At 54.8% G+C, this 137,729-nt stretch overlaps 3 protein-coding genes and 3 long non-coding RNA genes across 6 annotated transcripts; 1 reads left to right on the top strand and 5 right to left on the bottom strand.

Annotated features, from left to right (window-relative positions):
* Positions 1 to 33,437: 33,437 nt before the first annotated feature.
* LOC135328424 (protein maestro-like) lies at positions 33,438 to 37,622 on the bottom strand. Its single transcript, XM_064511787.1, has 7 exons — positions 37,514 to 37,622; positions 37,026 to 37,208; positions 35,781 to 35,939; positions 35,166 to 35,288; positions 34,815 to 34,917; positions 34,341 to 34,406; positions 33,438 to 33,787 (listed from the first exon to the last, which is right to left on the bottom strand). The coding sequence occupies exons 1-7, from the start codon at positions 37,559 to 37,561 to the stop codon at positions 33,684 to 33,686; spliced, it is 786 nt and encodes a 261-aa protein (XP_064367857.1). The 5' UTR covers positions 37,562 to 37,622; the 3' UTR covers positions 33,438 to 33,683.
* Positions 37,623 to 37,907: 285 nt separating this feature from the next.
* LOC135328423 (uncharacterized) lies at positions 37,908 to 39,737 on the bottom strand. The gene is made up of 3 exons (XR_010389251.1): positions 39,603 to 39,737; positions 38,159 to 38,296; positions 37,908 to 37,962 (listed from the first exon to the last, which is right to left on the bottom strand). It is a non-coding gene; the product is annotated as an uncharacterized LOC135328423 (long non-coding RNA).
* A 15-nt stretch (positions 39,738 to 39,752) lies between these two features.
* Positions 39,753 to 40,681, bottom strand: LOC135328422 (uncharacterized). Its single transcript, XR_010389250.1, has 3 exons — positions 40,531 to 40,681; positions 40,106 to 40,268; positions 39,753 to 39,796 (listed from the first exon to the last, which is right to left on the bottom strand). It is a non-coding gene; the product is annotated as an uncharacterized LOC135328422 (long non-coding RNA).
* Positions 40,682 to 41,024: 343 nt separating this feature from the next.
* On the bottom strand, positions 41,025 to 47,932 carry LOC135328414 (maestro heat-like repeat-containing protein family member 2B). The gene is made up of 13 exons (XM_064511777.1): positions 47,891 to 47,932; positions 47,613 to 47,732; positions 47,323 to 47,445; positions 46,643 to 46,795; positions 45,706 to 45,828; positions 45,262 to 45,341; positions 44,645 to 44,777; positions 44,406 to 44,498; positions 43,812 to 43,916; positions 43,320 to 43,443; positions 42,455 to 42,558; positions 41,711 to 41,863; positions 41,025 to 41,192 (listed from the first exon to the last, which is right to left on the bottom strand). The coding sequence occupies exons 1-13, from the start codon at positions 47,930 to 47,932 to the stop codon at positions 41,025 to 41,027; spliced, it is 1,521 nt and encodes a 506-aa protein (XP_064367847.1).
* Positions 47,933 to 49,093: 1,161 nt separating this feature from the next.
* On the bottom strand, positions 49,094 to 55,142 carry LOC135328413 (maestro heat-like repeat-containing protein family member 2B). The gene is made up of 12 exons (XM_064511776.1): positions 54,894 to 55,142; positions 54,267 to 54,410; positions 53,914 to 54,006; positions 53,135 to 53,204; positions 52,912 to 53,025; positions 52,159 to 52,232; positions 51,893 to 52,012; positions 50,732 to 50,839; positions 50,224 to 50,374; positions 49,728 to 49,768; positions 49,248 to 49,389; positions 49,094 to 49,113 (listed from the first exon to the last, which is right to left on the bottom strand). The coding sequence occupies exons 1-12, from the start codon at positions 55,140 to 55,142 to the stop codon at positions 49,094 to 49,096; spliced, it is 1,326 nt and encodes a 441-aa protein (XP_064367846.1).
* A 6,997-nt stretch (positions 55,143 to 62,139) lies between these two features.
* Positions 62,140 to 135,667, top strand: LOC135328421 (uncharacterized). Its single transcript, XR_010389249.1, has 27 exons — positions 62,140 to 63,451; positions 63,644 to 63,807; positions 64,218 to 64,384; positions 64,577 to 64,740; positions 65,151 to 65,317; positions 65,510 to 65,673; positions 73,382 to 73,548; positions 73,741 to 73,904; positions 81,747 to 81,913; positions 82,106 to 82,269; positions 90,088 to 90,254; positions 90,447 to 90,610; positions 98,360 to 98,526; positions 98,719 to 98,882; positions 106,678 to 106,844; positions 107,037 to 107,200; positions 107,611 to 107,777; positions 107,970 to 108,133; positions 115,926 to 116,092; positions 116,285 to 116,448; positions 116,859 to 117,025; positions 117,218 to 117,381; positions 125,196 to 125,362; positions 125,555 to 125,718; positions 126,129 to 126,295; positions 133,627 to 133,790; positions 134,201 to 135,667. It is a non-coding gene; the product is annotated as an uncharacterized LOC135328421 (long non-coding RNA).
* Positions 135,668 to 137,729: the final 2,062 nt, after the last annotated feature.

Raw genomic sequence — 137,729 nt, 5'->3', positions numbered from 1 at the left:
TCCAGCACCACAGAAATGAAGTGGGGCCAGTGGGGCTCGCCTGGTAGTCGTTCAGCACCCAGCAGCAATTGCCCAGGACCTTGGCAGGCGCATCACAGTACCTACCCGTTCCATTTATCTCAGGTTATCGTAAGATCCAGGATATGAACAACAACAACACAAAACTTCTATTTTGCAAAAAGAGAAAATGTTTAAAAAAATGCATTGTAAAATGGGGTTGGGGAAAATACATCTCCCAAAGAAATGATTTTTCACCTTCAGTGTAGGAAGCAGTGACCAAAAAACAGCTCCAAGACAGCAGGAAGAGTTAGCATTCACCTAATTCCTAAATGTCATAACCTCGGGAAGGTCCACTGCATGATGCTGTGACAGGTAGGTAAGGAACATATGAAAACTACCCATACATCAGTTGTGCAAAATACCCAAAAGCAAAGCTGAAAACACACAGAGCTTTTGTGGTTCGAAGTCTGCACATAACTTTAATTCTGCATACATCCCTCTATAAGGACTTTTTTCATTTGTTTACTTGGGTGGTTGGCTTGTTTTTAGCGTAAGAAAGATGTAACTTGGAGATCAAGCTCACCATTGCCATGGAAGAAGTGAGCAGCATCTGCTTGTCACAGACAGCGAGAACGACAGCCCCGGGATAGTCAGGACGGGACAGAGGTGCAGAGGAAAGACGAGCGGCTGCTCACCGCAGGCACGACCTCCGCACCCCTCCTCTCCAACCCGCCCGTTCCCTAAGTCACGGCTTGGATTTCTCACACCGCTTCATTAACTCCAGCCTCTGAAGATCCACAGAAGGATTTGTCCGTGCAGCACCCACTTTCCGGGTATGCTGATAACAGGGAGACGCCGCAGCCCCAGCACAAGGATGCTGGCAGGCATTTCAGTGTCGGGAGGATACCAGGAGCCGGGTCCGAAGACAACGCTGTTAGGTGGGAAGCAGTTCTGGGTGTCCCAGTAGAAACGAAGGACTGGGTCTGCTGTGTCATGCAGCGAACAGGCACCGGCGTCCCGCAGGTCCTGGTGAGCTCCCTGAACTCCCGACGTCACCTCCTGAGCGGCAGCGGTCCCTCCAGCGCGCTGCGACAGCCCACGGACCAGCCGCTCCCCTGCTTCTGCCCCGCTCCCACAGCAGCACTTCCCTCCACCCCTCCTCCTGCCCTGCTCAGGCCTCTCGTTCACTCGGCTCCTGTTGCGTGTGTTTTCTTTCCCCCGCCCTCCATAGCAAGGTGTTCAGGAGTTGCTTCGTCCTCCTGGGAATATTCCTTCTCCTTTATGGACAACGGATCCTCCTGCTCTGCGGACTCCTGTTCCCCAAAGCAGATCCTGGCACCATAGTCTACGTGAAGATCCCCGACGACACCGGTTACGCTGCCTTGCAGCAGAGGCCAGAAGAAGTCATCACCTCCCTCAGACCACCAGCGCGTCCTGAGCGCCGCGTCCGCAGCTGAGAACCCTCTCCGCTTGCCCCGTTTCTCTGGCTGAACCTCCTGCCTCTCACAAGGATGCATCCTGCTCACCGTCACGCACTAAAACCTTCCAGAGTGGCTATTTCGTTATCAAGAGCAAACTGAACTTATTTGCAATCTGTGCAGAGCGGCTGCGTTTTGTAACTAACAGGTTATCATAGCAATGAGTCTGATTATCTTCAATGTTTACAGGTAGCTGTAGCCTGCTATTTCTCCTTTACAATTTTGCAATACACTGTAAAATTTCTATAAAGTACTTCTACTAATGGCATATATTAGAAGCATATTCATTATTTTAGCACTTTTACAGCTGACCTTTATATAATGCAATTCTGGAACAGCCATTTGAGTATAGTGTATTAGCAACTACCTCATCAACTATCCAAAGTTTCACATTTATTAGGCATGTGAGTGGATAATTGAAGCTGACCAGTTTCTGCATGTAAGCACTATTTGGGATACCAAACAAAAACTGAGCCTTTTCTGCAGATACGTATTTTTGTATGGCTTATTTATATTTTATTTTGAAATAATCTACATATAATTAATCTATATTACTTTATGTTTCAATTATTCATGGACTAGTTCACACTGGAGAGAATATAATGGAAAAGTGCAGTTTTCATTTCTCTTTTTGCTTGTATTCTTCAAAGACTCCGTTAAATGTTCTAAAATTCTCAATCCAGCCATTCAGTTATGTTATTCTTTAGTAGCAAACAAGTCCTTTGTCTTGTGCAGTATATCAAAATCTTCTTAGAACACTCCTCAAGCCAAACATCATTCTTGAAATGAAAACCTAATAACCCCGGCTGGTAGCTTACCAATACGCCTTTTAACTAGAGAGGTGCAAGAGAAAAGTATCTTCTGTCATTCCACTTTAATGTCCAGAGCAGATATTATATCATCTGCTATACTGGAAGTGCACAGAATCTTCCAGATTGCCTACCCTGACTAGTTTACTTAACTCTTTAAAAATACTTCTGTGAGTAAGATTAACAACCACCCAGGGCATCTCTAATTTTCAGTTTATTAATTTGCCATAATCCCCTGTAATTCAATACTGGAAGCTTTTGATTTAAGATATTACATGCTGATGAGACCTCTATAATGAAATTGATTATACTACTTAAAGTGGTTTTAAGAATACTTTTAATTAGGGCAAAACTAAAAAAAAAAACTTTAATAATCAAATTAGACTATTCATAACTTAGAAACATCCACTTTTCAAATAACCTGCAATTTAAGACAGTCTACAATAGTGTAAAAAATGGCAAATCCACAGTATAAGCACCATTCATCTTAAAAACAGATCTCAGAGGTAAGATTTGGAGCACATACAGTCTCCTTGGTGGTCCTGTATCCCTCCTACTTGCTCGATGGAGGTAGGTAATTTAGCCTTTGATTTTATGTCCCATTATTATTGATTTGTTAGCAACCTACACACTTAAGCCAGGAAGAATTCCAAATTCTTTTATTTCCTGTAGCTGCGTCTCCAGTCGCCCGTTGGCAGTGTCCCTCAGCACCTCCCCAGGACAACTCCCCAGGCACGACTGTGCCCCACTCCCCACCAGCGGCAAGCGGATGGGGCCCTTCGGGGAGCACTGATTTGCCGGCTGTATGAAATGAGCAGCCCACGTTTTCTCTTGGTCAACAACTTTGGAAGAGTTGTTGTGTCACAAGGACGCTACAGAATTAAGTCATTTTTCCAAAGGACTAAGTGGCCAACAGAAGAGTCCTTTGTGGTTTATGCAGCTAAAGAACCATTGACCAAACTCCCGAGCTAGGTCTAAGCTGGGGTACACTCCCTGACCCAAGGAGCAGTGTCAGAGCTGGGTTTATAATCACACAGATAAACACTATCCCACCTTCTTTCCAACGCAGGACAGCTTCTGCTGTATTGCTTGTTGGGAACAATTCCTGGTCTGCGCCATCCCCCTTATAACCATGTCCAATGAGGCAGTCCAAGCTGCTATGAGCCAAAATCGTGCCAAGAGCAAGCTAGCAGTCACCCAGAGCTCAAGCCCTTCCTTGCTGCTGTTCAGATTGCTGGCTCACAGGCTGCCTTTCAGACTCTGTTTTCTTGGGGAGGGGGAGGTTGTTTGTTTTGGTCTGGGATTTTTTTGCATAAGAAAAGGACATTCTTCTCTGTGCTGAACGATTATTTACCTTCTCAAGGGAAATTAAAGGGAAAGAAGTAGGCGTCTATTCCAATGGCAGCCAGATTGCACTCACCCGTTGAAGAAGCTCTTCAAAGCCAAGAACCCATCAGCAAAACCTCCACAGATAGCAGATCTGGCTGGAAAAGTCAGAGAAACTAAGCAGCTCAAGAACTCTTGTGCTTTCGGTTTTTGTGTTTACAACAAGAATTAAAGACTGGGATGTTCCTGAGAAAGCATGACCTAGACTCTTACTACAATGCATAATTGCAAAAAGCAGTGCTCAGCAGAGTTGTTACTATGCTTAAAGGTTAAACCTCAGTCATCTCTATTTACGCACACTACAATCTGTGTCAGCAAAGCTGCATATCAAGAAACATGTGAAGGTAGCTATTAAAAATAATATTGGAAAAGCTCCAAAGCTAAACAAATGCATAACCTCAGTTTTTAGCGAATCAGGATGATGATATTCAGCATGGGGATGCAGGCAGGAAGGATAATGAGGTTGAAAATTTGGAAATAGCAATGACCAGTGAAAGGGGATACTTACAAGTCACATCCCAGAATTTAGTTCTTTTAAACAGAGAAATGTAATTATCCTAGATAAATCAACACCTGCTTTTCAGCCTGCCTCATCTAAAGTAAACAATTGTTTTTAAACAGCCATCCATTATGAATCCAATTACTAATATCGTTTCCACGTTTCCACAAAAGCATTTACTGTAACACAAGATTGCCTTTTAAAACTTCACAATAGGAGAACATGATGCCCAAGGGGAAAATTTTATTGTTTAAAATAACCTACGTGTTAAGTTAATACTCCAGTTTTATTATAAGTTATATGAGAGGATTGCACTGAATTTCTTTAAAAGCAACAGCAATAACCATATGGCATAACAATCAAAGGGCTGAACTACTTGAGTAGTGCATAAAATGCCTTTACTGTGCAAAACATAAATAACCACTCATGCAGCAGCAAAAGTATCTTCTAAAATGCTACAGCAAGAAAAAACTCATGAGATATATTTTCACCTCCTTTTCTACCAGCTGAACTACAACCTTTGAAGGCTGTGCGGTGACCAAAGTGCTAGTGCTAACAGCAAAGACACCCACCGTGGCCATCCATACCGCTTATGGAAGTGTAAGGGGAAGGACGTGGTCCCTGCAGAAGCGGGTGTCCATCCGGGGTGGAGGTGGGACAGGAGATGCTGCGACGCTCACCAGCAGCAGCAGCTAGCGGATGCAGCCGACAGACGCAGCAGCTTGCGCAGCGGGGCACGAAGAAGGGCTCCTCATCTCCTCTCCGGGCAGTGTGCACGTTCTTGGGGCGGCTGTGACACACAAGGTGCGCTCCCCAGCAGCTGCTGCAGTCACCGTCCCTACTGCGTCAGAGTTTCCACCCAGACAGACCTTCCGATGGAGGATGCAGCTCTGCAAGCCTCAGGCTGCAAGGAGCAGCCGGGGCCTCTCCGTGACCTGGGGCTGACGGTGCTGCTGACGGTGAGCTGCGTTGCCAGGTGAAGGAGTTAGGGGAGGAAGTCGGCTGGCTGCAGAGCACCAGGGAGGACAAGTGTTCTTTAACTTAGATCAGCAAAGACAAAAAAAATCAAAGTAGCAGAAATGCACACAGGAGCTCTTCATGGCACGTAACACCAGCTCTATCGTCTGGTGCAGGCAACCTGATGCCTCTATGACTGGTTCTTATCCGTGCTGATACTGCCTTTCCCAGGCAGCTTTGCCAAATGTACAACACCAGAGAACAGAAATAATAGGTGACAGGGAAAGATATTGTGCAGATGAAAGAAATCCAAACAGTGGATAGACAAGTAGTATCTTGAAGTCCAGTGATACTCTAATGTATTTCAGAAGGATAAAATACATAAAACTTTCATAAAACATTTTTGGTTTGACAAAGGCACATAACCAAGTACAGAATTTGGATGAGTAATAGAGGCTTGACACTGCGCAGGGCTGTGCAATCTCATGGTCACTGATGCCTGCAGGGACCTGGAAATGCTTAGTCCTTGCATGACTGAGCCCCTGCTGAGAAAGGGACAGTGAAATATTTTAAATGTTAAAGACAGAACTTACTCAGGATATTTTCTGATACATCTAGGCATACTGAGTTTTATTTTCCTTTCCAGGTGAATGGATATGGATCTACTCAAGTGAGCAGCATCTTAAATAAATCTGAAAAAAATTTACCTACATGAGCATTTGTCCTTGGTCTAATATCCCCTTGACCAAGGGGACATTAGAGGTATGTAGGAGTCTAACATGGGATGCCTTCTCTCCGATACTCCAAAATTCATCAGGAAGTATTTAATGCAGTTATTACTGGGTCAGAGTATGTCACCCATACTGTGCAGGAGACCAGTGATCGTAACATTAATGTTCTCTTCTTGCCTAAAAGCTGCAATACTGCTCCATACTCTTCTGAACTTGTCCAGCACATAGGCGATAGATTGATGTGATCTGTTATATGCTGGAAAAGATGTGGTTTAAATACGTCTTCCATACAGGGTTCAATGTTGTTTAAAACTGTAGAAGTGGATTGTGACTTACAGCCAAAACTAAATTCATCTAAGGTCTTTCCATATAAATGATTAGCCTAAAAATACTTTATTATTGTATGCAATATAGCTGATGACAGTTGTCATTGATTTCTCTCAGTTTTTCTGTTCTATTGCTAAGGGTCTTTGTTTGGTTTATTTTTTTAAGAAATAAACCATGTCTTATTGGACATTAAAATAAGGAAAATCTTTCAGACACAAGTCATCTGTATATTTTCAAGCCACACACAAAAAATACTCATATGTAAAAATCAGCTGTTTACTTGCCTTGCATGATCAAATGCATGCAAAAGGGTGTGCTCTGGTAATGAGTTCAAAGCTGGTATGAAAGTTTGACTCATAGCCAACGTTTTCATAATCTAGGCTTAAATTTAGGCCCATACATTTGAAAATATCTTATGTTAAATCCACAAAAGCTGGAACTATTTAGATGAAAAGGAATATATTTTCACTACTTTCTTAAAGATCTATTCACTGTTTTTCATTTTATATTTTTAACTTTGAATATTCTTTTTTGTTGAAGAAGATTTTATACCTAGATATTTAAGTCATGCTTTCCATGACAAATCACCAACACATAATGAATTTTAATGACCTGGACAAGCTCAGATAGGTTTCTGCTTATTCAAATACAGTCATACATCCAGGAGAAACAGAATGTAGACTATACTAAACTCCAGGTGATGGCTATCCAGAATGATAATTATTCTGCAAAAGATACTACAAAGAATCAAATGAATATGAACGTCCTGAATAACAGTGTGTCTAAAAGGAAGAGGAAAGGTATACTACTACCAAACTGGCAGTTTCTACTGGAATACTGTTTGCAGTTCTAAAAATCAGAGATGTTTGAGCAGTGAGACATAAGAACGCTTAAAGTATGGAAGAGTTATCTTATAGTGAAAAGTTAAAAGAAATGAATCTGTTTCAGTTACTAAGGAGAAACTTGATCTCTGTCTATACACATGCATATTGGAACAGAAATGGGATGACAGAAACTGTTGGTATAATACAGTAGATAAGGGAATAGCACCCAATGCTACTTGTGAGAGCAAGCAGAAAGCAGACTATTCAGGACAGAAATAACACCTGTTTTTATACTTGAATATGTTAGGTTATATGATTAAAAAGCTCACCCATGCACACACACACAAAGGAGCAGAGGAACAAGGGCAGGTGGGGGAACCTGAGTAATACCCTGCCCCAGCTGCTCCCAGGGCCACCGCAGGAGAGCCGTCAGCCCACAGAAAGCCAGACTGAGCTGGCACCAGAGCAGACACAGTGCCTGCAGACACATTTCTAGTTAGACCACACTTCTCAGACCCTTCTCATGTGCTTTTCTTTGCTATTCCTAACTATTCCCATGAATAAGATTTGCATTTTTGGCCAACATTCCAGGAAAATTGTTCTTAATCGCTTGGCATTCAAATGCAAACATAAGTACCAGTCTGTAATTAAGAGTGCTTTCTGTTGTTCTATTTATATAGAGTTTTCAGTCCTCCACTCATGGTAAAAAGAACACAATGACTGAAACGAACAATCAACAAGAATACTAAACAGCAAGAACCAAAGTAATCACAGACACTAAAATCCGTTCTCACAAATTGTCTGCAGAACTTGTAGATAAATATTTTGTAATTTATTACCCGCTTTAAAACTGACATAAATGTTTAATTAAGCAAGTAACTTATTCGCTGTAAAATACATATACTACATTTGCTTCCAGGCAAATCCCTAAACAGGACAGACATATTTTGGAAGCAGCACCAATTACCTTCCAGAGTTACAAGTGGAGAGGAATTTGGGTTTCTTCAGAAAGAAGGGCTGCACTTGTCAGACTGAGTATCTGTCATCAACAGAAAAAAACTGTACCGCAGGGTAAATTCTGAGAAACAGTTAATTTCTGAATTGACGGGTGATTCTCTTTCCCATAAATCTAAGTGGTTTGCCTGGACTCCCAGGCCCCTGGCAAAAGTGTCTTCCACCTATCCTAGTGAAAAGCTGTTCACACCTAAGGACTGCCTCCACCAAGGGTGAGCCAAATGGACACTCAAGAACCCCCCAGGGGCAGGGGAAAAACAGCACAATCCCAGTGTTAGATACCCAAGAACCCTTTCTATATTGCAGTTGCATTTGACAGGCGTTATTCAATGTAAGTAATTTACAGTGCAAACAAGACTTAACCAAAGTGAGTGAGACTGACCTTTATAAAGGCAGAATGCAGAACACGTATGCTTTATATTCATAAATGACAGCAGAGCACTACATTTACAGGTGTTATCTTTACGCTGGCAAGCTTTTGGACCTGTTGAGCAGATATCAAACACTCTAAGCATCTGTCCAGGAGCAGAGACATCAACCATATAGAAACAAGGGACATCTTTCAGAAATATATTTTTCCCCTGTACTTTCCTGTTCATAAGATACAGAAATTTGATTAGCCACTATCACAAGAAGGAGACTGTTGTACCAAACCGTTGTGCACCCTCTGATATAAGAAATGGTTCTGGATTGCAAACTTGTCCGCGCACAGCCCAGCCACAGTGCAGCTGCAACCCACCAGCGGCATTCTGGATACTGGAACAAAGCAGCCTCGTCTGCTCGGCCTCGCTGCCCAGCACTAGCACTATCGTTACAGGAAAGTAAGAAACTACTGAAGCCCTGGGAGACACCCAGCAGGAGATGCTTTAAGAAGAAAAGTTAAAGTTTGGGAAGCATGAACAGTAAGGCAGCAGCCCCATCAGCAGGAGAACGTCTGCTTTCCTGACAACAGCCAGAGACAGCTCTGCTGCCCACGAGCACAATTTCTGATGCCAGCAAGCAGCGGAGAAAGCAAATTCTCTTGAGTATCAGACGGGAATTCTAGATGCAGAGACTGTCTACTGCTGAATCCAATAAAGTAATAGTAATCAGTTTTCCAGATGAAAAGAATAGTTATATTGACCAGTAAATTAAAACTTAAATAAAAGAATGAGAAATTGTTAGTCAGACTTTGAGATTTGTAGTCCCTACTCATTATGCTAGCTTCTGTTAATGAGGTGGCAAAAAGTAAAACAACAACAAAATTTGTTCTCTACACTGCACTGAAGCCGTATCAGCAGAAGTAAATTACTTAACGGAATTTTATCATTAGTACCCTTGAACAATGCACCATGCAAAATGTTATTTTTACTAAGGTTTATTGTAATCTTTAGAGCAGCCTGCTATAAAAATGCTTTAAATACTTTGCCTGAGGCCTATACCAACCATCTTAATTATTAAGTGATCCATTCATCATGTGTTCACCATGTTCATGACATGAACTGTAAGTTAAATGGTAGAATTTACATTAAAGAATGAGTTTTAAAAGCAAATTCTAGTCACATATCAACTTCTGAGCCTAAATCTCTTTCAAAACTTAACACATTTTCAAAGCTTAACACTCTTTCAAAGCAATTACATATTTCACATGTATTACAAGTAGCATATCATTACGGCAGTGTTAAGCCTGCTTCACTGAGTTATTTGAGAGACTGCTGGAGACAAAATGTTTCATAGATACATTGAAATTTAGGGTACAGTTGCTCTTTGTTATAAGATTCCCTCCAGTTCTGCTTTTCAAAAGATAACTAATGTCAAAAGTGACCAGATTCCATTACTTTTAACTCACAAATACAATTAAATTTGATTAAACAGTGCAAAAGCCATTGAATAGTGTAAAGCCTCCTGTAAAGTACCAAGTCAAAAATTCCTGGGCTCCTAAGCACTCTGGCTGCAGGGAAAACATTGGTCCTGCTGGTAAACCATAAAATTGGCTGCCGTTATCTCTAAATGTTTCCTCCTGCAAATGCTTCAGATATAAAAAGTTATACGTCCTTCAACTGAATTACATTTCAGCACTCTGCTCTCCTGAGTAACAACGAAAACCTCAGATGAAGTGTCCGTGCCAAACACGTCTGGGACAGGCAGCCCAGCTCAGCTCCGTGGCCTTCACCACCACGCAGAAGCAAGACAAACCATGTCATAACAGCATCACCGGCAGCCCAGGAAAAACAGCATTGCCACTGCTGGCAAGAGGCCACAGGACTCAATGCTGACTTGCGAGGCCCCAGTCCTGGCCTACTGGGCCTGTTGCCAACTTGTTAGGAGAACTTGCTGTGTGAATCAGAGCTTGGTATCAGCTGTCTCTTGTTATGATATGATCTTTAAGCCTGAAATAAAAGCAAAGCCCTTGAAAAAAATGGGTGCAGGCTGAAGGCAGTGGCCCACAGGACTATAAACAGCTCATTAATGGTCAATTGCTGATCACAGAAGAAGCACAAGCTCAAGAGCAGGGAAAAAAACCTGCTTTGAACATAACTAAGAAAAGAAGAAGATGCTGAGTAAAGAACAGAATCCCCCCCCCCCAAAAAAAAAAAAAAAAACACCAAAGAAACAGCTGAGCAAAAGGACAAGGACTGACGTGGCCTGGGAAAGTAACACTCTCCAGCATCAGAAAGTACACATAATTCAGGGTTCAGAGGCCAAAGGCAAAGACTAGCTTAGAAACACAAGTATCATACAAAAGGACAAGATCTTAAATGTAGAGAGAGATGGTTGTTGTAGGATCATCATGGGATCTTACGGCTGTGAGTGGGCCACATCCTTCAATGACCCTGGCTCCTCAAGGACTTTTTGGCCAGCCAGGCAATCATCCAGGACCAAGTACACCAGTACGTGCGCATCTGACAGTGTTTGTGTCTGAGTGTGCTTTCTTCAAATATTGTATACAATTTTTCTTTGTAACGCCTCATTTAAGCCTTATTGCATACATATTCAATTTGTCTATTTCCTCTTTTGGATAACAACAGATTTGTTCACTCTCCATTTGCAAATACGCTTGAAGAAAGGCAATCATGGATCCATGTTCACATTGTCCAGTGTATAGACAAATATATCCATTAGATAACAGATACTGATCAATACACAAGACTTGATTAATGGAAATCACCAAAGATGTGTCAGTGTTGCTAAATTTCCAGACTCACGGAAGACGCCATTAACCCTCCTTAACTCGGGATATAACTCCAGAACTGGGGGAACAACAACGTACTGCTGCTTCCTGCACTTCAAGCAGTTACTTGACAAGATTCTTAAAGTTTAGGAAGAACATCTATTATAATCTCCACATTTTCAGTTTGCAGTACCATTGAAAAAGATACTGATTGCCATTTTATGCTCAGCCGGCCTCACTGAAGCTGTTTCCATCCCTCTTACCCTATTCATGCTCTGTGACAGAACGGCGTGACTTGGTGCCTGTGTTTCAAGGTAACCGACAAGCTTCCTCTGACTCCGTTACTGTCCAAAATACTCCACACCCTTCTAACAGCTGGGCACCACGGGGCACCAGCACCAGGCGGGGGCCGGCACCAGCCCTCGCTGTCCCGGTTCGGGGGCTTGTGCCGCAGCAACGGACACGAGCAGCCGCAGCGACGGGGGCGGCAGCAGAAAGCTGCCCCCCACCCACTGGTGCCCTCGACAGCGCACTGCGTGCACAATGACGTGCCTAGGACATATATATATATAGACATATATACATATATAGATGTGCTCCGTGCGCACCGACGTGCTGAGGACACGCTGATGCCCAGCGCCCCGAGGCTGCTGCCTCCCCTGGGACGCGCAGTGCCCGTGAGCCCCTGCTGCCGCCTCCTCCTCCCCAACATGGCTCCGGGGGCAGAGAAGGGTGGAGGGCGCGCGGGGAGGCACCAACACCCGCGGGCGGCCGTGCGGGGCGGGCAGGGCCCGGGCAGAGGCTGCGGGCTGCTCCCGGCGCTGCCTCCGCGCCGTGACGCGCCCCCGCCGCAAGGCGCACACGCGGAGGCGGCGCCCGCAGCCCGAGCTGACGCGGCGGCAGAGCGGGTGGAGGTCGCGCATGCGCCGTGCCGACGCGCCGCTCGCCGCCACCCCGGCCGGAGGGGCCCGGTAGGGGGGGGACGGCCACGGCGCAGCGGTGCAGCACTGCGGCAGGCAGGGAGGGCTCCTCACACACTGCGGCAGGCAGGGAGGGCTCCTCACACACTGCGGCAGCACCGGGGCTTCCTCACTGAGCCCCGCCGGGGACGCACAGAGCGGAGCAGCCCCGCTCCCAGACGGGAACGGGCGCGAGGGCGCAGCGCCGGGAGTGCCGCGCTGCACTGCGCATGCGTGGGACCCCGCGCTGCAGGACCGGGCTGTGTGCAGGCGCTGGCAGCAGAGCCGCGGCTGCAGGACCGCGCTGCGGACACGCGGGGGCGCCGATCCCCGTCCTGAGCCCTTCCCGCTCCCCCACCCAGCCCTCCAGAGTGCTCCCCTCGGTCCGTACGCGGCGCATGCGCACTGCTCGGCAGCCGCCTCCTGCTCGCTTGGCGGTGGGCGCATGCGCGCTGCGCGGCAGCAGCATGGCGCCGGCGCGGGGTGCTCGTTACCCTGGGCCGCGAGGGGAGAGCGCTGCATCCAGAGCTCTCGATTTGTTCTCTTGTCCTCTGCATACTCCCCTTTCCACACTCTACACCCCAGGGCTCTCCCTTCAGCTTTCAGCAAGCTGCTGTCAGGAGAGTGGGGGTGCCTCTGCTGCCCTGGCAGCCCCAGCTGTCCCTGAAGGGGCTGATGGCCAGGCCCCCTGCCCAGTTCCTGCAGGCCCACAGCTGCGGGCCCTGGGGCTGGGATGAATGCCAGGGGGAGCTGGGTGGCAGGACAGGCCCCAGGTGGGGCTGATGGCAAGGGCAGGCCCACATTTGGGGGCTGGGGCCGCAGTTGGGGGGAGCTGGCGCTGGGGCAGGAGCTGGGCAGCGGAGCTGCCACGGAGCACGGCCCTTCGGGACCAGCCCGGCGGCCGCCCCGCGGAGGAGGTGAGCGGGGCCGGGGGAGGCGCGCTGCAGGCTGCGGGTCCCGCATGTGCCGGGGGTCCCGGCGGCTGGGAGCGTCCCGGGGCCACGGAGGCGGGGGGAGGAAGGGGGTGCGCCGGGGCTGTGGTGCGGTTTACTGCGCGGTCGGAGGAGCGCGGGGGGGGGGGTCTCCTGTGTCAGCTCGGGAGCGTGTCGGGGAGCGGGGGGAGGAGGGTCGTGGAGGGGCGGGGGCAGTGTCGGAGCTGAGGCGGGGCCGGTCGCGGGGGTGTCGGGGGAGCCCCGGGCCGGTGGTGGGGCCGGCGGGGCCGCGCTCGGGGCTCTGCGGCCGTTTCCGGGGGGACAGGGGGGAAGGGGAAGGGGGGCGGGACGGAAAGGAACGGAATGTGCCGAGGGTCAAAGGTGCCCCAGCGCTGCGGGTGGGGGGCGGGCGTTGGGGTGCGGGACTGCGGGGAGCCGTAGCTTTCGGCGCGGCATGCCGGGAGCAGTAGTCTTCCGGCACTGGGCTTCCGGGCGGCCATGTTGCTTGGCATGGCATGCCGGGAGCAGTAGTCTTCCGGCACTGGGCTTCCGGGCCGCCCTTTTCGCGTGCACGGTGTGCTGGGAGGTGTAGTCTTCTCAGGCGGGGCTACTGGGTGACCATGCTGCAGTCTCTCTCTCTCTCTCTCTTTTTCCTGGGAGGAAATAATTCTTTAATCAAGGCCATCCTAGAACTCCTAAAGACTTAAAGAAACAGTAAATCAAAATGTTTTGTTTTCTATGTAGACGTTGCCAATTTAGCAAAAGAATTCGAGGTATCCCCTAACTGAACTGTCCTCATTATAATACAAGAAAATCACGCCCATAGGTCAGAAAGACCTGTGCCCGGCTAAAGACCCTTCCCCTGAGCATGCGTAGTTTTAAAATGGTGTGTAAACAATATTAGAATTGTATGTAAATCACTAACCAACCAGTGTAAGAGGGAAAGTTGCAAACCTTGCAACTTGTATAAATGCTACTTGGAAAGCCGGGGCGGGGGGGGGAAGTTGCGCTTGATTTGTGGGGAAAACACCGAGCAGCCAGGCTTGCACAACTCTGAAATAAATAAGCAAATGTCTCTCCTGAGCGTGTCATTATTGGCTTAGTGCACAGCGGGCAACGAATCCGCTTTTCGGACAGCAGCGTGACCAGGCAGGGTTGTCCCCGGGGGCTGGGGCTGTCCCTCTTGGAAATGGGGAGGGCGGGAAGAGTAGGAGGGGTGCTGCGGGCTCCTGGGGGTCGTAGCTTTGCTCAGGATTGGGGCCGGTTAGGCAGCTGCTGGGAGGAGTAGCGGTGCTGGGAGGGCACGGTGCGGAGCTGTCCTGCTGTGCAGCGCAAGGGAAAGTCGACCAGCACCGTTGCTGTCCGAGGACCCTGGAACAGCCCGAGAGACCCTGGAACAGCCACCCCACGGACACCGTGTCACTGCCTCGCAAGGCCACTGCATGCAGGTACGTTTGACTACATCCAGCAGAAGAAAGGTAAGCTGAAGGATCAGGGCAAATAGCTGCTTGTCTAGGTTTGTTACCTAGCGACGCACTGGCAAAGCTTTTTATGAACACCCGTACTCGATCGAGTGCGTATTCATTCTGTGAATATTAATTACTGCCAGACCGCGTACGTCACTGATGCTTTAAAGCAAGTCCGTGGCGCTGGGGTAGCACGTGTAGTGGAGATTAAATGCAATACCACCTCATTTTGATGTCTTTCTCTTCTACGAAAGCACTTGGAGCAGATTAAAACATTTCTCGTCCTATTTTGTTTATTGAGTGGACCCTGATACTGGGGAAGAGGCGGTAGTGCACCCGAGAGGGGCGCGCGCATGCGCATTGCGTTGCCCCCGCGCTCTGCTGCCCTCGCGTGTCTGAAAGGCGGCACTGCACGCGGGAGGGGGGCGCGCATGCGCATTGCGTTCCGGCGCGCTCACGGCTGCCCTCGCGTGTCGACAAGGCAGCACTGCAGCCGCCGGCGGCCACCGCTGCGTACGGAGACCGTTGCGGGGCTCCCCCGCCCCTCCCGCTCCGCTCCCCCGCCCCTCCCGCGCGGTCCTGGGCGGCGCACGCGCGGTGCGGCGGCGGGCAAGATGGCCGCGAGCAGGGCGGGTGTTTTGGCTGGACGGCGGCGGGCGAGGGCAGAGGCGGGCTGGAGTCGAGCATGTGGGGGCCGCGGTGAGGCGAGCGTGCGCCTTCGGGTGGCCGCGGGTGTCGGGCTGTGTCCTGCCAGCCGGGGCCGTCGCTGCGTGGAGGCGGCGGGGCGGGGGGGGGGAGTCGGGCCGGGGGCCGCGCGGCGCCGGGTCTGCGCGGCGCCGGGTCTGCCGGAGCGCGGCTCTGACTCTCCCTTTTGCGTGTGTCGCCTGTAGGGCCCCGGTTCCTCCCCAGCGCGGGCCGGGCCGTGCGCTCGCCCCTGCGGATGTAGCCTGGAGGAGGGGGGGACAGGCGGGCCCCGGAGCGGGATTGTGGCACGGCGTCGGCGGGGGGACGGCTCCTGATGCAGTAGGCGTGCCCGAGAGTGCTGGTAAATCATGAGGGAGTTTGAAACCTCTGGACCAAACAGGACTGAGGTCAATTTGAGTCAGGTACGATTAGTGCAGCCCTGAGTTATCTACTTGAGAATGGTGGCTAGGCAAGCAAGAAGATGGACAGAAGACAGAGCCTCCCAGACATGCCGAGGCCTGCCCCACCGCCAGGCACAGACTGTGGGTACCAGCCGACCTGGGCACCAACGGATTGAAACCCTCGCTGAGCCTTGCTGCCTCCTGTACAGCTGCCCCAAAGCCATGGGCTTCCCCGGTGCAGCATGTGTCGATGGGTCTTCCATTGCCTTTGACATCTTCCCGGGCACTCGTATGCTGTGCGGGGGTCTGGATGTCTCTAGCAGCGGCACGGCAGCCTGATGCCTCCTCTCGTCTGGGACGCGGGGTCCTTGGGGAGTTCCCTGCTGCCTCCTCTGGCGTTCTCTGCGAGCTCATAGATCCCTCCACCTCCTCTCCTCCCCCCCCCCCCCCGCCCCGCTCCCCTGTCTGGTGGGGTGGGAGACCGGTGGCTGCTCCCGCCGAGCTGAGAGCCACGTAGGGCACCCCTGTGTGCTCACTACGCATCTGGGATGGCACCCCTGCCCTGAGGGCCCCGCAGAGTCCCACCCTTCCTGCAACCACCCCCCCAAAGCCATTAAACCACGTGATATCAGGTAAAAATGTCAGATAAAAATAAAGATTATCTTTTAAACTAATCTGTGGATAAAGCATGTATGTAATAGTCTAGAAACAATTGATAAGCATGAGTAAAATGTAATTCAGGGTCTGATCCTGTAATCCATGCTCACAGATGTATAAATGATAACATTTTCAGTTTAAGGGCACAAGCAGTTCTAAAAATACTTGACTAATTTTGCTCCTTTCCCAGTATTCTGTAGAGAGTGGCTATTTTAAAAAGTTAACCAAGTCTGTGTAGTTTTAATTAGGTGTATTAAAAAGATAAAAGAAGGAAATATAGCTCACATTCAAGCACTCAAATATGTGAAAATAGCTGAAATTGCTCTTACTGCACTAAGCTCCTTAAATTGACTTGCTGGAATGTTGAATATTAGCATGATCAGACCAGAGTATTAACAGCTTTAATGCTTTTATCTGGTGTGGTTTGCCCACCTCCCCACCTGAGGGTTACTGAGCAGGCACAATCGACTTCCCTTCTGACAGCTGTGATGCCGGGCTTCATGCTGGTGTGTGAACTGCTGCTGTCTGTGCTTAGTGCAAAAAAGAGTAACTAAGACAGACCGCATCCCGCTGTCCTCGATAGAAAAGCCACCCTAGATCTCAAGTTTGATTCGGTAACTGATTAAATGGATTCTGGTTTAGATCACAAATATATCACGTAGTCAAAATTGTGCAATATTCCCCACGAACAATTAAAGTGATTATTTCATTTTAGACCTTGAATAAGGAGATTGAATGAGCTGGTAAACATTACTTGGTGTTAAGATGGTATGAAAATTTAATATCTTTATTCTTCAGTCTCAGTGCTGCAGAAGTCTCTGTTTCATCCTGGTAGATAATATTAATTGCTGTTTCTCTACCTGTGGAGCATATGAGATTTGCCATGCAAGCTCAGAATGAATGCAATTATCCAACAACCTTACAAATTTAGAAAATGCTTTCTGCAGCCGAGACGTATAGCAATGTTATAGCACATGTACAACCTAAAAAGATGGTTTTCAGAGATGTATATGTATGTTAAGTTTCAGCCTTCTGGGTGTGTGACTATTCAGAGACTCCCAGCGAACTGTGTCCAGGTTAGCCTGTAGCCAAACAGGCAGACCTAGCACACCGTGCCTGTGGTGTGTTCAAGCCTAAAGAGACTTCAGGTGCACTGTCATCACCGGGTATCATGCTGACATGGTGTCCCCAAGGGGTGGATCTTCTCTGGGCAATTCACAGCTGCTCTTAGACTACCAAATAGTCAGAATCCTATATGGAATTATTAGTGGGTTTGCTACTGAAAAAAGAAATAAAAACAACATTAAACTACTGCTTCATTGTTCTACTACCTTTAGCTCACAGAGCTTTAGTTCCTGGGGAAACATAATAAGGGGTAAGATGAAATAGGATTTTTTTTCAGCTTTTTTTAGTAGCAGACTAGTGAAGGTGATATGATCAAGGTCCCTAGTCTTTTTTTTTTTTTTTTTTTCTTCCCTCTACCCAAGAAAACTCAGAAGGATACATCACTGCTTTGACAGAGAGGGGATAAAACAAAATCAAAAAAAAAAGCTCCTTTTTCAGGAGCAATTCCCACTTACTGTGATTTAAGCACCCACTCTGAAGTTCTGGGACTAAGTACATGGTCCATATGCTCTGACTACAAAAAACACTATCCACAAAGAGCAGGGTCACTGTGATTACCTATGTAAAGTTTCATTCAGGATGCCCATTATCTGGAGAAACCCATTGTTGCACATGATCTATCTTATATTTTCTCAACATATAATACTTAAAGACTGATATAAATATTCCGTAGAATGATACTTTCTAAGTCATTAATTTTAAATCATAAATCAAAAATATTTTAAAAAGAGAGGTTTGTTCTGCATTATCAGAGAATAACTACTTCTAAAATAAACTAAAAAGGCTCTATAAATGAATAAATTTTGCAGTTTTTTGCCTTCAATAGTGTTCAAAGGTTAAAAATGAATTAAAATTGTAAAATAAGTGGACTAGCTACTTATTTCATTTATTTTATCTTTCCCTTTCCTCCTTTGAATACTCTTTTCCTTAAATTGTATTTTCCAGATATTGCTGTATTCCAGTTGTACTTTCTCTTTTTCTAATATTCTCTTTGTAAGTATCCCCTTAAAGCACTTTAAAAAGTATCTGATGAATATCGCTATTTCTCTGCATTCTGTGAATGATGTTAATTATCTTTACTTTTTAATGGTTTAAAAATTCAACTTCCCTAATTAAGAGTATGTTTTTTTAAAAAGTAGAGATTGCGCAGGGGATGCTCCCATTTTCTATTTTTGCTTTTCTAGATTAAGGTTCAAATATTTTCTGATAGAAATGTATGTTCTTGCAGGTGGAACATTCCTCTGATAGGTACATTTGGTATTGAAATGAGTTAGTCCCATATGAATCCTGGCATGGGACTTTCTTCACTAGTTTTAGATGGATCTCTTCTTTCTCAAAAGTATGGCACCAGGTGAGAAAAAGGTGCCGTCAACCTATAGTTATATTTATACTCGTCAAGGGGTGGGGATCTTTATGTAGAAAGGGGACACATAAAAGTGTAGCGAAGGGGCATATTTTTCTAAATGTGCCCAGGAAACCTATGAGATAGGTAACAGAGAATTCAGAGGCCTTAAAACAGTGTCACCATTTGAAAAGCAAATTAAAAGCTGCAGGAGTGTGTGCACTCCTGCAATGCTTAACATAACCACAGTCTTCACTTTGAAGTATGCCTGATTATTGCCTTACATCCCGTTTTCATGTAGCAATATCCAAGGTAACACAAATCTGGCTCCAACTGTAATGTACGTAGGAGACAGCAAGTATTAAGACGCCAAAAAATTCAAGATGTTTGAATCTGGAAGGACGAAAGAACAGCGTACTCAGTGATCAGCCTTTCAGGTGAAGGAGACAACAGCTGTGGTTTTGGTCCCTGTTCCCTTGATTATTTCTGTATGCATGGGTTAGTGACTATCTCATCTAATTAAAAATAAATACTGTGATCGAGGATCAAAACTCACAGGTCCCTCTTTTCCTTGACAAAGCCTTAACTAAATGCTGTTGAATATGCGTGACATGTTATATGCAGAGCCCTTTAATGTTCCTTCTGATTTCTTTGATCTTGTTTTAGGGTGTTTTCACTCTATTTCTAATGAGCTATAGTTTGCTCAAATATGTATATATGTATATGTTCATATATATATGTTTTACATTCCTCTTCCCTTTGCATTACTGTACTGTTTTTTTTTTTCTTAAAACTGTCTTCCATGTCAACAAGATTTAACAAAATGAAAAGTGTGTCTTCATAGGATAAAGACACATTTTTGGTAGTTACCGTAATGCAGGCATGAAAGAAAAGATAAAAGAGAAGTAGTTCTTCAGATAAAGTCCGTTAAGTATTCATAATGTGACGACATAGGTGATTGTGATATTATCTAGACAGAAGATCTCTGCTGAAGGTAGCTTTCAGACAATTTTATTGTTTAAAAAAAAATTGGTAAAAACTGACGAAGTCATTAATTTTTCAAAAGTTACAAATTATCCTGTAAAGCTTCAGTGACTGCAAATTAGCCTTTGCTATAGCCCTCTGCTAACAATCTATAGATCATTTTATTATTCATGAATTTTACTAATTTCAGGACACCACAGGTCATCGTATGCTCATTTATTTGCTAAACACCTTGTGCTGGTATGCCTATGCTGAAAAATTGCTACTATTTACTTCCCGTGAGACAAGCAAGCAACAAAGTGGTGGATTTGGCCCCAGACATCCACTCTGCCAGGCAGCATTTACATCTTGCTGTCAGTGAAATAAATGAGCCCTTAAATTGGCTGCAAAGCTTTAAGAACTGAAACTTATGTCTAGTTATCAAACAAAGTTCAGAACACCTGCCAATATGAAACATAATTATGACAAGCTGTTACATTTTACCTTTAACTTTTCAGCTTTAACACCACAACTTCATTATAAGAACCTCATCCTCCCTGCCCCTCCTTTCTCCCTTCCCCCAGACCCAGCTCCCCTCCCAAAAAACGCTCACTGCGTTCCATTGTAAATGCTGAGTTAACGCTAATACACTGGGTCATCTATCAGCAGACAGAAAAAAAGTCAGACATATTAAAAATGCTAGGATTCCTCCTAAGAATAACCACAAATTTTCACAGATTACCAAAAATGGCTAACTGTGTATAGATACCTGACCTTTATAACCGCCTTTGAAGGCTTTTCAGAGAAGGTCAAAAATCATGAAACAAACTTCTAGATTCCTTGTTTTGTTTTTTACTTTAAAAAAATCGATTCAATTACTTCTATCTTATTTTACTGACCGACTTCATTATCTTTCCTTTTGGGTCGCAGAGCCCTACGGCACAGGTTTTTGCCACAACAAATCCAACAATTGATAAGCTGTTTACTGTTTATCCAAATGTTCATGGGAGGGCAAAAAAAGAAAAAAGCCACCAAAAATAAATGTTACTCTTCTATAAACCCACTTTAAACTATGTCCTATGTGCACTATAACTGAATATCTTCCCTTGTGTGCATGTATACCTCTGTGTTACAAACCACAAACAGCTATGTGAAAAGAACAATATTTAAAGGAAAGACTTTTTTCTTAGCTGTCAAGATAATATCTAGGCTAAAATTCATTTCAACATTTTTATATATAGATATATATATATATATATATACACACACACATGTATATATAAAATATATATATATCAATATGAAGAGCTTAAAAATTACAGCCCTTGGCCAATTGCACCCTTCTGGTCAATAAAGTAAATATGAGCAATATGAGAAACAAATCAAATGTATGAACTTTACCTCTTTTATTACTTTGACCTTATTATTTATTTTTTTATAGCACCTGCATACTGTATTTTCATTCAAGAAATTTGATTGTGGATAAAGTAGTCCCTACATGTCATAGCAAAAAAATGACACACTAGCCAAAGTTTAAGTCAAAGTATTAGTCAAAACACACCTTCTTTTCTTCTTTTTCTGACCTTTTGCTACAAGTGTAGAAATCTCGCATATATTTTGGGGTTAACAGGACTTCAGCAGGGCAATCTGTGTTTTAAGCAGGGTTTCTTGCTGGTTCAGATATATTGTTTGTTCAGTGTTGGGATTCTGTGTATTCATACTGAGTTTTCTGTGTTTTGTGTACTGATAATGAATTAAAACAGTGGAAAATCATATACATATATTTTAAATGTGACATGTCTGATTTCATTTTAATGTGATTTGAAATATTTCACCCTGAATTTATAAAAAAAATCATTAGTACAGCTATACACATTGCCTTTTCATGATTTTAATTTCTTATTCTTCAATTAAAAATATGCTAAAAGCAGATTTTGCTTAAAATCTGAGATAGTTTGGATAGACTTAGGACCAAATTGTGGCTGCTTTCTATGTGCAAGCTTTGACTAGAAAGGTGACACAAACAAACATTTCTACCTGGTATTCAAGGATATGTCAACAAGGTCTATTCACACCAGTGCACCATTTAGCACCACCTGCGTTTATGGAAATCCAAAAGTAGCACATGCCGCTGTTCACAGAAATCTCAGCCAGCTTCCTGTTATGCCTCCTACAACCATCCCTGCAGCCACCACTGTCGAGCTAATTCAACTCTTCCAAAAACCAGCAACTGCTACTATAACTGCAGCACTGCATCAGACACATACTTTGTTTTTTAGCTTGCTTCTCTCCTTATACAACTCGATGCTCTCAGTCTTGCACTGAAAAGACGCCAAGCTCAGAAATAAAACTAGGATAGTTTGAGAAGACATTGTCAAGTCACCCATAGTTCTTTGGAATCTACTGTAGTAGAATACTTACAGAAAATTTCGTTGGAAACAGATTGTGGAGAAATCATTTATTCATATTTCTTTCTAGTAAGTTTTATGTTTTTATACATTTCTAATGACAGATGTTTTTATACATTTCTAATGACAGACAGACCCTAAAGAATTCTGTCATACATTTGTTATTGTTCCCGGGGAACACACACTGCAGCTGAGAACAGGGACCTGCAGAAAGCATTCTAGTGAAAAAGCAATTCAATCTGGTAATCTATTGAATTAATTTGAAAAACGTATTTCAGAGCAGTCTAACACCACATTGCATAGCTTTTTGATCAACTAATTACAGGAATGATACATGATGTTTTTTACTTTTTCAAGAAATTCTTTTTCCTAATTTGTACTTTCTTGTGGAAACTTCTGATTTTGTAAAGGTTGTGGAAGAAAAATCCTGAACCTATCAGTCAGTTCTTAACATGTTGAAAATCCTTAAAATGTTACCCTGTTGCCCTCACTGTGAGGATGATCAAGCACTGGACTAGGTTTCCCAGAAAGGTTGTGGAGTCTCTGTTCTTGAAGACATCCAAACCCAACTGGGCACGGCACCGAGTAATCTGCTCTAGCTGACCCTGCCTTGAGCAGGGGGATTGGACTGGATAATCTCCAAATGTCCCTTCCTACCACAACTATTTTGTGACTTTGTTCTATTATTGTATGATTACTGTTATTGAAATGTTTTCTTTATGGAAATAGTCTCACTTTTTGTGTCATAATTAGATCTGGCCTAATAATGATTCTTGTTTTAGACTGCTAAGATTGCAATTATATTAACAATAAATTCTTGTCTTAATATAAAAGTTGTGTTTCAATTTTATCCATAATCATAATTTTGAGCATAACAAAAACAAGAGTAATATTCATATCAAACATAAAAAGCATGTGGTGTATGTGAATCCTTATGCCTTATCTCTGCTGCATTTACCTATTGGTAAATGATTCTGACTCTCACCTGAGTCAGAACCCAAATTTGGCATGTGCTGCTTATTCAGGTTGTGCATAGATTTGCTGGGAATGGTGACAGAATGGAGAGAAAACAAGGATTAGCCTGGTCCGGGTTAGATGTGTTTTGGCTGCCTCCTAGGCAGTGAACCCAGGTTTAGTCTCTGTCAAAAACTGGAGTAAATGGGTCAAAGTGGTGTGTGCCAGACTTGGGAACCAGTTTAAATTCCCAGATTATTTAGGTTAAGCGTAGTCAGACACATGAGAAGACAGCTGCTTTAGGATTTGTCTCACCTATCGTTTGACTGCTCCGAGTTTCCAGTTCATATGTGGACATTGACAGTTCAGATGTCTAAATTTGCTTTTATAAAACAAATCTGAATTTTTGTAATATGAGAGATTTTTATCAGATGAAAAAACATTACAATTACTGCTGTTACCCTGTAATACAGTATGGGCATTGCTAGCTCCTGGCCATAAGCTTCGCACTGAGTTTGCATGGCCTCGGGGCTGGGGCTGGTCAGGCTCGGCCCGAGTTTTGTCTGAACTCGTCTCGCCTGCAGCTCTGCTTCCCTCTGCTTCCCTCTGCTTAGCTGGGGCGGCAGTTTTTCTAACTGCCCGGATGGCGATGGCTGTTTTGTTTTACTCGTGTGTATCTTTGTACGGTAGAACCGTAGGTTGATACAGGTTGCAGTAACAAGCAGTAATTCTGTGCAGAACGAGCTGTTTTATGACTAACGTAGCTCTGGAGCACAGGGAATTACAGGTGTGGTGTGAGAGCAGCGGCCCCGAGAAGCGGCGCAGAGGGGCGCAGGCTGCGTGGGATGATAAAGGAGCGACTTGCCCAAGCTGTGTTGAGGAAATGCAGACCTGGAGCTGGACAAACCTGGCTTCAGGGGTGATGCGGACAGCAAAGAATGCACATCTGACATATGTAAAAGGCCCCAAATACCAGAAATTCGTGTCCAACGCGGAGCTGCAGACCAGTGAAGAAAGAATCATGTAAAAGCATGCTGGAAAACATAACATTAGCCCCAGATGAATCCTAGAATGAGTAAGAGGAAACCATCACCAGGAACATTGTATTCCTCCCGGCGAAGGAGCCCAGATGCTGACAGCTCGCTCTAACACCCACCGTCATCCCGCCATAAATGAACCGCTGCCCCTAGGGCCTACGGAGCAGTGCAAGGGTGAACATAATACTGGGAAAAGAGGTAGAAACTCTGAAGTGTAACAATTTTAACAGTATTATTATTATTATAATTAAGGCTTTTTGGTGTATAGAACCTTTCTTTCTTGTCGTGTAACAATTTCTTCTGGGCGAATAATGATCTTGCATTTAGACTGTTAAGATTCCCACTATATTAACACTAAATTCTTGGCTTTATATGTGAGGCATGTTTCCTCTTTGCCCATAAACAAGATTTTGAGCATAACACTATTATTTATTTTGATCCTAGTAATATTATATGTTAACATATAGGCAAAATATCATAATTAACAAATAAAAAAGTGTAAGTGGTTGAGAATATAGGCAGGATACATTTATATTCTCTTTTAGGCATGTGACCCCCGTCTTTAAACCTAATGTCAATCCAATGTGTTTTGGCTATTTCATATCTCTCATGAAAAGCTACAGAGTTTAATGAGGCTCTGAGATTCTCTGGATGAATAAAAAAAATAATAGAAACATACAGAAATTACAATAAAAACAAAGAAATCTGAGAAAATGAATAAATGGGCATGTTATTGATTCTGTAAAAACAAATTTTAAGTGTTTTTTCCTCCCATGAGTACTGCATTGACAGAGAAGAACAGAACGATAGAAAAGTATAAAATAAGCCATATAGGTATCTTTAAGAGTCTACCTTTCTGGTTGAAGAGCAAAAGCTATAACTGATCATTTCCTGTTCTTCTAAATTTGGCAAGTGTTATTTTTGGTTTCTGGGTTTTGTTTTGCTTTTTTTTCCCACAGGGTTTTTTTTTACCTGGGAGATTTTAGTAAAACTTTTCTCCTTGGTCTTTGGGTTCAACAGTCTAATGTAAGCTGCCTGGGCTAAGTTTTATCATATGCAACACTTGTAAGTTTGCACTAAATTTACAGAATTAAATCCATTAGACTCAGTTCTAAAATAGAAATTATTTTAAAATTGTCTTCATTACTCTTTGAAAGTTGTAAATTTGCACATGATTTTTTTCACATTGCTGTTAAAATGAATTTTACCATAATAACTTTCATTTAAAATACTTTTAATTGAATGATTTTAATCCAGGGAATCTGACTAAACTTTGGAAGGAATTTTCTGTGTTGATCACTTAGAGATAAGCAAGATAGCACTTGTGAATCAATGAGAGCAACGATGACCTCCAATATTAGTGCTTACTTGCATTTGCCATCTAATATGGTTTTAAATCAGTTTCTGAACTTACTGAACAGAATACATTCAATTTGTAAATGCTGGTGAATGTTCAAGTGAAAAAACTCAGTAGATAGTGGGAAAGCAGAAAAAAGATTTACGATTACTATGAAAGAGCTTAAGTACTGAGTCATAAACATATTTTTGTTCACTTTAACCACATACAGAATCTTTTTTTATTCAGAGTTGTTGTATGAAGACAGAACTTTTATTGAATGTCAATATGTCTTTAACAGACCAGCTCATCCTGCAGTATAATGGTTTATCATTACTACTGAATGCCCCAAAGTACAAACAGATAACTAAAATTCTCAGGCCTCATTTTCAGGTACCTGAGGGTACTTTACACTGTTCTATGAATAGAAGTGTACTGAAGCTTAGTAATATAAATGAAAAAATAATTTCTTATTTTTTTCTTTGCTTCAGTAATAAAACAGAATAAGACACCAGTGGAGTTCTCTATGAATATTAATGTTCAGGTTAGAAGCATAATCCTGAGATATATCTGTACAAGACACACAGTACCAGACTCTTCTTAAAGTCAAAGCTTTCATTTATTATTAAAATTTCAGCAAATATTATTTGGGATGCTATATGAGATTATTTAAAAAAAAATATGAAGATCCATGATCCTTATCCCATTAACTTCCATAGATTTGTCATGTCCCCACTCTCTTTCTCTCTCTTTTTTCTCTTTCTCTCTCTCTTTTCCCTTCCCCTTCCCCTTCCTCTTCCTCCTCCTCTTCCATTTCCTCTTCTCTTTCCCCTTTCCCTTTCCATGTCTCTTCTCCATGCAATTCTTAACTGTTAGGTAGTAGGCAAAAAACTCTTGAAAGAATTGGGTTTAAGAAGTCCAATTGTGTAGTAAGATGGAATTGTGGAGGAAATGATGCCTTGTAAGTCAATAGACTAATACTGTAAAAAGCTATCAATCAGCCAAGCTTTATTTCTTTATTTCTACTGAGAGAAAAATATTTAAGATACTACTAAGAGTAATCCCAGTGAGATAAGCTCTATATACTAATTTATAAAGCATAATAAAATATTCTTTAATGAAGATTTTAGTGAATTTTTATACATACACACATGCACACACACAGAGATCTATTTTTGCATTCACAAACATATATTCATGTGGACACCAAGGAGTTTATAGAAGCCAGTTACTCAAATAAAATTATAAATGTATTTTTAGCTAACATAAAATTCTGGTTCAGAACACTGTTTTGACAAAAACCAGCTCACCTCTAAGCTTCTTAATTGTCCCACTGATTTTATGTGACTAATATTTATTTCACTTAATTCACCTAATTTTAAGCAATGCAGAATGTCTACAGCTGAAGCAGTCAAACTAAGCTCTCCTCACAGCAAATGGAGAGACACAGGCAAAGAATAGGTAATGTTAAGGTTAAATGTTTAAGATAATAAAAATTGTGTTCTGCAAGTTTCTCTCCAGTGATGATAAGCAGTGATCTGAGTGACTAATTCAGCTGTAAGCTTAGTAAGATAAATATTACCTCTCAACTCCCCTCTTACAGAAAAAGTCATATATATGAATAATTCCTAAACAAAACATGTTATCTGGATTTATTACTAAAGAGGCTGTGTATTTGTCTTCTGATGACACAAGCAGTCTTGCTAACAAGGCTGACTTCGGCATCGTACCACAACTATGTGCATCACCACGCACCGAGGCAGTCAGTGGCAGGTCACTCTGGGCTCTACCAGAACGAACAACACTTGTTTAAGGAGCCAGTCCTGGAGACCAGGGGGCAAAAGCTGCTTGTAGCTGCCATCATTTAAGGACACCGCAGCTGGACAGGCAGACAAAGCGGTGCTGGTAGGAGAGTGTAAATACAAGATATGTTCTGAGTCTTTCCGGTTGAAGACATTCTCTAAAAACTCTTCTGCACATGCTGTGATCTAACACCCTCCCATCAGATATTTATAAACATCCCTGTGGCCTTTTGCTGGAATCGCTCCAGTAGCTCCATGTCTCTCTCGTACTGGGGAGCAAGGAGCCGGACCCAGCCTGACTCCAGGTGTGGCCTCAGCAGCGCTGAGCAGAGGAGAGGGATCCCCTCCCGCAACCCGCTTGCAACACTCTTCCTAGTGCAGCTGTTAAGCTCAGGCTGGAGCTGGAGCTAATGCAGCTCAGGACGATATCAGCCACCTCTGCCACGAGGGCTGTTGTTGACTTGTGTCCAACTTGTTGTCTGCCAGGACCTCGAGGTCCTTCTCTGCAAAACTGCTCTCCAGCCCATCAGTCCCCAGCTTGTCCTGGTGCATGGAGTTACTCTGCCCCACCACCACCCAGGTGCAGGCCTTTACATTTCCTTTTATTGAACTTCGTGAGGTCACTCTGCCCATTTCTCCAGTCTGTCAAGGTCCCTCTGAATGGCAGTACAACCATCTGATGTATCTGCTGCTCTTCTCAGCTTTGTATCATCTGCAAACTTGCTGGTGATGCACTCTGTCCCATCATCCACTTTTCTGACCTGTACTTCATCAAGACCATGAGGATATTATGGGAGACAGTGCCAAAAGCCTTCCTGAAGCCAAGGGAGACAACATGCCCTGCTCTCCTCTCATCCACCAAGCCGGTCATCTCGTCACAGAAGGGGATCAGGCTGATCAAGCACTATTTCCCCTTTGTAAATCTGTGCTGACTGCTCCCAGTCACTTTTCTGTCCTTCACATGGCTGGAAATAATACACCTTTGCAGGCATTTGGGGTGAGGTTGGCTGGCTTGTAGTTGCCCATATCCTCCTTCTTGCCCTTCTTAAGATAGTTGGGGTGACCCTGCAGGACAACATAAAAGATCATTTTGAAACAACTTTGTTTAAACTGTCAGGATGTTCTATGGGAAATAAGTTTATATTAGTCAGTAAGTTCAGCAGAGTCAGCCCATTTGCCGTCTCTAGTTCCACCACAACCTTAGAGTAAGGCTATGGGCTGGGTCCCATTTAAACTTTAGGTGCCTGTATGTGGACATCTACACCTATCACAGTCACATTGTGTTCCTTTTGTAGAAAGAAATAGTTACTTCTAGATTCATTTGATGTATTTCACATTTTTTTGGACAGAACAAGGTGAGTTACTCTGTTTTACACAGTGTTTTTTCCAATGCCTGTTCAGTAAGCAAAGGTTAACTGGCTCAGCTGCAGACAGCTACACTGTAAAACACAAATTTAGTTAGATGACTCTAGCGCTTCAGCACTGCAGGTAAATGTAATTTTCACAGTAGCAGGAGAGGGCTGTCAGTGGTGTAATTTCTGAAAGTCCTGGTCGCAGCTGGCAGAGGCTGCTTTTCTGGTGTGATGATCCGATTATAAGATCAGGGCAGAGCAAACAACCGATGATTGTTCTGATGCAAGAAAAAGACACAGTCTTTAGAGGTAATTAAATGGCCCCTTGCACTTTGGTGAAATAAATACATAAAATAAATTGAAATAAATCCTTACTGGAAGCAATGGTTAACCAGAAGTGAACAATAATTTCTTTAGAGACCTGTAGGCTTTAACTTTCATTGGACTAATAACATCATAGGGGCCAAAAATAGATGGCATTTTTATTTGATTTTAATGATTGACTTATTATGCAAGTAATTTTCTGTGAAGATAAGAGTGTACCAGAGAGAGAAATCCTGAAATGTAAGTAGCTTATATAAACATCTCTCCAAAGAAATCTGTATTTTAAATTGCATTTACTGTTAAAGATATCATATCCTTAATTGAACTGAAAGAAAAATGTTTTCCACCGTATTGTTCACAGATTTTGTAGGCTCTTAAAGTTCAGTGATGGTGATATTTCTGATGTAAGAGTTCTCCACCTTTAACTTGCATGATATCATGAGATTCATCTATTTTATTCTCCCAACAATTTCTTATAATGAGAGCACATTCTTTCTTTACATTTTTAAGAGCTGTTATGTGAATCAGCATATGCAGTTATTAACCTGTACCTATATAGCAAAGTATCTATGTTAGAATACAAATGATTTTTTTTCCAGAGATATTCATCATTGGTCCCATGTATCAACCAAAACCAATAGAATTATATGCTGCTTTCAGAATTAAGCAGTATGACTCCTATTTCACTTAAAATTTGAGGTCTTGCTAGTTCTTGGGGGATTCATGCATTCATGGTTAAAATTTGCTTCTCTGACACAGGAGGAAAGCTCATTTCTGCTACTTCTGCTTTAAGTTAACAGAGCATGAAATAAACAAAAATTTATCATGATTCGTAGCATTAATTAGCTAGACGTACTGACATACCATGGATTTCATTTACATCAGTCCCACCACAACAAAAAGATTAGTTTTGTAAGAACCATTCTTATCTTTCCCTTCCCAAATAATGTGTAACCAGGGAATAAAGTAAGAAATGATATTTCGTTTTGTACTACACAAAAATCATTTACTAATATAATGGGACCTACTGACAGGAATGAATTGTATGGATCATACCAAGACACATGCAAATATCCTTCTAGCATTTAATCCAACATAATACAGATTTGTTTGTGTTTATTTATACATGTATTTATTAATTCATGCTAGCAATCACAGAGAACTTCATGACTCAAAAAGCCTTAATTCCTCCCAAATTATCAAACATAACTTAGTCTTTCTTTTTTTTCCCCACTGAATTCCCTTTCCCCCCCACACCAACAAACAAAAACCCCTTCCTCCTAGTAATTGGAGTGAATAATTGAGTTAAAAGGGTATTTCTGTACTGGATACTGCTATCAAAACTCTGTCCTCATATGGTGATACTATGCAGAACTATGTAAATTGTGGGCCCCATCTCTGTGTTTTGCATAGCTTTGCTCTAAGAAATTTTCAGCCTTTTGTTCATCTATTAAATGTAAGGAATACGATGTAATCCTTCAGAGATATTTATTGAAAATATTTTTCATTAGATCATGGTCAGTTTTGATCTCCGCAGTAGAATGTGTTGGTGGGGGGGATTGAAGGGGTTTCTTACTTTCTTGTCGTTGCATTAGATAAGCTTCTGAGCTGCCCAGGGTTGGAATCTGAGAGGTTTCAGATAGTATTTTTCAGGAATTCTTTTTTCTTTTGTAATTTATAGATTAGAGCTTTTCAGATCAATTTTACAGTGATTGTAATAACAACTAACTGCGGTGCTTATGTCTATTAGAGTTGAGACTGTGGCCTATGAAGATTAAATTCACTTGTCACTGAACTGTAAATATTTCTTGTATGAAACACAATGATATTCTGCTAGTCATTCTATCCAGGAGAATAAGATTGTTAACAAGGAAGAACCCCATGCCAGTCACTGAGAACCACATAACCTATGGAAATCTCTCAAGAGAAAAAAAAAAATCTGACCAAATTAGCTGCCTAATTTCAGCATTGAAATGTCTAATAAGTAGTCTGTGGTCATCAGCTGTGAAATACAGACTATGAAAATCAGGTAGCATGGTTCCAAGCACTGTTCATGCAATTTTATATTAAACAGTACTGGATAAAATAGGAATAATCTAGCAATAAGGTCAGAAATTCTCAGGAAAGCCCTTGTTCAGATAAATGCCTGATCTCTCTTACCTTCTCTTATGGTCTTGGCTATAGAGTGGTGCATTTTTGTGCATTTTCAATGGGAAAACTGAACAATGTTTTCACCCTTGTGCTTAGGGTACTCTCTCAAATTTGAGGAACTTGGGGTGAATATCCTCAGCAACCTGGTGAAAGTCTAGGCCTCAGATTTCCAATGCCTTGGGACAGTGCTGGAACTGTTAGATTATTACAAAATGATTGTTGGCCATATTCACTCCAGAATGAACACTGAAAATGTTGATCAAAATCTGATCACATGCAACTTCTCAGAGACTTCTGAAGATGAGAGGTTTTGAAAATTCTTCAGTCATATCTGGACAGTAATGAATTTTAAGAAGGAGATGGAAGACTTTCTGCTCTTTCTACTCAAAAAATATGTCTTTAATCATGTACATTTCAACTTATAGGTTAGTTACTTGATTATCACAAAAGGACATAGAGTATTTGAGGTTTAGATCATAATGAAAGATCATTTTTCTGGCTTGCTATTTGAGATTTTGGTAAATTTCAGCATATGGCTTCCCAGGTAGGTGGAATATAGTTAAACGACTTCTGCTTTTATTGTTGATTTTAATGTCTAATTTGGAAGCTATCTTCAGGAGCCACAATAATCCATAACATTTTCTAAAATGTCTATTAGATGGATAACTCTCTGTTGAATGAAAACATACTTGGAATATAAGATCTTTGGTACAACATGTTTCTTTGGGTTCTGTGATAGTTTCTAGTAAAATTTTCAGTCCCTGGGTCACTACTGCAATGCATCCAATATCTGCCAATATAACAGAACTTACTAAGTTGTCAACTACATTGCCTACATCAGAAAATTTATATACAAAAACAGGAATTTACACTTGGTGAAATGTTTCATTAAAAAATAATGGATCAATTGCTTCTGTTAGAAGAATCAAATTGAAAGCTATCGTGAAGAATTTCCACACCTAAAACTGTATTGATTTCTCTACACACACCATTACTTTGCTTACTGGATATGGCTTTTCTATCACAGCAACAGTTTGCTTACTTTCAGCTTCAGATAAGCCTCTAAGCAACTTATTAGCAATTATAATTTAGGCTGCTATGCTTAAATATGAATTGAAAGAAACTCAGAGGCGGTAACCTGTCCTTAGCTCCTTCCCCACACAGAGAATGTGGTGTCAAAACTGAAACCTGACAAAATAGCTCCAAGGAACCACTGCTAAGACTCTTTATTAGATGTTTCTTTGCAGTATTCTTTGGGTTTTAGATGTCCCTTTGCTGGCCCACAGACGTTTCCCAGCTGGTTACGCGCGTGTCCCCTCCCGCACTCCGGAGCCCCGTCAGCTGGTGCCTCCCGGTGCTGCCCAGGAGCAGGAGCAGGCTGTGAGAACGGCCCTGTGTGCTGGCGTGTGTGTGAACAGGCGAATTTACTGTTTTGAACCCGACTGGAGCATGGAGCCAACATGAGTGTCGTGGAATTGTGACACACTGAAAGCGGCTCTGGCATTTTTCATGGCAGTAAATCTGCATGTCCTTGTCAGCACAGCAGCTCAGTGAAGGCAAAGGAAACTCAGCATCAGGAGTGGGATCAGAATTAGCTCCAGCTGCCTGGAGTGGACTTTCTGAGAAGCCTTTTCGCTGAACATCACCTTCCACAACCCACCGCTGAGGCACATGGAGACAAAACCCTAGTTCTCTGCACTGTGCCTTTTAGGCACAATCTGCATTTTCTGTGTTTCTTTCCTACAGTTCGCAAGGCTGAGAGCTCTGGAAGGGAGCATCACAAAAGAGCAAAGACTTCTCATCCAGTCCTTGAAGGTGTTTGCAAAGGGCTTCATTTCATTTCTCCAGTTACTTACATTGGCAGCCTCCTGAACGGCCTGTTCTTTCTCTGCCCTTTTGTGAAGATCGCTTTGCATTGGAAGCCGCAGGACCCGACAGTTCAAAGACAGCCCTAGCAGTACTCTGCTGTCTCACATTCTTTCTACTGACTGGCATTTGCTTGGTGAGGAGTACAGGACTCCTGCGTGTGCGACACACACCAGTACCCTCTGAACAGAGGCTTGGGTGCTGGAAGTACTGGTGGGCCTCTGCTGAGCTTTCTACATGGCTAAGGAGGGGCACCAGAGAGGAGAAGGTCTTCCAGTCAGTCCTTACTTCCACACAGCTGGGGCCGTAAAAAGCAGAGCCAAAACACACAGGAATGGCCAGAGGCTGCTACTCCAGACTCCAGAAAGCGAATCCCCATCTGGCCAGAACGCAGTCCCCCCCCACAGACAAATATGCTCTGGAATCACTCGCCCACCTCACGGTGTTCAAGGTCAGCTCCAGACGCACAGCCCTCTCCAGCTCCCCCCCATACAGACACAGCTCAAGCACACTGCCAGCACAGCTGGGCCACGCACACAACAGCCCTGCTTTGGCCAGTGGCTTGTCCAGAGGCCCTCCACCCCAAGGAAGCACCTCGTGGACTTCTGTTCAATAGGCAACGCTTTATTTCAGTCAGCTGATCGCACTGGCTCCGTGGTAACACTCTGTGGACTGCCTGCTCCTTCCTTGCCTGTCTTGCCTTCCCGCTGCTCACTTTCTGCACTCAAAGATGTTTTCGGAGGACCTCCTAGTTGCTCCGAAGATTCCTGAGCTCCACCCAGTTGTCTCTGAGGACTTGAGCTGCTGCCTGCTGCACACTGGGATGCTCGTCTCCGTGGAACAAGTGGAGAGCTGAAAATGACACAGGCAGATTCCTAAATGACTGCCAAAGCCCAGGACCGAACGGTCGTGCCGTCCCTGACTCTCTGAGCGAGCACCACTCGAGAAAGCTGGGCAGCTTTCCCTGGGCTCAGTCCTGGGAGAGGGCGGGAAGGGTGGGAGATGAGTGGTCTGCTTTGCACACTGTCACTGCAAACCCTTGGCCTTCTGCACATAGTCAGCGAGAGAAGCTCTCTCCTGGCACCAAAGCTTCCTCCATCAGGAGTCTTCCATCTCCCTCTAAGTGGCCAGGAGGCTTCTTCTACTTCAGCCATTTGGCCAAAGGTGTGCAAAAGCTTAGTTTCTCAAGAGCCTGACTTTTCCCAGCGGTTACCCAAAAGACATTCAGAGTTTATCAGGAGCTTCTCTCTCTGGGGATGCAAGAGCACGGAGGCCATGTGCAGCTGACATAAAGTCATACCCAGGATGAGTTTTGGGGCACGACACCAGAGAGAAGGGGCAGCGTTGGGCAGTGGAAGGTGGTGACATCTTTCCATGGAATGCAGGAAGGGCAACTGTAACCTACCTGTGCTCAGAAAACTCGTACTGTGCTCTCTCAGCCACTGGCTGTCTGCGTTTTCCAGGATAACACCTAGTCGCACAATGCAAATAAGTAAACATCAAGGCACTTCCTGTGGTAGCCCTAATTCCCAATCTAGTCGCTTCCTGGTCTTGGACAATGGATGATAGGCTTTGGGGAGCAGGGGAAAGCTAGAAATACCAAACCAGAAGGGTCCCTCCCGCTTTAAAGTTCCTGGGCAGAAGCAGGAGGCAGAGCTGAGCAACTGTGTGCGCCAGGGGCCAAGCCTAATGTGAAGCACTAATTCCACTGTGCCTTTGCTAGAGACTTCAACCCCTTTACAGCCTGTAACTAATTCCTCCTGCTGCCACCCTCCTAAGGCAGGTGACTGTCCCTGGTGCCACTGCAGAGAAAGTGGAGATTGTCCTTTGCTGTCCCTTGCAGGGAGGAGCAGAAGAGAATATCAGCTTTGTCTCTTACCAGCTAATCGGATGGCTGCAGTCCGCATCCCCCAACACGAGCTCCAGAAGTAGGTCTGGAGGGTGCCATAGACGCTTTCCAGAAGCTCTGGCATGTCTCTGGCCTGGTAGAAAACAGAGAAACAGGAGTTCTTTGGCTGAAAAGGCCCTGCCATTGACCCTTGGCAAAGAGGGCAGATGAACTAGGAGAGGAAGGAAAGAGACGGAGGCTGCAAGGGACTGACAGTTCCCATCATTGCCATGCTAGTTCCCACCCTACCATTTCCCTGAAGGCCACTTCATGCTCCAGGTCTCTGAGCCAGGGAAAGTCACTGCCACCAGGCAGTCTCACCCTGGGCCACAGCTTACTCACCAGGTGACTGCAGACAGCTTCCTGGAGCTCTTCTGCACTCTTCTCGGTGTTCAGAGCAACTTGGGTTTGCAGCTTCTGCAGGCCCAGGAATGGAGTGCAGAGCAGGAAAGTGCTTCGACAGGCCTGAAAAGGAGAGTTGCCCCAGCTCAGCCCTCCCCAGGACCAGCGAGGTGCCTTTCAAGGGACCTCACTGAGCTGAGCCCTGCTGTTCTCTTTCAAGAGGGGGGGATGTTTCACTCAACGCCATTTCTAGAAAGGAGAGGGGAGGGATTGCAACAGCAGCCACTGTTCCCCTGGCCTGGTATGTGGCACTCCAGAGAGAGTATCGGTGCCTGAGAGCTGTCGCCACGCGATAGCTGTTAGCTGATGTGCCCTTGGGAGAAGCCCCGGATCTCAGGAAGCAGGGGAGATCAGAAGGGACATGGTCAGCAAAGGCTTGGAGGCCTGAGCACTGCGGAGTCTGGGAAGACTGTCCTGCACCTCAAACAGAAAATGCTGTCGAAAGAGCTTGAGGTTGTCTTTCCATGCAGAGACATTATCAGGAAGGCCAGTATTGCTCTGCTGTTACCATGTAGCACCCTCCTCATGAAGAAAGAAGTGAAAGGTGGCTCTTACATTGCAAACTTCTGGATCTGGGTCCTGAAGATGGAGCATAATTCTGGTCCACGTAGAAGTTGTAATTTCTTTGCCGAGAAAAGATTTCCATTTCCTCTTGGCAGAGGAGGCCAGGACTCCATACAAGGTGAAGGCTGAGGAACGAAGGACTGCCTCGTCCTGCAATCAGGAAACCCCAGTCACCAAGTTGCTGCCTAGGACCCCAAAACAAACATCTCCTGGCCAGCCAAATGCTGAGCCCATACCCTGAGCAATGGTTCTAGGCAGTTTGTCCAAGGCCAGAGGATCAAGAGAATCCATTTCTTTGAAAGACACCATTTGGCATCAAGAAAGGGTTGCCTTATGCTGAGTCTTTCCTTGTCCATTGCTCAGCTTCTCAGGACTGTGCCTCCTGAGCTACTGGGCACTTAGGCTTTTGGTCTCCGAGGTCCTCAAACACTTTACTGGCACCTGACAGAGAGCTAAAAACCTAGAAGCTCTTGGACTCCAAAGTTCCCAGACTCAGAGCCACCTGGCAGCCTCACACGTTCCTAAGGCTTCAGGGCTTTCACACAGAGACAGCCCTCCAGGTGGCCTGTAAGGGAGTTGTAAACAGTCAGTTTCCATTTCCCTCAGAAAAAGAAAAAAAACCCCTCAGATTCAAAAGGCTCTACAAAATGGAATACTTGATTCCAGTTGGTACTGCTCTGTGGAAGAACTCCGGCTCAGAAGACTCTGTTGTGGTCTGTCATACCACAGCATGGGCACCTCTCATGTCAGAGCAAGTGAACTCCCGCCATTTGCGAGGAGCATCTAAGCAAGTCTTCCAGACTGTAGAGGCCATGGAGAGGAAGAGGCAGTCCAAGGCGCAAGCCCTCCTTTCCAGGGTAGATGCTGAAAAGACCCAGGGTACAGAGCTAGGCAAAGGAGACCCTCAACACCCCTCTTCCTCTCCATTGACAATGAAAGAACCTGTGAGGGCTAGACCAGACATGGAGAACTACTGTGAAGGGAGGTGACGTCCTCCCTCAGTGTCCAGCCTTTCTTCACTCCTTCCCAAGGGCAATCCAAAGGTGATTAGCTCGCTATGGAGCTAGGAATCAGCAGACATCATCCCAAGTCTCATCAGTTTCTCTTCAGGCTTTTCTAGGAATGAGGCTTCTTCCCTGAACCCAAACAGTCCTCATCTGTGCTTGCTCACATCATACCTTTCAGATGATCTCACAGACTACTCAAACAAGAGTTACCTACTGCTCGTTCACTTACGACATCAAAGAAAGTCTTGGTATAAAGGGCGATTTCTTTAAAGGTGACTCCAATGTCCTTCTCTCCCAGCTCTGCCACCACTTTCGCCAGAGCTGACAAACTCTCGCCCACGATCTCAGAAGAGGTGACGTCCTTGATGGCCCTCATTAACGCCTTCAGAATGGCCTTCTTGTGCTTTCTCAGCTGTCAAAGCAGAAGGCACACAAGAGCTCCTCACCATTCATGCCTACAGCAGAAGTTCTTTACCATTTCTCCCAAGAACAGAATTGGCAAGAAACCAGTCCAGAGCACACCTTAGCCCAAGGCTACACACTCTGTCTCCAGTTGCACCTTTGAAGCCAGAGTGATGTCGGAGAATGGAGCATGGTCTTAAGACACACCAGAATTTCCCTGTTGTGGTTGGTCCAGCTTCTGTAAGCCTTGTGCAGCTCTTTACCAGGACCTGTCTGGTTAGGAGCTTTCTGTAGTGAGTGCAAGCTCATGCTCACCTTCTCAGGTGCTCCACTGGCCAGATTGCCCAGGCCCCTCACTGCCATCCGGCGCACAGTGCTGCTGGCATCCAGGGATTTGTCCACCAATGCACGGCGGACAGGCTGAAGTAGCTTCCACTTCTGAAGCATTGGCGCCTTCATCAGCTAGGAAAGAGCACCATGACCATTAGCATTAGATTGATCCTGAGCACTCATGGCACATGCGTAACTGTTCATGGATTCCAGCATGGCTGGGATACTTTCTGCTAGGATCTTCCTGGAGAAAGAGATGGCCGAGACAGCAGCTTGCAAAGACAACTGCTCTCAAGCCTTCCTTTTCCACCTTCTGTCTTACCTCAGCAAAGAAAGATGCTGCCATGATCCTCAGGTTTGCTGATGGCAAGTCCAGCCATGGCAAGACAGCACGTATGGTGGTCACCGTGACCACATCAGTTTGGAGGAGAACACTGCACACACAACACAAGAAGACAAGAAGGCGACAGAGTATGAGGTTCCAACAGTCAGCTGCTGTGATGCAGACGGTCTTCTTTGGCAACTCAGGACAGCCTCCCCAGGCAGATATGCTGGAGAGGTTCCCATCCAGACCGTTTCTGGCTTACAGTCACCCCCAAGAAGGAGAGAAGGCCTCCACAAGGCTCTTACCTAGTCAGCAGACACATGCCCTCATGGTATGTCCGGGGATTTTCAAGAAAAGCCCATGTGTTCTGCTTCCGGAGAATCCCCATGCATTTCTCACTGATGCACTTGCAGAGCACAGTATCTAATGCTTTGATGGAAAGCCTGATTGAAAAGAATATACATATGTCAGAATCGGAGCACTTGAGACTGTGTCAGGATCACTGAGGAAGCTCAGCCACTTTCAGAGGCACTCATTAACTTCTTCCAAGCCCCAGCGAGTAATACTCAAAGCACCCCCTGAAAGCACACTTCATAATCCCAAAGGGCATCAGGCTAAAAGGAAACTGGCATGATCACTCGCTTTGATGCCCCCAAACTCACTGAACACAGGGGAAAACCCGGAAGCCTCAACTTCTTTGATGCTAGAACCTGAGGGGTCTTCTGCAGTACCAGAGTACCATTTATGCAAAAGATGCACAACAAGGTCCTCCGAGCTGGGGAAATGAATTGCAGTGGGCAGGAATCACCATGCTGTCGCTGCATCACCACTTGTGGGTTCCCCAAACAGACTAGTAATGGTAGAAGAGGAGGCCCAGCACAGCTTGAGGGGACAGTCGCCCTTGCAAGGCCAAGAGGTACTTTGTTCTCTATCATTCATATAAGCAAAGTCTCTCAGGGTTCATACACCAAAAAGAAAAAAAAGAGAGAGAGAAAAACAAACAGCACCCCAAGCGATGTTTGGAAACCTGCTGTGGCCACTGTCTGGACAAAGAGAAATTCAGTTCTGGTTTCCTAAGGAAAGGATTAAACATGGTGACAGCAGAAATCTTGTCCATGGAGCACAGAAGCCTCTCTCATAGGAAGAACAGCTACCTTCAAGGCTATAAGACTGGAAGGACCAGAAGGATGTCCTGCCATATCCTCCAGTGCTGACAAACGGGTCGACTCAGCTGAAGGCCAGGGAGCTGTCTCCACTCATGTCTGGTGAGGCAGGAATGTTCCTGCTTTCATCAAACCCCAATCATTGAATAACTGAGACTTTTGATTCAGAAGCACCTCCAAAGGGGAATAAAATCATCCAAGGATGCCCAGGGAAGACTAATAACAAAGTAGACAAAAACCAAGCCCAAAGAAATAGATGAAACAGCAGAATTCCCTGTGCATGACACAGAGTAAACCAATAGGCGAATTTTAGCTGTGCTGAGAGGGCCAGTTCCGCCTTCATTTCTGCTGTAGCTTTTCCTCACCAGGGCCACACAAGATTTTCTTCAGACTAGCTCCCACCAGCCTACTTTTTCAAAAGCATATTGAGCTCATGCTAGGGCACAAGAGACAACTCACAGGCTTTTTAAGAAAGTGGAGCAAAGCCTGACAAGAACGCAGAGAGAGGAGACAGACATAGACAAAGACTGGCTTGGTGAGGTGAGCTAAAGCTGCATCCTTCATCTCTGCCCGTTTTGCTCATTACCTGCAAGGACTGCTGCCTTCACCACTTGCCACAAGGACTGGCTCGTCTTCAACTCTTCCTGCAGATGAAGGCAGCTCCTTTCCAAGAGTGTTGCTGATTTGTTTCAGCAGCATTGGAAACAGCCGTGGCAGCAGGAGAGACACACTTTCCTGGGGCTCCAGGGAATACACCAGCTCACGGAGGGCACAGGTTACCTATGAAGAAATGCCGTCACAAACCACTTGGAAAGGAAGAGCTTTTGCCACCACTTACCCCACCTGCCTGCCCGCCTGCCTGGCTGCTCTCCTCTGGAGCTCTGACTTCTGCCACAAGCTTGTGGATGGGCAACAACAAGCTCTCACAGCTTCTCACAGTGATCAAAATGAGAATGACCCAGCAAAGCACACTGTGAGGCTTCTGCATGTGGATTTACAAGTGCCTGTGTACCAGGAGGATGTCCAACCCCTCGCTTTCATTCCACGGGATCCTCAGCCAAAGAGGGGCAGAAATGTCACTTCACATACCATGAGAGGCTCCAGCGCAGCCAGATTGTCGCTCCCTTCCTCATCGAGGCAGTTGCTTCTGGCGGGGGTGTCTTCAGCGCTCTCCAGTTTGCCCATTAGCAACTGGAGCATTTCAATTGCAAAGATGCCTCTGCCAAGAGTCCTCCACAGCTCCACGGTATCACTGCAGGTGAACAGTTTACCCGTGATCGCGTGTACTGTTGGGCCTGCAGCCCCTCAAAGGCAGGTTAAATACTCCCCCCCTCCCAGCGCGGAGCTTTAGCAGCCCCAGTCCCTGGCAAGTCACAAGCACATGCTCTGGCAACAGTCGGACTTTTCTCCTCGGGGAAAGAGACAACTGGCTGCTGAACAGAGTCCCCTCTAGTGCCGCCAGGCTGTGGCGTCTCTGGGCTCCTGAAGTGGAAGGAGAGGGGAGGGGAACCTACCTGTCCATGGGCAGGTGTCTCTGGAGGAGGCTGTTGGTTACTGCCTCAGGGTGATAGCAGCCCAGGACAGACACTGCCTCAAAGAGGAACTCCTTCAGGCTGCCCTGCTGAGCAGCTGGCAGATGATCGTAAAGGATTGTCAGGATTTCTGGCACCTGGAAGGGACAAGGAAAGAACAGCAGGTTGTTTTAGGCCTTTCCTAGGGCTTCCCTTAAAGCCAGACCAATTCTTCAGCACATGAGCAAGTCCTGCTTCCTTGACCATTTGTCAAGATCTCACCCTAAACTTCAGCCCTACCACTCCACACAGTGGAGGGTTTTCTTTTGGGTCTAAGTGTGCTCCTTGCCCTCTCACGCACACAGATGTGCTGTCATTGCACATGCCTTGGCTCCCTTCTGTTTTCAGCTTCTCTTCTCATGCACACAAAAGACATTTTAACGTTTCACCCAGAGCAGTCTGAACGCTTCTAACTATGTGCTTGAAATAAGGCAACATCAAGACCTAACACATTCTTCACACCTTCCGAAGATACCATGCAGTGCCTGCACAAGGGCCTTCAGGTCCTTCCTGGAGGAACCAGCTCTCCAGGGATACTTGTCCTTGCCTCCAGCCTCCTCATTTCTCATAGATTTAACACCTTCCCCAGAGGGAACAACTTTGCTCTGGAGGAAGACATTTGGCAGATCCTTTCACCGCCAGAAACTGTGGCCGTAGCCTGCACAGAGCAAAACTACTCACTTCTCCTGTGGATGACAGCCATCAAGACACTATCTGTCTGCTCTTTTTCCCCACAGGACAGACACCAAGCGATCTGCTGACCACGTATGAAAGGAACAGAGCCCAGGAGAAAAGATGGCTGGCACCGTTCACCAGTGGACCCCGAGACGCAGCACAGACCAGAGAAAGGGGGGGGCTCTACTAAATTGTGTCTATCAGATTTGCTGCTTCTTGGCACTGTGTCTGGAACAGTTGGAGACTTTGCTCCAGAAGGGTTTGTATTGCTGGTACCAGATGCACAGTAGCTCTTGGATTAGGTTGCCAGGACTTCAGCTGGATAAACAAGACATTCTTGGCTCTGCATGCAAGATGCATTTCTGCAGACCACAGCAGCTAGACAAGGGGTAGTGCAGCAGCTCAGTGTCAAAGTTCCAACTCTAAAGATAAACAAGGGGTGTTTTACCTCCCGCAACATTTCTCTTCCACATTCCTTCAGGAAGATGAGCATCCACTCGCCTGCTGCCCGAGCACAAGTGGGGCTGAAGGACAGCATGCTGCCCAGGACAGCCTTCAGAAAGCCTCTTGCCTGCTCTGAGCAAAAGGATTTGCATGCAACCTGGAGAGAAATGAGAAACAGGAGAAACAACATCAGAAGTCTGCTTCCTCTCTTACAAGCAAAGGACAAGAAAACTTGAGCAGCTTCTCAGTTCAGCCATTAGCTAATCCTGAAGGTGGCAGGTGCTTTGTATTCCAATTGCACATACAACTTCTTCTTTTGATTTATGAAGCTCATAGAGCTGGAAGGCTCTTCCATGAGGTCGGTTGCTTGCCTACACAACTTATGTTCTTAAAATAACTCTCAAGAGCTGGCAAGCTAATACATGTTAAAATAAAGAGAAAGCCATCGGGCTAAGGAACTTCCCTGCTTTGCTTCAACAGCTCACTTTCCCCAGATGGAGAGTGTTTGGGTGTGGATGGATGAAAACAAACACACAAACTCATAGAAACTTCATGGAGTCTACTTCTTTCCCCAGTGGGAACGCTAGATATTGTTATGCTTCAAAACCCTCTTACTACTTGCTAACAACAGAGGCCCCATTGCTATAGGCCACTCTGAAAGGGGAGAGAAATCTTGGAAGTAAAGAAGAGAAAAGTGATGGGAGCTGAGCCACCAGGTAGCCACAGCTCTGGCTTTGGAGTCAGTAACCTTTGCGATTTTGGAAGAGGTCCTCAGCAGCGAATCCACATCTGCGGCCATCAGCTCCTCACAGAAGTGATTCAGATCCACTTCCCTTGTGTGCATAACCTTGCCTAAAAGAAACACAGGTGGGAAAGGATAGGCACATTTTCTGAAAATGAACCCCCAGTCCACAGCCATTGATCAAGGAATCACCAAATGGTGGTAGGGAATTCCACAGGGGTAGTGCAGGACCCTTCTGAACTCTGGGTGCAGCATTTTACGAGTCAGGCCATCAGATTCTGCTCTATGCCAGTCAGAAAAAACACTCTCCTTCTCCTACAGCAGTTTTCAGACTATACCTATTGTCCTCAACTATGGCTCCTCTTTTTCTCAGCCCCTCCATCCCATGTGCAAGCACAGGTCACACCTATCCTCTGACTGGGAGGAGGGTCTCCATAGATTCATCAGTGTGGACAGGTGATGCTGACCAAAGTCCACTCCAGAAGCCCAGGTGTACAACTCCCTTCTAAACAATTTCTCAACTGGGATCATTACTTTGTCTCTACAAAGCTAGAAAGTGCTGTCCTCTAATCCTTGGTGCCTGAGAGTGCTGCCCTGAGACAGAAATGTGGGAGGGCTCTCATTCTCCACAGCACCCAGAAGTGCCCCTGAGGCAGGGCTGCTCAGAGAACTTTCCCAGGCCTCCCTTGTGCTATGGCCAGGAGGGAAAAGAATGACCAAGGTCTGGATGCAAGAAACCAGCAGTCTGCTGTCCATTACTCTTCTCCTCTGGCAATGGAGCCCCCTCCCTGCACATTGCCTCTGCTGCCAGACAGGGAAGAGAGGGAAGAGCAGGCGGAAGGAAGTGGGAAGCAATGACTGTTCTTCTCACCTTGTGTTGAGAGAAGGCAGCTGATACAGTCGACTGCCCGCTGGCGTGATGTGGCCAGGGAGTCACAGCTGAGAGGCCCCAGCACTCCAATCATGGAGCCAAACTGCTCAGAAGAGTTTTCTCTCTGGTAGAAATCAAAGAAAGAAGAAAGTTCTCAGGCTGCAGGAGTGGCCCTTCAACCTTCTCCTTCTGACACTGACTCCTGACCCACAGCAGGGCATCTGGATCGACAGAAGCTCAGCTTTATCCTCCCAGGAGATTAGCAACCCAGAGCACAGCTCTGAGCAAACCTCCCTGCCAGGGAAGCAGAAGGGCTTAAGGAGCAATGCTGTCTTGGTGGCAGATGGGTGCTGAGGTTAGGGCAGAGCTGCAGAGAAGACCTGCAGGGCCTCCTGGCTCGCCAGGGCTGCCCTCGTCTTGGTTCCCCGAGAGACTCCAGCTGAACCCACAAGCACTCCCAAAGAGTTTTGGGAAGAGGGAGTCAATACTCACAGCATCCTCCAGTCTCTCGGTGTAAGTCTTTAGCAGATGAGTGCAGGCATAAAGGGCCCTCTCTCTCTCCCACTCTTTCCCAGAACGGAGCCAGGCCTCTAGGAGCTGTTGGAAGACCACAGCTAGATCAGGGCATGCATCGTTTGCACGCACACACACTCACACACACACACACACACTCCTTTACAGTCTCCCACCTTTTCTTCCCCCAGGAACCACACTAAGGATACATTGGCCTCCATGGGAATTCATCACCGCTGTGAGGTACACAAACACTGAAGGCTTCTTATATTAGTGTATCTGATACTTGCACACAGCACTCACTCATCAGCAAAGATTGGGAGTGCCTTGTATCCGTCCACCATGGCCATCTTGGCAACAGCTCCCATTGCAACATGCCCTGACAACCAATAACACAACTCCTACAGCCACGACGGGCCATAGTTTTCTCCACCTCCAGGGAAGAATTGCATGCCTTGCACCTGCCTCCAGAGCATCTCCTATTCTCAGATGATCCCCTAAAGCGTGAGGCCCTCCATCCTTGGCTCTCCTCTTGACAAAAGAGAGTTTCCCTTTCTCCTCTTTGCTACTCACGTGAAAGGTTTCCTTGAGCCATGACAAGGTCAGCTCTTCCTCAAGACTTGTCATGAGGCGAGCAAGAGCTTCCAGGGATCGTGTATAGAGAGCCTAAAAGCAAGAGAGAAGGAGTGGTAGCTGAAATCAGAGAGCCTCAGAACTCAGCCAGAGTCCAGAGCCTCAGCTCTGCCAGCATTCAGTGCATGATAAGGTGCAGCTCTGAACATGCAGAGCAGCAGAGGGGGATTGACAGCTACCTCTGCATGCTCAGCATCATCTGCTGCCTCCCCTTCTTTTGTCTGCTCAAGGGGAGGAAGGGGAAATAGGCTTCGGAAGCACTCCTGAAGAAGATGACAGTTTTCCTTCTGGGTCAGAGATGGCTTGATCTTGCTGGCAGAAGACAAAAGAAAGAGTTCAGAAAGGACACTTGCTACTCTTTGCCAGAGGGGGTCCAGTGGCAGCTAGAGTTCATCTGAAGCTGGAGCCCCAGTTCCCAACACTGCTGTTCCATGAAGAGGGAGCACTTCCGCCAACTCCCATGGATTCTTGCCCATCAGACTCCCAGCGTACAGAGAGCCGGGAGCTCTCTTCCCCCAGCCAGCCAGCCAGCCAGCCAGCCAGCAGCCTTTCTGCAGCCCAGACCACTCTCTGTTCCACACTTCTCCAATCTACAGCCTCAGGCCATCTCTCTCCAACACTGGGCTCCAGGATCTGTACCGCATCACATCTTCCAGGATCATACAAAACGGGGACCATCACCTCACCCCACACCAAAGGCAGCTTCTCACCCCACACTCAGGTCAACTGTGAAGCTTCAATCAGCTCCTCTGTGACATGCGGAGGAAAACCCAGCACACAGGAGGAAAAGCCCTACCTCAAGTGCTCCACCGCAAGAATTGCCCTGTAGCGAACGGGAGAAGCCACGCAATCCAGGGGCTCCTGCTTCATGAAGTCCTGCAGGTCACAGAGAGACAGGTACACAGAGGTCAGAGGGCAGGAAAGAAGAGGGCCTTGCCTCAGCAAGAAGAGCAGATTCTTCTTCCGCGCGTGTGGCTAACACAGACAGCCTCCATGCAGGTTTCTCCCAGAACTGCCGGAAGACCGCAGCTCCAGAGAGGACAGACCCACTGCTCTTCCCAGGGATCACCCACAAGCTGGCAGCACAAGGGACCCTAGTGTGCTGGTGCCTAGGCCTCAGACACTCCCAAGTTTGCCCAAGGCCTTTCTCAGCCCACAGAGAACAGTGCCTCTCTGAGGAAACCCCTCTCAGTGCACAAACTCTTCTGCAGGACAGCCTCTCTCATTCCGTGTCACTCACCAGCACAAGCTCCAGCAGCACCCTCTTCGAAGCAAAGCTGAAGTTCTCACAGGTGCCAACGCCTTGAAGGGCGCAGCTGACTTCTGTGACACTCTGGATTAGGGCCAGCTTGAGTTCTGTGTCCTGAGGACCAGGAAAGAAAAAAAAGGTGACATAGATGAGGAGCTGTTCAAAGGACCAAAGGCCAAAAGATTAACAGGAGGGCCAAAAGATCAACCCAAGGGCCAAAGCTACTCTCAAAGTGCTGCGGAGGGAAGAAACTGCATCCTCCAGGAGCCTAGGGGGAAGGGCCTCTGGGTCTTATTTCAGTGGAAGGAGATCTCTCCTGGGATCCTAGGAAGACATGGACTACCTGGAAGCAGAAAGGAGCTTTCCCCAGCTTCCTACCCAAAAGAGAGCCCCCTGGACTCTGGCCCAAGGCAGTGGGGAAAGCAAATCTGGAACAACGGAAACTGGAAATGGGAGAAGGGCAAGGAGCAAGGCTCATTCAGGGAGCATTTACTGGGGCTGGGAAAGTGATGCCCGGTGCCTGCAAGGTGCAAGGAGAAAGAGTGAGAGTCGGGGAAACAGAAAACACTAGTATGCGAAAGACGGCAGCAGTTCAGATTACCGCCAACACTACGAGGCTGCAGAGACTCATCTGGAGCCCTCTGTCCCCTGCATGGGGAGCAACGGCTAGAACTGGACCTGGGATACTGCTTGTGCTTCGGGTCTCTGACATCTCAGACAAGTCCCCCAAAACTCAAAGAACACCAGCAATGACACGGGGATATATGTCAAAGGGATAGAGTGGCAGGTTTGGAACTGGAGATCCAGGACTCTTGTTGAGAGCAGATCTTTCCAAACAGATGCTCTGTCCCAGTAAGCTCCGGTTCAGAGGAGGGTGGGAGCTAGCTCTAGACTAATTGTCCCGACACCGAGCATTCACAGCTCCTACCTGAGGGCTGGTTCTGTACTGGCACAGGATGTTCTCTACAATGTCCGTCTCGACCCGGGCAAGAAGCTGCTGCTTGGGTGCATGGAGTGCTATTTTACTGTAGATGAGCATGACAGCAGCAGCTGTCTTTGCTCCGTTCTCCTTCTGGTGCTCCTGGAAAATTGGGAAAGTCAGGAGGATTCAGTCGAGCCTCTTCATTTTACCTTAGACTTCCCCTTTGCTTCTAGCTGAGAAACTGCCTCCAAACAGGTACGAGCTTGCCTTTTTCATCCACACTTCTCAAAACATTTCACCAAGTAACTCTTCAATGCCTCCGTTAACTCTCTGGGAGAGAGCTGTTCTCCCTCCCACTGTCTCCCTCTCTTGTGTCTAAGAGCTGGAACTCTTAGACAAAGGAGGGCTGAAGTGCAGAACCTCCTTCCTTGACAGCACCAGGAGTTTGAGCACTGCCCATTGACCATCCCTCATTTCCATTTGCCAGCTGAACTGAAACCACACCCAACACTGTTCCAATGGCCAGTTGCTGTTTGTTGCCACTGCTGGGGAATTTTGATCCATGACTTTGTAATGGGATCTGTCCTGAAGACACCTGAAGCACCAGAACTCCTGGCTACAGGCTTCCGGCAGTTCTTACACAAGCAAAGAAAGCCAAGACAACAGAGAAAACCTGCTTCCCTTACCTTCTGGAGGGTGAAGACCCTAGGAAGTCTCCTATTCTCCCCAGCAGCAGCAAAGTCGTGGACTGTCTTCAAGGCCAGGTCGAAGTGGCCCTCAGCAGAGGATGCTAACACCGAAATCGGTCCCTGCAACACAAGGGAAAGAGTGAGTCTGTTTCCATCCCACACATTCATCCCTTTCAAGCTTTCAAGCATATTGCCTGAGGGAATCAGCAGGAAAAAGCTCCAAGTCAGGCAACGAGATCCAAGCTGCCGAGGGAAAACTGGAGAGCGCAGGGATAGAGAGCACCCACCTCTCTCTCAGAAGGTTCCAGACGTCTGACTCTTTCCAAGTAGCTCTGCAGCTGTTCTTCAATGTAGCTGATGTTCTGGGACGCTGCCAGTGCTCCCCCCACAGCCTTATAGAGGAAATTCTGAAAGAGAAGAGGCCAGCGCGAAGAGGTTGCTAACACATCAACCTGTCATCACTGGAGAAGCAGAACACCCAGCTACCACCCCATCTCAAGGACCAAGAGACAGCCAAGGCACCAAGACTATAAAAACAGCCCATTTCTTGGCCCAATCCAGTTACCAGCTCTATACAGAGAATTAAAGGAAGAAAAAAAAAAGACATTATGTAGGGCTGAGAATAGGAAGCAGTGAAAAGCAACTGTATTGAAAAAAACCATGCAGGGAGAGAAGCATCCTGTGGCTCTGCCACCAAACCTCTCAAGGAAGAAAAGTAAAGACCAAGTCTTAGCAGAGGACCAACCTTCTCCTTGGAAAAGTTTGGATAGTGGGCCATCTGCTGAGTTAACTCGCCATTCAGCTTCATATTCCAGGTCTCATTCTTTATGGCTTCCAGAGATGTTCTCAGGAACTATGGAGAAAACAAAAAGTGAAGCAAATGCTTCCTCAGGTTTTGTCAAGGTCTTTCTCTCATTCCAGTGTAACAAGAAGGTGTCTGGGGACAGCTCACACTACGGATAATCCATCTTCCCTTCCCACCCCTTTAATCTGCCCCAGACCCTTCTTCCAATATGCAGCTAAGATCCTTCTGGGTCTCAGGAAACTATAGAGAAAGAGGCAGTGGCGCTTTTAGGACAACAGGCCCAAGTTCTGGGAGAGGACAGGCTTGCCCAAAACCTCACTGCCAAGACCCCACCTCCCAGCTGTCATAAAAGAACTCTGTACCTGCAGCAGACGGCACTCCCATTCTGCATAGTCCAGGGAGCTCTCATCTTTTCCTGGGAAACAAGAGGACACAACAGCAGGTCATCTGATTACAGTGAGCCCAAAAGAAGCATCCACACGTCTCCTTTGGAAGCAAAAAGTCCAGCATTCCCAGGCTACCAGCTCCCAGAATGTACCTGTTCTGTCAGGGCTCAAAGGCAGCTACTCCACCAGCCCCTTTGTGAGTCCAAATGCATAAGGTATGTCCAAGTCCCATTTGTTCAGGACCATGGAATCAACGCTGGGGAATACTGACTGCTGGTCAAAGCAGCTGTCTATTTCCTCACAGGAAGAAAAATGAGGCAGAAGGGCCTTTCACAACCAGCTGGAGCTTAGTGCAAGAGAGAACTGCCACTGCCAAGCTGGACTCGACTGGTGACTCTGAACTTCCAAGGAGAGGGCAGTGCCACAAAATCTCCTCAAGGGGGAATGTAACCACTCACAAACACTGTCCAAGCAAGGGTGGGAGGATGCTGCCAGAGCCTGCCATTCTGATGCAATATGCCAGGCTAAAGCCCACACAGGGATCAGATTATTTCAGGAGCATTACTTCTCTCAGCTGTCAGTTCCAGCTCCCTGGAACTGGGAGGGATGAAGAACAAGACAGCTTTAAGACACTCAAGGGCTCCGTTGTCCTCAGGCACTCTGGGGACCTGCCTTTTCCTGACTTCCCTTCTGTCCTCTTCAAATCAATCCCCTCCCAGCGGACACTTTACCTTCAAGGTACTGCAGCAAGGAAGGGATCTGGGCCATCCAGGGAATCCCCACCGCTCTGTGAATTGCCCTGTGAAGGGTCTTCAGCAGCTGCAGGGCAACAGCTCCATGGCCACCTCCTTCATAAGGAGAGCAAGCAAGCACCTGGAAGAGGGAAGGAGAGAGAATTAGAGCTCCAGCCTGACAGAGGAACAGCAGTTTGTCTGAGAAAGGAGAGGGGCTTTGCAGGTGCCATGGCAGGCAGCACACAGCAGAACTGCTTCTCTTTTTGCACTGCCTCCCTGAGGAATGGCGCGTCCTTGCTATTCGAGAGGTCCACACTGGGAATGCCCAGGCAGTCCTTGGAGGGCAAGACGCCCTCCAGCAGGCTTGTTCCTCCCTGAAGGCTGCAAGCATCTGCCTTGAAAACAGTCTCCATCCGGAGCTCTCCCCCTTTCCCTTGGTCAGGAAAACTCTGCCCCGAGGAGTCCCCAACTACTCACCAGGAGACGTACCAGCAGAGCCTGGGGAGTTGGCAGTTTGGCTGGAAAGAGAAAGAAAGATCCATTTCAGCAGGCCAAGTCCCACACAAGATGATCACCCGTCCATCCCAGGCAAAGCCTCCAGGACAGGACTGAAGGGGCCTGATAATCTGCTGATAAATTTGCCTTCCCCCAGCTTTTCCCATCTTAGGGTATCCATGCAATTAACGTGCCGAAAGGAAGGTAACTCCCCAGCACTGCCAGCAAGGAGTCCTCCATTTTACAGGGAGAATGCTGAGAAATGAAGAGCAAAGCATTTTCTCTGGGAAATGCAGAGGAAATTTCCACAAAGGAAATACAGGGCAGGACTCCCTGTCACCTAGCAGAAGGGCAAGGCTGTGCTGTTCACTCTTCCCAGCCTCCCAGTTGGGTCTGCCAGGGGACAGAGACACACACAGGCTCAGCCTGTCCACCTGACAGAGCAGGACAGAATACTTTGGAAGTTTCTCTCTTTTACCGCGTTCTTGGTAGCACAGGTAATTGGGTTCCTCCTTCTCTTCTGCTCTCTCCTGTCTCTCCACGAGCTCCCTGAGGCAGCGGGAGAGTGGGACCAGAGTGCCAGTGTACTGAGCTGGCACTACGAACTGGAGGAGCCTTGGCCATAGGAGCTGCAGAGCAAAATACAGCAATTCAGCACGTCATTCTTTCCATCCCTTCAACTCCTGTTTTCATAGTGGCTGTCCTCTGTGGCTATGACCCAGCCCCTCCACTGTTAGCCCTCTCCAGGGCATTACTTCATGTCTCTCCCACCCTTTCTCTTCTGTCTCTCTTCCTTCCAGTCCACTGTCCTAATCCCCACTTGAGCCCATCTCTTGGACTGTTATTCACAAGGCTTCATTTCCCCTCTCCTCCGACAAGACATTCTGGTAGCCCCGTGCTCGGAAGAGCTTGTCAGCAGGGAGGGGGAGGGCTAGAAGAAGGTATCCTCAAGGCAAGGAGTAGCACCAGGTGGTGGGATGACTTACTCTTGTCATGCCGCTTGCTGAGACGTCCAGGGTGTCGAGGACATGTAAGCAGAGAGTTTGAAGCGCGGTCTCTGCCACTGCTTCCCTCTCAGAGAGGTTTCCTGTCTCCTGCAAGACACAAGTTTGAAAACACTCCCATCAGCTACTGTTTCTTCAGGAAGAGGCTAGAGGCTTCAGTAGGAGACTTGGCTTTTGCTTTGGGAGCACAGGTCACCTGAGGTAAGACAATGGGAAATCCTATAGTAGGGGTCACATCCTGGACTGCAAGGAAAACTACACAGAATGCAGAGAGAGCAACTGCCTGTTTGCAATTACCCAACCAATGGGGGTAAATGGTTTATTCGCGACAGCAGATGCTCAATGGCCCGAGCTCTGTTTTAATGACACCAAAGAAACGCTCTTCAGAGGAGTTCTGCTCAATTCCTGCACTGAAAGGAGAGCAGAACTGGCCCCAAGGACAAGGAAGAGGAGGTGGGAGTTCTTGACACGCTTCTCCTTACAAATGCAGCCTTCAGGAGCCTCACAGCAAATGACTGAACAAGAGGAAAGGCACAGCCAAAGCCAAGAGTTTCACCAAGTCCTTGTTCTGGTGAGCCACCTACAAGGAGTCATTCCCTGTGGACCTGGCTGGCAACACCTAAGAAAGAGGTGCCTGTGGTCCCTTTGTTTCCAGAAAGCACACAGGGCCCGAAAGCACTGCATGGAGGGCAGGACAGGTTTGGACAGAAATATGGAGGACAAGGAAAGAACTGGAGAGCTTTTCCGGCTTGTCCTGCTTAGCCCACAATTTCTGTCTTTTGCTGATCATCCATCAGCAGTTCAGAAAAGACTTGTCCACCTTTGTATCCTGCTGAGAATCCACTTTTCCAGGGTGGCTTTTGCCAAGCAGTTTTGCTGAAATCCCTGGCAGCACCACTGCTCTTTTCTTACTCTCCCACGGTGCCTCCCATTGCATGACATGGTGGTGTAGCACCACAGCCGCACCCTTGACAGCAACAGAGAGATCCACGATTCAAGTCGGTTGGGATGCTGATGAGGTCATGGCACCAGGCACTCAAGGGCTGCTGCTTGGGGGCCTCCACATTTTCAGGGAAGCTCAGTGCAGTAGTCAGTGGACAAAAGGCACAAAACAAAGCCCCAAATGTCACATTCTCCTCTTACCAGTCTGCTGGTGGCCCGACTGAACTCCCTGAAAACATAGGCCACCAGACCCCAGGCCGAACAGTTCTCGACACCAGAGCTGAACAGTTCCTTGATGAAACCAAGAACAGCCACCTTCACCTGCCGGGGAGGAGATTGCAAACAAGAGTAACCATGAGTCCTTCTCTCCGAAGCAGGAAACATATGCCTAGGCTAGATCCAAACTGCGTAGGGAAATGCTTCCCCTGTCACTCATCAGGCTACCATCCCTTCCCCAGCCACCTCACCTTACTCCGGTGGTCTCCAAAGACAGTTTCCACTGCCTTGACAACCAGGAACATGTTCTTTCTTATCGCCATTGCTGAAAGGAAGTACAGGTACGTTGAGGCAGAGCCCACCCCTCCAAAAGAGCACTGTCAAAATGTCTCTGCTTTCTCATGGACAGCTAGACAGAAAGCACGGGGCCAAAATCTGACTTCAGGGGAAGCAGCAGAAGCCAGGAGCAACAGGGACTGCCTAACACAGAGAGTTAGAAAAATGGGATCCACACTGGAATTCACTACTCTTTATGCTCGGAGTGTTACTGAGCTTCAGCTGTCACCCCTGACGAAGCGTGGTCAATAACTATCCAGACAGACTGCTCGGCTGGGTTTGATACGGTTGGAGACTACAATTCATTTGGGTAACATAGTCTTTGTAAGCACCCACGCATTTCTGTGCTTCACCCTTTCTCAGCTGAAACATGGTAAGGTGCTTGGTCCACACTAAGCGTGTGCCCTCCATGGATTTTGACAAGGCTGCTGGCCTGTTTCTCAGAGCTGAAGGGGACTCGGGCGACTTCTGAGATACCTCAGGGAGTGTGCACTTCTTGTGCACTCAGGTTGCAGAGGAGTCTGGTCTACCACAGCCCAACTGCACAGCCTGAACACCTCCTCTGATCAGGCTCTGGCAGTTCATGGCTTCAGCTCTTGGCTGTTTCTGCTCGTAGTCCCTCAGCCAAAGTACATCATTCCTCCTATTTTCTTCCTAGTGTTACTTACGGTCACAATGAACAAAGAATCTCAGCAGAGACAGGGCTGCTATTCTAGAAGCCTCGTTCTCAGCCTCCAGTTGTGAGTACAGAAACTCCATGGTCTCCTCAGGGAAGCTTCGGGCTGGAGGGAAGAAATCATGTTCTAGGTTAACAATCAAGCTCTTCTCCCATTGCAGAGCTTTGCAGGAGAGTTTCAAAGAAACCACAGCCAAATTCTGTTTTCTCCTTACCTAGTAGCAGCATGCAGTGGCACAGCTCTGTTTTATGGCCAATGCGGTGCTTCTTGGTCACATCCGAGAGCTGTGGGAATGAGGTACGTTTTAGGATCAGTCTTGAGAGAGACTGAAAAGAATCGCTCCTATGAGGTCTTGTCTCCCTGGGGACTCACAGGGAAAGATGCCATTCAAGAAGGACAGTGCTCTGTCCTCACAAAGCTGTCTTCTGCTTCCCCCCCACCCTTCTGTCTCTCTGGAACTCTACGGAGAGGCCAGAGATGAGCTTGTGCTCTGACAGACAGCTTCTAGATCCTGGAGTCAGAGATGAACACCTTCCTGAGTGTCTTGTCAGCTCCACTCTAATGCTCCAGAGGGAGTTTGAGCCTACGACAGGGGACCCACAGCCAAAACAAAGGCTACGCCCTAGAGGCAAGAGCAACCTTTGAGTTCCAGTCAGTTCCGCAGCAGCAAAAGGCCGTTAGGATACAAGGGCTGGCTGGGATTCCAAGGCTCAGCTTCAGCTCTCTGGGCTCCAGATTCCTCCTGCTCTCTGCCCGAGCAGGAAACTCCTTTGTGAACTGAGCTGTCCCTGGAACCAGGCAAAGCAGCCCTGGAAAAGTCCGTGGGCACCTGGCCGGAATGGGGGCCTCAACAGCTGTATGGACCTGACTGCAAGGTATGAGAAAAGCCCAAAGGAGGGAAACTCTGCCCTGCCACCCCATGGGTCTTTCCTGCCAACCAGAGGCAGACCTGCTAACCCAGAGGGAAGTGCAAGATGTTCAGCCCCTGCTTACCTGGTTGTGCACAACAATGCAGATGATAAAAACTCTTTCCCTGGGGATAAAGGGCTCAGTTTTCTCCACAGCTTCCAAGAAATGCCTGAGACGCTACAAGAAAAAGTGAAAACGAGAGGGTGGCTTGTGAGTGAGAGCAGCTCATTAACACAGGACAGCATGCCTCCACAGTTGGCTGTTCTCTGCCCTGAAAAAACAGGCAGTATCAAGCCTCCCCCTCCATCTGTGTGCGACTGTCTTGGCTTCTTCTCTAACAGGTTCCCAGCTCCTCCAGGAACTCCCACAGCTCCCTGATCCCAGCACACACTCACCCTGACCCATGCAGCCACATCGTATCTTGCCAGACACCTCACCTTGGTCACGTGAAAACCATCTTGGACCTCTTCATACTGGTCCAAGAGCCAGGAGAGCTGGTCGCACACATGCCCTTGATACTCTTCCTGATGAAGGAGGAGGCCCATCATAGCTGCCACAGCCCTGATGATGTCCTCCTTGAGCTGCACACAAGGAAGGCAGAAGACCTCTGTTTGCTCCGACTGAAGCTCTGCTCTAGGAGGCAGCATCCCCCAGACACAAACTTCCCCCTTCCCAAAGACCGCCATTTCCCAGCTTCCTCTGGAGGAAACGGTCTTGCTCGAGAAGAGAGAGAACATTTCCCCTCTTCTAAACCCAAGACCCTTGGGGCTCAAAGGCCACTGGAATTTGGCTGGTTCCCAGCGGCGGTTCTCCAGACCCGGCCTGGCCTCACTAGTTCATCGCGAGGCTGCAAAGTGGGACTCCAGGCACACTGCCTGTTGGCCCACAGCATTTCCACACTGTCGAGCTGCAGCAGGCTCCCAGCTCTAGACAACGCCTCAACGACCTGCTTCCTCCCTGGAAAGCACTTCTCCTGACGTGACACCACTGTTCCCCAGAAAGACAGGTGAACTCCAGCATTGCAGCTGCTGCTGCTAAAGGGCCACAAAGGCAGCCAGTCTCACCTCCTTCTCTTCACAGTCCAGCCAGTTTCTGACCACGTAGCAGAAGAAAGGGTATGTCTTCTCACAAAGCTGGGCTTCCCCTATTCGAGGGAAGGAGCACTTTGCCCAGTCTTGGAAGTAAACAGTCACCCCTTTCGACCACGCTTCCAGAACTGCATGAAAGATGGGGAGAAAGGTCACTCTGTCAAGTATGTCCCAGAGAGAAGAGTTTGCATTATCACTCCAGCCTGTCTCAAACTGCCGTCCCATGCAAATCAGCACTTAGCTCCAGAGCAGTTTTGGGTTCTGGGGCAGGCGTGAAATGTTTGAAAATGCCTTCCTTGAAATGCTAAGCTGTTTCTCTCCTCCCTCTTCTCCTCCTTGTTCCTGCTAGTCCTTTTTCCCCCCTCCAAGATTAGCTGTTGAGTAGTAAAATTAGCTGAGTAGTAAAACTCCAACAACTCCATTCCCTTCCTGGCCACAGCCATCTCCTGAGCTTTAGACATTCTTTTATGTTGTACAGACTGTTTGGAGCTTTAAAGGGCTGGAGCTCCCTAGAGGTTCAGAACCTGCAGTAGCAGCTTGAGAGAGAAGAGACTTGGGTGCCGACTGCCGCTCACTAACTTCCCCTTCCCTCTGCATCCCAGTGCAGCCCTGGCACTAGAGGTGGACACTTACCAGCACAGAAGGCTTGCTTCATCCTGCTGCTCTGTACTCGCCCCAGCATGGTGTACATGACATTCCAGGTCATTTCCAGAAACGGGATGCAGCTCAGTGCTGCAGAGAAGGGCAGAGGGAAAGCAAACAACCTGCTGTCAGGAAAGCTGTTCAGCAAGGGTGCCCTTCCCCGAGGGATGGGAGCAGGGAAGCCCTTCAGGGTGGGACTGGAAGCAGAGTGGAGCAGAACTCCGCTAGGCTGGGTCTTCCCACGGTCCCATCCTTAGGGCACTTAGCTCAGGGGACAAAGCCACCACTTCCGACTGCTCCCAGGCAGCAAAAGATGTGGAAGCCATAACCCTGTAGCCCTCCCATATTCCAACAACCGAAACCCTTCTCCCGCTGCTCAAAGAAGCCAGCACCAAAGCATGCAGCCCAAGTTGCCGTACCATAGCTCGTGGCCAGTTTGCTGAGGGTTATAAAAACAAATTCCTGAGGGATATCCTCCACAGGCTTCAGATGACGCTGTAGCTCTTCCATGACTTGTAGGAAGTGAGAGCGGGCCAGGGAGACCAGGATGTCACTTGCTGCTCTTTGCACGACATCCGTTACACCCTACAAAAGGACCATGAAGGAAAACCATCAACACAGGAAAGACTGAGGCAGCGGGGCAGATGGAACTAGCCAACGATGGCTGTATGACTTCAGCTCTACATTTCCATGTTGAAGGGAAGAGTGAGAGAAACGTCATCTCTCCAGAGAGATCCATCAGTGATAAATATTCCCTGCCTTGTTTGGCTGCCACCGCTTTGCCCCTTTGTGAAAGGTAAGCAGTTCAGCAGTCCTAAACTTGTTGGTCAAGAAAGAGTTTGACCATTTGCCCTTCTGTGCTACTGCTGCCTCTCCCTTCCCTTTGTGACAGCGGGAGAATAGGAACAGAGAAGCTCCCAGAAGGCTCCAGCAACGAACACGCTCCACACAGAAGGCCAGATGGAATATTGGGTACAGCAGGGAAGGGACTGGCACTTCGCCATGCCTCTTCCTCAAAGCAGGATGACTACCTAAGAACGGTAATCCAATGGCCAACCGTGTGGAAGCAGGCTGAGTTTCTGCCTCCCTGCCTGGAGCCTTTCCCTTCAGCACAGACATGCTTGTTACAGCAGTCGTGGGCCTGCTTGCCTCAGCTGCAGCCAAAGGCCCAGTGCCACTTTACACAGGGCAGCTACTTCAGAGGTTGCACCTGCTCAAGAGCTTGGCTGGATATGGCCCTTTCCCTCAAGGAGTCAGCTGCCCTGAGGAAGAGTCTCCCATAGTGGGATCTGGGGACTGTCATTGGTTCTTAAGGCAAAGGGGAGATCTTTGGTGTCATGCTATAGCTTTCCAGACAACAGGGCTCTAGGCAGGATGCTTTGACTAGTTTCGAAGAGAACAAGCTTGCCACTCTCAAATCCCTTGAAGCCAATGTTATTAATTGGCTTAACAGATCTCTCTCCAAATGGTCGCCATCTTCCTGGAGGATTCTCCCCAGTTCCTGGTAAATTTCTACCCGATTACCCTGAGGACAAATCAGAACAGGGAACATCTGAACTTCTTTCTCCTTGATGACCAGGATGTCGTAGAGCACTTGGTCCGTACAGCCTTCCCAAACGGCATCATGCAGACAGCTCCATTTCGAGGATCTAGTCCTAGAAAGTAGCTGAGTGACCAGCCTCACAAGGAAGTGTTTCGCCAAACGGAGGATCCACCCATTGCTCTGGTAAGGATCTTCCCAACTTCACAGCTCCCTCCACTCTGCTGGATATTCTGCAACCACACAGTTGCTGCCCCAAAGAGCTCATAGCTCCTCTAGACCAAACAAAGTGCCGGGGGCAAAAGGAATACACGGGACAATGGCATTTCCAGACTTCCTTGGTAGGGCCTGACTCACAGGCTTCCCCCGGCTCCTTAGGGAAGTTCCTGGGGTAACTTTTGTGGATCATACCGGGAGATCTGCCTTCCCTGCACAGATTGGTTCTCAAATTATGTTTATGTTTCACTGCCTTTGAGAAGTCGACAAAGATCAAAGCATGGTCGGAGCTGCAGACAGCAGCCCAGACAGAGAGGTGGCCGGGGGCTTAGGGTGGGTGTAGGACTACTGCTGCGCTCAGGAAGTTTTCAGAGAATATGTCGACAAAAGGAGGAAGCCTGGGGAGAGCAAATGACCAGAAGGTTGGCCGTGTCCTCTACTGCACTCCTGCCTTCTGTGAGAAAGGATGATGTGCAGTAGTGTTGTCTCCTAATGACTGGCAAAAATTGCATTTCTGTGATGCGGTGTTTGCAGGAGAGTGCATTTACCATGTGGCAAGAGCACATCCCCTGGTGCCTGAGCCAGGCACGTTCGGAATCCAAGTGCTTGAATTCAGGCGGAATCCACTGAAACTGCCACTCCCTTACCTCATTTTCCTGCAGTTGGCACAGAAAGGAGACCACAGAGCCAGGCAAGGTGTTGGTGGCTGCAGGAGGAGACTCTGCATCCACGCCTCCATCCTCAGGCTCCTCAGGTCTCACCCGGGAAGCTCTTTTAGTCAAGCGACCTGGAAGGAAACAAGCTGAGGATTACCTGCCCTCAGGTACTAGCATCAGGCAGGGTCAAACGGCTCCCCAGCCTTCAGGGAAATCCCTCCCCTCACTGCTAACACCAGAAGACCAGCTGGTTTGTAGCAGGTGCCTCTATTACCCAGCCAAAGGTGGGCGTATTGGAGCCACCAGATTCAGGCAGGCAGGCCTGACGTCTGGCAGATGGCATCAAAGTTGTCTGCAGTGTGCCGAGGAGACACAGCAGAAAAACGACTCTGCCTTGGTTGCTTCCTTTCCCTTCCCTCCGAGGGATTTTGTGGATGAGTTCCTTGGGTGAGAAGTTCACAGCAGGAGGATCCAGGTCGAGATCAGGCATTTAGAAATCGAGCAGAGGACAGCCCCGAACGGGAGGAGCTCTGTGGGCCTGCCATAAAGAACTGAGGAGTGGCCCTTACCCCACCACAATCGTAATCTCTTCATCTCGGAAGGAATTCCTTCCGGACAGCAGTGCTCGCTCCAGCTACCTCCTCACAGGTGAAGGAGCAAGCCACTGAAGACCCCACCTCCCCAGACGCCCGGGCGGGCAGCCAAGGCCATTGTGACACCCCCGCGTCCCACGCACACCTCACAGACGTCTGCTGACCGCTGCGGGCTGGTGTCCCAGGCAGTCCCTCCCTTGGGGGATGGCACCAGAGGTGGGCACGGGCTCAGGAGCAGGCTCCTTGCCCTCCCACAAAGCCACTTTTCCCCATCTCGCTCAGTCACTCGTTCGTGGGTCTTACTTCTGGAGTGGTCAGGAGTATGGACGGTATCTGCGCGTCTTCTCACACCTCCTTTTCTGTTCAATTGGCATTTTCCAGCGACCGGAGATGGAGTGGTCACCTGGGCTGATGGGCTCTTTTCTTTCTTTCTTTTCTGCCATGATGTCGATGCCCTCAGAAAAAGAGGCTTATGCCATACCCTGGAGATAGAGTATTTCTCAATAGATTACAAGAAGACAACCTTATGTGACTGTAATTTTCATATGACAGTGAATAAAGATAAAATTGTAAACATATTTTCTGGAAAATTTCTTTTTCTGTGTATGGAAATACATTTTTGTGCATATTTCCAATCAAATGTAAAAAAAAAAGTAACAGCATTCTATTATTGTTGCCTAAAGCTTTTTTCCAGTTAGTGTGCATTTCAATTAATATATTTTAAATGTACAAGTATTACAGATAGCAATGTTAAAATATAAAAATTGATTTTTGAGTTACAAGCAACTTCCATTTAGATCCACATATTAAAATGTTTAAAAAATATCAATTAAAGAAATCTTAAATTATTCTTCTCATCAGCCAACTCCTGGGAATTCATTAGCCAGGAACTTTCAGACATCCCCCCCACCCAAATGTTTAATCACAGAACTGTATTCACAATTCTCATTTTGCTCACATGGTAAGACAGTGGCTTCTTGTTTATTCACTGTTCCTGTGACAAAAATCTAATATAGCATGTACAAGAACATCAGATACTTAGACTAACAGAAAATCAAACCACTAATCATAGTTGTTAATTGCTATTGCTAATAAGCAGTCACAGTGGCGCTGGGGTAGCACGTGTAGTGGAGGCTAAATGCAATAATACCTCGTTTTGATGTTGTTCTCTTATACGAAAGCACTTGGAGCAGATTAAGACATTTCTCGCCCTATTTTGTTTATTGAGTGGACCCTGATACTGGGGAGAAGCTGCCGTGAAGCAGACCTAGTAGTCAGCTTCCTTAGAGAAGGCGTCTTGTCCTGTATTTGAGGGCTTCCGGTACGTTTTGACAGACAGTAGTGAGTGACGGGTTTCCTTTGGACCCCCCCGGGGAGCAGAAAGTTCTGCCGGGAAGGCAAAATGTTTCTTGCGGCTGGGTTGGAAGAAGCTGGCTGCTGATGCAAGGCAGTGACAATTCTGGGGAGTCGCGGGAAGTTCTGAAAAGACGGTCGTTCCCTTTTCTAGAAGGCTATGCACTTCGGTTCCTAATAGCTGTAGTAATGAAGCCAGGTAAGCGTTCGGGAGGAGCCCAAGCCACTTTTGCCTAGCGAGTATTGTGCAAGGGGGGCAGGAAAGCGCTGCGCCCTGCTCCTTGCTGCCCTCGCGTGTCTGAGAGGCGGCACTGCACGCGGGAGGGGGGGCGCGCATGCGCATTGCGTTCCGGCGCGCTCACGGCTGCCCTCGCGTGTCGACAAGGCAGCACTGCAGCCGCCGGCGGCCACCGCTGCGTACGGAGACCGTTGCGGGCAGCCGGCGCACACGTGCGCGCTGCCGGTCGCCGCGTTGGCCGCTACTCTGCGCTCTCTCGGGGACGGGTAAGCGCAGGGGCCGCGCTCGTGCCCCCTGCCCGGTGCTCACGGACCGGGAGCGCTTTTCCCGAGAGGGCTTTTCCTTCTCGGTGCTTCCTGGGGGCGCGGGGACGGGCAGTGCCGTCTCGGAGCTGCTCCGCGGCGCTCTCTCCCCGGGGCAGCCCCAGCGCCTGCTCGCTGATCCCCGCCGCTCTCTCGGGCGCGGGCAGAGCAGCCTCGGGGCGCTCGCTGCTCGGCCTGAGCGCCGGGGTGGCGCGGCGGGCTGCGGTTGGCGCGCGGGAGCCGGCCGGCTGCAGCGCGGCGCTGCGACCACGCGAGGGTGGGGCCATTGCGGGTCTGGGCTGCCTCGCGCTGCGCTCCCCCCGCCCCTCGCGCTGCGCTCCCCCCGCCCCTCGCGCTGCGCTCCCCCCGCCCCTCGCGCTGCGCTCCCCCCGCCCCTCGCGCTGCGCTCCCCCCGCCCCTCGCGCTGCGCTCCCCCCGCCCCTCGCGCTGCGCTCCCCCCGCCCCTCGCGCTGCGCTCCCCCCGCCCCTCGCGCTGCGCTCCCCCGCCCCTCGCGCTGCGCTCCCCCGCCCCTCGCGCTGCGCTCCCCCGCCCCTCGCGCTCCGCTCCCCCCGCCCCTCGCGCTCCCTCCGCCCCTCGCGCGCGGTCCTGGGCCGGCGCACGCGCGGTGCGGCGGCGCGAGCCCTGGGCGGCCGGCGCACGCGCGGTGCGGCGGCGCGAGCCCTGGGCGGCCGGCGCACGCGCGGTGCGGCGGCGCGAGCCCTGGGCGGCCGGCGCACGCGCGGTGCGGCGGCGGGCAAGATGGCGGCGAGCAGGGCGGGTGTTTTGGCTGGACGGCGGCGGGCGAGGGCAGAGGCGGCCTGGAGTCGAGCATGTGGGGGCCGCGGTGAGGCGAGGTGAGGCGAGCGTGCGCCTTCGGGTGGCCGCGGGTGTCGGGCTGTGTCCTGCCAGCCGGGGCCGTCGCTGCGTGGAGGCGGCGGGGCGGGGGGGGGGAGTCGGGCCGGGGGCCGCGCCGCGCCGCGCCGGGTCTGCGCGGCGCCGGGTCTGCCGGAGCGCGGCTCTGACTCTCCCTTTTGCGTGTGTCGCCTGTAGGGCCCCGGTTCCTCCCCAGCGCGGGCCGGGGCGTGCGCTCGCCCCTGCGGACGCAGCCTGGAGGAGTGTGTGGGGGGTGTCTGCGCGGGGGTCTGGATGTCTCTAGCAGCGGCACGGCAGCCTGATGCCTCCTCTCGTCTGGGACGCGGGGTCCTTGGGGAGTTCCCTGCTGCCTCCTCTGGCATTCTCTGCGAGCTCATAGATCCCTCCACCTCCTCTCCTCCCCCCCCCCCCCGCCCCGCTCCCCTGTCTGGTGGGGTGGGAGACCGGTGGCTGCTCCCGCCGAGCTGAGAGCCACGTAGGGCACCCCTGTGTGCTCACTACGCATCTGGGATGGCACCCCTGCCCTGAGGGCCCCGCAGAGTCCCACCCTTCCTGCAACCAGCCCCCCCAGAGCCATTAAACCACCCACAAATCCTGCCCCAACACCCCCACAGGCCCCAAAACGCCTCCGAGCCCTGCCGCAATGTTGTCACTGACTCCAGACCTTCCCCTGCACTCTGTGCAAGGCCCCAAACATTCCTCAAACTGCTGCCAGACCCAGTGCCCGCAGCAGTGAGGCGTTCTAACAAAGATGGGGTGCGATCTGCGTCTCCGCCTCGACTCAGTCCCGCTTTAGAGAAACAGGAACTTAGAGCACTTCCTGGTGAACAGTGTTGATGAGTGAATGTGCGGATGACAAAGAGACTTTTCTCTCTTTTCTTCTGAGCCGCCTCTCAGAAGCCTCTGTGTGTGCACGATGTGGCTGATCTGGGATAATCGTGCTGTGCGCAGTGCTTAAGGAGAACATTGCCCTAAAATGGAGGGCTAAGGAATAGCCTAAAAAACCTAAAAGGCTCGGGAAGAGCCAAAGAGAACACCGATGGGCTCTGGGAAGCCCCAGTGATGCTAGTGAAAACAGCGTGGCTTTTAGGCACCTCCTCAGAGCAGCAGCAATGTCTCGCTCCAGCCTATGGGACAATGGGGACTCTTAATTACCGCCTTGAATTACCACAAGTGTTGCAAAAGCAGAAGGGACTAGGGAGCATGCAGAGCAGGTTATGGACTATATGTCAAGTTTAAACAAGCAACAAGCCCCTCTGCAAACAGAAACAGGTTTAGCCCTAAGTAATAGACGAAGGTAGCTGTGAGTAACGTGAAGCGAAGCGGTGACGTCAGTCACCCCGAAAGCCTCGGAGAAGCGGACTGAAAATCTGGTACCCTCGCGGCCTCGGCAGTCTTTTTGGTTTGTTTGGCAGGGTAGCCCACCGAAGGGGGACATCTCGAAGAGAAGCAGCAAGACCTGGGGATCCGGTGGTTCATTTTGGTCGTCGCCTGTGAGGCCAGCATGCAAGAGTAAGAGGAAGCTAGGAGCAGTCTCAAAAAGGTAATAGGTCTGAAAGGGAGACAGGCAAATCGAGGGCTGTCGTTCCTCCACGTAGTTAAAGACCGAGAGAGTTGTCGGTTAAGCGCATGCATACGAGGGTTTGCGAACAGTAACAATAACACTGAAGCGGAGTAAAAATAAGGTTTCGTGGAAGATGGCGTTAGGAAGGTATTAGGCGACGTGCCCGCCTGCCTAATAACCTAGCCCTAATTGCTGTGTGTAACGTTTCCAGACCGTTTACCCTGCAACGTATGGTGCAAAGTGCCGTATTAAGACCTTTCCCTTAAGGAAAAGAAGAAGAAAAAAAGAAAAACAAGGGGGAAAAAGAAAACAGGGTAAAGAGAAAAAGATCATGCATAAGCCTAAGCGTTTCACTGGAAGTAAAACGCGAGTTTATCGCTTCCTTACAGAGATGGAACCAAGGACAGCAAATGCTGACGAAGAGAAGAGACGGACGAGCGTTTGCTTGCGGTTAATACCGAAGGGACGGGATGAAACAAGGAAGCCAGAATGCAGCAGCCCCTCGATATCACCAGGAACTGCTACAGGAGGAGGCGTTCTGGCACGGGTAACTAGGGTAAGTATGGCTAATGACCGTTAGCAGTTATTTCGGCCTCCCCGAGGCAGCGCTGAGGACTGAGTAACCCGTTCCTGCCCTGTGGCTGCTGTTGCCTGTATCTGCCTTAGCTTTGCTTTGGCTGTTTCTCTTTTGTTTTGTTATCGTACACGCAGCTACGGAAAGGAATAGATGTCATACTTACTTTTTTAGATTAATTGCCACGGCTGAAGTTGAAGAGACCAAGAAACGTAAGCCGCGAAGGGGCACATCTTGAAGAGAGGGGGCTAGACCTAGCGATGCAGTTGTTCGTTTTGGTCGTCGCCTGTGAGGCCAGCATGCAAGAGGAAGAGGAAGCTAGGAGCAGTCTCAAAAAGGTAATAGGTCTGAAAGGGAGACAGGCAAATCGAGGGCTGTCGTTCCTCCACGTAGTTAAAGACCGAGAGAGTTGTCGGTTAAGCGCATGCATACGAGGGTTTGCGAACAGTAACAATAACACTGAAGCGGAATAAAAATAAGGTTTCGTGGAAGATGGCGTTAGGAAGGTATTAGGCGACGTGCCCGCCTGCCTAATAACCTAGCCCTAATTGCTGTGTGTAACGTTTCCAGACCGTTTACCCTGCAACGTATGGTGCAAAGTGCCGTATTAAGACCTTTCCCTTAAGGAAAAGAAGAAGAAAAAAAGAAAAACAAGGGGGAAAAAGAAAACAGGGTAAAGAGAAAAAGATCATGCATAAGCCTAAGCGTTTCACTGGAAGTAAAACGCGAGTTTATCGCTTCCTTACAGAGATGGAACCAAGGACAGCAAATGCTGACGAAGAGAAGAGACGGACGAGCGTTTGCTTGCGGTTAATACCGAAGGGACGGGATGAAACAAGGAAGCCAGAATGCAGCAGCCCCTCGATATCACCAGGAACTGCTACAGGAGGAGGCGTTCTGGCACGGGTAACTAGGGTAAGTATGGCTAATGACCGTTAGCAGTTATTTCGGCCTCCCCGAGGCAGCGCTGAGGACTGAGTAACCCGTTCCTGCCCTGTGGCTGCTGTTGCCTGTATCTGCCTTAGCTTTGCTTTGGCTGTTTCTCTTTTGTTTTGTTATCGTACACGCAGCTACGGAAAGGAATAGATGTCATACTTACTTTTTTAGATTAATTGCCACGGCTGAAGTTGAAGAGACCAAGAAACGTAAGCCGCGAAGGGGCACATCTTGAAGAGAGGGGGCTAGACCTAGCGATGCAGTTGTTCGTTTTGGTCGTCGCCTGTGAGGCCAGCATGCAAGAGGAAGAGGAAGCTAGGAGCAGTCTCAAAAAGGTAATAGGTCTGAAAGGGAGACAGGCAAATCGAGGGCTGTCGTTCCTCCACGTAGTTAAAGACCGAGAGAGTTGTCGGTTAAGCGCATGCATACGAGGGTTTGCGAACAGTAACAATAACACTGAAGCGGAGTAAAAATAAGGTTTCGTGGAAGATGGCGTTAGGAAGGTATTAGGCGACGTGCCCGCCTGCCTAATAACCTAGCCCTAATTGCTGTGTGTAACGTTTCCAGACCGTTTACCCTGCAACGTATGGTGCAAAGTGCCGTATTAAGACCTTTCCCTTAAGGAAAAGAAGAAGAAAAAAAGAAAAACAAGGGGGAAAAAGAAAACAGGGTAAAGAGAAAAAGATCATGCATAAGCCTAAGCGTTTCACTGGAAGTAAAACGCGAGTTTATCGCTTCCTTACAGAGGTGGAACCAAGGACAGCAAATGCTGACGAGGAGAAGAGACGGACGAGCGTTTGCTTGCGGTTAATACCGAAGGGACGGGATGAAACAAGGAAGCCAGAATGCAGCAGCCCCTCGATATCACCAGGAACTGCTACAGGAGGAGGCGTTCTGGCACGGGTAACTAGGGTAAGTATGGCTAATGACCGTTAGCAGTTATTTCGGCCTCCCCGAGGCAGCGCTGAGGACTGAGTAACCCGTTCCTGCCCTGTGGCTGCTGTTGCCTGTATCTGCCTTAGCTTTGCTTTGGCTGTTTCTCTTTTGTTTTGTTATCGTACACGCAGCTACGGAAAGGAATAGATGTCATACTTACTTTTTTAGATTAATTGCCACGGCTGAAGTTGAAGAGACCAAGAAACGTAAGCCGCGAAGGGGCACATCTTGAAGAGAGGGGGCTAGACCTAGCGATGCAGTTGTTCGTTTTGGTCGTCGCCTGTGAGGCCAGCATGCAAGAGGAAGAGGAAGCTAGGAGCAGTCTCAAAAAGGTAATAGGTCTGAAAGGGAGACAGGCAAATCGAGGGCTGTCGTTCCTCCACGTAGTTAAAGACCGAGAGAGTTGTCGGTTAAGCGCATGCATACGAGGGTTTGCGAACAGTAACAATAACACTGAAGCGGAGTAAAAATAAGGTTTCGTGGAAGATGGCGTTAGGAAGGTATTAGGCGACGTGCCCGCCTGCCTAATAACCTAGCCCTAATTGCTGTGTGTAACGTTTCCAGACCGTTTACCCTGCAACGTATGGTGCAAAGTGCCGTATTAAGACCTTTCCCTTAAGGAAAAGAAGAAGAAAAAAAGAAAAACAAGGGGGAAAAAGAAAACAGGGTAAAGAGAAAAAGATCATGCATAAGCCTAAGCGTTTCACTGGAAGTAAAACGCGAGTTTATCGCTTCCTTACAGAGATGGAACCAAGGACAGCAAATGCTGACGAAGAGAAGAGACGGACGAGCGTTTGCTTGCGGTTAATACCGAAGGGACGGGATGAAACAAGGAAGCCAGAATGCAGCAGCCCCTCGATATCACCAGGAACTGCTACAGGAGGAGGCGTTCTGGCACGGGTAACTAGGGTAAGTATGGCTAATGACCGTTAGCAGTTATTTTGGCCTCCCCGAGGCAGCGCTGAGGACTAAGTAACCTGAGGGGCTCTGGCCTGGGTTGGGGCAGAAGTGCAGGCAGGCGGGATCAGGCATTTTCCTCTCAGCTCTCCGAGCTGAATCCTAGCCCTGAAGGAAAAAGCACTGGGGGGAGGCTACTCGGACACCTGCCATGTCGAGGGCAGGGGCAGGAGCTGACCCTTCCCCGACGGACGTACGTACGGACAGACGCTGGTGCGGCGGTGACTCTTTGGATATCGTAGGTAAGGGGAGGCACGCTGGTGCCGAGCTCCAGGGCGGTTTGCCTGAACACGATGCCTGAGGCAGGAGGTTATGCATTGTGTCCGGGGCTGGGAGCTGGTCCCCGAGTCCCATGTACTTGGGAGTGCCTGCACTTGCCAGGGAGCCCGGTGCTGTTCCCAGAGCTGCGGGGAATTTCCCTTGCGTTGCCTGGACCCTCGGGGCTCTTGGGGGTGTTTCCCCTCATCGCGAGGGCTGCCAGAGCCCCTCCAGGGCTGCGTGAGGTCCCCGAACCGCTCCCGGATTTGCTTTTGGCACTCCGCAGTGTCGCTCGTGTGCCTGGGGCAGCCTGCAGGCGCCATCCTGTCAGCCGCGTTGAGCCCTGCGGCGTGCCTGGTGACCCCTCTGGTGTGCGCCAAGGCCCTTCCTCTGTATTTTGGTCTGCCCCAGAGCCCTGCACTTGCCCTCTGATGCCCTCAGGACCCCTCAGTTCACATTCTGGGTTGCCCCCGAGCCCTCTGCGTGCCTTTCGGTGCGCCCCGTGGCCCCGTGTGTGTTTTGCGGCACGCCGCAGAGGTCTCTGTTTAGCTTTTTCTCCTGTCCTGGAGTTTTCTGGGTGCTTCTGGGTGTGCCCCAGGGCCCTCCTTTTGGTGCCCCCCGAGTCACTCTGTTTGCTCTATCGTTGTTCTTTTTTTTTTTTTTTTTTTTTCTTGACTTGTGTTGCACCCAGAGCTCTCGATTTGTTCTTTTGTGCTCCGCATACTCCCCTTTCCGCACTCTACACCCCAGGCAGGGCTCTCCCTTCAGCTCTCAGCAAGCTGCTGTCAGGAGAGTGGGGGTGCCTCTGCTGCCCTGGCAGCCCCAGCTGTCCCTGAAGGGGCTGATGGCCAGGCCCCCTGCCCAGTTCCTGCAGGCCCACAGCTGCGGGCCCTGGGGCTGGGATGAATGCCAGGGGGAGCTGGGTGGCAGGACAGGCCCCAGGTGGGGCTGATGGCAAGGGCAGGCCCACATTTGGGGGCTGGGGCTGCAGTTGGGGGGAGCTGGCGCTGGGGCAGGAGCTGGGCAGCGGAGCTGCCACGGAGCACGGCCCTTCGGGACCAGCCCGGCGGCCGCCCCGCGGAGGAGGTGAGCGGGGCCGGGGGAGGCGCACTGCAGGCTGCGGGTCCCGCATGTGCCGGGGGTCCCGGCGGCTGGGAGCGTCCCGGGGCCACGGAGGCGGGGGGAGGAAGGGGGTGCGCCGGGGCTGTGGTGCGGTTTACTGCGCGGTCGGAGGAGCGCGGGGGGGCGGGGGGGGGGGGGTCTCCTGTGTCAGCTCGGGAGCGTGTCGGGGAGCGGGGGGAGGAGGGTCGTGGAGGGGCGGGGGCAGTGTCGGAGCTGAGGCGGGGCCGGTCGCGGGGGTGTCGGGGGAGCCCCGGGCCGGTGGTGGGGCCGGCGGGGCCGCGCTCGGGGCTCTGCGGCCGTTTCCGGGGGGACAGGGGGGAAGGGGAAGGGGGGCGGGACGGAAAGGAACGGAATGTGCCGAGGGTCAAAGGTGCCCCAGCGCTGCGGGTGGGGGGCGGGAGTTGGGGTGCGGGAATGCGGGGAGCCGTAGCTTTCGGCGCGGCATGCCGGGAGCAGTAGTCTTCCGGCACTGGGCTTCCGGTGGGGCATGTTCTGAGCGCGGCATGCTGGGAGCGGTAGTCTTCCGGCACTGGGCTTCCGGGCGGCCATGTTGCTTGGCATGGCATGCCGGGAGCAGTAGTCTTCCGGCACTGGGCTTCCGGGCCGCCCTTCTCGCGTGCACGGTATGCTGGGAGGTGTAGTCTTCTCAGGCGGGGCTACTGGGTGACCATGCTGCGCCTCTCGAGGTGGCCCCGCGGGGGGGGCGGCGGCGGCAGGTCCCTGCCAGCGGGGTTCCCAGCGGGTGGCCGCGTGGCAGGCCAGGAGCTGTAGTGCCTGCTGGGTCTGTTCCTTACTGGACATGTGTCACTCACGCCTGAGTCCCCACAGGTCACGGGGGACAGTGGAATGCCCCTGTTTTTCCCCGGTACAGGGCAGGAAGTGTTTTCCATCTCTGATGGTGTTGCAAGACAACCTTGGAAGCTCAGAAAGAGTGTTCCTGCTGTTTAAACTAGGCAGATGAGGAGGAACCCCCCCCTCCCATTTCCTGGGAGGAAATAATTCTTTAATCAAGGCCATGCTAGAAGTGCTAAAGCCTTAAAGAAATAGTAAATCAAAATGTTTTGTTTTCTATGTAGACGTTGCCGATTTAGCAAAGGAATTCGAGGTATCCCCGAACTGAACTGTCCTCATTATAATACAAGAAAATCACGCCCATAGGTCAGAAAGACCTGTGCCCGGGTGAAGACCCCTCCCCTGAGCATGCGTAGTATTAAAATGGTGTGTAAGCAATATTAGAATTGTATGTAAATCACTAACCAACCGGTGTAAGAGGGAAAGTTGCAAACCTTGCAACTTGTATAAATGCTACTTGGAAAGCCGGGGCGGGGGGGGGGAAGTTGCGCTTGATTTGTGGGGAAAACACCGAGCAGCCAGGCTTGCACAACTCTGAAATAAATAAGCAAATGTCTCTCCTGAGCGTGTCATTATTGGCTTAGTGCACAGCGGGCAACGAATCCGCTTTTCGGACAGCAGCGTGACCAGGCAGGGTTGTCCCCGGGGGCTGGGGCTGTCCCTCTTGGAAATGGGGAGGGCGGGAAGAGTAGGAGGGGTGCTGCGGGCTCCTGGGGGTCGTAGCTTTGCTCAGGATTGGGGCCGGTTAGGCAGCTGCTGGGAGGAGTGGCGGTGCTGGGAGGGCACGGTGGGGAGCTGTCCTGCTGTGCAGCGCAAGGGAAAGTCGACCAGCACCGTTGCTGTCCGAGGACCCTGGAACAGCCCGAGAGACCCTGGAACAGCCACCCCACGGACACCGTGTCACTGCCTCGCAAGGCCACTGCGTTCAGGTACGTTTGACTACATCCGGCAGAAGAAATGTAAGCCGAAGGATCAGGGCAAATAGCTGCTTGTCTAGGTTTGTTACCTAGCGACGCACTGGCAAAGCTTTTTATGAACACCCGTACTCGATCGAGTGCGTATTCATTCTGTGAATATTAATTACTGCCAGACCGCGTACGTCACTGATGCTTTAAAGCAAGTCCGTGGCGCTGGGGTAGCACGTGTAGTGGAGGCTAAATGCAATAATACCTCGTTTTGATGTTGTTCTCTTCTACGAAAGCACTTGGAGCAGATTAAGACATTTCTCGTCCTATTTTGTTTATTGAGTGGACCCTGATACTGGGGAGAAGCTGCCGTGAAGCAGACCTAGTAGTCAGCTTCCTTAGAGAAGGCGTCTTGTCCTGTATTTGAGGGCTTCCGGTACGTTTTGACAGACAGTAGTGAGTGACGGGTTTCCTTTGGACCCCCCCGGGGAGCAGAAAGTTCTGCCGGGAAGGCAAAATGTTTCTTGCGGCTGGGTTGGAAGAAGCTGGCTGCTGATGCAAGGCAGTGACAATTCTGGGGAGTCGCGGGAAGTTTTGAAAAGACGGTCGTTCCCTTTGCTAGAAGGCTATGCACTTCGGTTCCTAATAGCTGTAGTAATGAAGCCAGGTAAGCGTTCGGGAGGAGCCCAAGCCACTTTTGTCTAGCGAGTATTTTGCAAGGGGGGCAGGAAAGCGCTGCGCCCTGCTCCTTGCTGCCCTCGCGTGTCTGAGAGGCGGCACTGCACGCGGGAGGGGGGGCGCGCATGCGCATTGCGTTCCGGCGCGCTCACGGCTGCCCTCGCGTGTCGACAAGGCAGCACTGCAGCCGCCGGCGGCCACCGCTGCGTACGGAGACCGTTGCGGGCAGCCGGCGCACACGTGCGCGCTGCCGGTCGCCGCGTTGGCCGCTACTCTGCGCTCTCTCGGGGACGGGTAAGCGCAGGGGCCGCGCTCGTGCCCCCTGCCCGGTGCTCACGGACCGGGAGCGCTTTTCCCGAGAGGGCTTTTCCTTCTCGGTGCTTCCTGGGGGCGCGGGGACGGGCAGTGCCGTCTCGGAGCTGCTCCGCGGCGCTCTCTCCCCGGGGCAGCCCCAGCGCCTGCTCGCTGAAGCCCGCCGCTCTCTCGGGCGCGGGCAGAGCAGCCTCGGGGCGCTCGCTGCTCGGCCTGAGCGCCGGGGTGGCGCGGCGGGCTGCGGTTGGCGCGCGGGAGCCGGCCGGCTGCAGCGCGGCGCTGCGACCACGCGAGGGTGGGGCCATTGCGGGTCTGGGCTGCCTCGCGCTGCGCTCCCCCCGCCCCTCGCGCTGCGCTCCCCCCGCCCCTCGCGCTGCGCTCCCCCCGCCCCTCGCGCTGCGCTCCCCCCGCCCCTCGCGCTGCGCTCCCCCCGCCCCTCGCGCTGCGCTCCCCCCGCCCCTCGCGCTGCGCTCCCCCCGCCCCTCGCGCTGCGCTCCCCCCGCCCCTCGCGCTCCCCCCGCCCCTCGCGCTCCGCTCCCCCCGCCCCTCGCGCTCCCTCCGCCCCTCGCGCGCGGTCCTGGGCCGGCGCACGCGCGGTGCGGCGGCGCGAGCCCTGGGCGGCCGGCGCACGCGCGGTGCGGCGGCGCGAGCCCTGGGCGGCCGGCACACGCGCGGTGCGGCGGCGCGAGCCCTGGGCGGCCGGCGCACGCGCGGTGCGGCGGCGCGAGCCCTGGGCGGCCGGCGCACGCGCGGTGCGGCGGCGCGAGCCCTGGGCGGCCGGCGCACGCGCGGTGCGGCGGCGCGAGCCCTGGGCGGCCGGCGCACGCGCGGTGCGGCGGCGCGAGCCCTGGGCGGCCGGCGCACGCGCGGTGCGGCGGCGGGCAAGATGGCGGCGAGCAGGGCGGGTGTTTTGGCTGGACGGCGGCGGGCGAGGGCAGAGGCGGCCTGGAGTCGAGCATGTGGGGGCCGCGGTGAGGCGAGGTGAGGCGAGCGTGCGCCTTCGGGTGGCCGCGGGTGTCGGGCTGTGTCCTGCCAGCCGGGGCCGTCGCTGCGTGGAGGCGGCGGGGCGGGGGGGGGGGGAGTCGGGCCGGGGGCCGCGCCGCGCCGCGCCGGGTCTGCGCGGCGCCGGGTCTGCCGGAGCGCGGCTCTGACTCTCCCTTTTGCGTGTGTCGCCTGTAGGGCCCCGGTTCCTCCCCAGCGCGGGCCGGGGCGTGCGCTCGCCCCTGCGGACGCAGCCTGGAGGAGTGTGTGGGGGGTGTCTGCGCGGGGGTCTGGATGTCTCTAGCAGCGGCACGGCAGCCTGATGCCTCCTCTCGTCTGGGACGCGGGGTCCTTGGGGAGTTCCCTGCTGCCTCCTCTGGCGTTCTCTGCGAGCTCATAGATCCCTCCACCTCCTCTCCTCCCCCCCCCCCCCCGCCCCGCTCCCCTGTCTGGTGGGGTGGGAGACCGGTGGCTGCTCCCGCCGAGCTGAGAGCCACGTAGGGCACCCCTGTGTGCTCACTACGCATCTGGGATGGCACCCCTGCCCTGAGGGCCCCGCAGAGTCCCACCCTTCCTGCAACCAGCCCCCCCAGAGCCATTAAACCACCCACAAATCCTGCCCCAACACCCCCACAGGCCCCAAAATGCCTCCGAGCCCTGCCGCAATGTTGTCACTGACTCCAGACCTTCCCCTGCACTCTGTGCAAGGCCCCAAACATTCCTCAAACTGCTGCCAGACCCAGTGCCCGCAGCAGTGAGGCGTTCTAACAAAGATGGGGTGCGATCTGCGTCTCCGCCTCGACTCAGTCCCGCTTTAGAGAAACAGGAACTTAGAGCACTTCCTGGTGAAGAGTGTTGATGGGTGAATGTGCGGATGACAAAGAGACTTTTCTCTCTTTTCTTCTGAGCCGCCTCTCAGAAGCCTCTGTGTGTGCACGATGTGGCTGATCTGGGATAATCGTGCTGTGCGCAGTGCTTAAGGAGAACATTGCCCTAAAATGGAGGGCTAAGGAATAGCCTAAAAAACCTAAAAGGCTCGGGAAGAGCCAAAGAGAACACCGATGGGCTCTGGGAAGCCCCAGTGATGCTAGTGAAAACAGCGTGGCTTTTAGGCACCTCCTCAGAGCAGCAGCAATGTCTCGCTCCAGCCTATGGGACAATGGGGACTCTTAATTACCGCCTTGAATTACCACAAGTGTTGCAAAAGCAGAAGGGACTAGGGAGCATGCAGAGCAGGTTATGGACTATATGTCAAGTTTAAACAAGCAACAAGCCCCTCTGCAAACAGAAACAGGTTTAGCCCTAAGTAATAGACGAAGGTAGCTGTGAGTAACGTGAAGCGAAGCGGTGACGTCAGTCACCCCGAAAGCCTCGGAGAAGCGGACTGAAAATCTGGTACCCTCGCGGCCTCGGCAGTCTTTTTGGTTTGTTTGGCAGGGTAGCCCACCGAAGGGGGACATCTCGAAGAGAAGCAGCAAGACCTGGGGATCCGGTGGTTCATTTTGGTCGTCGCCTGTGAGGCCAGCATGCAAGAGTAAGAGGAAGCTAGGAGCAGTCTCAAAAAGGTAATAGGTCTGAAAGGGAGACAGGCAAATCGAGGGCTGTCGTTCCTCCACGTAGTTAAAGACCGAGAGAGTTGTCGGTTAAGCGCATGCATACGAGGGTTTGCGAACAGTAACAATAACACTGAAGCGGAATAAAAATAAGGTTTCGTGGAAGATGGCGTTAGGTAGGTATTAGGCGACGTGCCCGCCTGCCTAATAACCTAGCCCTAATTGCTGTGTGTAACGTTTCCAGACCGTTTACCCTGCAACGTATGGTGCAAAGTGCCGTATTAAGACCTTTCCCTTAAGGAAAAGAAGAAGAAAAAAAGAAAAAAAAGGGGGAAAAAGAAAACAGGGTAAAGAGAAAAAGATCATGCATAAACCTAAGCGTTTCACTGGAAGTAAAACGCGAGTTTATCGCTTCCTTACAGAGATGGAACCAAGGACAGCAAATGCTGACGAGGAGAAGAGACGGACGAGCGTTTGCTTGCGGTTAATACCGAAGGGACGGGATGAAACAAGGAAGCCAGAATGCAGCAGCCCCTCGATATCACCAGGAACTGCTACAGGAGGAGGCGTTCTGGCACGGGTAACTAGGGTAAGTATGGCTAATGACCGTTAGCAGTTATTTCGGCCTCCCCGAGGCAGCGCTGAGGACTGAGTAACCCGTTCCTGCCCTGTGGCTGCTGTTGCCTGTATCTGCCTTAGCTTTGCTTTGGCTGTTTCTCTTTTGTTTTGTTATCGTACACGCAGCTACGGAAAGGAATAGATGTCATACTTACTTTTTTAGATTAATTGCCACGGCTGAAGTTGAAGAGACCAAGAAACGTAAGCCGCGAAGGGGCACATCTTGAAGAGAGGGGGCTAGACCTAGCGATGCAGTTGTTCGTTTTGGTCGTCGCCTGTGAGGCCAGCATGCAAGAGGAAGAGGAAGCTAGGAGCAGTCTCAAAAAGGTAATAGGTCTGAAAGGGAGACAGGCAAATCGAGGGCTGTCGTTCCTCCACGTAGTTAAAGACCGAGAGAGTTGTCGGTTAAGCGCATGCATACGAGGGTTTGCGAACAGTAACAATAACACTGAAGCGGAGTAAAAATAAGGTTTCGTGGAAGATGGCGTTAGGAAGGTATTAGGCGACGTGCCCGCCTGCCTAATAACCTAGCCCTAATTGCTGTGTGTAACGTTTCCAGACCGTTTACCCTGCAACGTATGGTGCAAAGTGCCGTATTAAGACCTTTCCCTTAAGGAAAAGAAGAAGAAAAAAAGAAAAACAAGGGGGAAAAAGAAAACAGGGTAAAGAGAAAAAGATCATGCATAAGCCTAAGCGTTTCACTGGAAGTAAAACGCGAGTTTATCGCTTCCTTACAGAGATGGAACCAAGGACAGCAAATGCTGACGAAGAGAAGAGACGGACGAGCGTTTGCTTGCGGTTAATACCGAAGGGACGGGATGAAACAAGGAAGCCAGAATGCAGCAGCCCCTCGATATCACCAGGAACTGCTACAGGAGGAGGCGTTCTGGCACGGGTAACTAGGGTAAGTATGGCTAATGACCGTTAGCAGTTATTTTGGCCTCCCCGAGGCAGCGCTGAGGACTAAGTAACCTGAGGGGCTCTGGCCTGGGTTGGGGCAGAAGTGCAGGCAGGCGGGATCAGGCATTTTCCTCTCAGCTCTCCGAGCTGAATCCTAGCCCTGAAGGAAAAAGCACTGGGGGGAGGCTACTCGGACACCTGCCATGTCGAGGGCAGGGGCAGGAGCTGACCCTTCCCCAACGGACGTACGTACGGACAGACGCTGGTGCGGCGGTGACTCTTTGGATATCGTAGGTAAGGGGAGGCACGCTGGTGCCGAGCTCCAGGGCGGTTTGCCTGAACACGATGCCTGAGGCAGGAGGTTATGCATTGTGTCCGGGGCTGGGAGCTGGTCCCCGAGTCCCATGTACTTGGGAGTGCCTGCACTTGCCAGGGAGCCCGGTGCTGTTCCCAGAGCTGCGGGGAATTTCCCTTGCGTTGCCTGGACCCTCGGGGCTCTTGGGGGTGTTTCCCCTCATCGCGAGGGCTGCCAGAGCCCCTCCAGGGCTGCGTGAGGTCCCCGAACCGCTCCCGGATTTGCTTTTGGCACTCCGCAGTGTCGCTCGTGTGCCTGGGGCAGCCTGCAGGCGCCATCCTGTCAGCCGCGTTGAGCCCTGCGGCGTGCCTGGTGACCCCTCTGGTGTGCGCCAAGGCCCTTCCTCTGTATTTTGGTCTGCCCCAGAGCCCTTCACTTGCCCTCTGATGCCCTCAGGACCCCTCAGTTCACATTCTGGGTTGCCCCCGAGCCCTCTGCGTGCCTTTCGGTGCGCCCCGTGGCCCCGTGTGTGTTTTGCGGCACGCCGCAGAGGTCTCTGTTTAGCTTTTTCTCCTGTCCTGGAGTTTTCTGGGTGCTTCTGGGTGTGCCCCAGGGCCCTCCTTTTGGTGCCCCCCGAGTCACTCTGTTTGCTCTATCGTTGTTCTTTTTTTTTTTTTTTTTTTTCTTGACTTGTGTTGCACCCAGAGCTCTCGATTTGTTCTTTTGTGCTCCGCATACTCCCCTTTCCGCACTCCACACCCCAGGCAGGGCTCTCCCTTCAGCTCTCAGCAAGCTGCTGTCAGGAGAGTGGGGGTGCCTCTGCTGCCCTGGCAGCCCCAGCTGTCCCTGAAGGGGCTGATGGCCAGGCCCCCTGCCCAGTTCCTGCAGGCCCACAGCTGCGGGCCCTGGGGCTGGGATGAATGCCAGGGGGAGCTGGGTGGCAGGACAGGCCCCAGGTGGGGCTGATGGCAAGGGCAGGCCCACATTTGGGGGCTGGGGCTGCAGTTGGGGGGAGCTGGCGCTGGGGCAGGAGCTGGGCAGCGGAGCTGCCACGGAGCACGGCCCTTCGGGACCAGCCCGGCGGCCGCCCCGCGGAGGAGGTGAGCGGGGCCGGGGGAGGCGCACTGCAGGCTGCGGGTCCCGCATGTGCCGGGGGTCCCGGCGGCTGGGAGCGTCCCGGGGCCACGGAGGCGGGGGGAGGAAGGGGGTGCGCCGGGGCTGTGGTGCGGTTTACTGCGCGGTCGGAGGAGCGCGGGGGGGGGGGGGTCTCCTGTGTCAGCTCGGGAGCGTGTCGGGGAGCGGGGGGAGGAGGGTCGTGGAGGGGCGGGGGCAGTGTCGGAGCTGAGGCGGGGCCGGTCGCGGGGGTGTCGGGGGAGCCCCGGGCCGGTGGTGGGGCCGGCGGGGCCGCGCTCGGGGCTCTGCGGCCGTTTCCGGGGGGACAGGGGGGAAGGGGAAGGGGGGCGGGACGGAAAGGAACGGAATGTGCCGAGGGTCAAAGGTGCCCCAGCGCTGCGGGTGGGGGGCGGGAGTTGGGGTGCGGGAATGCGGGGAGCCGTAGCTTTCGGCGCGGCATGCCGGGAGCAGTAGTCTTCCGGCACTGGGCTTCCGGTGGGGCATGTTCTGAGCGCGGCATGCTGGGAGCGGTAGTCTTCCGGCACTGGGCTTCCGGGCGGCCATGTTGCTTGGCATGGCATGCCGGGAGCAGTAGTCTTCCGGCACTGGGCTTCCGGGCCGCCCTTCTCGCGTGCACGGTATGCTGGGAGGTGTAGTCTTCTCAGGCGGGGCTACTGGGTGACCATGCTACGCCTCTCGAGGTGGCCCCGCGGGGGGGGCGGCGGCGGCAGGTCCCTGCCAGCGGGGTTCCCAGCAGGCGGCCGCGTGGCAGGCCAGGAGCTGTAGTGCCCGCTGGGTCTGTTCCTTACTGGACGTGTGTCACTCACGCCTGAGTCCCCACAGGTCACGGGGGACAGTGGAATGCCCCTGTTTTTCCCCGGTACAGGGCAGGAAGTGTTTTCCATCTCCGATGGTGTTGCAAGACAACCTTGGAAGCTCAGAAAGAGTGTTCCTGCTGTTTAAACTAGGCAGATGAGGAGGAACCCCCCCCCCCCATTTCCTGGGAGGAAATAATTCTTTAATCAAGGCCATGCTAGAAGTGCTAAAGCCTTAAAGAAATAGTAAATCAAAATGTTTTGTTTTCTATGTAGACGTTGCCAATTTAGCAAAGGAATTCGAGGTATCCCCGAACTGAACTGTCCTCATTATAATACAAGAAAATCACGCCCATAGGTCAGAAAGACCTGTGCCCGGGTGAAGACCCCTCCCCTGAGCATGCGTAGTTTTAAAATGGTGTGTAAGCAATATTAGAATTGTATGTAAATCACTAACCAACCGGTGTAAGAGGGAAAGTTGCAAACCTTGCAACTTGTATAAATGCTACTTGGAAAGCCGGGGGGGGGGGGGGGGGGAAGTTGCGCTTGATTTGTGGGGAAAACACCGAGCAGCCAGGCTTGCACAACTCTGAAATAAATAAGCAAATGTCTCTCCTGAGCGTGTCATTATTGGCTTAGTGCACAGCGGGCAACGAATCCGCTTTTCGGACAGCAGCGTGACCAGGCAGGGTTGTCCCCGGGGGCTGGGGCTGTCCCTCTTGGAAATGGGGAGGGCGGGAAGAGTAGGAGGGGTGCTGCGGGCTCCTGGGGGTCGTAGCTTTGCTCAGGATTGGGGCCGGTTAGGCAGCTGCTGGGAGGAGTGGCGGTGCTGGGAGGGCACGGTGGGGAGCTGTCCTGCTGTGCAGCGCAAGGGAAAGTCGACCAGCACCGTTGCTGTCCGAGGACCCTGGAACAGCCCGAGAGACCCTGGAACAGCCACCCCACGGACACCGTGTCACTGCCTCGCAAGGCCACCGCATGCAGGTACGTTTGACTACATCCGGCAGAAGAAATGTAAGCCGAAGGATCAGGGCAAATAGCTGCTTGTCTAGGTTTGTTACCTAGCGACGCACTGGCAAAGCTTTTTATGAACACCCGTACTCGATCGAGTGCGTATTCATTCTGTGAATATTAATTACTGCCAGACCGCGTACGTCACTGATGCTTTAAAGCAAGTCCGTGGCGCTGGGGTAGCACGTGTAGTGGAGGCTAAATGCAATAATACCTCGTTTTGATGTTGTTCTCTTCTACGAAAGCACTTGGAGCAGATTAAGACATTTCTCGTCCTATTTTGTTTATTGAGTGGACCCTGATACTGGGGAGAAGCTGCCGTGAAGCAGACCTAGTAGTCAGCTTCCTTAGAGAAGGCGTCTTGTCCTGTATTTGAGGGCTTCCGGTACGTTTTGACAGACAGTAGTGAGTGACGGGTTTCCTTTGGACCCCCCCGGGGAGCAGAAAGTTCTGCCGGGAAGGCAAAATGTTTCTTGCGGCTGGGTTGGAAGAAGCTGGCTGCTGATGCAAGGCAGTGACAATTCTGGGGAGTCGCGGGAAGTTTTGAAAAGACGGTCGTTCCCTTTGCTAGAAGGCTATGCACTTCGGTTCCTAATAGCTGTAGTAATGAAGCCAGGTAAGCGTTCGGGAGGAGCCCAAGCCACTTTTGCCTAGCGAGTATTTTGCAAGGGGGGCAGGAAAGCGCTGCGCCCTGCTCCTTGCTGCCCTCGCGTGTCTGAAAGGCGGCACTGCAGGCGGGAGGGGGGGCGCGCATGCGCATTGCGTTCCGGCGCGCTCACGGCTGCCCTCGCGTGTCGACAAGGCAGCACTGCAGCCGCCGGCGGCCACCGCTGCGTACGGAGACCGTTGCGGGCAGCCGGCGCACACGTGCGCGCTGCCGGTCGCCGCGTTGGCCGCTACTCTGCGCTCTCTCGGGGACGGGTAAGCGCAGGGGCCGCGCTCGTGCCCCCTGCCCGGTGCTCACGGACCGGGAGCGCTTTTCCCGAGAGGGCTTTTCCTTCTCGGTGCTTCCTGGGGGCGCGGGGACGGGCAGTGCCGTCTCGGAGCTGCTCCGCGGCGCTCTCTCCCCGGGGCAGCCCCAGCGCCTGCTCGCTGAAGCCCGCCGCTCTCTCGGGCGCGGGCAGAGCAGCCTCGGGGCGCTCGCTGCTCGGCCTGAGCGCCGGGGTGGCGCGGCGGGCTGCGGTTGGCGCGCGGGAGCCGGCCGGCTGCAGCGCGGCGCTGCGACCACGCGAGGGTGGGGCCATTGCGGGTCTGGCCTGCCTCGCGCTGCGCTCCCCCCGCCCCTCGCGCTGCGCTCCCCCCGCCCCTCGCGCTGCGCTCCCCCCGCCCCTCGCGCTGCGCTCCCCCCGCCCCTCGCGCTGCGCTCCCCCCGCCCCTCGCGCTGCGCTCCCCCCGCCCCTCGCGCTGCGCTCCCCCCGCCCCTCGCGCTGCGCTCCCCCCGCCCCTCGCGCTGCGCTCCCCCCGCCCCTCGCGCTGCGCTCCCCCCGCCCCTCGCGCTGCGCTCCCCCCGCCCCTCGCGCTGCGCTCCCCCCGCCCCTCGCGCTGCGCTCCCCCCGCCCCTCGCGCTGCGCTCCCCCCGCCCCTCGCGCTGCGCTCCCCCCGCCCCTCGCGCTGCGCTCCCCCCGCCCCTCGCGCTGCGCTCCCCCCGCCCCTCGCGCTGCGCTCCCCCCGCCCCTCGCGCTGCGCTCCCCCCGCCCCTCGCGCTGCGCTCCCCCGCCCCTCGCGCTCCGCTCCCCCCGCCCCTCGCGCTCCCTCCGCCCCTCGCGCGCGGTCCTGGGCCGGCGCACGCGCGGTGCGGCGGCGCGAGCCCTGGGCGGCCGGCGCACGCGCGGTGCGGCGGCGCGAGCCCTGGGCGGCCGGCGCACGCGCGGTGCGGCGGCGCGAGCCCTGGGCGGCCGGCGCACGCGCGGTGCGGCGGCGCGAGCCCTGGGCGGCCGGCGCACGCGCGGTGCGGCGGCGGGCAAGATGGCGGCGAGCAGGGCGGGTGTTTTGGCTGGACGGCGGCGGGCGAGGGCAGAGGCGGCCTGGAGTCGAGCATGTGGGGGCCGCGGTGAGGCGAGGTGAGGCGAGCGTGCGCCTTCGGGTGGCCGCGGGTGTCGGGCTGTGTCCTGCCAGCCGGGGCCGTCGCTGCGTGGAGGCGGCGGGGCGGGGGGGGGGGAGTCGGGCCGGGGGCCGCGCCGCGCCGCGCCGGGTCTGCGCGGCGCCGGGTCTGCCGGAGCGCGGCTCTGACTCTCCCTTTTGCGTGTGTCGCCTGTAGGGCCCCGGTTCCTCCCCAGCGCGGGCCGGGGCGTGCGCTCGCCCCTGCGGACGCAGCCTGGAGGAGTGTGTGGGGGGTGTCTGCGCGGGGGTCTGGATGTCTCTAGCAGCGGCACGGCAGCCTGATGCCTCCTCTCGTCTGGGACGCGGGGTCCTTGGGGAGTTCCCTGCTGCCTCCTCTGGCGTTCTCTGCGAGCTCATAGATCCCTCCACCTCCTCTCCTCCCCCCCCCCCCCCCGCCCCGCTCCCCTGTCTGGTGGGGTGGGAGACCGGTGGCTGCTCCCGCCGAGCTGAGAGCCACGTAGGGCACCCCTGTGTGCTCACTACGCATCTGGGATGGCACCCCTGCCCTGAGGGCCCCGCAGAGTCCCACCCTTCCTGCAACCAGCCCCCCCAGAGCCATTAAACCACCCACAAATCCTGCCCCAACACCCCCACAGGCCCCAAAACGCCTCCGAGCCCTGCCGCAATGTTGTCACTGACTCCAGACCTTCCCCTGCACTCTGTGCAAGGCCCCAAACATTCCTCAAACTGCTGCCAGACCCAGTGCCCGCAGCAGTGAGGCGTTCTAACAAAGATGGGGTGCGATCTGCGTCTCCGCCTCGACTCAGTCCCGCTTTAGAGAAACAGGAACTTAGAGCACTTCCTGGTGAAGAGTGTTGATGGGTGAATGTGCGGATGACAAAGAGACTTTTCTCTCTTTTCTTCTGAGCCGCCTCTCAGAAGCCTCTGTGTGTGCACGATGTGGCTGATCTGGGATAATCGTGCTGTGCGCAGTGCTTAAGGAGAACATTGCCCTAAAATGGAGGGCTAAGGAATAGCCTAAAAAACCTAAAAGGCTCGGGAAGAGCCAAAGAGAACACCGATGGGCTCTGGGAAGCCCCAGTGATGCTAGTGAAAACAGCGTGGCTTTTAGGCACCTCCTCAGAGCAGCAGCAATGTCTCGCTCCAGCCTATGGGACAATGGGGACTCTTAATTACCGCCTTGAATTACCACAAGTGTTGCAAAAGCAGAAGGGACTAGGGAGCATGCAGAGCAGGTTATGGACTATATGTCAAGTTTAAACAAGCAACAAGCCCCTCTGCAAACAGAAACAGGTTTAGCCCTAAGTAATAGACGAAGGTAGCTGTGAGTAACGTGAAGCGAAGCGGTGACGTCAGTCACCCCGAAAGCCTCGGAGAAGCGGACTGAAAATCTGGTACCCTCGCGGCCTCGGCAGTCTTTTTGGTTTGTTTGGCAGGGTAGCCCACCGAAGGGGGACATCTCGAAGAGAAGCAGCAAGACCTGGGGATCCGGTGGTTCATTTTGGTCGTCGCCTGTGAGGCCAGCATGCAAGAGTAAGAGGAAGCTAGGAGCAGTCTCAAAAAGGTAATAGGTCTGAAAGGGAGACAGGCAAATCGAGGGCTGTCGTTCCTCCACGTAGTTAAAGACCGAGAGAGTTGTCGGTTAAGCGCATGCATACGAGGGTTTGCGAACAGTAACAATAACACTGAAGCGGAATAAAAATAAGGTTTCGTGGAAGATGGCGTTAGGAAGGTATTAGGCGACGTGCCCGCCTGCCTAATAACCTAGCCCTAATTGCTGTGTGTAACGTTTCCAGACCGTTTACCCTGCAACGTATGGTGCAAAGTGCCGTATTAAGACCTTTCCCTTAAGGAAAAGAAGAAGAAAAAAAGAAAAAAAAGGGGGAAAAAGAAAACAGGGTAAAGAGAAAAAGATCATGCATAAACCTAAGCGTTTCACTGGAAGTAAAACGCGAGTTTATCGCTTCCTTACAGAGATGGAACCAAGGACAGCAAATGCTGACGAGGAGAAGAGACGGACGAGCGTTTGCTTGCGGTTAATACCGAAGGGACGGGATGAAACAAGGAAGCCAGAATGCAGCAGCCCCTCGATATCACCAGGAACTGCTACAGGAGGAGGCGTTCTGGCACGGGTAACTAGGGTAAGTATGGCTAATGACCGTTAGCAGTTATTTCGGCCTCCCCGAGGCAGCGCTGAGGACTGAGTAACCCGTTCCTGCCCTGTGGCTGCTGTTGCCTGTATCTGCCTTAGCTTTGCTTTGGCTGTTTCTCTTTTGTTTTGTTATCGTACACGCAGCTACGGAAAGGAATAGATGTCATACTTACTTTTTTAGATTAATTGCCACGGCTGAAGTTGAAGAGACCAAGAAACGTAAGCCGCGAAGGGGCACATCTTGAAGAGAGGGGGCTAGACCTAGCGATGCAGTTGTTCGTTTTGGTCGTCGCCTGTGAGGCCAGCATGCAAGAGGAAGAGGAAGCTAGGAGCAGTCTCAAAAAGGTAATAGGTCTGAAAGGGAGACAGGCAAATCGAGGGCTGTCGTTCCTCCACGTAGTTAAAGACCGAGAGAGTTGTCGGTTAAGCGCATGCATACGAGGGTTTGCGAACAGTAACAATAACACTGAAGCGGAGTAAAAATAAGGTTTCGTGGAAGATGGCGTTAGGAAGGTATTAGGCGACGTGCCCGCCTGCCTAATAACCTAGCCCTAATTGCTGTGTGTAACGTTTCCAGACCGTTTACCCTGCAACGTATGGTGCAAAGTGCCGTATTAAGACCTTTCCCTTAAGGAAAAGAAGAAGAAAAAAAGAAAAACAAGGGGGAAAAAGAAAACAGGGTAAAGAGAAAAAGATCATGCATAAGCCTAAGCGTTTCACTGGAAGTAAAACGCGAGTTTATCGCTTCCTTACAGAGATGGAACCAAGGACAGCAAATGCTGACGAAGAGAAGAGACGGACGAGCGTTTGCTTGCGGTTAATACCGAAGGGACGGGATGAAACAAGGAAGCCAGAATGCAGCAGCCCCTCGATATCACCAGGAACTGCTACAGGAGGAGGCGTTCTGGCACGGGTAACTAGGGTAAGTATGGCTAATGACCGTTAGCAGTTATTTTGGCCTCCCCGAGGCAGCGCTGAGGACTAAGTAACCTGAGGGGCTCTGGCCTGGGTTGGGGCAGAAGTGCAGGCAGGCGGGATCAGGCATTTTCCTCTCAGCTCTCCGAGCTGAATCCTAGCCCTGAAGGAAAAAGCACTGGGGGGAGGCTACTCGGACACCTGCCATGTCGAGGGCAGGGGCAGGAGCTGACCCTTCCCCGACGGACGTACGTACGGACAGACGCTGGTGCGGCGGTGACTCTTTGGATATCGTAGGTAAGGGGAGGCACGCTGGTGCCGAGCTCCAGGGCGGTTTGCCTGAACACGATGCCTGAGGCAGGAGGTTATGCATTGTGTCCGGGGCTGGGAGCTGGTCCCCGAGTCCCATGTACTTGGGAGTGCCTGCACTTGCCAGGGAGCCCGGTGCTGTTCCCAGAGCTGCGGGGAATTTCCCTTGCGTTGCCTGGACCCTCGGGGCTCTTGGGGGTGTTTCCCCTCATCGCGAGGGCTGCCAGAGCCCCTCCAGGGCTGCGTGAGGTCCCCGAACCGCTCCCGGATTTGCTTTTGGCACTCCGCAGTGTCGCTCGTGTGCCTGGGGCAGCCTGCAGGCGCCATCCTGTCAGCCGCGTTGAGCCCTGCGGCGTGCCTGGTGACCCCTCTGGTGTGCGCCAAGGCCCTTCCTCTGTATTTTGGTCTGCCCCAGAGCCCTTCACTTGCCCTCTGATGCCCTCAGGACCCCTCAGTTCACATTCTGGGTTGCCCCCGAGCCCTCTGCGTGCCTTTCGGTGCGCCCCGTGGCCCCGTGTGTGTTTTGCGGCACGCCGCAGAGGTCTCTGTTTAGCTTTTTCTCCTGTCCTGGAGTTTTCTGGGTGCTTCTGGGTGTGCCCCAGGGCCCTCCTTTTGGTGCCCCCCGAGTCACTCTGTTTGCTCTATCGTTGTTCTTTTTTTTTTTTTTTTTTTTCTTGACTTGTGTTGCACCCAGAGCTCTCGATTTGTTCTTTTGTGCTCCGCATACTCCCCTTTCCGCACTCTACACCCCAGGCAGGGCTCTCCCTTCAGCTCTCAGCAAGCTGCTGTCAGGAGAGTGGGGGTGCCTCTGCTGCCCTGGCAGCCCCAGCTGTCCCTGAAGGGGCTGATGGCCAGGCCCCCTGCCCAGTTCCTGCAGGCCCACAGCTGCGGGCCCTGGGGCTGGGATGAATGCCAGGGGGAGCTGGGTGGCAGGACAGGCCCCAGGTGGGGCTGATGGCAAGGGCAGGCCCACATTTGGGGGCTGGGGCTGCAGTTGGGGGGAGCTGGCGCTGGGGCAGGAGCTGGGCAGCGGAGCTGCCACGGAGCACGGCCCTTCGGGACCAGCCCGGCGGCCGCCCCGCGGAGGAGGTGAGCGGGGCCGGGGGAGGCGCACTGCAGGCTGCGGGTCCCGCATGTGCCGGGGGTCCCGGCGGCTGGGAGCGTCCCGGGGCCACGGAGGCGGGGGGAGGAAGGGGGTGCGCCGGGGCTGTGGTGCGGTTTACTGCGCGGTCGGAGGAGCGCGGGGGGGCGGGGGGGGGGGGGGGTCTCCTGTGTCAGCTCGGGAGCGTGTCGGGGAGCGGGGGGAGGAGGGTCGTGGAGGGGCGGGGGCAGTGTCGGAGCTGAGGCGGGGCCGGTCGCGGGGGTGTCGGGGGAGCCCCGGGCCGGTGGTGGGGCCGGCGGGGCCGCGCTCGGGGCTCTGCGGCCGTTTCCGGGGGGACAGGGGGGAAGGGGAAGGGGGGCGGGACGGAAAGGAACGGAATGTGCCGAGGGTCAAAGGTGCCCCAGCGCTGCGGGTGGGGGGCGGGAGTTGGGGTGCGGGAATGCGGGGAGCCGTAGCTTTCGGCGCGGCATGCCGGGAGCAGTAGTCTTCCGGCACTGGGCTTCCGGTGGGGCATGTTCTGAGCGTGGCATGCTGGGAGCGGTAGTCTTCCGGCACTGGGCTTCCGGGCGGCCATGTTGCTTGGCATGGCATGCCGGGAGCAGTAGTCTTCCGGCACTGGGCTTCCGGGCCGCCCTTCTCGCGTGCACGGTATGCTGGGAGGTGTAGTCTTCTCAGGCGGGGCTACTGGGTGACCATGCTGCGCCTCTCGAGGTGGCCCCGCGGGGGGGGCGGCGGCGGCAGGTCCCTGCCAGCGGGGTTCCCAGCAGGCGGCCGCGTGGCAGGCCAGGAGCTGTAGTGCCCGCTGGGTCTGTTCCTTACTGGACATGTGTCACTCACGCCTGAGTCCCCACAGGTCACGGGGGACAGTGGAATGCCCCTGTTTTTCCCCGGTACAGGGCAGGAAGTGTTTTCCATCTCCGATGGTGTTGCAAGACAACCTTGGAAGCTCAGAAAGAGTGTTCCTGCTGTTTAAACTAGGCAGATGAGGAGGAACCCCCCCCCCCCCCCATTTCCTGGGAGGAAATAATTCTTTAATCAAGGCCATGCTAGAAGTGCTAAAGCCTTAAAGAAATAGTAAATCAAAATGTTTTGTTTTCTATGTAGACGTTGCCAATTTAGCAAAGGAATTCGAGGTATCCCCGAACTGAACTGTCCTCATTATAATACAAGAAAATCACGCCCATAGGTCAGAAAGACCTGTGCCCGGGTGAAGACCCCTCCCCTGAGCATGCGTAGTTTTAAAATGGTGTGTAAGCAATATTAGAATTGTATGTAAATCACTAACCAACCGGTGTAAGAGGGAAAGTTGCAAACCTTGCAACTTGTATAAATGCTACTTGGAAAGCCGGGGGGGGGGGGGGGGGGGAAGTTGCGCTTGATTTGTGGGGAAAACACCGAGCAGCCAGGCTTGCACAACTCTGAAATAAATAAGCAAATGTCTCTCCTGAGCGTGTCATTATTGGCTTAGTGCACAGCGGGCAACGAATCCGCTTTTCGGACAGCAGCGTGACCAGGCAGGGTTGTCCCCGGGGGCTGGGGCTGTCCCTCTTGGAAATGGGGAGGGCGGGAAGAGTAGGAGGGGTGCTGCGGGCTCCTGGGGGTCGTAGCTTTGCTCAGGATTGGGGCCGGTTAGGCAGCTGCTGGGAGGAGTGGCGGTGCTGGGAGGGCACGGTGGGGAGCTGTCCTGCTGTGCAGCGCAAGGGAAAGTCGACCAGCACCGTTGCTGTCCGAGGACCCTGGAACAGCCCGAGAGACCCTGGAACAGCCACCCCACGGACACCGTGTCACTGCCTCGCAAGGCCACCGCATGCAGGTACGTTTGACTACATCCGGCAGAAGAAATGTAAGCCGAAGGATCAGGGCAAATAGCTGCTTGTCTAGGTTTGTTACCTAGCGACGCACTGGCAAAGCTTTTTATGAACACCCGTACTCGATCGAGTGCGTATTCATTCTGTGAATATTAATTACTGCCAGACCGCGTACGTCACTGATGCTTTAAAGCAAGTCCGTGGCGCTGGGGTAGCACGTGTAGTGGAGGCTAAATGCAATAATACCTCGTTTTGATGTTGTTCTCTTCTACGAAAGCACTTGGAGCAGATTAAGACATTTCTCGTCCTATTTTGTTTATTGAGTGGACCCTGATACTGGGGAGAAGCTGCCGTGAAGCAGACCTAGTAGTCAGCTTCCTTAGAGAAGGCGTCTTGTCCTGTATTTGAGGGCTTCCGGTACGTTTTGACAGACAGTAGTGAGTGACGGGTTTCCTTTGGACCCCCCCGGGGAGCAGAAAGTTCTGCCGGGAAGGCAAAATGTTTCTTGCGGCTGGGTTGGAAGAAGCTGGCTGCTGATGCAAGGCAGTGACAATTCTGGGGAGTCGCGGGAAGTTTTGAAAAGACGGTCGTTCCCTTTGCTAGAAGGCTATGCACTTCGGTTCCTAATAGCTGTAGTAATGAAGCCAGGTAAGCGTTCGGGAGGAGCCCAAGCCACTTTTGCCTAGCGAGTATTTTGCAAGGGGGGCAGGAAAGCGCTGCGCCCTGCTCCTTGCTGCCCTCGCGTGTCTGAAAGGCGGCACTGCAGGCGGGAGGGGGGGCGCGCATGCGCATTGCGTTCCGGCGCGCTCACGGCTGCCCTCGCGTGTCGACAAGGCAGCACTGCAGCCGCCGGCGGCCACCGCTGCGTACGGAGACCGTTGCGGGCAGCCGGCGCACACGTGCGCGCTGCCGGTCGCCGCGTTGGCCGCTACTCTGCGCTCTCTCGGGGACGGGTAAGCGCAGGGGCCGCGCTCGTGCCCCCTGCCCGGTGCTCACGGACCGGGAGCGCTTTTCCCGAGAGGGCTTTTCCTTCTCGGTGCTTCCTGGGGGCGCGGGGACGGGCAGTGCCGTCTCGGAGCTGCTCCGCGGCGCTCTCTCCCCGGGGCAGCCCCAGCGCCTGCTCGCTGAAGCCCGCCGCTCTCTCGGGCGCGGGCAGAGCAGCCTCGGGGCGCTCGCTGCTCGGCCTGAGCGCCGGGGTGGCGCGGCGGGCTGCGGTTGGCGCGCGGGAGCCGGCCGGCTGCAGCGCGGCGCTGCGACCACGCGAGGGTGGGGCCATTGCGGGTCTGGCCTGCCTCGCGCTGCGCTCCCCCCGCCCCTCGCGCTGCGCTCCCCCCGCCCCTCGCGCTGCGCTCCCCCCGCCCCTCGCGCTGCGCTCCCCCCGCCCCTCGCGCTGCGCTCCCCCCGCCCCTCGCGCTGCGCTCCCCCGCCCCTCGCGCTCCGCTCCCCCCGCCCCTCGCGCTGCGCTCCCCCCGCCCCTCGCGCTGCGCTCCCCCCGCCCCTCGCGCTGCGCTCCCCCCGCCCCTCGCGCTGCGCTCCCCCCGCCCCTCGCGCTGCGCTCCCCCCGCCCCTCGCGCTGCGCTCCCCCGCCCCTCGCGCTCCGCTCCCCCCGCCCCTCGCGCTCCCTCCGCCCCTCGCGCGCGGTCCTGGGCCGGCGCACGCGCGGTGCGGCGGCGCGAGCCCTGGGCGGCCGGCGCACGCGCGGTGCGGCGGCGCGAGCCCTGGGCGGCCGGCGCACGCGCGGTGCGGCGGCGCGAGCCCTGGGCGGCCGGCGCACGCGCGGTGCGGCGGCGCGAGCCCTGGGCGGCCGGCGCACGCGCGGTGCGGCGGCGCGAGCCCTGGGCGGCCGGCGCACGCGCGGTGCGGCGGCGCGAGCCCTGGGCGGCCGGCGCACGCGCGGTGCGGCGGCGCGAGCCCTGGGCGGCCGGCGCACGCGCGGTGCGGCGGCGGGCAAGATGGCGGCGAGCAGGGCGGGTGTTTTGGCTGGACGGCGGCGGGCGAGGGCAGAGGCGGCCTGGAGTCGAGCATGTGGGGGCCGCGGTGAGGCGAGGCGAGGTGAGGCGAGCGTGCGCCTTCGGGTGGCCGCGGGTGTCGGGCTGTGTCCTGCCAGCCGGGGCCGTCGCTGCGTGGAGGCGGCGGGGCGGGGGGGGGGGGAGTCGGGCCGGGGGCCGCGCCGCGCCGCGCCGGGTCTGCGCGGCGCCGGGTCTGCCGGAGCGCGGCTCTGACTCTCCCTTTTGCGTGTGTCGCCTGTAGGGCCCCGGTTCCTCCCCAGCGCGGGCCGGGGCGTGCGCTCGCCCCTGCGGACGCAGCCTGGAGGAGTGTGTGGGGGGTGTCTGCGCGGGGGTCTGGATGTCTCTAGCAGCGGCACGGCAGCCTGATGCCTCCTCTCGTCTGGGACGCGGGGTCCTTGGGGAGTTCCCTGCTGCCTCCTCTGGCGTTCTCTGCGAGCTCATAGATCCCTCCACCTCCTCTCCCCCCCCCCCCCCCCCCCGCCCCGCTCCCCTGTCTGGTGGGGTGGGAGACCGGTGGCTGCTCCCGCCGAGCTGAGAGCCACGTAGGGCACCCCTGTGTGCTCACTACGCATCTGGGATGGCACCCCTGCCCTGAGGGCCCCGCAGAGTCCCACCCTTCCTGCAACCAGCCCCCCCAGAGCCATTAAACCACCCACAAATCCTGCCCCAACACCCCCACAGGCCCCAAAATGCCTCCGAGCCCTGCCGCAATGTTGTCACTGACTCCAGACCTTCCCCTGCACTCTGTGCAAGGCCCCAAACATTCCTCAAACTGCTGCCAGACCCAGTGCCCGCAGCAGTGAGGCGTTCTAACAAAGATGGGGTGCGATCTGCGTCTCCGCCTCGACTCAGTCCCGCTTTAGAGAAACAGGAACTTAGAGCACTTCCTGGTGAAGAGTGTTGATGGGTGAATGTGCGGATGACAAAGAGACTTTTCTCTCTTTTCTTCTGAGCCGCCTCTCAGAAGCCTCTGTGTGTGCACGATGTGGCTGATCTGGGATAATCGTGCTGTGCACAATGCTTAAGGAGAACATTGCCCTAAAATGGAGGGCTAAGGAATAGCCTAAAAAACCTAAAAGGCTCGGGAAGAGCCAAAGAGAACACCGATGGGCTCTGGGAAGCCCCAGTGATGCTAGTGAAAACAGCGTGGCTTTTAGGCACCTCCTCAGAGCAGCAGCAATGTCTCGCTCCAGCCTATGGGACAATGGGGACTCTTAATTACCGCCTTGAATTACCACAAGTGTTGCAAAAGCAGAAGGGACTAGGGAGCATGCAGAGCAGGTTATGGACTATATGTCAAGTTTAAACAAGCAACAAGCCCCTCTGCAAACAGAAACAGGTTTAGCCCTAAGTAATAGACGAAGGTAGCTGTGAGTAACGTGAAGCGAAGCGGTGACGTCAGTCACCCCGAAAGCCTCGGAGAAGCGGACTGAAAATCTGGTACCCTCGCGGCCTCGGCAGTCTTTTTGGTTTGTTTGGCAGGGTAGCCCACCGAAGGGGGACATCTCGAAGAGAAGCAGCAAGACCTGGGGATCCGGTGGTTCATTTTGGTCGTCGCCTGTGAGGCCAGCATGCAAGAGTAAGAGGAAGCTAGGAGCAGTCTCAAAAAGGTAATAGGTCTGAAAGGGAGACAGGCAAATCGAGGGCTGTCGTTCCTCCACGTAGTTAAAGACCGAGAGAGTTGTCGGTTAAGCGCATGCATACGAGGGTTTGCGAACAGTAACAATAACACTGAAGCGGAATAAAAATAAGGTTTCGTGGAAGATGGCGTTAGGAAGGTATTAGGCGACGTGCCCGCCTGCCTAATAACCTAGCCCTAATTGCTGTGTGTAACGTTTCCAGACCGTTTACCCTGCAACGTATGGTGCAAAGTGCCGTATTAAGACCTTTCCCTTAAGGAAAAGAAGAAGAAAAAAAGAAAAAAAAGGGGGAAAAAGAAAACAGGGTAAAGAGAAAAAGATCATGCATAAACCTAAGCGTTTCACTGGAAGTAAAACGCGAGTTTATCGCTTCCTTACAGAGATGGAACCAAGGACAGCAAATGCTGACGAGGAGAAGAGACGGACGAGCGTTTGCTTGCGGTTAATACCGAAGGGACGGGATGAAACAAGGAAGCCAGAATGCAGCAGCCCCTCGATATCACCAGGAACTGCTACAGGAGGAGGCGTTCTGGCACGGGTAACTAGGGTAAGTATGGCTAATGACCGTTAGCAGTTATTTCGGCCTCCCCGAGGCAGCGCTGAGGACTGAGTAACCCGTTCCTGCCCTGTGGCTGCTGTTGCCTGTATCTGCCTTAGCTTTGCTTTGGCTGTTTCTCTTTTGTTTTGTTATCGTACACGCAGCTACGGAAAGGAATAGATGTCATACTTACTTTTTTAGATTAATTGCCACGGCTGAAGTTGAAGAGACCAAGAAACGTAAGCCGCGAAGGGGCACATCTTGAAGAGAGGGGGCTAGACCTAGCGATGCAGTTGTTCGTTTTGGTCGTCGCCTGTGAGGCCAGCATGCAAGAGGAAGAGGAAGCTAGGAGCAGTCTCAAAAAGGTAATAGGTCTGAAAGGGAGACAGGCAAATCGAGGGCTGTCGTTCCTCCACGTAGTTAAAGACCGAGAGAGTTGTCGGTTAAGCGCATGCATACGAGGGTTTGCGAACAGTAACAATAACACTGAAGCGGAGTAAAAATAAGGTTTCGTGGAAGATGGCGTTAGGAAGGTATTAGGCGACGTGCCCGCCTGCCTAATAACCTAGCCCTAATTGCTGTGTGTAACGTTTCCAGACCGTTTACCCTGCAACGTATGGTGCAAAGTGCCGTATTAAGACCTTTCCCTTAAGGAAAAGAAGAAGAAAAAAAGAAAAACAAGGGGGAAAAAGAAAACAGGGTAAAGAGAAAAAGATCATGCATAAGCCTAAGCGTTTCACTGGAAGTAAAACGCGAGTTTATCGCTTCCTTACAGAGATGGAACCAAGGACAGCAAATGCTGACGAAGAGAAGAGACGGACGAGCGTTTGCTTGCGGTTAATACCGAAGGGACGGGATGAAACAAGGAAGCCAGAATGCAGCAGCCCCTCGATATCACCAGGAACTGCTACAGGAGGAGGCGTTCTGGCACGGGTAACTAGGGTAAGTATGGCTAATGACCGTTAGCAGTTATTTTGGCCTCCCCGAGGCAGCGCTGAGGACTAAGTAACCTGAGGGGCTCTGGCCTGGGTTGGGGCAGAAGTGCAGGCAGGCGGGATCAGGCATTTTCCTCTCAGCTCTCCGAGCTGAATCCTAGCCCTGAAGGAAAAAGCACTGGGGGGAGGCTACTCGGACACCTGCCATGTCGAGGGCAGGGGCAGGAGCTGACCCTTCCCCGACGGACGTACGTACGGACAGACGCTGGTGCGGCGGTGACTCTTTGGATATCGTAGGTAAGGGGAGGCACGCTGGTGCCGAGCTCCAGGGCGGTTTGCCTGAACACGATGCCTGAGGCAGGAGGTTATGCATTGTGTCCGGGGCTGGGAGCTGGTCCCCGAGTCCCATGTACTTGGGAGTGCCTGCACTTGCCAGGGAGCCCGGTGCTGTTCCCAGAGCTGCGGGGAATTTCCCTTGCGTTGCCTGGACCCTCGGGGCTCTTGGGGGTGTTTCCCCTCATCGCGAGGGCTGCCAGAGCCCCTCCAGGGCTGCGTGAGGTCCCCGAACCGCTCCCGGATTTGCTTTTGGCACTCCGCAGTGTCGCTCGTGTGCCTGGGGCAGCCTGCAGGCGCCATCCTGTCAGCCGCGTTGAGCCCTGCGGCGTGCCTGGTGACCCCTCTGGTGTGCGCCAAGGCCCTTCCTCTGTATTTTGGTCTGCCCCAGAGCCCTTCACTTGCCCTCTGATGCCCTCAGGACCCCTCAGTTCACATTCTGGGTTGCCCCCGAGCCCTCTGCGTGCCTTTCGGTGCGCCCCGTGGCCCCGTGTGTGTTTTGCGGCACGCCGCAGAGGTCTCTGTTTAGCTTTTTCTCCTGTCCTGGAGTTTTCTGGGTGCTTCTGGGTGTGCCCCAGGGCCCTCCTTTTGGTGCCCCCCGAGTCACTCTGTTTGCTCTATCGTTGTTCTTTTTTTTTTTTTTTTTTTCTTGACTTGTGTTGCACCCAGAGCTCTCGATTTGTTCTTTTGTGCTCCGCATACTCCCCTTTCCGCACTCTACACCCCAGGCAGGGCTCTCCCTTCAGCTCTCAGCAAGCTGCTGTCAGGAGAGTGGGGGTGCCTCTGCTGCCCTGGCAGCCCCAGCTGTCCCTGAAGGGGCTGATGGCCAGGCCCCCTGCCCAGTTCCTGCAGGCCCACAGCTGCGGGCCCTGGGGCTGGGATGAATGCCAGGGGGAGCTGGGTGGCAGGACAGGCCCCAGGTGGGGCTGATGGCAAGGGCAGGCCCACATTTGGGGGCTGGGGCTGCAGTTGGGGGGAGCTGGCGCTGGGGCAGGAGCTGGGCAGCGGAGCTGCCACGGAGCACGGCCCTTCGGGACCAGCCCGGCGGCCGCCCCGCGGAGGAGGTGAGCGGGGCCGGGGGAGGCGCACTGCAGGCTGCGGGTCCCGCATGTGCCGGGGGTCCCGGCGGCTGGGAGCGTCCCGGGGCCACGGAGGCGGGGGGAGGAAGGGGGTGCGCCGGGGCTGTGGTGCGGTTTACTGCGCGGTCGGAGGAGCGCGGGGGGGCGGGGGGGGGGGGGGTCTCCTGTGTCAGCTCGGGAGCGTGTCGGGGAGCGGGGGGAGGAGGGTCGTGGAGGGGCGGGGGCAGTGTCGGAGCTGAGGCGGGGCCGGTCGCGGGGGTGTCGGGGGAGCCCCGGGCCGGTGGTGGGGCCGGCGGGGCCGCGCTCGGGGCTCTGCGGCCGTTTCCGGGGGGACAGGGGGGAAGGGGAAGGGGGGCGGGACGGAAAGGAACGGAATGTGCCGAGGGTCAAAGGTGCCCCAGCGCTGCGGGTGGGGGGCGGGAGTTGGGGTGCGGGAATGCGGGGAGCCGTAGCTTTCGGCGCGGCATGCCGGGAGCAGTAGTCTTCCGGCACTGGGCTTCCGGTGGGGCATGTTCTGAGCGCGGCATGCTGGGAGCGGTAGTCTTCCGGCACTGGGCTTCCGGGCGGCCATGTTGCTTGGCATGGCATGCCGGGAGCAGTAGTCTTCCGGCACTGGGCTTCCGGGCCGCCCTTCTCGCGTGCACGGTATGCTGGGAGGTGTAGTCTTCTCAGGCGGGGCTACTGGGTGACCATGCTGCGCCTCTCGAGGTGGCCCCGCGGGGGGGGCGGCGGCGGCAGGTCCCTGCCAGCGGGGTTCCCAGCAGGCGGCCGCGTGGCAGGCCAGGAGCTGTAGTGCCCGCTGGGTCTGTTCCTTACTGGACATGTGTCACTCACGCCTGAGTCCCCACAGGTCACGGGGGACAGTGGAATGCCCCTGTTTTTCCCCGGTACAGGGCAGGAAGTGTTTTCCATCTCCGATGGTGTTGCAAGACAACCTTGGAAGCTCAGAAAGAGTGTTCCTGCTGTTTAAACTAGGCAGATGAGGAGGAACCCCCCCCCCCCCCATTTCCTGGGAGGAAATAATTCTTTAATCAAGGCCATGCTAGAAGTGCTAAAGCCTTAAAGAAATAGTAAATCAAAATGTTTTGTTTTCTATGTAGACGTTGCCAATTTAGCAAAGGAATTCGAGGTATCCCCGAACTGAACTGTCCTCATTATAATACAAGAAAATCACGCCCATAGGTCAGAAAGACCTGTGCCCGGGTGAAGACCCCTCCCCTGAGCATGCGTAGTATTAAAATGGTGTGTAAGCAATATTAGAATTGTATGTAAATCACTAACCAACCGGTGTAAGAGGGAAAGTTGCAAACCTTGCAACTTGTATAAATGCTACTTGGAAAGCCGGGGGGGGGGGGGGGAAGTTGCGCTTGATTTGTGGGGAAAACACCGAGCAGCCAGGCTTGCACAACTCTGAAATAAATAAGCAAATGTCTCTCCTGAGCGTGTCATTATTGGCTTAGTGCACAGCGGGCAACGAATCCGCTTTTCGGACAGCAGCGTGACCAGGCAGGGTTGTCCCCGGGGGCTGGGGCTGTCCCTCTTGGAAATGGGGAGGGCGGGAAGAGTAGGAGGGGTGCTGCGGGCTCCTGGGGGTCGTAGCTTTGCTCAGGATTGGGGCCGGTTAGGCAGCTGCTGGGAGGAGTGGCGGTGCTGGGAGGGCACGGTGGGGAGCTGTCCTGCTGTGCAGCGCAAGGGAAAGTCGACCAGCACCGTTGCTGTCCGAGGACCCTGGAACAGCCCGAGAGACCCTGGAACAGCCACCCCACGGACACCGTGTCACTGCCTCGCAAGGCCACCGCATGCAGGTACGTTTGACTACATCCGGCAGAAGAAATGTAAGCCGAAGGATCAGGGCAAATAGCTGCTTGTCTAGGTTTGTTACCTAGCGACGCACTGGCAAAGCTTTTTATGAACACCCGTACTCGATCGAGTGCGTATTCATTCTGTGAATATTAATTACTGCCAGACCGCGTACGTCACTGATGCTTTAAAGCAAGTCCGTGGCGCTGGGGTAGCACGTGTAGTGGAGGCTAAATGCAATAATACCTCGTTTTGATGTTGTTCTCTTCTACGAAAGCACTTGGAGCAGATTAAGACATTTCTCGTCCTATTTTGTTTATTGAGTGGACCCTGATACTGGGGAGAAGCTGCCGTGAAGCAGACCTAGTAGTCAGCTTCCTTAGAGAAGGCGTCTTGTCCTGTATTTGAGGGCTTCCGGTACGTTTTGACAGACAGTAGTGAGTGACGGGTTTCCTTTGGACCCCCCCGGGGAGCAGAAAGTTCTGCCGGGAAGGCAAAATGTTTCTTGCGGCTGGGTTGGAAGAAGCTGGCTGCTGATGCAAGGCAGTGACAATTCTGGGGAGTCGCGGGAAGTTTTGAAAAGACGGTCGTTCCCTTTGCTAGAAGGCTATGCACTTCGGTTCCTAATAGCTGTAGTAATGAAGCCAGGTAAGCGTTCGGGAGGAGCCCAAGCCACTTTTGTCTAGCGAGTATTTTGCAAGGGGGGCAGGAAAGCGCTGCGCCCTGCTCCTTGCTGCCCTCGCGTGTCGGAGAGGCGGCACTGCAGGCGGGAGGGGGGGCGCGCATGCGCATTGCGTTCCGGCGCGCTCACGGCTGCCCTCGCGTGTCGACAAGGCAGCACTGCAGCCGCCGGCGGCCACCGCTGCGTACGGAGACCGTTGCGGGCAGCCGGCGCACACGTGCGCGCTGCCGGTCGCCGCGTTGGCCGCTACTCTGCGCTCTCTCGGGGACGGGTAAGCGCAGGGGCCGCGCTCGTGCCCCCTGCCCGGTGCTCACGGACCGGGAGCGCTTTTCCCGAGAGGGCTTTTCCTTCTCGGTGCTTCCTGGGGGCGCGGGGACGGGCAGTGCCGTCTCGGAGCTGCTCCGCGGCGCTCTCTCCCCGGGGCAGCCCCAGCGCCTGCTCGCTGAAGCCCGCCGCTCTCTCGGGCGCGGGCAGAGCAGCCTCGGGGCGCTCGCTGCTCGGCCTGAGCGCCGGGGTGGCGCGGCGGGCTGCGGTTGGCACGCGGGAGCCGGCCGGCTGCAGCGCGGCGCTGCGACCACGCGAGGGTGGGGCCATTGCGGGTCTGGGCTGCCTCGCGCTGCGCTCCCCCCGCCCCTCGCGCTGCGCTCCCCCCGCCCCTCGCGCTGCGCTCCCCCCGCCCCTCGCGCTGCGCTCCCCCCGCCCCTCGCGCTGCGCTCCCCCCGCCCCTCGCGCTGCGCTCCCCCCGCCCCTCGCGCTGCGCTCCCCCCGCCCCTCGCGCTGCGCTCCCCCCGCCCCTCGCGCTGCGCTCCCCCCGCCCCTCGCGCTGCGCTCCCCCCGCCCCTCGCGCTGCGCTCCCCCCGCCCCTCGCGCTGCGCTCCCCCCGCCCCTCGCGCTGCGCTCCCCCCGCCCCTCGCGCTCCCTCCGCCCCTCGCGCGCGGTCCTGGGCGGCCGGCGCACGCGCGGTGCGGCGGCGCGAGCCCTGGGCGGCCGGCGCACGCGCGGTGCGGCGGCGCGAGCCCTGGGCGGCCGGCGCACGCGCGGTGCGGCGGCGCGAGCCCTGGGCGGCCGGCGCACGCGCGGTGCGGCGGCGCGAGCCCTGGGCGGCCGGCGCACGCGCGGTGCGGCGGCGCGAGCCCTGGGCGGCCGGCGCACGCGCGGTGCGGCGGCGCGAGCCCTGGGCGGCCGGCGCACGCGCGGTGCGGCGGCGGGCAAGATGGCGGCGAGCAGGGCGGGTGTTTTGGCTGGACGGCGGCGGGCGAGGGCAGAGGCGGCCTGGAGTCGAGCATGTGGGGGCCGCGGTGAGGCGAGGTGAGGCGAGCGTGCGCCTTCGGGTGGCCGCGGGTGTCGGGCTGTGTCCTGCCAGCCGGGGCCGTCGCTGCGTGGAGGCGGCGGGGCGGGGGGGGGGGGAGTCGGGCCGGGGGCCGCGCCGCGCCGCGCCGGGTCTGCGCGGCGCCGGGTCTGCCGGAGCGCGGCTCTGACTCTCCCTTTTGCGTGTGTCGCCTGTAGGGCCCCGGTTCCTCCCCAGCGCGGGCCGGGGCGTGCGCTCGCCCCTGCGGACGCAGCCTGGAGGAGTGTGTGGGGGGTGTCTGCGCGGGGGTCTGGATGTCTCTAGCAGCGGCACGGCAGCCTGATGCCTCCTCTCGTCTGGGACGCGGGGTCCTTGGGGAGTTCCCTGCTGCCTCCTCTGGCGTTCTCTGCGAGCTCATAGATCCCTCCACCTCCTCTCCCCCCCCCCCCCCCCCCCGCCCCGCTCCCCTGTCTGGTGGGGTGGGAGACCGGTGGCTGCTCCCGCCGAGCTGAGAGCCACGTAGGGCACCCCTGTGTGCTCACTACGCATCTGGGATGGCACCCCTGCCCTGAGGGCCCCGCAGAGTCCCACCCTTCCTGCAACCAGCCCCCCCAGAGCCATTAAACCACCCACAAATCCTGCCCCAACACCCCCACAGGCCCCAAAACGCCTCCGAGCCCTGCCGCAATGTTGTCACTGACTCCAGACCTTCCCCTGCACTCTGTGCAAGGCCCCAAACATTCCTCAAACTGCTGCCAGACCCAGTGCCCGCAGCAGTGAGGCGTTCTAACAAAGATGGGGTGCGATCTGCGTCTCCGCCTCGACTCAGTCCCGCTTTAGAGAAACAGGAACTTACAGCACTTCCTGGTGAAGAGTGTTGATGGGTGAATGTGCGGATGACAAAGAGACTTTTCTCTCTTTTCTTCTGAGCCGCCTCTCAGAAGCCTCTGTGTGTGCACGATGTGGCTGATCTGGGATAATCGTGCTGTGCGCAGTGCTTAAGGAGAACATTGCCCTAAAATGGAGGGCTAAGGAATAGCCTAAAAAACCTAAAAGGCTCGGGAAGAGCCAAAGAGAACACCGATGGGCTCTGGGAAGCCCCAGTGATGCTAGTGAAAACAGCGTGGCTTTTAGGCACCTCCTCAGAGCAGCAGCAATGTCTCGCTCCAGCCTATGGGACAATGGGGACTCTTAATTACCGCCTTGAATTACCACAAGTGTTGCAAAAGCAGAAGGGACTAGGGAGCATGCAGAGCAGGTTATGGACTATATGTCAAGTTTAAACAAGCAACAAGCCCCTCTGCAAACAGAAACAGGTTTAGCCCTAAGTAATAGACGAAGGTAGCTGTGAGTAACGTGAAGCGAAGCGGTGACGTCAGTCACCCCGAAAGCCTCGGAGAAGCGGACTGAAAATCTGGTACCCTCGCGGCCTCGGCAGTCTTTTTGGTTTGTTTGGCAGGGTAGCCCACCGAAGGGGGACATCTCGAAGAGAAGCAGCAAGACCTGGGGATCCGGTGGTTCATTTTGGTCGTCGCCTGTGAGGCCAGCATGCAAGAGTAAGAGGAAGCTAGGAGCAGTCTCAAAAAGGTAATAGGTCTGAAAGGGAGACAGGCAAATCGAGGGCTGTCGTTCCTCCACGTAGTTAAAGACCGAGAGAGTTGTCGGTTAAGCGCATGCATACGAGGGTTTGCGAACAGTAACAATAACACTGAAGCGGAATAAAAATAAGGTTTCGTGGAAGATGGCGTTAGGAAGGTATTAGGCGACGTGCCCGCCTGCCTAATAACCTAGCCCTAATTGCTGTGTGTAACGTTTCCAGACCGTTTACCCTGCAACGTATGGTGCAAAGTGCCGTATTAAGACCTTTCCCTTAAGGAAAAGAAGAAGAAAAAAAGAAAAAAAAGGGGGAAAAAGAAAACAGGGTAAAGAGAAAAAGATCATGCATAAACCTAAGCGTTTCACTGGAAGTAAAACGCGAGTTTATCGCTTCCTTACAGAGATGGAACCAAGGACAGCAAATGCTGACGAGGAGAAGAGACGGACGAGCGTTTGCTTGCGGTTAATACCGAAGGGACGGGATGAAACAAGGAAGCCAGAATGCAGCAGCCCCTCGATATCACCAGGAACTGCTACAGGAGGAGGCGTTCTGGCACGGGTAACTAGGGTAAGTATGGCTAATGACCGTTAGCAGTTATTTCGGCCTCCCCGAGGCAGCGCTGAGGACTGAGTAACCCGTTCCTGCCCTGTGGCTGCTGTTGCCTGTATCTGCCTTAGCTTTGCTTTGGCTGTTTCTCTTTTGTTTTGTTATCGTACACGCAGCTACGGAAAGGAATAGATGTCATACTTACTTTTTTAGATTAATTGCCACGGCTGAAGTTGAAGAGACCAAGAAACGTAAGCCGCGAAGGGGCACATCTTGAAGAGAGGGGGCTAGACCTAGCGATGCAGTTGTTCGTTTTGGTCGTCGCCTGTGAGGCCAGCATGCAAGAGGAAGAGGAAGCTAGGAGCAGTCTCAAAAAGGTAATAGGTCTGAAAGGGAGACAGGCAAATCGAGGGCTGTCGTTCCTCCACGTAGTTAAAGACCGAGAGAGTTGTCGGTTAAGCGCATGCATACGAGGGTTTGCGAACAGTAACAATAACACTGAAGCGGAGTAAAAATAAGGTTTCGTGGAAGATGGCGTTAGGAAGGTATTAGGCGACGTGCCCGCCTGCCTAATAACCTAGCCCTAATTGCTGTGTGTAACGTTTCCAGACCGTTTACCCTGCAACGTATGGTGCAAAGTGCCGTATTAAGACCTTTCCCTTAAGGAAAAGAAGAAGAAAAAAAGAAAAACAAGGGGGAAAAAGAAAACAGGGTAAAGAGAAAAAGATCATGCATAAGCCTAAGCGTTTCACTGGAAGTAAAACGCGAGTTTATCGCTTCCTTACAGAGATGGAACCAAGGACAGCAAATGCTGACGAAGAGAAGAGACGGACGAGCGTTTGCTTGCGGTTAATACCGAAGGGACGGGATGAAACAAGGAAGCCAGAATGCAGCAGCCCCTCGATATCACCAGGAACTGCTACAGGAGGAGGCGTTCTGGCACGGGTAACTAGGGTAAGTATGGCTAATGACCGTTAGCAGTTATTTTGGCCTCCCCGAGGCAGCGCTGAGGACTAAGTAACCTGAGGGGCTCTGGCCTGGGTTGGGGCAGAAGTGCAGGCAGGCGGGATCAGGCATTTTCCTCTCAGCTCTCCGAGCTGAATCCTAGCCCTGAAGGAAAAAGCACTGGGGGGAGGCTACTCGGACACCTGCCATGTCGAGGGCAGGGGCAGGAGCTGACCCTTCCCCGACGGACGTACGTACGGACAGACGCTGGTGCGGCGGTGACTCTTTGGATATCGTAGGTAAGGGGAGGCACGCTGGTGCCGAGCTCCAGGGCGGTTTGCCTGAACACGATGCCTGAGGCAGGAGGTTATGCATTGTGTCCGGGGCTGGGAGCTGGTCCCCGAGTCCCATGTACTTGGGAGTGCCTGCACTTGCCAGGGAGCCCGGTGCTGTTCCCAGAGCTGCGGGGAATTTCCCTTGCGTTGCCTGGACCCTCGGGGCTCTTGGGGGTGTTTCCCCTCATCGCGAGGGCTGCCAGAGCCCCTCCAGGGCTGCGTGAGGTCCCCGAACCGCTCCCGGATTTGCTTTTGGCACTCCGCAGTGTCGCTCGTGTGCCTGGGGCAGCCTGCAGGCGCCATCCTGTCAGCCGCGTTGAGCCCTGCGGCGTGCCTGGTGACCCCTCTGGTGTGCGCCAAGGCCCTTCCTCTGTATTTTGGTCTGCCCCAGAGCCCTGCACTTGCCCTCTGATGCCCTCAGGACCCCTCAGTTCACATTCTGGGTTGCCCCCGAGCCCTCTGCGTGCCTTTCGGTGCGCCCCGTGGCCCCGTGTGTGTTTTGCGGCACGCCGCAGAGGTCTCTGTTTAGCTTTTTCTCCTGTCCTGGAGTTTTCTGGGTGCTTCTGGGTGTGCCCCAGGGCCCTCCTTTTGGTGCCCCCCGAGTCACTCTGTTTGCTCTATCGTTGTTCTTTTTTTTTTTTTTTTTTTTCTTGACTTGTGTTGCACCCAGAGCTCTCGATTTGTTCTTTTGTGCTCCGCATACTCCCCTTTCCGCACTCTACACCCCAGGCAGGGCTCTCCCTTCAGCTCTCAGCAAGCTGCTGTCAGGAGAGTGGGGGTGCCTCTGCTGCCCTGGCAGCCCCAGCTGTCCCTGAAGGGGCTGATGGCCAGGCCCCCTGCCCAGTTCCTGCAGGCCCACAGCTGCGGGCCCTGGGGCTGGGATGAATGCCAGGGGGAGCTGGGTGGCAGGACAGGCCCCAGGTGGGGCTGATGGCAAGGGCAGGCCCACATTTGGGGGCTGGGGCTGCAGTTGGGGGGAGCTGGCGCTGGGGCAGGAGCTGGGCAGCGGAGCTGCCACGGAGCACGGCCCTTCGGGACCAGCCCGGCGGCCGCCCCGCGGAGGAGGTGAGCGGGGCCGGGGGAGGCGCACTGCAGGCTGCGGGTCCCGCATGTGCCGGGGGTCCCGGCGGCTGGGAGCGTCCCGGGGCCACGGAGGCGGGGGGAGGAAGGGGGTGCGCCGGGGCTGTGGTGCGGTTTACTGCGCGGTCGGAGGAGCGCGGGGGGGCGGGGGGGGGGGGTCTCCTGTGTCAGCTCGGGAGCGTGTCGGGGAGCGGGGGGAGGAGGGTCGTGGAGGGGCGGGGGCAGTGTCGGAGCTGAGGCGGGGCCGGTCGCGGGGGTGTCGGGGGAGCCCCGGGCCGGTGGTGGGGCCGGCGGGGCCGCGCTCGGGGCTCTGCGGCCGTTTCCGGGGGGACAGGGGGGAAGGGGAAGGGGGGCGGGACGGAAAGGAACGGAATGTGCCGAGGGTCAAAGGTGCCCCAGCGCTGCGGGTGGGGGGCGGGAGTTGGGGTGCGGGAATGCGGGGAGCCGTAGCTTTCGGCGCGGCATGCCGGGAGCAGTAGTCTTCCGGCACTGGGCTTCCGGTGGGGCATGTTCTGAGCGCGGCATGCTGGGAGCGGTAGTCTTCCGGCACTGGGCTTCCGGGCGGCCATGTTGCTTGGCATGGCATGCCGGGAGCAGTAGTCTTCCGGCACTGGGCTTCCGGGCCGCCCTTCTCGCGTGCACGGTATGCTGGGAGGTGTAGTCTTCTCAGGCGGGGCTACTGGGTGACCATGCTGCGCCTCTCGAGGTGGCCCCGCGGGGGGGGCGGCGGCGGCAGGTCCCTGCCAGCGGGGTTCCCAGCGGGTGGCCGCGTGGCAGGCCAGGAGCTGTAGTGCCTGCTGGGTCTGTTCCTTACTGGACATGTGTCACTCACGCCTGAGTCCCCACAGGTCACGGGGGACAGTGGAATGCCCCTGTTTTTCCCCGGTACAGGGCAGGAAGTGTTTTCCATCTCCGATGGTGTTGCAAGACAACCTTGGAAGCTCAGAAAGAGTGTTCCTGCTGTTTAAACTAGGCAGATGAGGAGGAACCCCCCCCTCCCATTTCCTGGGAGGAAATAATTCTTTAATCAAGGCCATGCTAGAAGTGCTAAAGCCTTAAAGAAATAGTAAATCAAAATGTTTTGTTTTCTATGTAGACGTTGCCGATTTAGCAAAGGAATTCGAGGTATCCCCGAACTGAACTGTCCTCATTATAATACAAGAAAATCACGCCCATAGGTCAGAAAGACCTGTGCCCGGGTGAAGACCCCTCCCCTGAGCATGCGTAGTATTAAAATGGTGTGTAAGCAATATTAGAATTGTATGTAAATCACTAACCAACCGGTGTAAGAGGGAAAGTTGCAAACCTTGCAACTTGTATAAATGCTACTTGGAAAGCCGGGGCGGGGGGGGGGAAGTTGCGCTTGATTTGTGGGGAAAACACCGAGCAGCCAGGCTTGCACAACTCTGAAATAAATAAGCAAATGTCTCTCCTGAGCGTGTCATTATTGGCTTAGTGCACAGCGGGCAACGAATCCGCTTTTCGGACAGCAGCGTGACCAGGCAGGGTTGTCCCCGGGGGCTGGGGCTGTCCCTCTTGGAAATGGGGAGGGCGGGAAGAGTAGGAGGGGTGCTGCGGGCTCCTGGGGGTCGTAGCTTTGCTCAGGATTGGGGCCGGTTAGGCAGCTGCTGGGAGGAGTGGCGGTGCTGGGAGGGCACGGTGCGGAGCTGTCCTGCTGTGCAGCGCAAGGGAAAGTCGACCAGCACCGTTGCTGTCCGAGGACCCTGGAACAGCCCGAGAGACCCTGGAACAGCCACCCCACGGACACCGTGTCACTGCCTCGCAAGGCCACTGCGTTCAGGTACGTTTGACTACATCCGGCAGAAGAAATGTAAGCCGAAGGATCAGGGCAAATAGCTGCTTGTCTAGGTTTGTTACCTAGCGACGCACTGGCAAAGCTTTTTATGAACACCCGTACTCGATCGAGTGCGTATTCATTCTGTGAATATTAATTACTGCCAGACCGCGTACGTCACTGATGCTTTAAAGCAAGTCCGTGGCGCTGGGGTAGCACGTGTAGTGGAGGCTAAATGCAATAATACCTCGTTTTGATGTTGTTCTCTTCTACGAAAGCACTTGGAGCAGATTAAGACATTTCTCGTCCTATTTTGTTTATTGAGTGGACCCTGATACTGGGGAGAAGCTGCCGTGAAGCAGACCTAGTAGTCAGCTTCCTTAGAGAAGGCGTCTTGTCCTGTATTTGAGGGCTTCCGGTACGTTTTGACAGACAGTAGTGAGTGACGGGTTTCCTTTGGACCCCCCCGGGGAGCAGAAAGTTCTGCCGGGAAGGCAAAATGTTTCTTGCGGCTGGGTTGGAAGAAGCTGGCTGCTGATGCAAGGCAGTGACAATTCTGGGGAGTCGCGGGAAGTTTTGAAAAGACGGTCGTTCCCTTTGCTAGAAGGCTATGCACTTCGGTTCCTAATAGCTGTAGTAATGAAGCCAGGTAAGCGTTCGGGAGGAGCCCAAGCCACTTTTGTCTAGCGAGTATTTTGCAAGGGGGGCAGGAAAGCGCTGCGCCCTGCTCCTTGCTGCCCTCGCGTGTCTGAAAGGCGGCACTGCACGCGGGAGGGGGGGCGCGCATGCGCATTGCGTTCCGGCGCGCTCACGGCTGCCCTCGCGTGTCGACAAGGCAGCACTGCAGCCGCCGGCGGCCACCGCTGCGTACGGAGACCGTTGCGGGCAGCCGGCGCACACGTGCGCGCTGCCGGTCGCCGCGTTGGCCGCTACTCTGCGCTCTCTCGGGGACGGGTAAGCGCAGGGGCCGCGCTCGTGCCCCCTGCCCGGTGCTCACGGACCGGGAGCGCTTTTCCCGAGAGGGCTTTTCCTTCTCGGTGCTTCCTGGGGGCGCGGGGACGGGCAGTGCCGTCTCGGAGCTGCTCCGCGGCGCTCTCTCCCCGGGGCAGCCCCAGCGCCTGCTCGCTGAAGCCCGCCGCTCTCTCGGGCGCGGGCAGAGCAGCCTCGGGGCGCTCGCTGCTCGGCCTGAGCGCCGGGGTGGCGCGGCGGGCTGCGGTTGGCGCGCGGGAGCCGGCCGGCTGCAGCGCGGCGCTGCGACCACGCGAGGGTGGGGCCATTGCGGGTCTGGCCTGCCTCGCGCTGCGCTCCCCCCGCCCCTCGCGCTGCGCTCCCCCCGCCCCTCGCGCTGCGCTCCCCCCGCCCCTCGCGCTGCGCTCCCCCGCCCCTCGCGCTGCGCTCCCCCCGCCCCTCGCGCTGCGCTCCCCCGCCCCTCGCGCTGCGCTCCCCCGCCCCTCGCGCTGCGCTCCCCCGCCCCTCGCGCTGCGCTCCCCCGCCCCTCGCGCTGCGCTCCCCCGCCCCTCGCGCTGCGCTCCCCCGCCCCTCGCGCTGCGCTCCCCCGCCCCTCGCGCTGCGCTCCCCCGCCCCTCGCGCTGCGCTCCCCCGCCCCTCGCGCTCCCCCCGCCCCTCGCGCTCCGCTCCCCCCGCCCCTCGCGCTCCCTCCGCCCCTCGCGCGCGGTCCTGGGCCGGCGCACGCGCGGTGCGGCGGCGCGAGCCCTGGGCGGCCGGCGCACGCGCGGTGCGGCGGCGCGAGCCCTGGGCGGCCGGCGCACGCGCGGTGCGGCGGCGCGAGCCCTGGGCGGCCGGCGCACGCGCGGTGCGGCGGCGCGAGCCCTGGGCGGCCGGCGCACGCGCGGTGCGGCGGCGCGAGCCCTGGGCGGCCGGCGCACGCGCGGTGCGGCGGCGCGAGCCCTGGGCGGCCGGCGCACGCGCGGTGCGGCGGCGGGCAAGATGGCGGCGAGCAGGGCGGGTGTTTTGGCTGGACGGCGGCGGGCGAGGGCAGAGGCGGCCTGGAGTCGAGCATGTGGGGGCCGCGGTGAGGCGAGGTGAGGCGAGCGTGCGCCTTCGGGTGGCCGCGGGTGTCGGGCTGTGTCCTGCCAGCCGGGGCCGTCGCTGCGTGGAGGCGGCGGGGCGGGGGGGGGGGGAGTCGGGCCGGGGGCCGCGCCGCGCCGCGCCGGGTCTGCGCGGCGCCGGGTCTGCCGGAGCGCGGCTCTGACTCTCCCTTTTGCGTGTGTCGCCTGTAGGGCCCCGGTTCCTCCCCAGCGCGGGCCGGGGCGTGCGCTCGCCCCTGCGGACGCAGCCTGGAGGAGTGTGTGGGGGGTGTCTGCGCGGGGGTCTGGATGTCTCTAGCAGCGGCACGGCAGCCTGATGCCTCCTCTCGTCTGGGACGCGGGGTCCTTGGGGAGTTCCCTGCTGCCTCCTCTGGCGTTCTCTGCGAGCTCATAGATCCCTCCACCTCCTCTCCTCCCCCCCCCCCCCCGCCCCGCTCCCCTGTCTGGTGGGGTGGGAGACCGGTGGCTGCTCCCGCCGAGCTGAGAGCCACGTAGGGCACCCCTGTGTGCTCACTACGCATCTGGGATGGCACCCCTGCCCTGAGGGCCCCGCAGAGTCCCACCCTTCCTGCAACCAGCCCCCCCAGAGCCATTAAACCACCCACAAATCCTGCCCCAACACCCCCACAGGCCCCAAAACGCCTCCGAGCCCTGCCGCAATGTTGTCACTGACTCCAGACCTTCCCCTGCACTCTGTGCAAGGCCCCAAACATTCCTCAAACTGCTGCCAGACCCAGTGCCCGCAGCAGTGAGGCGTTCTAACAAAGATGGGGTGCGATCTGCGTCTCCGCCTCGACTCAGTCCCGCTTTAGAGAAACAGGAACTTAGAGCACTTCCTGGTGAAGAGTGTTGATGGGTGAATGTGCGGATGACAAAGAGACTTTTCTCTCTTTTCTTCTGAGCCGCCTCTCAGAAGCCTCTGTGTGTGCACGATGTGGCTGATCTGGGATAATCGTGCTGTGCGCAGTGCTTAAGGAGAACATTGCCCTAAAATGGAGGGCTAAGGAATAGCCTAAAAAACCTAAAAGGCTCGGGAAGAGCCAAAGAGAACACCGATGGGCTCTGGGAAGCCCCAGTGATGCTAGTGAAAACAGCGTGGCTTTTAGGCACCTCCTCAGAGCAGCAGCAATGTCTCGCTCCAGCCTATGGGACAATGGGGACTCTTAATTACCGCCTTGAATTACCACAAGTGTTGCAAAAGCAGAAGGGACTAGGGAGCATGCAGAGCAGGTTATGGACTATATGTCAAGTTTAAACAAGCAACAAGCCCCTCTGCAAACAGAAACAGGTTTAGCCCTAAGTAATAGACGAAGGTAGCTGTGAGTAACGTGAAGCGAAGCGGTGACGTCAGTCACCCCGAAAGCCTCGGAGAAGCGGACTGAAAATCTGGTACCCTCGCGGCCTCGGCAGTCTTTTTGGTTTGTTTGGCAGGGTAGCCCACCGAAGGGGGACATCTCGAAGAGAAGCAGCAAGACCTGGGGATCCGGTGGTTCATTTTGGTCGTCGCCTGTGAGGCCAGCATGCAAGAGTAAGAGGAAGCTAGGAGCAGTCTCAAAAAGGTAATAGGTCTGAAAGGGAGACAGGCAAATCGAGGGCTGTCGTTCCTCCACGTAGTTAAAGACCGAGAGAGTTGTCGGTTAAGCGCATGCATACGAGGGTTTGCGAACAGTAACAATAACACTGAAGCGGAATAAAAATAAGGTTTCGTGGAAGATGGCGTTAGGAAGGTATTAGGCGACGTGCCCGCCTGCCTAATAACCTAGCCCTAATTGCTGTGTGTAACGTTTCCAGACCGTTTACCCTGCAACGTATGGTGCAAAGTGCCGTATTAAGACCTTTCCCTTAAGGAAAAGAAAAAGAAAAAAAGAAAAAAAAGGGGGAAAAAGAAAACAGGGTAAAGAGAAAAAGATCATGCATAAACCTAAGCGTTTCACTGGAAGTAAAACGCGAGTTTATCGCTTCCTTACAGAGATGGAACCAAGGACAGCAAATGCTGACGAGGAGAAGAGACGGACGAGCGTTTGCTTGCGGTTAATACCGAAGGGACGGGATGAAACAAGGAAGCCAGAATGCAGCAGCCCCTCGATATCACCAGGAACTGCTACAGGAGGAGGCGTTCTGGCACGGGTAACTAGGGTAAGTATGGCTAATGACCGTTAGCAGTTATTTCGGCCTCCCCGAGGCAGCGCTGAGGACTGAGTAACCCGTTCCTGCCCTGTGGCTGCTGTTGCCTGTATCTGCCTTAGCTTTGCTTTGGCTGTTTCTCTTTTGTTTTGTTATCGTACACGCAGCTACGGAAAGGAATAGATGTCATACTTACTTTTTTAGATTAATTGCCACGGCTGAAGTTGAAGAGACCAAGAAACGTAAGCCGCGAAGGGGCACATCTTGAAGAGAGGGGGCTAGACCTAGCGATGCAGTTGTTCGTTTTGGTCGTCGCCTGTGAGGCCAGCATGCAAGAGGAAGAGGAAGCTAGGAGCAGTCTCAAAAAGGTAATAGGTCTGAAAGGGAGACAGGCAAATCGAGGGCTGTCGTTCCTCCACGTAGTTAAAGACCGAGAGAGTTGTCGGTTAAGCGCATGCATACGAGGGTTTGCGAACAGTAACAATAACACTGAAGCGGAGTAAAAATAAGGTTTCGTGGAAGATGGCGTTAGGAAGGTATTAGGCGACGTGCCCGCCTGCCTAATAACCTAGCCCTAATTGCTGTGTGTAACGTTTCCAGACCGTTTACCCTGCAACGTATGGTGCAAAGTGCCGTATTAAGACCTTTCCCTTAAGGAAAAGAAGAAGAAAAAAAGAAAAACAAGGGGGAAAAAGAAAACAGGGTAAAGAGAAAAAGATCATGCATAAGCCTAAGCGTTTCACTGGAAGTAAAACGCGAGTTTATCGCTTCCTTACAGAGATGGAACCAAGGACAGCAAATGCTGACGAAGAGAAGAGACGGACGAGCGTTTGCTTGCGGTTAATACCGAAGGGACGGGATGAAACAAGGAAGCCAGAAGGCAGCAGCCCCTCGATATCACCAGGAACTGCTACAGGAGGAGGCGTTCTGGCACGGGTAACTAGGGTAAGTATGGCTAATGACCGTTAGCAGTTATTTTGGCCTCCCCGAGGCAGCGCTGAGGACTGAGTAACCCGTTCCTGCCCTGTGGCTGCTGTTGCCTGTATCTGCCTTAGCTTTGCTTTGGCTGTTTCTCTTTTGTTTTGTTATCGTACACGCAGCTACGGAAAGGAATAGATGTCATACTTACTTTTTTAGATTAATTGCCACGGCTGAAGTTGAAGAGACCAAGAAACGTAAGCCGCGAAGGGGCACATCTTGAAGAGAGGGGGCTAGACCTAGCGATGCAGTTGTTCGTTTTGGTCGTCGCCTGTGAGGCCAGCATGCAAGAGGAAGAGGAAGCTAGGAGCAGTCTCAAAAAGGTAATAGGTCTGAAAGGGAGACAGGCAAATCGAGGGCTGTCGTTCCTCCACGTAGTTAAAGACCGAGAGAGTTGTCGGTTAAGCGCATGCATACGAGGGTTTGCGAACAGTAACAATAACACTGAAGCGGAGTAAAAATAAGGTTTCGTGGAAGATGGCGTTAGGAAGGTATTAGGCGACGTGCCCGCCTGCCTAATAACCTAGCCCTAATTGCTGTGTGTAACGTTTCCAGACCGTTTACCCTGCAACGTATGGTGCAAAGTGCCGTATTAAGACCTTTCCCTTAAGGAAAAGAAGAAGAAAAAAAGAAAAACAAGGGGGAAAAAGAAAACAGGGTAAAGAGAAAAAGATCATGCATAAGCCTAAGCGTTTCACTGGAAGTAAAACGCGAGTTTATCGCTTCCTTACAGAGATGGAACCAAGGACAGCAAATGCTGACGAAGAGAAGAGACGGACGAGCGTTTGCTTGCGGTTAATACCGAAGGGACGGGATGAAACAAGGAAGCCAGAATGCAGCAGCCCCTCGATATCACCAGGAACTGCTACAGGAGGAGGCGTTCTGGCACGGGTAACTAGGGTAAGTATGGCTAATGACCGTTAGCAGTTATTTTGGCCTCCCCGAGGCAGCGCTGAGGACTAAGTAACCTGAGGGGCTCTGGCCTGGGTTGGGGCAGAAGTGCAGGCAGGCGGGATCAGGCATTTTCCTGTCAGCTCTCCGAGCTGAATCCTAGCCCTGAAGGAAAAAGCACTGGGGGGAGGCTACTCGGACACCTGCCATGTCGAGGGCAGGGGCAGGAGCTGACCCTTCCCCGACGGACGTACGTACGGACAGACGCTGGTGCGGCGGTGACTCTTTGGATATCGTAGGTAAGGGGAGGCACGCTGGTGCCGAGCTCCAGGGCGGTTTGCCTGAACACGATGCCTGAGGCAGGAGGTTATGCATTGTGTCCGGGGCTGGGAGCTGGTCCCCGAGTCCCATGTACTTGGGAGTGCCTGCACTTGCCAGGGAGCCCGGTGCTGTTCCCAGAGCTGCGGGGAATTTCCCTTGCGTTGCCTGGACCCTCGGGGCTCTTGGGGGTGTTTCCCCTCATCGCGAGGGCTGCCAGAGCCCCTCCAGGGCTGCGTGAGGTCCCCGAACCGCTCCCGGATTTGCTTTTGGCACTCCGCAGTGTCGCTCGTGTGCCTGGGGCAGCCTGCAGGCGCCATCCTGTCAGCCGCGTTGAGCCCTGCGGCGTGCCTGGTGACCCCTCTGGTGTGCGCCAAGGCCCTTCCTCTGTATTTTGGTCTGCCCCAGAGCCCTGCACTTGCCCTCTGATGCCCTCAGGACCCCTCAGTTCACATTCTGGGTTGCCCCCGAGCCCTCTGCGTGCCTTTCGGTGCGCCCCGTGGCCCCGTGTGTGTTTTGCGGCACGCCGCAGAGGTCTCTGTTTAGCTTTTTCTCCTGTCCTGGAGTTTTCTGGGTGCTTCTGGGTGTGCCCCAGGGCCCTCCTTTTGGTGCCCCCCGAGTCACTCTGTTTGCTCTATCGTTGTTCTTTTTTTTTTTTTTTTTTTCTTGACTTGTGTTGCACCCAGAGCTCTCGATTTGTTCTTTTGTGCTCCGCATACTCCCCTTTCCGCACTCTACACCCCAGGCAGGGCTCTCCCTTCAGCTCTCAGCAAGCTGCTGTCAGGAGAGTGGGGGTGCCTCTGCTGCCCTGGCAGCCCCAGCTGTCCCTGAAGGGGCTGATGGCCAGGCCCCCTGCCCAGTTCCTGCAGGCCCACAGCTGCGGGCCCTGGGGCTGGGATGAATGCCAGGGGGAGCTGGGTGGCAGGACAGGCCCCAGGTGGGGCTGATGGCAAGGGCAGGCCCACATTTGGGGGCTGGGGCTGCAGTTGGGGGGAGCTGGCGCTGGGGCAGGAGCTGGGCAGCGGAGCTGCCACGGAGCACGGCCCTTCGGGACCAGCCCGGCGGCCGCCCCGCGGAGGAGGTGAGCGGGGCCGGGGGAGGCGCACTGCAGGCTGCGGGTCCCGCATGTGCCGGGGGTCCCGGCGGCTGGGAGCGTCCCGGGGCCACGGAGGCGGGGGGAGGAAGGGGGTGCGCCGGGGCTGTGGTGCGGTTTACTGCGCGGTCGGAGGAGCGCGGGGGGGCGGGGGGGGGGGGTCTCCTGTGTCAGCTCGGGAGCGTGTCGGGGAGCGGGGGGAGGAGGGTCGTGGAGGGGCGGGGGCAGTGTCGGAGCTGAGGCGGGGCCGGTCGCGGGGGTGTCGGGGGAGCCCCGGGCCGGTGGTGGGGCCGGCGGGGCCGCGCTCGGGGCTCTGCGGCCGTTTCCGGGGGGACAGGGGGGAAGGGGAAGGGGGGCGGGACGGAAAGGAACGGAATGTGCCGAGGGTCAAAGGTGCCCCAGCGCTGCGGGTGGGGGGCGGGAGTTGGGGTGCGGGAATGCGGGGAGCCGTAGCTTTCGGCGCGGCATGCCGGGAGCAGTAGTCTTCCGGCACTGGGCTTCCGGTGGGGCATGTTCTGAGCGCGGCATGCTGGGAGCGGTAGTCTTCCGGCACTGGGCTTCCGGGCGGCCATGTTGCTTGGCATGGCATGCCGGGAGCAGTAGTCTTCCGGCACTGGGCTTCCGGGCCGCCCTTCTCGCGTGCACGGTATGCTGGGAGGTGTAGTCTTCTCAGGCGGGGCTACTGGGTGACCATGCTGCGCCTCTCGAGGTGGCCCCGCGGGGGGGGCGGCGGCGGCAGGTCCCTGCCAGCGGGGTTCCCAGCGGGTGGCCGCGTGGCAGGCCAGGAGCTGTAGTGCCTGCTGGGTCTGTTCCTTACTGGACATGTGTCACTCACGCCTGAGTCCCCACAGGTCACGGGGGACAGTGGAATGCCCCTGTTTTTCCCCGGTACAGGGCAGGAAGTGTTTTCCATCTCCGATGGTGTTGCAAGACAACCTTGGAAGCTCAGAAAGAGTGTTCCTGCTGTTTAAACTAGGCAGATGAGGAGGAACCCCCCCCTCCCATTTCCTGGGAGGAAATAATTCTTTAATCAAGGCCATGCTAGAAGTGCTAAAGCCTTAAAGAAATAGTAAATCAAAATGTTTTGTTTTCTATGTAGACGTTGCCGATTTAGCAAAGGAATTCGAGGTATCCCCGAACTGAACTGTCCTCATTATAATACAAGAAAATCACGCCCATAGGTCAGAAAGACCTGTGCCCGGGTGAAGACCCCTCCCCTGAGCATGCGTAGTATTAAAATGGTGTGTAAGCAATATTAGAATTGTATGTAAATCACTAACCAACCGGTGTAAGAGGGAAAGTTGCAAACCTTGCAACTTGTATAAATGCTACTTGGAAAGCCGGGGCGGGGGGGGGGAAGTTGCGCTTGATTTGTGGGGAAAACACCGAGCAGCCAGGCTTGCACAACTCTGAAATAAATAAGCAAATGTCTCTCCTGAGCGTGTCATTATTGGCTTAGTGCACAGCGGGCAACGAATCCGCTTTTCGGACAGCAGCGTGACCAGGCAGGGTTGTCCCCGGGGGCTGGGGCTGTCCCTCTTGGAAATGGGGAGGGCGGGAAGAGTAGGAGGGGTGCTGCGGGCTCCTGGGGGTCGTAGCTTTGCTCAGGATTGGGGCCGGTTAGGCAGCTGCTGGGAGGAGTGGCGGTGCTGGGAGGGCACGGTGCGGAGCTGTCCTGCTGTGCAGCGCAAGGGAAAGTCGACCAGCACCGTTGCTGTCCGAGGACCCTGGAACAGCCCGAGAGACCCTGGAACAGCCACCCCACGGACACCGTGTCACTGCCTCGCAAGGCCACTGCGTTCAGGTACGTTTGACTACATCCGGCAGAAGAAATGTAAGCCGAAGGATCAGGGCAAATAGCTGCTTGTCTAGGTTTGTTACCTAGCGACGCACTGGCAAAGCTTTTTATGAACACCCGTACTCGATCGAGTGCGTATTCATTCTGTGAATATTAATTACTGCCAGACCGCGTACGTCACTGATGCTTTAAAGCAAGTCCGTGGCGCTGGGGTAGCACGTGTAGTGGAGGCTAAATGCAATAATACCTCGTTTTGATGTTGTTCTCTTCTACGAAAGCACTTGGAGCAGATTAAGACATTTCTCGTCCTATTTTGTTTATTGAGTGGACCCTGATACTGGGGAGAAGCTGCCGTGAAGCAGACCTAGTAGTCAGCTTCCTTAGAGAAGGCGTCTTGTCCTGTATTTGAGGGCTTCCGGTACGTTTTGACAGACAGTAGTGAGTGACGGGTTTCCTTTGGACCCCCCCGGGGAGCAGAAAGTTCTGCCGGGAAGGCAAAATGTTTCTTGCGGCTGGGTTGGAAGAAGCTGGCTGCTGATGCAAGGCAGTGACAATTCTGGGGAGTCGCGGGAAGTTTTGAAAAGACGGTCGTTCCCTTTGCTAGAAGGCTATGCACTTCGGTTCCTAATAGCTGTAGTAATGAAGCCAGGTAAGCGTTCGGGAGGAGCCCAAGCCACTTTTGTCTAGCGAGTATTTTGCAAGGGGGGCAGGAAAGCGCTGCGCCCTGCTCCTTGCTGCCCTCGCGTGTCTGAAAGGCGGCACTGCACGCGGGAGGGGGGCGCGCATGCGCATTGCGTTCCGGCGCGCTCACGGCTGCCCTCGCGTGTCGACAAGGCAGCACTGCAGCCGCCGGCGGCCACCGCTGCGTACGGAGACCGTTGCGGGCAGCCGGCGCACACGTGCGCGCTGCCGGTCGCCGCGTTGGCCGCTACTCTGCGCTCTCTCGGGGACGGGTAAGCGCAGGGGCCGCGCTCGTGCCCCCTGCCCGGTGCTCACGGACCGGGAGCGCTTTTCCCGAGAGGGCTTTTCCTTCTCGGTGCTTCCTGGGGGCGCGGGGACGGGCAGTGCCGTCTCGGAGCTGCTCCGCGGCGCTCTCTCCCCGGGGCAGCCCCAGCGCCTGCTCGCTGAAGCCCGCCGCTCTCTCGGGCGCGGGCAGAGCAGCCTCGGGGCGCTCGCTGCTCGGCCTGAGCGCCGGGGTGGCGCGGCGGGCTGCGGTTGGCGCGCGGGAGCCGGCCGGCTGCAGCGCGGCGCTGCGACCACGCGAGGGTGGGGCCATTGCGGGTCTGGGCTGCCTCGCGCTGCGCTCCCCCGCCCCTGGCGCTCCCCCCGCCCCTCGCGCTGCGCTCCCCCCGCCCCTGGCGCTGCGCTCCCCCCGCCCCTCGCGCTGCGCTCCCCCCGCCCCTCGCGCTGCGCTCCCCCGCCCCTCGCGCTGCGCTCCCCCGCCCCTCGCGCTGCGCTCCCCCGCCCCTCGCGCTGCGCTCCCCCGCCCCTCGCGCTGCGCTCCCCCGCCCCTCGCGCTGCGCTCCCCCGCCCCTCGCGCTGCGCTCCCCCGCCCCTCGCGCTGCGCTCCCCCGCCCCTCGCGCTGCGCTCCCCCGCCCCTCGCGCTCCCCCCGCCCCTCGCGCTCCGCTCCCCCCGCCCCTCGCGCTCCCTCCGCCCCTCGCGCGCGGTCCTGGGCCGGCGCACGCGCGGTGCGGCGGCGCGAGCCCTGGGCGGCCGGCGCACGCGCGGTGCGGCGGCGCGAGCCCTGGGCGGCCGGCGCACGCGCGGTGCGGCGGCGCGAGCCCTGGGCGGCCGGCGCACGCGCGGTGCGGCGGCGCGAGCCCTGGGCGGCCGGCGCACGCGCGGTGCGGCGGCGCGAGCCCTGGGCGGCCGGCGCACGCGCGGTGCGGCGGCGCGAGCCCTGGGCGGCCGGCGCACGCGCGGTGCGGCGGGCAAGATGGCGGCGAGCAGGGCGGGTGTTTTGGCTGGACGGCGGCGGGCGAGGGCAGAGGCGGCCTGGAGTCGAGCATGTGGGGGCCGCGGTGAGGCGAGGCGAGGTGAGGCGAGCGTGCGCCTTCGGGTGGCCGCGGGTGTCGGGCTGTGTCCTGCCAGCCGGGGCCGTCGCTGCGTGGAGGCGGCGGGGCGGGGGGGGGGGGAGTCGGGCCGGGGGCCGCGCCGCGCCGCGCCGGGTCTGCGCGGCGCCGGGTCTGCCGGAGCGCGGCTCTGACTCTCCCTTTTGCGTGTGTCGCCTGTAGGGCCCCGGTTCCTCCCCAGCGCGGGCCGGGGCGTGCGCTCGCCCCTGCGGACGCAGCCTGGAGGAGTGTGTGGGGGGTGTCTGCGCGGGGGTCTGGATGTCTCTAGCAGCGGCACGGCAGCCTGATGCCTCCTCTCGTCTGGGACGCGGGGTCCTTGGGGAGTTCCCTGCTGCCTCCTCTGGCGTTCTCTGCGAGCTCATAGATCCCTCCACCTCCTCTCCTCCCCCCCCCCCCCCCCGCCCCGCTCCCCTGTCTGGTGGGGTGGGAGACCGGTGGCTGCTCCCGCCGAGCTGAGAGCCACGTAGGGCACCCCTGTGTGCTCACTACGCATCTGGGATGGCACCCCTGCCCTGAGGGCCCCGCAGAGTCCCACCCTTCCTGCAACCAGCCCCCCCAGAGCCATTAAACCACCCACAAATCCTGCCCCAACACCCCCACAGGCCCCAAAACGCCTCCGAGCCCTGCCGCAATGTTGTCACTGACTCCAGACCTTCCCCTGCACTCTGTGCAAGGCCCCAAACATTCCTCAAACTGCTGCCAGACCCAGTGCCCGCAGCAGTGAGGCGTTCTAACAAAGATGGGGTGCGATCTGCGTCTCCGCCTCGACTCAGTCCCGCTTTAGAGAAACAGGAACTTAGAGCACTTCCTGGTGAAGAGTGTTGATGGGTGAATGTGCGGATGACAAAGAGACTTTTCTCTCTTTTCTTCTGAGCCGCCTCTCAGAAGCCTCTGTGTGTGCACGATGTGGCTGATCTGGGATAATCGTGCTGTGCGCAGTGCTTAAGGAGAACATTGCCCTAAAATGGAGGGCTAAGGAATAGCCTAAAAAACCTAAAAGGCTCGGGAAGAGCCAAAGAGAACACCGATGGGCTCTGGGAAGCCCCAGTGATGCTAGCGAAAACAGCGTGGCTTTTAGGCACCTCCTCAGAGCAGCAGCAATGTCTCGCTCCAGCCTATGGGGCAATGGGGACTCTTAATTACCGCCTTGAATTACCACAAGTGTTGCAAAAGCAGAAGGGACTAGGGAGCATGCAGAGCAGGTTATGGACTATATGTCAAGTTTAAACAAGCAACAAGCCCCTCTGCAAACAGAAACAGGTTTAGCCCTAAGTAATAGACGAAGGTAGCTGTGAGTAACGTGAAGCGAAGCGGTGACGTCAGTCACCCCGAAAGCCTCGGAGAAGCGGACTGAAAATCTGGTACCCTCGCGGCCTCGGCAGTCTTTTTGGTTTGTTTGGCAGGGTAGCCCACCGAAGGGGGACATCTCGAAGAGAAGCAGCAAGACCTGGGGATCCGGTGGTTCATTTTGGTCGTCGCCTGTGAGGCCAGCATGCAAGAGTAAGAGGAAGCTAGGAGCAGTCTCAAAAAGGTAATAGGTCTGAAAGGGAGACAGGCAAATCGAGGGCTGTCGTTCCTCCACGTAGTTAAAGACCGAGAGAGTTGTCGGTTAAGCGCATGCATACGAGGGTTTGCGAACAGTAACAATAACACTGAAGCGGAGTAAAAATAAGGTTTCGTGGAAGATGGCGTTAGGAAGGTATTAGGCGACGTGCCCGCCTGCCTAATAACCTAGCCCTAATTGCTGTGTGTAACGTTTCCAGACCGTTTACCCTGCAACGTATGGTGCAAAGTGCCGTATTAAGACCTTTCCCTTAAGGAAAAGAAGAAGAAAAAAAGAAAAAAAAGGGGGAAAAAGAAAACAGGGTAAAGAGAAAAAGATCATGCATAAACCTAAGCGTTTCACTGGAAGTAAAACGCGAGTTTATCGCTTCCTTACAGAGATGGAACCAAGGACAGCAAATGCTGACGAGGAGAAGAGACGGACGAGCGTTTGCTTGCGGTTAATACCGAAGGGACGGGATGAAACAAGGAAGCCAGAATGCAGCAGCCCCTCGATATCACCAGGAACTGCTACAGGAGGAGGCGTTCTGGCACGGGTAACTAGGGTAAGTATGGCTAATGACCGTTAGCAGTTATTTTGGCCTCCCCGAGGCAGCGCTGAGGACTGAGTAACCCGTTCCTGCCCTGTGGCTGCTGTTGCCTGTATCTGCCTTAGCTTTGCTTTGGCTGTTTCTCTTTTGTTTTGTTATCGTACACGCAGCTACGGAAAGGAATAGATGTCATACTTACTTTTTTAGATTAATTGCCACGGCTGAAGTTGAAGAGACCAAGAAACGTAAGCCGCGAAGGGGCACATCTTGAAGAGAGGGGGCTAGACCTAGCGATGCAGTTGTTCGTTTTGGTCGTCGCCTGTGAGGCCAGCATGCAAGAGGAAGAGGAAGCTAGGAGCAGTCTCAAAAAGGTAATAGGTCTGAAAGGGAGACAGGCAAATCGAGGGCTGTCGTTCCTCCACGTAGTTAAAGACCGAGAGAGTTGTCGGTTAAGCGCATGCATACGAGGGTTTGCGAACAGTAACAATAACACTGAAGCGGAGTAAAAATAAGGTTTCGTGGAAGATGGCGTTAGGAAGGTATTAGGCGACGTGCCCGCCTGCCTAATAACCTAGCCCTAATTGCTGTGTGTAACGTTTCCAGACCGTTTACCCTGCAACGTATGGTGCAAAGTGCCGTATTAAGACCTTTCCCTTAAGGAAAAGAAGAAGAAAAAAAGAAAAACAAGGGGGAAAAAGAAAACAGGGTAAAGAGAAAAAGATCATGCATAAGCCTAAGCGTTTCACTGGAAGTAAAACGCGAGTTTATCGCTTCCTTACAGAGATGGAACCAAGGACAGCAAATGCTGACGAAGAGAAGAGACGGACGAGCGTTTGCTTGCGGTTAATACCGAAGGGACGGGATGAAACAAGGAAGCCAGAAGGCAGCAGCCCCTCGATATCACCAGGAACTGCTACAGGAGGAGGCGTTCTGGCACGGGTAACTAGGGTAAGTATGGCTAATGACCGTTAGCAGTTATTTTGGCCTCCCCGAGGCAGCGCTGAGGACTGAGTAACCCGTTCCTGCCCTGTGGCTGCTGTTGCCTGTATCTGCCTTAGCTTTGCTTTGGCTGTTTCTCTTTTGTTTTGTTATCGTACACGCAGCTACGGAAAGGAATAGATGTCATACTTACTTTTTTAGATTAATTGCCACGGCTGAAGTTGAAGAGACCAAGAAACGTAAGCCGCGAAGGGGCACATCTTGAAGAGAGGGGGCTAGACCTAGCGATGCAGTTGTTCGTTTTGGTCGTCGCCTGTGAGGCCAGCATGCAAGAGGAAGAGGAAGCTAGGAGCAGTCTCAAAAAGGTAATAGGTCTGAAAGGGAGACAGGCAAATCGAGGGCTGTCGTTCCTCCACGTAGTTAAAGACCGAGAGAGTTGTCGGTTAAGCGCATGCATACGAGGGTTTGCGAACAGTAACAATAACACTGAAGCGGAGTAAAAATAAGGTTTCGTGGAAGATGGCGTTAGGAAGGTATTAGGCGACGTGCCCGCCTGCCTAATAACCTAGCCCTAATTGCTGTGTGTAACGTTTCCAGACCGTTTACCCTGCAACGTATGGTGCAAAGTGCCGTATTAAGACCTTTCCCTTAAGGAAAAGAAGAAGAAAAAAAGAAAAACAAGGGGGAAAAAGAAAACAGGGTAAAGAGAAAAAGATCATGCATAAGCCTAAGCGTTTCACTGGAAGTAAAACGCGAGTTTATCGCTTCCTTACAGAGATGGAACCAAGGACAGCAAATGCTGACGAAGAGAAGAGACGGACGAGCGTTTGCTTGCGGTTAATACCGAAGGGACGGGATGAAACAAGGAAGCCAGAATGCAGCAGCCCCTCGATATCACCAGGAACTGCTACAGGAGGAGGCGTTCTGGCACGGGTAACTAGGGTAAGTATGGCTAATGACCGTTAGCAGTTATTTTGGCCTCCCCGAGGCAGCGCTGAGGACTAAGTAACCTGAGGGGCTCTGGCCTGGGTTGGGGCAGAAGTGCAGGCAGGCGGGATCAGGCATTTTCCTGTCAGCTCTCCGAGCTGAATCCTAGCCCTGAAGGAAAAAGCACTGGGGGGAGGCTACTCGGACACCTGCCATGTCGAGGGCAGGGGCAGGAGCTGACCCTTCCCCGACGGACGTACGTACGGACAGACGCTGGTGCGGCGGTGACTCTTTGGATATCGTAGGTAAGGGGAGGCACGCTGGTGCCGAGCTCCAGGGCGGTTTGCCTGAACACGATGCCTGAGGCAGGAGGTTATGCATTGTGTCCGGGGCTGGGAGCTGGTCCCCGAGTCCCATGTACTTGGGAGTGCCTGCACTTGCCAGGGAGCCCGGTGCTGTTCCCAGAGCTGCGGGGAATTTCCCTTGCGTTGCCTGGACCCTCGGGGCTCTTGGGGGTGTTTCCCCTCATCGCGAGGGCTGCCAGAGCCCCTCCAGGGCTGCGTGAGGTCCCCGAACCGCTCCCGGATTTGCTTTTGGCACTCCGCAGTGTCGCTCGTGTGCCTGGGGCAGCCTGCAGGCGCCATCCTGTCAGCCGCGTTGAGCCCTGCGGCGTGCCTGGTGACCCCTCTGGTGTGCGCCAAGGCCCTTCCTCTGTATTTTGGTCTGCCCCAGAGCCCTGCACTTGCCCTCTGATGCCCTCAGGACCCCTCAGTTCACATTCTGGGTTGCCCCCGAGCCCTCTGCGTGCCTTTCGGTGCGCCCCGTGGCCCCGTGTGTGTTTTGCGGCACGCCGCAGAGGTCTCTGTTTAGCTTTTTCTCCTGTCCTGGAGTTTTCTGGGTGCTTCTGGGTGTGCCCCAGGGCCCTCCTTTTGGTGCCCCCCGAGTCACTCTGTTTGCTCTATCGTTGTTCTTTTTTTTTTTTTTTTTTTCTTGACTTGTGTTGCACCCAGAGCTCTCGATTTGTTCTTTTGTGCTCCGCATACTCCCCTTTCCGCACTCTACACCCCAGGCAGGGCTCTCCCTTCAGCTCTCAGCAAGCTGCTGTCAGGAGAGTGGGGGTGCCTCTGCTGCCCTGGCAGCCCCAGCTGTCCCTGAAGGGGCTGATGGCCAGGCCCCCTGCCCAGTTCCTGCAGGCCCACAGCTGCGGGCCCTGGGGCTGGGATGAATGCCAGGGGGAGCTGGGTGGCAGGACAGGCCCCAGGTGGGGCTGATGGCAAGGGCAGGCCCACATTTGGGGGCTGGGGCTGCAGTTGGGGGGAGCTGGCGCTGGGGCAGGAGCTGGGCAGCGGAGCTGCCACGGAGCACGGCCCTTCGGGACCAGCCCGGCGGCCGCCCCGCGGAGGAGGTGAGCGGGGCCGGGGGAGGCGCACTGCAGGCTGCGGGTCCCGCATGTGCCGGGGGTCCCGGCGGCTGGGAGCGTCCCGGGGCCACGGAGGCGGGGGGAGGAAGGGGGTGCGCCGGGGCTGTGGTGCGGTTTACTGCGCGGTCGGAGGAGCGCGGGGGGGCGGGGGGGGGGGGTCTCCTGTGTCAGCTCGGGAGCGTGTCGGGGAGCGGGGGGAGGAGGGTCGTGGAGGGGCGGGGGCAGTGTCGGAGCTGAGGCGGGGCCGGTCGCGGGGGTGTCGGGGGAGCCCCGGGCCGGTGGTGGGGCCGGCGGGGCCGCGCTCGGGGCTCTGCGGCCGTTTCCGGGGGGACAGGGGGGAAGGGGAAGGGGGGCGGGACGGAAAGGAACGGAATGTGCCGAGGGTCAAAGGTGCCCCAGCGCTGCGGGTGGGGGGCGGGAGTTGGGGTGCGGGAATGCGGGGAGCCGTAGCTTTCGGCGCGGCATGCCGGGAGCAGTAGTCTTCCGGCACTGGGCTTCCGGTGGGGCATGTTCTGAGCGCGGCATGCTGGGAGCGGTAGTCTTCCGGCACTGGGCTTCCGGGCGGCCATGTTGCTTGGCATGGCATGCCGGGAGCAGTAGTCTTCCGGCACTGGGCTTCCGGGCCGCCCTTCTCGCGTGCACGGTATGCTGGGAGGTGTAGTCTTCTCAGGCGGGGCTACTGGGTGACCATGCTGCGCCTCTCGAGGTGGCCCCGCGGGGGGGGCGGCGGCGGCAGGTCCCTGCCAGCGGGGTTCCCAGCGGGTGGCCGCGTGGCAGGCCAGGAGCTGTAGTGCCTGCTGGGTCTGTTCCTTACTGGACATGTGTCACTCACGCCTGAGTCCCCACAGGTCACGGGGGACAGTGGAATGCCCCTGTTTTTCCCCGGTACAGGGCAGGAAGTGTTTTCCATCTCCGATGGTGTTGCAAGACAACCTTGGAAGCTCAGAAAGAGTGTTCCTGCTGTTTAAACTAGGCAGATGAGGAGGAACCCCCCCCTCCCATTTCCTGGGAGGAAATAATTCTTTAATCAAGGCCATGCTAGAAGTGCTAAAGCCTTAAAGAAATAGTAAATCAAAATGTTTTGTTTTCTATGTAGACGTTGCCGATTTAGCAAAGGAATTCGAGGTATCCCCGAACTGAACTGTCCTCATTATAATACAAGAAAATCACGCCCATAGGTCAGAAAGACCTGTGCCCGGGTGAAGACCCCTCCCCTGAGCATGCGTAGTATTAAAATGGTGTGTAAGCAATATTAGAATTGTATGTAAATCACTAACCAACCGGTGTAAGAGGGAAAGTTGCAAACCTTGCAACTTGTATAAATGCTACTTGGAAAGCCGGGGCGGGGGGGGGGAAGTTGCGCTTGATTTGTGGGGAAAACACCGAGCAGCCAGGCTTGCACAACTCTGAAATAAATAAGCAAATGTCTCTCCTGAGCGTGTCATTATTGGCTTAGTGCACAGCGGGCAACGAATCCGCTTTTCGGACAGCAGCGTGACCAGGCAGGGTTGTCCCCGGGGGCTGGGGCTGTCCCTCTTGGAAATGGGGAGGGCGGGAAGAGTAGGAGGGGTGCTGCGGGCTCCTGGGGGTCGTAGCTTTGCTCAGGATTGGGGCCGGTTAGGCAGCTGCTGGGAGGAGTGGCGGTGCTGGGAGGGCACGGTGCGGAGCTGTCCTGCTGTGCAGCGCAAGGGAAAGTCGACCAGCACCGTTGCTGTCCGAGGACCCTGGAACAGCCCGAGAGACCCTGGAACAGCCACCCCACGGACACCGTGTCACTGCCTCGCAAGGCCACTGCGTTCAGGTACGTTTGACTACATCCGGCAGAAGAAATGTAAGCCGAAGGATCAGGGCAAATAGCTGCTTGTCTAGGTTTGTTACCTAGCGACGCACTGGCAAAGCTTTTTATGAACACCCGTACTCGATCGAGTGCGTATTCATTCTGTGAATATTAATTACTGCCAGACCGCGTACGTCACTGATGCTTTAAAGCAAGTCCGTGGCGCTGGGGTAGCACGTGTAGTGGAGGCTAAATGCAATAATACCTCGTTTTGATGTTGTTCTCTTCTACGAAAGCACTTGGAGCAGATTAAGACATTTCTCGTCCTATTTTGTTTATTGAGTGGACCCTGATACTGGGGAGAAGCTGCCGTGAAGCAGACCTAGTAGTCAGCTTCCTTAGAGAAGGCGTCTTGTCCTGTATTTGAGGGCTTCCGGTACGTTTTGACAGACAGTAGTGAGTGACGGGTTTCCTTTGGACCCCCCCGGGGAGCAGAAAGTTCTGCCGGGAAGGCAAAATGTTTCTTGCGGCTGGGTTGGAAGAAGCTGGCTGCTGATGCAAGGCAGTGACAATTCTGGGGAGTCGCGGGAAGTTTTGAAAAGACGGTCGTTCCCTTTGCTAGAAGGCTATGCACTTCGGTTCCTAATAGCTGTAGTAATGAAGCCAGGTAAGCGTTCGGGAGGAGCCCAAGCCACTTTTGTCTAGCGAGTATTTTGCAAGGGGGGCAGGAAAGCGCTGCGCCCTGCTCCTTGCTGCCCTCGCGTGTCTGAAAGGCGGCACTGCACGCGGGAGGGGGGCGCGCATGCGCATTGCGTTCCGGCGCGCTCACGGCTGCCCTCGCGTGTCGACAAGGCAGCACTGCAGCCGCCGGCGGCCACCGCTGCGTACGGAGACCGTTGCGGGCAGCCGGCGCACACGTGCGCGCTGCCGGTCGCCGCGTTGGCCGCTACTCTGCGCTCTCTCGGGGACGGGTAAGCGCAGGGGCCGCGCTCGTGCCCCCTGCCCGGTGCTCACGGACCGGGAGCGCTTTTCCCGAGAGGGCTTTTCCTTCTCGGTGCTTCCTGGGGGCGCGGGGACGGGCAGTGCCGTCTCGGAGCTGCTCCGCGGCGCTCTCTCCCCGGGGCAGCCCCAGCGCCTGCTCGCTGAAGCCCGCCGCTCTCTCGGGCGCGGGCAGAGCAGCCTCGGGGCGCTCGCTGCTCGGCCTGAGCGCCGGGGTGGCGCGGCGGGCTGCGGTTGGCGCGCGGGAGCCGGCCGGCTGCAGCGCGGCGCTGCGACCACGCGAGGGTGGGGCCATTGCGGGTCTGGGCTGCCTCGCGCTGCGCTCCCCCGCCCCTGGCGCTCCCCCCGCCCCTCGCGCTGCGCTCCCCCCGCCCCTGGCGCTGCGCTCCCCCCGCCCCTCGCGCTGCGCTCCCCCCGCCCCTCGCGCTGCGCTCCCCCGCCCCTCGCGCTGCGCTCCCCCGCCCCTCGCGCTGCGCTCCCCCGCCCCTCGCGCTGCGCTCCCCCGCCCCTCGCGCTGCGCTCCCCCGCCCCTCGCGCTGCGCTCCCCCGCCCCTCGCGCTGCGCTCCCCCGCCCCTCGCGCTGCGCTCCCCCGCCCCTCGCGCTGCGCTCCCCCGCCCCTCGCGCTGCGCTCCCCCGCCCCTCGCGCTCCCCCCGCCCCTCGCGCTCCGCTCCCCCCGCCCCTCGCGCTCCCTCCGCCCCTCGCGCGCGGTCCTGGGCCGGCGCACGCGCGGTGCGGCGGCGCGAGCCCTGGGCGGCCGGCGCACGCGCGGTGCGGCGGCGCGAGCCCTGGGCGGCCGGCGCACGCGCGGTGCGGCGGCGCGAGCCCTGGGCGGCCGGCGCACGCGCGGTGCGGCGGCGCGAGCCCTGGGCGGCCGGCGCACGCGCGGTGCGGCGGCGCGAGCCCTGGGCGGCCGGCGCACGCGCGGTGCGGCGGCGCGAGCCCTGGGCGGCCGGCGCACGCGCGGTGCGGCGGGCAAGATGGCGGCGAGCAGGGCGGGTGTTTTGGCTGGACGGCGGCGGGCGAGGGCAGAGGCGGCCTGGAGTCGAGCATGTGGGGGCCGCGGTGAGGCGAGGCGAGGTGAGGCGAGCGTGCGCCTTCGGGTGGCCGCGGGTGTCGGGCTGTGTCCTGCCAGCCGGGGCCGTCGCTGCGTGGAGGCGGCGGGGCGGGGGGGGGGGGAGTCGGGCCGGGGGCCGCGCCGCGCCGCGCCGGGTCTGCGCGGCGCCGGGTCTGCCGGAGCGCGGCTCTGACTCTCCCTTTTGCGTGTGTCGCCTGTAGGGCCCCGGTTCCTCCCCAGCGCGGGCCGGGGCGTGCGCTCGCCCCTGCGGACGCAGCCTGGAGGAGTGTGTGGGGGGTGTCTGCGCGGGGGTCTGGATGTCTCTAGCAGCGGCACGGCAGCCTGATGCCTCCTCTCGTCTGGGACGCGGGGTCCTTGGGGAGTTCCCTGCTGCCTCCTCTGGCGTTCTCTGCGAGCTCATAGATCCCTCCACCTCCTCTCCTCCCCCCCCCCCCCCCCGCCCCGCTCCCCTGTCTGGTGGGGTGGGAGACCGGTGGCTGCTCCCGCCGAGCTGAGAGCCACGTAGGGCACCCCTGTGTGCTCACTACGCATCTGGGATGGCACCCCTGCCCTGAGGGCCCCGCAGAGTCCCACCCTTCCTGCAACCAGCCCCCCCAGAGCCATTAAACCACCCACAAATCCTGCCCCAACACCCCCACAGGCCCCAAAACGCCTCCGAGCCCTGCCGCAATGTTGTCACTGACTCCAGACCTTCCCCTGCACTCTGTGCAAGGCCCCAAACATTCCTCAAACTGCTGCCAGACCCAGTGCCCGCAGCAGTGAGGCGTTCTAACAAAGATGGGGTGCGATCTGCGTCTCCGCCTCGACTCAGTCCCGCTTTAGAGAAACAGGAACTTAGAGCACTTCCTGGTGAAGAGTGTTGATGGGTGAATGTGCGGATGACAAAGAGACTTTTCTCTCTTTTCTTCTGAGCCGCCTCTCAGAAGCCTCTGTGTGTGCACGATGTGGCTGATCTGGGATAATCGTGCTGTGCGCAGTGCTTAAGGAGAACATTGCCCTAAAATGGAGGGCTAAGGAATAGCCTAAAAAACCTAAAAGGCTCGGGAAGAGCCAAAGAGAACACCGATGGGCTCTGGGAAGCCCCAGTGATGCTAGCGAAAACAGCGTGGCTTTTAGGCACCTCCTCAGAGCAGCAGCAATGTCTCGCTCCAGCCTATGGGGCAATGGGGACTCTTAATTACCGCCTTGAATTACCACAAGTGTTGCAAAAGCAGAAGGGACTAGGGAGCATGCAGAGCAGGTTATGGACTATATGTCAAGTTTAAACAAGCAACAAGCCCCTCTGCAAACAGAAACAGGTTTAGCCCTAAGTAATAGACGAAGGTAGCTGTGAGTAACGTGAAGCGAAGCGGTGACGTCAGTCACCCCGAAAGCCTCGGAGAAGCGGACTGAAAATCTGGTACCCTCGCGGCCTCGGCAGTCTTTTTGGTTTGTTTGGCAGGGTAGCCCACCGAAGGGGGACATCTCGAAGAGAAGCAGCAAGACCTGGGGATCCGGTGGTTCATTTTGGTCGTCGCCTGTGAGGCCAGCATGCAAGAGTAAGAGGAAGCTAGGAGCAGTCTCAAAAAGGTAATAGGTCTGAAAGGGAGACAGGCAAATCGAGGGCTGTCGTTCCTCCACGTAGTTAAAGACCGAGAGAGTTGTCGGTTAAGCGCATGCATACGAGGGTTTGCGAACAGTAACAATAACACTGAAGCGGAGTAAAAATAAGGTTTCGTGGAAGATGGCGTTAGGAAGGTATTAGGCGACGTGCCCGCCTGCCTAATAACCTAGCCCTAATTGCTGTGTGTAACGTTTCCAGACCGTTTACCCTGCAACGTATGGTGCAAAGTGCCGTATTAAGACCTTTCCCTTAAGGAAAAGAAGAAGAAAAAAAGAAAAAAAAGGGGGAAAAAGAAAACAGGGTAAAGAGAAAAAGATCATGCATAAACCTAAGCGTTTCACTGGAAGTAAAACGCGAGTTTATCGCTTCCTTACAGAGATGGAACCAAGGACAGCAAATGCTGACGAGGAGAAGAGACGGACGAGCGTTTGCTTGCGGTTAATACCGAAGGGACGGGATGAAACAAGGAAGCCAGAATGCAGCAGCCCCTCGATATCACCAGGAACTGCTACAGGAGGAGGCGTTCTGGCACGGGTAACTAGGGTAAGTATGGCTAATGACCGTTAGCAGTTATTTTGGCCTCCCCGAGGCAGCGCTGAGGACTGAGTAACCCGTTCCTGCCCTGTGGCTGCTGTTGCCTGTATCTGCCTTAGCTTTGCTTTGGCTGTTTCTCTTTTGTTTTGTTATCGTACACGCAGCTACGGAAAGGAATAGATGTCATACTTACTTTTTTAGATTAATTGCCACGGCTGAAGTTGAAGAGACCAAGAAACGTAAGCCGCGAAGGGGCACATCTTGAAGAGAGGGGGCTAGACCTAGCGATGCAGTTGTTCGTTTTGGTCGTCGCCTGTGAGGCCAGCATGCAAGAGGAAGAGGAAGCTAGGAGCAGTCTCAAAAAGGTAATAGGTCTGAAAGGGAGACAGGCAAATCGAGGGCTGTCGTTCCTCCACGTAGTTAAAGACCGAGAGAGTTGTCGGTTAAGCGCATGCATACGAGGGTTTGCGAACAGTAACAATAACACTGAAGCGGAGTAAAAATAAGGTTTCGTGGAAGATGGCGTTAGGAAGGTATTAGGCGACGTGCCCGCCTGCCTAATAACCTAGCCCTAATTGCTGTGTGTAACGTTTCCAGACCGTTTACCCTGCAACGTATGGTGCAAAGTGCCGTATTAAGACCTTTCCCTTAAGGAAAAGAAGAAGAAAAAAAGAAAAACAAGGGGGAAAAAGAAAACAGGGTAAAGAGAAAAAGATCATGCATAAGCCTAAGCGTTTCACTGGAAGTAAAACGCGAGTTTATCGCTTCCTTACAGAGATGGAACCAAGGACAGCAAATGCTGACGAAGAGAAGAGACGGACGAGCGTTTGCTTGCGGTTAATACCGAAGGGACGGGATGAAACAAGGAAGCCAGAATGCAGCAGCCCCTCGATATCACCAGGAACTGCTACAGGAGGAGGCGTTCTGGCACAGGTAACTAGGGTAAGTATGGCTAATGACCGTTAGCAGTTATTTTGGCCTCCCCGAGGCAGCGCTGAGGACTAAGTAACCTGAGGGGCTCTGGCCTGGGTTGGGGCAGAAGTGCAGGCAGGCGGGATCAGGCATTTTCCTCTCAGCTCTCCGAGCTGAATCCTAGCCCTGAAGGAAAAAGCACTGGGGGGAGGCTACTCGGACACCTGCCATGTCGAGGGCAGGGGCAGGAGCTGACCCTTCCCCGACGGACGTACGTACGGACAGACGCTGGTGCGGCGGTGACTCTTTGGATATCGTAGGTAAGGGGAGGCACGCTGGTGCCGAGCTCCAGGGCGGTTTGCCTGAACACGATGCCTGAGGCAGGAGGTTATGCATTGTGTCCGGGGCTGGGAGCTGGTCCCCGAGTCCCATGTACTTGGGAGTGCCTGCACTTGCCAGGGAGCCCGGTGCTGTTCCCAGAGCTGCGGGGAATTTCCCTTGCGTTGCCTGGACCCTCGGGGCTCTTGGGGGTGTTTCCCCTCATCGCGAGGGCTGCCAGAGCCCCTCCAGGGCTGCGTGAGGTCCCCGAACCGCTCCCGGATTTGCTTTTGGCACTCCGCAGTGTCGCTCGTGTGCCTGGGGCAGCCTGCAGGCGCCATCCTGTCAGCCGCGTTGAGCCCTGCGGCGTGCCTGGTGACCCCTCTGGTGTGCGCCAAGGCCCTTCCTCTGTATTTTGGTCTGCCCCAGAGCCCTGCACTTGCCCTCTGATGCCCTCAGGACCCCTCAGTTCACATTCTGGGTTGCCCCCGAGCCCTCTGCGTGCCTTTCGGTGCGCCCCGTGGCCCCGTGTGTGTTTTGCGGCACGCCGCAGAGGTCTCTGTTTAGCTTTTTCTCCTGTCCTGGAGTTTTCTGGGTGCTTCTGGGTGTGCCCCAGGGCCCTCCTTTTGGTGCCCCCCGAGTCACTCTGTTTGCTCTATCGTTGTTCTTTTTTTTTTTTTTTTTTTTTCTTGACTTGTGTTGCACCCAGAGCTCTCGATTTGTTCTTTTGTGCTCCGCATACTCCCCTTTCCGCACTCTACACCCCAGGCAGGGCTCTCCCTTCAGCTCTCAGCAAGCTGCTGTCAGGAGAGTGGGGGTGCCTCTGCTGCCCTGGCAGCCCCAGCTGTCCCTGAAGGGGCTGATGGCCAGGCCCCCTGCCCAGTTCCTGCAGGCCCACAGCTGCGGGCCCTGGGGCTGGGATGAATGCCAGGGGGAGCTGGGTGGCAGGACAGGCCCCAGGTGGGGCTGATGGCAAGGGCAGGCCCACATTTGGGGGCTGGGGCTGCAGTTGGGGGGAGCTGGCGCTGGGGCAGGAGCTGGGCAGCGGAGCTGCCACGGAGCACGGCCCTTCGGGACCAGCCCGGCGGCCGCCCCGCGGAGGAGGTGAGCGGGGCCGGGGGAGGCGCACTGCAGGCTGCGGGTCCCGCATGTGCCGGGGGTCCCGGCGGCTGGGAGCGTCCCGGGGCCACGGAGGCGGGGGGAGGAAGGGGGTGCGCCGGGGCTGTGGTGCGGTTTACTGCGCGGTCGGAGGAGCGCGGGGGGGCGGGGGGGGGGGGGGTCTCCTGTGTCAGCTCGGGAGCGTGTCGGGGAGCGGGGGGAGGAGGGTCGTGGAGGGGCGGGGGCAGTGTCGGAGCTGAGGCGGGGCCGGTCGCGGGGGTGTCGGGGGAGCCCCGGGCCGGTGGTGGGGCCGGCGGGGCCGCGCTCGGGGCTCTGCGGCCGTTTCCGGGGGGACAGGGGGGAAGGGGAAGGGGGGCGGGACGGAAAGGAACGGAATGTGCCGAGGGTCAAAGGTGCCCCAGCGCTGCGGGTGGGGGGCGGGAGTTGGGGTGCGGGAATGCGGGGAGCCGTAGCTTTCGGCGCGGCATGCCGGGAGCAGTAGTCTTCCGGCACTGGGCTTCCGGTGGGGCATGTTCTGAGCGCGGCATGCTGGGAGCGGTAGTCTTCCGGCACTGGGCTTCCGGGCGGCCATGTTGCTTGGCATGGCATGCCGGGAGCAGTAGTCTTCCGGCACTGGGCTTCCGGGCCGCCCTTCTCGCGTGCACGGTATGCTGGGAGGTGTAGTCTTCTCAGGCGGGGCTACTGGGTGACCATGCTGCGCCTCTCGAGGTGGCCCCGCGGGGGGGGCGGCGGCGGCAGGTCCCTGCCAGCGGGGTTCCCAGCAGGCGGCCGCGTGGCAGGCCAGGAGCTGTAGTGCCCGCTGGGTCTGTTCCTTACTGGACATGTGTCACTCACGCCTGAGTCCCCACAGGTCACGGGGGACAGTGGAATGCCCCTGTTTTTCCCCGGTACAGGGCAGGAAGTGTTTTCCATCTCCGATGGTGTTGCAAGACAACCTTGGAAGCTCAGAAAGAGTGTTCCTGCTGTTTAAACTAGGCAGATGAGGAGGAACCCCCCCCCCCCCCCCCCCCATTTCCTGGGAGGAAATAATTCTTTAATCAAGGCCATGCTAGAAGTGCTAAAGCCTTAAAGAAATAGTAAATCAAAATGTTTTGTTTTCTATGTAGACGTTGCCAATTTAGCAAAGGAATTCGAGGTATCCCCGAACTGAACTGTCCTCATTATAATACAAGAAAATCACGCCCATAGGTCAGAAAGACCTGTGCCCGGGTGAAGACCCCTCCCCTGAGCATGCGTAGTTTTAAAATGGTGTGTAAGCAATATTAGAATTGTATGTAAATCACTAACCAACCGGTGTAAGAGGGAAAGTTGCAAACCTTGCAACTTGTATAAATGCTACTTGGAAAGCCGGGGCGGGGGGGGGGGGGGAAGTTGCGCTTGATTTGTGGGGAAAACACCGAGCAGCCAGGCTTGCACAACTCTGAAATAAATAAGCAAATGTCTCTCCTGAGCGTGTCATTATTGGCTTAGTGCACAGCGGGCAACGAATCCGCTTTTCGGACAGCAGCGTGACCAGGCAGGGTTGTCCCCGGGGGCTGGGGCTGTCCCTCTTGGAAATGGGGAGGGCGGGAAGAGTAGGAGGGGTGCTGCGGGCTCCTGGGGGTCGTAGCTTTGCTCAGGATTGGGGCCGGTTAGGCAGCTGCTGGGAGGAGTGGCGGTGCTGGGAGGGCACGGTGGGGAGCTGTCCTGCTGTGCAGCGCAAGGGAAAGTCGACCAGCACCGTTGCTGTCCGAGGACCCTGGAACAGCCCGAGAGACCCTGGAACAGCCACCCCACGGACACCGTGTCACTGCCTCGCAAGGCCACCGCATGCAGGTACGTTTGACTACATCCGGCAGAAGAAATGTAAGCCGAAGGATCAGGGCAAATAGCTGCTTGTCTAGGTTTGTTACCTAGCGACGCACTGGCAAAGCTTTTTATGAACACCCGTACTCGATCGAGTGCGTATTCATTCTGTGAATATTAATTACTGCCAGACCGCGTACGTCACTGATGCTTTAAAGCAAGTCCGTGGCGCTGGGGTAGCACGTGTAGTGGAGGCTAAATGCAATAATACCTCGTTTTGATGTTGTTCTCTTCTACGAAAGCACTTGGAGCAGATTAAGACATTTCTCGTCCTATTTTGTTTATTGAGTGGACCCTGATACTGGGGAGAAGCTGCCGTGAAGCAGACCTAGTAGTCAGCTTCCTTAGAGAAGGCGTCTTGTCCTGTATTTGAGGGCTTCCGGTACGTTTTGACAGACAGTAGTGAGTGACGGGTTTCCTTTGGACCCCCCCGGGGAGCAGAAAGTTCTGCCGGGAAGGCAAAATGTTTCTTGCGGCTGGGTTGGAAGAAGCTGGCTGCTGATGCAAGGCAGTGACAATTCTGGGGAGTCGCGGGAAGTTTTGAAAAGACGGTCGTTCCCTTTGCTAGAAGGCTATGCACTTCGGTTCCTAATAGCTGTAGTAATGAAGCCAGGTAAGCGTTCGGGAGGAGCCCAAGCCACTTTTGCCTAGCGAGTATTGTGCAAGGGGGGCAGGAAAGCGCTGCGCCCTGCTCCTTGCTGCCCTCGCGTGTCTGAAAGGCGGCACTGCACGCGGGAGGGGGGCGCGCATGCGCATTGCGTTCCGGCGCGCTCACGGCTGCCCTCGCGTGTCGACAAGGCAGCACTGCAGCCGCCGGCGGCCACCGCTGCGTACGGAGACCGTTGCGGGCAGCCGGCGCACACGTGCGCGCTGCCGGTCGCCGCGTTGGCCGCTACTCTGCGCTCTCTCGGGGACGGGTAAGCGCAGGGGCCGCGCTCGTGCCCCCTGCCCGGTGCTCACGGACCGGGAGCGCTTTTCCCGAGAGGGCTTTTCCTTCTCGGTGCTTCCTGGGGGCGCGGGGACGGGCAGTGCCGTCTCGGAGCTGCTCCGCGGCGCTCTCTCCCCGGGGCAGCCCCAGCGCCTGCTCGCTGAAGCCCGCCGCTCTCTCGGGCGCGGGCAGAGCAGCCTCGGGGCGCTCGCTGCTCGGCCTGAGCGCCGGGGTGGCGCGGCGGGCTGCGGTTGGCGCGCGGGAGCCGGCCGGCTGCAGCGCGGCGCTGCGACCACGCGAGGGTGGGGCCATTGCGGGTCTGGCCTGCCTCGCGCTGCGCTCCCCCGCCCCTCGCGCTGCGCTCCCCCGCCCCTCGCGCTGCGCTCCCCCCGCCCCTCGCGCTGCGCTCCCCCCGCCCCTCGCGCTGCGCTCCCCCCGCCCTCGCGCGCGGTCCTGGGCCGGCGCACGCGCGGTGCGGCGGCGCGAGCCCTGGGCGGCCGGCGCACGCGCGGTGCGGCGGCGCGAGCCCTGGGCGGCCGGCGCACGCGCGGTGCGGCGGCGCGAGCCCTGGGCGGCCGGCGCACGCGCGGTGCGGCGGCGCGAGCCCTGGGCGGCCGGCGCACGCGCGGTGCGGCGGCGCGAGCCCTGGGCGGCCGGCGCACGCGCGGTGCGGCGGCGCGAGCCCTGGGCGGCCGGCGCACGCGCGGTGCGGCGGCGGGCAAGATGGCGGCGAGCAGGGCGGGTGTTTTGGCTGGACGGCGGCGGGCGAGGGCAGAGGCGGCCTGGAGTCGAGCATGTGGGGGCCGCGGTGAGGCGAGGTGAGGCGAGCGTGCGCCTTCGGGTGGCCGCGGGTGTCGGGCTGTGTCCTGCCAGCCGGGGCCGTCGCTGCGTGGAGGCGGCGGGGCGGGGGGGGGGGAGTCGGGCCGGGGGCCGCGCCGCGCCGCGCCGGGTCTGCGCGGCGCCGGGTCTGCCGGAGCGCGGCTCTGACTCTCCCTTTTGCGTGTGTCGCCTGTAGGGCCCCGGTTCCTCCCCAACGCGGGCCGGGGCGTGCGCTCGCCCCTGCGGACGCAGCCTGGAGGAGTGTGTGGGGGGTGTCTGCGCGGGGGTCTGGATGTCTCTAGCAGCGGCACGGCAGCCTGATGCCTCCTCTCGTCTGGGACGCGGGGTCCTTGGGGAGTTCCCTGCTGCCTCCTCTGGCGTTCTCTGCGAGCTCATAGATCCCTCCACCTCCTCTCCTCCCCCCCCCCCCCCGCCCCGCTCCCCTGTCTGGTGGGGTGGGAGACCGGTGGCTGCTCCCGCCGAGCTGAGAGCCACGTAGGGCACCCCTGTGTGCTCACTACGCATCTGGGATGGCACCCCTGCCCTGAGGGCCCCGCAGAGTCCCACCCTTCCTGCAACCAGCCCCCCCAGAGCCATTAAACCACCCACAAATCCTGCCCCAACACCCCCACAGGCCCCAAAACGCCTCCGAGCCCTGCCGCAATGTTGTCACTGACTCCAGACCTTCCCCTGCACTCTGTGCAAGGCCCCAAACATTCCTCAAACTGCTGCCAGACCCAGTGCCCGCAGCAGTGAGGCGTTCTAACAAAGATGGGGTGCGATCTGCGTCTCCGCCTCGACTCAGTCCCGCTTTAGAGAAACAGGAACTTACAGCACTTCCTGGTGAAGAGTGTTGACGGGTGAATGTGCGGATGACAAAGAGACTTTTCTCTCTTTTCTTCTGAGCCGCCTCTCAGAAGCCTCTGTGTGTGCACGATGTGGCTGATCTGGGATAATCGTGCTGTGCGCAGTGCTTAAGGAGAACATTGCCCTAAAATGGAGGGCTAAGGAATAGCCTAAAAAACCTAAAAGGCTCGGGAAGAGCCAAAGAGAACACCGATGGGCTCTGGGAAGCCCCAGTGATGCTAGCGAAAACAGCGTGGCTTTTAGGCACCTCCTCAGAGCAGCAGCAATGTCTCGCTCCAGCCTATGGGGCAATGGGGACTCTTAATTACCGCCTTGAATTACCACAAGTGTTGCAAAAGCAGAAGGGACTAGGGAGCATGCAGAGCAGGTTATGGACTATATGTCAAGTTTAAACAAGCAACAAGCCCCTCTGCAAACAGAAACAGGTTTAGCCCTAAGTAATAGACGAAGGTAGCTGTGAGTAACGTGAAGCGAAGCGGTGACGTCAGTCACCCCGAAAGCCTCGGAGAAGCGGACTGAAAATCTGGTACCCTCGCGGCCTCGGCAGTCTTTTTGGTTTGTTTGGCAGGGTAGCCCACCGAAGGGGGACATCTCGAAGAGAAGCAGCAAGACCTGGGGATCCGGTGGTTCATTTTGGTCGTCGCCTGTGAGGCCAGCATGCAAGAGTAAGAGGAAGCTAGGAGCAGTCTCAAAAAGGTAATAGGTCTGAAAGGGAGACAGGCAAATCGAGGGCTGTCGTTCCTCCACGTAGTTAAAGACCGAGAGAGTTGTCGGTTAAGCGCATGCATACGAGGGTTTGCGAACAGTAACAATAACACTGAAGCGGAGTAAAAATAAGGTTTCGTGGAAGATGGCGTTAGGAAGGTATTAGGCGACGTGCCCGCCTGCCTAATAACCTAGCCCTAATTGCTGTGTGTAACGTTTCCAGACCGTTTACCCTGCAACGTATGGTGCAAAGTGCCGTATTAAGACCTTTCCCTTAAGGAAAAGAAGAAGAAAAAAAGAAAAAAAAGGGGGAAAAAGAAAACAGGGTAAAGAGAAAAAGATCATGCATAAACCTAAGCGTTTCACTGGAAGTAAAACGCGAGTTTATCGCTTCCTTACAGAGATGGAACCAAGGACAGCAAATGCTGACGAGGAGAAGAGACGGACGAGCGTTTGCTTGCGGTTAATACCGAAGGGACGGGATGAAACAAGGAAGCCAGAATGCAGCGGCCCCTTGATATCACCAGGAACTGCTACAGGAGGAGGCGTTCTGGCACGGGTAACTAGGGTAAGTATGGCTAATGACCGTTAGCAGTTATTTCGGCCTCCCCGAGGCAGCGCTGAGGACTGAGTAACCCGTTCCTGCCCTGTGGCTGCTGTTGCCTGTATCTGCCTTAGCTTTGCTTTGGCTGTTTCTCTTTTGTTTTGTTATCGTACACGCAGCTACGGAAAGGAATAGATGTCATACTTACTTTTTTAGATTAATTGCCACGGCTGAAGTTGAAGAGACCAAGAAACGTAAGCCGCGAAGGGGCACATCTCGAAGAGAAGCAGCAAGACCTGGGGATCCGGTGGTTCATTTTGGTCGTCGCCTGTGAGGCCAGCATGCAAGAGTAAGAGGAAGCTAGGAGCAGTCTCAAAAAGGTAATAGGTCTGAAAGGGAGACAGGCAAATCGAGGGCTGTCGTTCCTCCACGTAGTTAAAGACCGAGAGAGTTGTCGGTTAAGCGCATGCATACGAGGGTTTGCGAACAGTAACAATAACACTGAAGCGGAATAAAAATAAGGTTTCGTGGAAGATGGCGTTAGGAAGGTATTAGGCGACGTGCCCGCCTGCCTAATAACCTAGCCCTAATTGCTGTGTGTAACGTTTCCAGACCGTTTACCCTGCAACGTATGGTGCAAAGTGCCGTATTAAGACCTTTCCCTTAAGGAAAAGAAGAAGAAAAAAAGAAAAACAAGGGGGAAAAAGAAAACAGGGTAAAGAGAAAAAGATCATGCATAAGCCTAAGCGTTTCACTGGAAGTAAAACGCGAGTTTATCGCTTCCTTACAGAGATGGAACCAAGGACAGCAAATGCTGACGAGGAGAAGAGACGGACGAGCGTTTGCTTGCGGTTAATACCGAAGGGACGGGATGAAACAAGGAAGCCAGAATGCAGCAGCCCCTCGATATCACCAGGAACTGCTACAGGAGGAGGCGTTCTGGCACAGGTAACTAGGGTAAGTATGGCTAATGACCGTTAGCAGTTATTTTGGCCTCCCCGAGGCAGCGCTGAGGACTGAGTAACCTGAGGGGCTCTGGCCTGGGTTGGGGCAGAAGTGCAGGCAGGCGGGATCAGGCATTTTCCTCTCAGCTCTCCGAGCTGAATCCTAGCCCTGAAGGAAAAAGCACTGGGGGGAGGCTACTCGGACACCTGCCATGTCGAGGGCAGGGGCAGGAGCTGACCCTTCCCCGACGGACGTACGTACGGACAGACGCTGGTGCGGCGGTGACTCTTTGGATATCGTAGGTAAGGGGAGGCACGCTGGTGCCGAGCTCCAGGGCGGTTTGCCTGAACACGATGCCTGAGGCAGGAGGTTATGCATTGTGTCCGGGGCTGGGAGCTGGTCCCCGAGTCCCATGTACTTGGGAGTGCCTGCACTTGCCAGGGAGCCCGGTGCTGTTCCCAGAGCTGCGGGGAATTTCCCTTGCGTTGCCTGGACCCTCGGGGCTCTTGGGGGTGTTTCCCCTCATCGCGAGGGCTGCCAGAGCCCCTCCAGGGCTGCGTGAGGTCCCCGAACCGCTCCCGGATTTGCTTTTGGCACTCCGCAGTGTCGCTCGTGTGCCTGGGGCAGCCTGCAGGCGCCATCCTGTCAGCCGCGTTGAGCCCTGCGGCGTGCCTGGTGACCCCTCTGGTGTGCGCCAAGGCCCTTCCTCTGTATTTTGGTCTGCCCCAGAGCCCTGCACTTGCCCTCTGATGCCCTCAGGACCCCTCAGTTCACATTCTGGGTTGCCCCCGAGCCCTCTGCGTGCCTTTCGGTGCGCCCCGTGGCCCCGTGTGTGTTTTGCGGCACGCCGCAGAGGTCTCTGTTTAGCTTTTTCTCCTGTCCTGGAGTTTTCTGGGTGCTTCTGGGTGTGCCCCAGGGCCCTCCTTTTGGTGCCCCCCGAGTCACTCTGTTTGCTCTATCGTTGTTCTTTTTTTTTTTTTTTTTTTTCTTGACTTGTGTTGCACCCAGAGCTCTCGATTTGTTCTTTTGTGCTCCGCATACTCCCCTTTCCGCACTCTACACCCCAGGCAGGGCTCTCCCTTCAGCTCTCAGCAAGCTGCTGTCAGGAGAGTGGGGGTGCCTCTGCTGCCCTGGCAGCCCCAGCTGTCCCTGAGGGGGCTGATGGCCAGGCCCCCTGCCCAGTTCCTGCAGGCCCACAGCTGCGGGCCCTGGGGCTGGGATGAATGCCAGGGGGAGCTGGGTGGCAGGACAGGCCCCAGGTGGGGCTGATGGCAAGGGCAGGCCCACATTTGGGGGCTGGGGCTGCAGTTGGGGGGAGCTGGCGCTGGGGCAGGAGCTGGGCAGCGGAGCTGCCACGGAGCACGGCCCTTCGGGACCAGCCCGGCGGCCGCCCCGCGGAGGAGGTGAGCGGGGCCGGGGGAGGCGCACTGCAGGCTGCGGGTCCCGCATGTGCCGGGGGTCCCGGCGGCTGGGAGCGTCCCGGGGCCACGGAGGCGGGGGGAGGAAGGGGGTGCGCCGGGGCTGTGGTGCGGTTTACTGCGCGGTCGGAGGAGCGCGGGGGGGCGGGGGGGGGGGGGTCTCCTGTGTCAGCTCGGGAGCGTGTCGGGGAGCGGGGGGAGGAGGGTCGTGGAGGGGCGGGGGCAGTGTCGGAGCTGAGGCGGGGCCGGTCGCGGGGGTGTCGGGGGAGCCCCGGGCCGGTGGTGGGGCCGGCGGGGCCGCGCTCGGGGCTCTGCGGCCGTTTCCGGGGGGACAGGGGGGAAGGGGAAGGGGGGCGGGACGGAAAGGAACGGAATGTGCCGAGGGTCAAAGGTGCCCCAGCGCTGCGGGTGGGGGGCGGGAGTTGGGGTGCGGGAATGCGGGGAGCCGTAGCTTTCGGCGCGGCATGCCGGGAGCAGTAGTCTTCCGGCACTGGGCTTCCGGTGGGGCATGTTCTGAGCGCGGCATGCTGGGAGCAGTAGTCTTCCGGCACTGGGCTTCCGGGCCGTCCTTCTCGCGTGCACGGTATGCTGGGAGGTGTAGTCTTCTCAGGCGGGGCTACTGGGTGACCATGCTGCGCCTCTCGAGGTGGCCCCGCGGGGGGGGCGGCGGCGGCAGGTCCCTGCCAGCGGGGTTCCCAGCGGGTGGCCGCGTGGCAGGCCAGGAGCTGTAGTGCCTGCTGGGTCTGTTCCTTACTGGACATGTGTCACTCACGCCTGAGTCCCCACAGGTCACGGGGGACAGTGGAATGCCCCTGTTTTTCCCCGGTACAGGGCAGGAAGTGTTTTCCATCTCCGATGGTGTTGCAAGACAACCTTGGAAGCTCAGAAAGAGTGTTCCTGCTGTTTAAACTAGGCAGATGAGGAGGAACCCCCCCCTCCCATTTCCTGGGAGGAAATAATTCTTTAATCAAGGCCATGCTAGAAGTGCTAAAGCCTTAAAGAAATAGTAAATCAAAATGTTTTGTTTTCTATGTAGACGTTGCCGATTTAGCAAAGGAATTCGAGGTATCCCCGAACTGAACTGTCCTCATTATAATACAAGAAAATCACGCCCATAGGTCAGAAAGACCTGTGCCCGGGTGAAGACCCCTCCCCTGAGCATGCGTAGTATTAAAATGGTGTGTAAGCAATATTAGAATTGTATGTAAATCACTAACCAACCGGTGTAAGAGGGAAAGTTGCAAACCTTGCAACTTGTATAAATGCTACTTGGAAAGCCGGGGCGGGGGGGGGGAAGTTGCGCTTGATTTGTGGGGAAAACACCGAGCAGCCAGGCTTGCACAACTCTGAAATAAATAAGCAAATGTCTCTCCTGAGCGTGTCATTATTGGCTTAGTGCACAGCGGGCAACGAATCCGCTTTTCGGACAGCAGCGTGACCAGGCAGGGTTGTCCCCGGGGGCTGGGGCTGTCCCTCTTGGAAATGGGGAGGGCGGGAAGAGTAGGAGGGGTGCTGCGGGCTCCTGGGGGTCGTAGCTTTGCTCAGGATTGGGGCCGGTTAGGCAGCTGCTGGGAGGAGTGGCGGTGCTGGGAGGGCACGGTGCGGAGCTGTCCTGCTGTGCAGCGCAAGGGAAAGTCGACCAGCACCGTTGCTGTCCGAGGACCCTGGAACAGCCCGAGAGACCCTGGAACAGCCACCCCACGGACACCGTGTCACTGCCTCGCAAGGCCACTGCGTTCAGGTACGTTTGACTACATCCGGCAGAAGAAATGTAAGCCGAAGGATCAGGGCAAATAGCTGCTTGTCTAGGTTTGTTACCTAGCGACGCACTGGCAAAGCTTTTTATGAACACCCGTACTCGATCGAGTGCGTATTCATTCTGTGAATATTAATTACTGCCAGACCGCGTACGTCACTGATGCTTTAAAGCAAGTCCGTGGCGCTGGGGTAGCACGT

Source organism: Dromaius novaehollandiae, chromosome 5, assembly GCF_036370855.1.
Source record: "Dromaius novaehollandiae isolate bDroNov1 chromosome 5, bDroNov1.hap1, whole genome shotgun sequence".
In the NCBI taxonomy this organism is placed as follows: domain Eukaryota; kingdom Metazoa; phylum Chordata; class Aves; order Casuariiformes; family Dromaiidae; genus Dromaius; species Dromaius novaehollandiae.
This window is presented reverse-complemented; position numbering and strand designations above follow the sequence as displayed.

What these genes read in the sequence shown, in the direction of transcription:
- LOC135328424 (XM_064511787.1), bottom strand. Translation starts at nt 37,561, where the DNA reads ATGGCAGTGAGGGGCCTGGGCAATCTGGCCAGTGGAGCACCTGAGAAG. An exon ending in CAGATCCAGAAGTTTGCAAT is followed by an intron (nt 35,289 to 35,780) that starts GTAAGAGCCACC and finishes TCTCCTTTTCAG; the next exon opens with GCCTGTCGAAGCACTTTCCT. An exon ending in AAGCTGTCTGCAGTCACCTG is followed by an intron (nt 34,918 to 35,165) that starts GTGAGTAAGCTG and finishes GTTTTCTACCAG; the next exon opens with GCCAGAGACATGCCAGAGCT.
- LOC135328414 (XM_064511777.1), bottom strand. Translation starts at nt 47,932, where the DNA reads ATGTCTTTTTTTTTTCTTCCTTTAATTCTCTGTATAGAGCTG. An exon ending in GGGTCTTCACCCTCCAGAAG is followed by an intron (nt 46,796 to 47,322) that starts GTAAGGGAAGCA and finishes CCAATTTTCCAG; the next exon opens with GAGCACCAGAAGGAGAACGG. An exon ending in ATGATGCTGAGCATGCAGAG is followed by an intron (nt 44,499 to 44,644) that starts GTAGCTGTCAAT and finishes TCTTGCTTTTAG; the next exon opens with GCTCTCTATACACGATCCCT.
- LOC135328413 (XM_064511776.1), bottom strand. Translation starts at nt 55,142, where the DNA reads ATGGGACGGCAGTTTGAGACAGGCTGGAGTGATAATGCAAACTCTTCT. An exon ending in TGGACTGTGAAGAGAAGGAG is followed by an intron (nt 54,411 to 54,893) that starts GTGAGACTGGCT and finishes CCTTGTGTGCAG; the next exon opens with CTCAAGGAGGACATCATCAG. An exon ending in CCACTGCATGCTGCTACTAG is followed by an intron (nt 53,026 to 53,134) that starts GTAAGGAGAAAA and finishes TCTTCCCTCCAG; the next exon opens with CCCGAAGCTTCCCTGAGGAG.